At 34.9% G+C, this 144,179-nt stretch overlaps 7 protein-coding genes and 3 long non-coding RNA genes across 10 annotated transcripts; 3 read left to right on the forward strand and 7 right to left on the reverse strand.

The window, feature by feature from the left end:
- The first annotated feature begins 11,612 nt into the window (after positions 1–11,612).
- Positions 11,613–12,481, forward strand: LOC113734550 (uncharacterized). Its single transcript, XM_027261135.2, has 2 exons — positions 11,613–11,781; positions 11,984–12,481. Exons 1-2 carry the CDS (start codon positions 11,691–11,693, stop codon positions 12,271–12,273), a joined length of 381 nt encoding a protein of 126 aa, XP_027116936.1. The 5' UTR covers positions 11,613–11,690; the 3' UTR covers positions 12,274–12,481.
- Positions 12,482–54,287: 41,806 nt separating this feature from the next.
- Positions 54,288–55,106, forward strand: LOC113734551 (glycine-rich protein-like). Its single transcript, XM_027261137.2, has 2 exons — positions 54,288–54,448; positions 54,615–55,106. The coding sequence occupies exons 1-2, from the start codon at positions 54,358–54,360 to the stop codon at positions 54,905–54,907; spliced, it is 384 nt and encodes a 127-aa protein (XP_027116938.1). The 5' UTR covers positions 54,288–54,357; the 3' UTR covers positions 54,908–55,106.
- Positions 55,107–72,335: 17,229 nt separating this feature from the next.
- On the reverse strand, positions 72,336–73,708 carry LOC113734553 (uncharacterized). The gene is made up of 2 exons (XM_027261140.2): positions 73,537–73,708; positions 72,336–72,890 (listed from the first exon to the last, which is right to left on the reverse strand). The coding sequence occupies exons 1-2, from the start codon at positions 73,646–73,648 to the stop codon at positions 72,556–72,558; spliced, it is 447 nt and encodes a 148-aa protein (XP_027116941.1). The 5' UTR covers positions 73,649–73,708; the 3' UTR covers positions 72,336–72,555.
- A 924-nt stretch (positions 73,709–74,632) lies between these two features.
- LOC113734555 (uncharacterized) lies at positions 74,633–76,083 on the reverse strand. The gene is made up of 2 exons (XR_003459326.2): positions 75,687–76,083; positions 74,633–75,361 (listed from the first exon to the last, which is right to left on the reverse strand). It is a non-coding gene; the product is annotated as an uncharacterized lncRNA (long non-coding RNA).
- Positions 76,084–78,545: 2,462 nt separating this feature from the next.
- On the reverse strand, positions 78,546–79,782 carry LOC140038048 (uncharacterized). The gene is made up of 3 exons (XR_011841861.1): positions 79,435–79,782; positions 78,926–79,077; positions 78,546–78,795 (listed from the first exon to the last, which is right to left on the reverse strand). It is a non-coding gene; the product is annotated as an uncharacterized lncRNA (long non-coding RNA).
- An 87-nt stretch (positions 79,783–79,869) lies between these two features.
- Positions 79,870–80,832, reverse strand: LOC113734556 (uncharacterized). Its single transcript, XR_003459327.2, has 3 exons — positions 80,270–80,832; positions 80,089–80,181; positions 79,870–79,969 (listed from the first exon to the last, which is right to left on the reverse strand). It is a non-coding gene; the product is annotated as an uncharacterized lncRNA (long non-coding RNA).
- A 3,104-nt stretch (positions 80,833–83,936) lies between these two features.
- Positions 83,937–85,577, reverse strand: LOC113735549 (uncharacterized). Its single transcript, XM_027262547.1, has one exon. The coding sequence runs from the start codon at positions 85,575–85,577 to the stop codon at positions 83,937–83,939; it is 1,641 nt and encodes a 546-aa protein (XP_027118348.1).
- A 1,514-nt stretch (positions 85,578–87,091) lies between these two features.
- Positions 87,092–87,436, forward strand: LOC113735550 (small ribosomal subunit protein eS24z-like). Its single transcript, XM_027262548.1, has 2 exons — positions 87,092–87,293; positions 87,336–87,436. Exons 1-2 carry the CDS (start codon positions 87,092–87,094, stop codon positions 87,434–87,436), a joined length of 303 nt encoding a protein of 100 aa, XP_027118349.1.
- A 28,745-nt stretch (positions 87,437–116,181) lies between these two features.
- Positions 116,182–117,478, reverse strand: LOC113734554 (uncharacterized). The gene is made up of 2 exons (XM_027261141.2): positions 117,305–117,478; positions 116,182–116,701 (listed from the first exon to the last, which is right to left on the reverse strand). The coding sequence occupies exons 1-2, from the start codon at positions 117,414–117,416 to the stop codon at positions 116,430–116,432; spliced, it is 384 nt and encodes a 127-aa protein (XP_027116942.1). The 5' UTR covers positions 117,417–117,478; the 3' UTR covers positions 116,182–116,429.
- A 7,627-nt stretch (positions 117,479–125,105) lies between these two features.
- Positions 125,106–126,421, reverse strand: LOC140037630 (uncharacterized). The gene is made up of 2 exons (XM_072082218.1): positions 126,257–126,421; positions 125,106–125,617 (listed from the first exon to the last, which is right to left on the reverse strand). The coding sequence occupies exons 1-2, from the start codon at positions 126,345–126,347 to the stop codon at positions 125,283–125,285; spliced, it is 426 nt and encodes a 141-aa protein (XP_071938319.1). The 5' UTR covers positions 126,348–126,421; the 3' UTR covers positions 125,106–125,282.
- Between the last annotated feature and the right edge of the window lie 17,758 nt (positions 126,422–144,179).

A 144,179-nucleotide genomic window follows, 5' to 3' on the forward strand; every position in this document is an offset into this window, starting at 1 on the left:
AAGTGTCCACCAAGAGATCCCCCCTTCGTGGCGAAAAAAAAAATGGCATTGACAATAGGTGAAAATCATGAGGCATGTGAGTTACCTTAGTGTTGTGAATTCCACGAGCTATAAAGTGCCAAACACAATTGGAACGTCAACTCGCTTCAGTGGGTGTCAATACAAGCTGTAAAAAAAAAAAAAAAAACTCATAAGAAGGATGCTTTTCCAAGAAAGTCGCAATGCATGTGTTGGTGAGCACTTTATGTCAGTTATCAATTAAATTGACATGAAAAGCAAAAAGCAAAAAAAAAAAAAACTCAAAAAAAAAAAAGAAAATATTTTTTTTTCCTCTTTCCAAGGTGGAAATAAATCAAGTTTTGACAGATTACAATGAAATTTGGTGGACATCTATTACTCGACCAACATGTAGTTGTCAAAAGGCAGTAAAGATGATTACCTTCAGGGTGCACGTGTGAAACAGGTTTCTTCTTCAAATATTGTGGTAGTCTTCAATAAAGATGTTTGTCACAGTTTCAAGACAAAAACATGTCTTGTGCGGCTTTTATAAGGTGCTTGGATGAATCGTTTTAAGAAGTTTTAAATTTTGGGCAACTACTAAATTCAGTGATTACCATTTAACTTTTTGGAATCACATGAATTTGGTTCCTAAGATTAACTTCAAAAGCTGAAGGTCGGTTTAGGAAACTCTTGAAATTCGGCAGTCAGAGGTGCTTGGATGAATCATTTTAAGAAGTGTTAAACTTCGGCAACTACTAAATTCAGTGATTACCATTTAATTTTTTGGAATCACATGAATTTTGTTCCTAAAATCAATTTCCAAAAACTGGAAGTCAGTTTAGGAAGCTATCGAAATTCGAGAAATTCCATATTGTCAAGACATTGGTTTCGGCAATTACCTATTCATTGTATGGAGTAAAGCTGCAACTCCATATGGAAGAGGAAGGTACAGGTCTGTTTGCAAGGAGAGAATACTATATTAATGCCTGGTGTTCTAGAAACTTGGAGTATTTGGCTATTGCTATGATTTCTTGGTTATTACTACTTCCAAAAGTTGCTTGCATGAACTTTAGGAAGCAATGACGTTTTGGTAATTGCAAGGTCAAGGTAAATTGGTTATTTCCAAAGTTGCTTGGCTGCCATTGTTCTTGTAAGTCGCACCAATGGACCTTGAGTATATTTTGGACAATGCAATTGGTTTTGGCATTCCCAAGTTGCTGAATAATAAAAAAAAAAAAAAGAAAGAAGAAATCAAAGTTAACTTCAAGCCTCGTTTCGGCAATTGTCAAGCAATGCCACACCAAGTCTTGAAGTGGGGGCATTTGTAGACAAAGAAAATTTATTTAATTTATTTAGTCAAGATTTATTTAAATTAAATTGATCTTGATTAAATTAAATTAAATGATAAAAGTTCATTATGTTTTGAACTTGCAAATTGGGCCAGTATTATATGGGCTATTAAATCAAGTTAAAATTGTAATGCCCATTTAAGTTGAAGTGAATTAATTGATTTATTAATTCACAATGTACTATTTGGGTTGGCCCATTATTTAAGCCCAAGTTAAATGGATTTCTTGAGTTACAAATTACCCAAAATGCAGGAAGATTTCTGGAGGGTTTTCTTGAAGATTTAGCCTACATATTTTGGCTATAAATAGAGGTCTTTCCTTAAGGCAAAGACACGAAGAAAAATTCCTAACTTTCGGAGAAACTCTGTCAAATTTTCTCAAGAGCTTTCTTCCTCAAATCCAAGTCCAATTCAAATCAAACAAATCCTCTTGCTATCGGTGTTGAAGACTTGAAGTTCCAAGTGTTTGACGTCATCATCAAATCAATTGTTTTCTACGCCAAAATTGTAAGAAACACCATTTCGATTGGAGAACAAGTCTTTTCGGACCTTCAATTGAAGTTATTCGAAGAAAAGAATCAGGGGATTAATTTCTTTGATTCAAGAACTTTCAGAGATTGTAACCCGCTTATTATTTGATTTAATCAATTTGATATTTGTGCAAGTTTTCTTGTCTTTTATTTTAGGTAATAAAATTTGTGCTTACAAATTCTAAATGAGTTAATTGGTTTTGATGGGTTACCCAATAATAGTATTATTGGGTAACCCATTTATATTCATTTACAAAAATTTAAAATACCCATACCCATCTATTCATAGACGGATATGGATAAATTTAATTACGTGGATTGATTTACCACCTATAGCTCTAACCTGCCAGGGCTGTTTCCCAGACACCCAACCCAATATAGCCAGGCAGCCAACTACTTCCTCTTTAGAACCACATGACCATTTGGATTTCTCTTTGTAGAAGAATTGCTGAAGTGAATGGATCAAACCCATTTCTCACTTTCCCATCCTCATTCAAAATAGCTTTCTTTGACTCCTACTATTCTCAACTTTTTTATTGGAGAAATCACTAGTAGTTGTACACACTATGCCTACAAATGGATAAACCTGATGAAATCTTGTTCTAATTCGAACCAAGAACCCGTATACCGTATAATTCTTGAAAGGAATAGTCTGCGGGTGCTGAAAATGATAATGAAGAAGAGCCCAATATTCTACAAATGGCTTTCAATTTCACTGAAGATGAAGAAGTGAACGGATTGTTGACTTTCTTCATGATTCCCTTGATTTTATCCTTGAAATCATCCATCTTTCAAAACCCACTTCCCTAAATAGAGAAAGCTATTGACCTCAAGTCAGTGTGAGAGATGCTTGTGTTATATTGGGTAAGTATTGGATATCCTGCCTATTTTGCCTTTATTATTTCGGACACGGGATGAGCCCGTTATATTTTCAGGCAAAAAATTTGAATAGAAACGTGTTAGGGACTAAAAAAATATGTTTTTCAATTGTGAATGACTAAAATGCTTCATTTTGAATGTGAGGAACTAAACAATTACAAATGCAAAATGTGAGGGGCCATTAATGTGGTTTTTTAATTTAATATAATGGAGGGATACCATTTGTATTACAGATGCTTTGGATAATATGGACTTTAAATCTCTTTTGGAATAATGAAAGGAAAAATCACACCATCATCCCTCACATATTGATGATATTAAATTTTTGTCCCTCTAAATTAAAAGGGATAATTCCACAAACCTCCCCTGAGGTTTTTAACAATTATAGAGAGCTCCCTTAAATTTTAAAAATTACATATACCTCCTCTAATTTTACTGTTTAGTAACAATGTAGGTCCAAAAACCTAAATTTTCTCTCAAAAATCTTAAATTGCCCTTTTGTACAAAATTAAGAAAGAAAAATATAGTATATTCAATCATTTTCTTCCACACTTTGTATAAATCAACAAGCCTAATCTCTAACAATCTTCCAAACATAAGTTCTAAAACCAAATAACTGTTCAAAAAATCCCAAATTGCATATATAATATCAATGCTTGTCATAAAAAAAACATACATACACACAAACCCTATTGATAACCAATTTTATACCCCAAATTAAATATCAGTGCTCAAATATTTTTTCAATACAAGTTAATCTGAACTAAAATCACTATTACAACCCTCTTATGGTCTTAAAAATATTAATATCTTAAAAGTAGCGAATAAATTCTACCCCCATAATAAAATCATAATAAAAAATTTATAATCTAATGAAAGAAATCCTTATGTAATTATTGACATTTTATAAAAGAATTTTTTACAAAAAAAAAACAAAATATGAAAAATTTCACACCTTTAGTTTTTTTTTTCTATTTCAATCGTCAATTTCATTATTTATTTCTTTATCACTGCAAGTCTCTTCATTTGCTTTTAGTTTGACATATAATCTACTCCCTCTATTAATTTTGTAATTTGAATTTGCTAATATCCATAAAATTGAAAATAATAAAAATAAGTTATAATAATTAGAAAAGAGAGGAGCAAAAATAGACAAGAAATAGAAAAATAATTTTTTTTAGGTTTTGAAAATCTATTGCTTTCAATTTAAAATTTTTTACCAAGTGGAGGGCATTACTAGTAATTTACTATGTCAAGAAAGGTAAGTGTAATTTCTTAAATCTAAGGGGAGCCGAGTGAAATTGTTAGAAACCTCAAAGGAGGTTTCCGAAATTATCCCCAATTAAAGTGAGTGATTTTAGTATTTTACCTTCTAACAAATTAAAAAAGCCAATTTTTAGTTTTGGTCACATTTCAAACCAAATTTTGATTGGAATAAGTTAGGTATACATCACCAGATTAATAATTAAATGGCAAATCTAGAAACTGACTTAGCAAGCCACGCAGTAGGCCAAATTGCTAGCAATGGTCGATAGGGCTATTCTTTCCTTTCCCTTTCCAAGCCTCTCGAAGAACAGAAAGGTAGTCACTGTAGAATAGTAACCAAACAAGCTGCAGGCGCTGGTTGGCTCAGGAACCTTTAAATCCATCTTCTCCAATCAGGCGTGGGAGATACTTTAGTGTGTCAGGAATCAGGACCACCCGCATGTTGTAATCTTTCACGTTGATGATTTCAATGGACTTGGGAGCTATGCCAAAAAATAAGGTTCATCAGTAATGATTTCATTTCACTTGAGAGCTGCGACAAATATTATGAGCTATGCTATAAATTCCATTCTAATGTTTGCTCTCAAATGAATGAGCTTCAGGCCTTTCTTATCTCTCTTCTTCTTTTTTGTCTTGTTTACTTCTGTAGTTTATTTGGGTACGAAATGAGCCAAATAAGAGGATACACAATAGGGTCTAGTTTCCCTCTTTAAGGGCGGTGCATTAATTGGACTTGTGCTCTTTCATCAAGGTACTAGTGCACATTTTGTTGTTCAAGATGTGTATGCATACTTTTCATGTAAAAGTATTGGCGGACATAGAAATGATGGGATGAGTGGTGGCGGAAAAAGGGCGAGGAAGAAGCAGATGGTGGGGAAGGAAGGGAAGGACAGAGGGAGACGGGGAAGGGATGCCGGGGGAGAAGTGAGAGGGGTCAGCGGTGGTGGTGGTGGAAAGGGGAATGGTGGAGGAGCATGGTTGTGGAAGAGGGAACGGGGTGGTTATGTTTTTGGATTTGCAGGGTTAAGAGTTTGGGCAGAGGAGGATTGGAAAAAATGGTGGCTTCAGTGCGCAATTGGATCAATAATAGGCGAGTTTACAAATTATTTTCCCTTCAACTATTGACCACTGATATATGTGTAATATATTCCGGCTAAAATTTGGTTAGAAAGGTATCTAGAGATTAAAATTGAGTAGATATACATTGACCAGTTCTTCAACTGGTATGATGCATCAAAATTCTTTAGACAAAAACAATAAATGTTTGAAAAGGACGTCCTCTTCAACTTGCAAGAGATTAAATTGAGGGATAATTCAAAAGTCTCCCTCAACGTGTTTTGGCAATTCCAAGAAAGCTCCCTTCCAAATTTTAATATTTTACATACCTTCCTTCGATATGCAAAAGTACTGCTCTTATAACCCCATTATATTTACACGCATATTTCCCACAAAAGGAAATGAAAATCATCATCCTTACACCAAATTGTTAAATTTTTCCTCATCTCTCTTTTCCTTTTTCTTTTCTCCATCCCTTGAAATCTTGGTGTTCGTTCACTTTCACACCTACAAGTGCCCAGTGTTTGTTACCTTTCCTGCACCCTTCCCCTTTCCTTGCGGCCCTCCACCTTCTTCCTTCCCCTCCATCTTCGTAAATATACTAAGATAATTTGGTTTTCTCTTTTTCTTTTAGTGAGTTCACAGGTATGATAGAAATAAAAATAATTGTCATATCTGTATATACTTCAGTCACATAATCATGGTTGATTTGTTAATTGTTCTTTTGCGTGAAATTGGCTATATTATTTCTATTATCAAGTTGCGTTGAAGAGTCTACTGGACCAAAATCAGCTAATTACAGCAAATTTGAAGATATATAAAAATGTGACATAAGTAGCTTGCTTTTCTAAGGCTTCCTGCTTTTTTTTGGCCTTTTCCTACAAGTTAAAACCTAGGATACTTTTCAACATTCAACAGTCTTTTTCTATCCTTTCATTTTTTCCCCGGTTGTTGTCTTTACTTTGGAAAATAATTGGAGTAAGAATTTGTCTACACACTTACAAATAATAAAAAATAAAAAGAATTTGTTTACACACTTTTGAATGCCTATTCTTTGTCTATCCTATTCATTTTTCATTTGTGCATTTCAAGCATGTTAATTGTTTAATCTTCTTATGCCAACTGGTTATTAAGTTATCCTTAATGGTGTAACAATGTTTTGGGCAAATAACATGTTGGGAAAAAAAATCTAAGTCCATAATGACAACAACTACTCAAACAATTATACTTGAATTTAAGCACCCTTATCCTTCCAAATTTTTAAACCCTCTATACGAACTTTATATTAAATCACCCTTACTAAACCTAACATTTATGGAGGCAAAGGCAAAGTTCATAGTGAAAATGCTTAATATTCCTGCTCCCCTACTTTTGTCTTTTATACCAATCCTATATTTACTATCGCCATTTGAAAAAAAAAAAAACTCATGCTAAAAGCATTGGGAAAAAATAAACTATATAAGATTTGGCAATTCTAGTTATTATTAATTCCCTAAACACCCCTTTCCTCGATTTTTAGTCTTCCTATGTTAACCTCTTATTAAATTATCCTCATCATTCTAACCATTATATATGCAGAAAAAAAAAGAAGATAATAAATCTAAATCTACAAAAAAAGGTTAATCTAATAATTGTTGAATGCTAACATCTCTCTTGGCCACATTCTTAGTCTCATACGCCAATCCTTAATTAAGTTTCTTTTGTTATTCTAACAATCATGTAAGGAAAACAAAAATTGTAGATAAAGCCAAAAATAGGAAAAATTACTATTCTACCAATTATTGTTGCATTTAACACTCTCTTCCAATCTTTTTTAGTCCTCCCTTGCAAATATATGTAAGAAGGGTTTTTCTAATGAATGCCTTGAGAACACTTTTTAACACACCTAACATTCATCTAATCTACCATATATATACACATACTAAAAATCATTATCCTTTCTTGCATTTATATACTTTTGCTAATTAATCTTGTCTACCTTCTCTTGTATTTATTTATTTTTCCTAATTAATCTTATATTTCCAAAATTATGATACCCGAAATATATCTTAACGAGAGTCTTATGAGTACCCGTTAGATAGACCCATGTAAGAAATCAATGTGGTAAAAAATTCAAGATAGGACAAGGCAAAAGGGTGACGTTGGAACAAATACATCTATCTCTTTAAATGATTATTTTAAGAATATTTTATAATTTAGGGGTGAGTTTGTTACAAAATATATGGTTGTAGGGGAAGTTAGTGATATTTTTAACATTTCAAGAGTGTTAAGTGATATTAGACAAAACCTCAAGGGAGGTTTCCAAGATTATCCCTATATATGTAGCTAAAATTTGTATATCTAATGATGATGCTAATTGCCAGAATGTTTGACATAGACAATTTTTGTAGCGGTATACATTTGCCTTACCCTCAAAAGTGTTTATGGATTCTATTGACTTGTTCTTCAACTAGTATGATGCATCAAAGTTTTTAAGAAAGAAAAATTTTAAAAAAGGGTGTCGTCTTTGACTTGCAAGAGATTAAATCGAGGATAATTTCAGAAGCCTCTCTTAAAGTGTTTTGACAATTTCAAGAGTCCCCCTTATAATATTTAATATTATACATACCTACCATCAATGTGCAAAAGTACTCTTATACCCCCATTATATTTGCACACATATTTCCAACAAATGAAAATGAAAATAAAAATGAAATCATCGCCCTTACGCCACTCGTTCCTTTACTCTCACGACCAAATTCGCCCTATTTCTCTTCCCCCTTTTCTCTTCCCCATCCCTTATCCAACACCCCCTTGAAATCTTGGTGTTTACTTCTTCGCATCTACATGTAGTCAGTGTACGCTACCTTTCCTACTCCTTTCCCCTCTCCTTGTGGCCCGCCACCTTCATTCCTCCCCCACACCTTAGTTAATATACTTGGATAATTTGATTTTTTTCTTTTTCTTTTTATGAGTTGATGAGCTGATAGATTTGGATATACTTGTCTCACAATCATTGTTGCAAGATTAGTCGTTCATTTTGTTGAATTGGCTATATTATTTGTATTATCAAGTGGTGTTGAAGACTATTGACCAAAGCCTGCTAATTAATTAAGCAAATTTCTAGATATATACAAATGTGATGTAAGTAGCTTGTTTTTCTAAGCATTCCTGTGCATCTACAAGTGGCGTGCCTTGTCTGAGGTTGAGTTTAGGGACCATTTGACCATTTCAAACGGCAAACAAATGAAGTTATGAGATGATAATGCACAGACAACTAATCCATATTCGACCACATATTCTTCTTGAAGCCAAATACTATTAGGTGGCGTTTGGCACAGGGTATGGGGAATCAGGATTTGAAATCATATCCACTCTTGTTGTCTGGATAATGGATATGGGACTTGAAATTTTGTAATGATTTTCAAAAATCTGGCACCTCTCAGTTCTGAGTAATTTAAGAGGTTTTGTTAATTCCTCCATTTGATTCCAAAATAGATTTTCTTAAACATTTCTTTCATCGAATCTGCTCCCCCTTCTCTACCCATATCTCCTCCTCTTCCCCACCAATATATCACCTTCCCCATCACTATCGGCCACTTGCTGTCCAGTAGCCCACCACTCCAAATCCACTCTCTACCACTCCCGTCACCCCAATCCCACTCACCTCAGCCACCCTTATCTTTTTGCCACCCTCGACCCGTCCAACCCATCAGTCCCCAGTTTCACTGAGCCTGCCAGTCAACCCCTTTGCCCCACCTCCCCTACGGCTGATGTATCCCTTCCACCTTCCACATAGTAGAGGCAAATATCTTAATTGCCTTTGTTCTTGGGTGGTCTAGGAATTTTGGAAGTAGTGGTTGAGAACTGCCAGTCTAGAAACATGCAGACGGAATTTCCAGCGGAGATCCATTCCTCACTGTTGGTAATGGAAATTTATTGAAAAAAAATGAAATAATGTTATTTGAAATCCATTCCTCACTGTTATGCACCAAACATCGGTGATCGTAATCATCCCTCTAACCAAAACCCATGCTGATTTTTCATTTATGATTCCAAATCCAATTGCAATTCCAAAGCTTGAACCAAACACGTAGTTAAGATTAGTGTGGCCCCAAACTCAGTGGTCCTCGCTTTCATTTCAAACTTAGCATTATCCTCACTTCTCATCTTTCATTGTTTGATCTATTATTATATAGATGTCGTACTATATGATGCCCGCATTAAAGTCTTGGTACTTTCTTCAAAGTCACAAATTAAGCATAGTCACAGTATTCGGTAGTATAACAGCATCAGAAAAATTAATTTGCTAGATGTTTTGTTGATTTCTTGAAATTTCTGTTTGGCATACACAGTCACATACATGCTGCCTTATTGACTTATGAAACAAAGCTTAATAATTCCGAGTTTCCATACTTTTTTATATGGGGAAAAAAAAAGAAAACTGGTGCAAAGTCTCTGTCATAATTGGAGATAATGATGAAAAACATATGGGATGGGCTACATCTATACCCCTATAACCTAAATCCACACCTCTAATGCATTAATAACTTGTATTAAGAGCATGATAATTTGTACTAGTAGCATTAAAAGTTATATCATATTTGAATTTAGACCGCAGAGGTGAACCAACATAATAATACCCAAAAGGCCTTTGTTTGGAAAGCCATTTTCCTAGAAACTACCAAGTGTTAACCCATGCACAGCACCGGGGAGTATAGTCAGTACATTTCATTTGAGGAGAAAAAATGTAATTAGTCCAGTTGATTTGATTGGTTAATTAAGAGTGAGAAGTCCTGAGGTGATTTTTTATTTACCACAATGCATTAGTATCTTTGATTGCGTAAAAGATATCTCACTTTTATTTTAATACAGCTTTAGTGACGGTCACATTTTCTTATCTTTATGTCAGAGTGCCGAATTGGTAGTGCAAGGGAGAAACCGAATGCAATAAACTCAACATTCTTTAAAATCAGCAGAGAATTCCAATAATAACCAGCACCCCTAATTTTGAGTAATAGAGTGTGATCACAGACCCTACTTCGGGGAAGCAAAAATGTTATTAACTCTTATTAAAACTAGTAATAAAAGATCACAAATTCAAGACCAAGCAAGTTGAAAATGACTTCTTTTACACAAGCGCGTGCGGACACACACATACACACACATATATATATATGAATTTGCCACTTTTGTGCGAAATTTGAGAGCTTTTTTAAATATTCTTGATTGCATTGAGTGGTCACGCAATTTGTGTTGTACATGTATATGTAGCAAGTGCACAAATATTTTTGACGTCTATCGACATATTTCCGGGGTTTACTATAAAAGTCACAGCCAAGTTTGAAACTTCCAAGTTGTGATACTATCATTAGTTTGAAAAGTCACAGGCAAGTTTGAAACTTCCAAGTTGGATCGATAACGCCATTGGAATATCTAATATAAATCCTGGACAGGAAATCTAAGTTGTGATAAGTTGGACATCAAGGATGGAGACATGGGGCCGGGGACGCATCCCCGAACTTTTGAAAACCTATTTTTATACTTCTTTATTTATAAAATTAATAAAATTTTCCTATTTCCACCCCCTTCCTCAAATGTAATTAATAGTAATCTTTTATGTCCGGTCTTTACTTAACTTTCACATAACATACGAACCTCTAATATCCTAAAAACGGTAGTATATCAATTAAAATGCCAATCTCTAGTCTCCAAGCTAAATGATATATATTACGATATCACTTAAAATAGATATAATATATATAAAATGAAAATACAACCGAAATAAAAAAATTAAAATGTCATTGATAGTCATTGTAACAGACACAACTCGCAAAATGTCATTGTGAGAAACACAAAAAGTTAGACCATCTTGTGTTCAACTCTATCTATCAATCTCCAAATTCCAACTTTAAGTACACTAAGGCAAGTCCTATCTTTAAGGTTTTTTTCTTTAGAAATTCTTCTATTATTCTTTTCAATCGTCAGTAATTCTCTATTTAAACAATTATTCTTAGCCATATAGTATTATTCTTCCTAACAACTAACTTTAATGCAATATGGTTTAAGCGATTTTTTTTATGGTATCTTACTTTAATATCAAATCAAACTTGATACTCTTGAATTCTAAGATAATTTTTGTAAAAAGTAAATCCAATAATACGTTTCGATATAGTGAATGATAATAAAGTAATATTTTTCGTTGTATAACACTCTCATTAATAAAGAGCAGAATTGTATTGAATTTTATTATAATTATTTTGCTTCAGACTTATCCTTTCACTAAAATGCTAGTTATGCTATTTTGAATTCAGAATCACAATTTGTGATACTTTCGTTGTTACATTCTTTTGTATTTCAAGCTCTCTATTATTCACCCCCCGAAGCAAAATTTTTGGCTCCGTCTGTGTCGGATATTCTTATCACATATGGCATCATAATTATCTTCAACCGCCGACTAAATCGTGCGGTCGAAACATTTCCCTGCATAGTTTATCTCTCCATCTTCGTGAAACATGTCACGTAAATTTCCCTATAAATAGAGACGAGAATGCTCCAGCTTTCTCATCCTTCTCATTGTTCTCAACTCCAATTCTTGAGTTCATAAACCAATTTGTGTGAGGAAAACAAAAATGGGTTCCAAGGCAATTCTCCTCCTATGCCTTTTAGCAGCAGTTCTGATGATTGCCTCAGAGGTGACAGCCAGGGATTTGGCCGAAAATAGTAAGCTTTCTTTTTTTTTTTCTTAAGGTGGCCGAAAATAGTTAGTAATCCATTCAAGAACTTACTCTTTCCTTTATCAACAATTTTATACCTGCAAAACATAGACGTTTTTGCACAACATGAATTCCTCAAGACGGTTTTTTTCCTTCAAAAAAAAATGTACTAACTAAATAGCTCTGCATGATCCCGTGACTATTTGCAGCCAATGCAGCAGAGAAGAGTACTGAAGGCCTGGAAGAATCCAAGTACGGTGGTGGCGGCGGTTGTCATGGATACGGTTGTGGTGGTGGTGGCGGCGGTTGTCATGGATACGGTTGTGGTGGTGGTGGCGGCGGCCATTGTTATGGAGGCCATTGTGGTGGCGGCGGCGGCGGCGGCCATTGTTACCATGGTTGCTGTGGCCACGGCTATGGAGGCTGCAGATGCTGCACATATGCTGGTGAGCCAAAGGACGCTGGTTACACTGAGCCAGAAACCAAACCGCAAAACTAATAGCCAGGACGTATGGATCATGGCGCTTAAATGCCTTTGGTCCAAATTAAGAGGCTTAAAAGTAATAAAATTATGTATTGTGTGATAAGAATAAGAGCTTTATCAGTGGTATCGAATTCACCATCAGGTGAATCACTGCAAATGATGATGTACTTTTCTCAACTTCAATCAGGTGTAAATGAAATCTTATGCGTGTTTCAAGTTTCAACAGCCATTACTTCTGCATGGATTCACAAATATACTCACATGCTTCGTTGTCTAAATCTAAATTATACCCAAATAATTCAAGAATATTTGCTGAGAAATTTTTTAACACTTCGAGGTTTCAACAAGAGATTCCCAAAAGCTACACTATCTTAAGCCTAGACTCCTTTCAGACAGGAAAAAGAATGGCAAAAGGGGTAAAGCTCCTTTTGTGATTATTTACGAGTAGATCTAGAGACAGTTTTGTCATTTGAGCAACAAACTTCTGGCAAGGAACAAAGTCATGTTTTTTGAATTTATTTAGTGTATCGTGCTGTTAAAGCTTATGAAATTAGATAGTCAAGGTCCTGATATTGGAAAACGACATTCAGTGTACTGGACCCCTTCCTTTGAACTGATCATGCACAAGTGTTTTACGTCCTCGAGTCTCAAATTAAATTCAGGATAATTGACACTCTTGTAGCCAGCTAGTCAATTAGACTTTTAACTTTCTCGTGAAATCAAACTAGTTAAATAAACAAAATCTCTTTGAGTTTTTGACATGTTTTTTGGTCTGGTTAGATTAAATATTTGGTTTTATCATTTCTTTTCAGCTCGTACATTATACTTGACAGATAGGGGAGATAAGGGTATTTTTTTTTAATCTATTTTTAATCAAACACGTAACAAAACCGGATAGATAGTGAGTTTGTAAAATCTATTATCACAAATATTGGGATTAGATTAGTTGATTATGTATATTAAAATTGCAAAATTAAAAAATAAAAACTACTTTTAAGAGGGTTAACTGATTTATAGATGAACCAACGTACCAAATTTAGCCTTGAAATTGTTGTATATTTGAACTACTAAAATTACAAATTTTTTGGTGCAAAGCCACTAAAATGACTTCATGTAGCATGAGATTGTTTTGCCATGACACAAAAATGCTCATAAAAGAGACACATAAATTTTTTTTATAAATAAAAAGTCTTGAATATAAGATATTCTAATTATGATTCTTTTCATCTTACCGTCAAACCCAACCTTCTCCTGTCGAACTAGCAAATACATACAGTGAATATTACATCACTTCTCAAGCACTTATTTGTGTTAGTTCGGATGCTCAGCATCCTCAGGCTGACCAGGATATGGGCAGCACCTGCAACCCCTACCTTAACAGCTTCAGCTGCAACAATAAAAGCGGCAATATCCACCGTAACCACCACCAGGGTACCACCATATCCACCCCCGCCCCCAGGATATCCCCCACCCATAACCTTCTCTAGCTCTCTTGGATAGCCCCACATATCCACCACCGGGTCCTCCATAGCCACATCCAGGGTACTTGGCTTCTTCTGCGCCATTCGTCTCAAACTGTCTTGTCTACATTGAAGATAATAAAGCGTGTATTGGTGTAATCTAGGAATGATTTATACTTTCGAACTTTGGTCCAATTGGTGGTGCGTGCTTTTATTTTAACGAATACCAAAATCTATAATGTTTTTAAACTCAATCGAGGGTTTTCTTTCAAACTATGTGCCATGCAAATTCAGTATCTTTACAGATACCAATAAAACGGTTGAACACTACGAACTATTAGGTAGTTTTATCATAGCCAACCATAGATGACTGATCACTATACGCCAAGTCCCAAAGTCAGAAAGACTTCTACACTTCAATGTACAGTAGTTTTAAATTAAGGTGTGTTTAAATTGTAAAGTATTTTTTTAAAAGCATTTAAACTGCAAAGTACAAATGTTTGGGGACATTTCAAAATATAAAATATGACACTTTAAATTGGACGAATGGAGTACTAATTTCAGTTGTACATTTAAAGCACGTTTTGTTCAATTTAAAATATCATGATTTCTATTTTGGGATGTCTCCAAATGTTTGTCATCTTATCAAAATCAAAATTAATATTATCACAACCTTTATCTATGTTTCATACTAGATTCAAATTTGAATTTCAAATTTTGGATAAAAGATTGGAAACAAAACACTAATATCACAATTTAGACACTATTCTTAACAAGTTGAAATTCTGAAATGCGACAAACACTTTGGGACAAAGAGAGTACATGATTTAAAAGGTGAAATTTGTCGTCCTAAAATAAAAGGACGAAATTAGACTAGACAACAAATGTCTTGCTACTGTCAACTGAATTGGAGGACTCAGCCAATTCCCTAGCAATTAACCACTTCTGAGGTAATCATTAACGCGGTAGCTAGCCATGGAAATGCAATAGAAAAGAAATGTCTTCGAACCCATTTTAATTTGCTGAAGGAAACTGATTTTGTGAAGGATGAGAAAGCTGGAGTAGATTGATCTCTACTTATAGGTAATTCTTTGTAAAATTGCCGTCAAAGGGGTCGTGGCCTCGGCCAACGATGTAGTTGGACTTTAAAGTTTAAACAGATGATTGATTGCTGTATTTGGTACGATGTCATGTCAAGAAAATTAGTGATATACCAAATGCACTTAGTCTATTCACCCTTTCACAGCAATCATACAAGTGATTAATACATCAAAAAGAATTTACTCAGTCCATCAAATGTCTGCGAAGTCCATATTGCTAAGTTGGTTTTTCTTCCGGGACACTTCGAGTCATTAAATCCACACAGCAAGCATGCACGATTGCAGAATCAGTTGGTGCAGTAAAAGTTGAATTCGTATATGCCGACTGGTACTTGTTTTTATTACACTTTAAAGTGTCCATATAATTTTTCCGACAAATGAGAATGAATTATGTCTTTTCTTAGTCAAAGATTGGATTCATTTTATAAAGGGTAAAAAGAGTGATATGGCAATTTTAATTATTAATATTAATACGCATTTACAATTTGACACAAGAAATTTATATCTTTTTTTTTTTGTTGCTTTATGCTTCTTTTGTCACCAAACCATGCATGTTTGGCACTAGACATTAATTTTCATCAAAGAATTATTATGCTCACAACCACCAATGAAAAGAAAAAAATAAATAAAAAGGACACCATCACAGGTTTTTGGGTTAATATTGTCAGGAATATCAAATATATCATCAATGGCGTCTCCAAGTCTATTGCTTACCGATTCTTGATAGTATTTGAACTCAAGACAGCCTTTTCTCAAACCCCCTCCTATTTATGTTTAATAGGAAATCCGATTTTTCCTACAAGTTAAAACTTAGGATAAGTATCAACATTCAACCGGACTAATTTAAAATTACTTTTGAGTGCCTAGTCTTTGTCTATCCTTTACATTTTTTGCGGTTGTTGTTATTTCTTTGAAAAGTAAACGAAGAATTTGTTTGCACACTCTCAGAAAAGAAAAGAAAAAGATTTTGCTTGCACTCTTTCGAATGCCCTTTCTTTGTCTATCCTTTTCATTTTTCAATTTTACACTTAAAGCATTTTAGTTATTTAATCTTCTTATGCCAACTGGTTATTAAATTATCCTTGACAATATAAGAATCATATAACCAAAAAAATCTAAGTCTCTAATGACAACAACTAGAACATATATATTTGAATTTAAGCATCCTCATCCTTCCAAACTTCTAAGCCCCTCTATATGAAATTTATACTAAATAAGCCTTATTTAGTAGGCCAAAAAAAATGTTGGAAGTGAAAATGCTAAATATCCCGGTCCCCTAGTTTTGTCTGTCTATACCAATCGTATATTTACTCTCGCTATTAAAAAAGACTTTATGCACAAAAAAAATTGGAAAAAGATTTGGCAATTCTAATTATTATTATTTCCCTAATCACCCCTCCCTCAACTTTTAATCTTCCTATCCACCTTATATCAAATTATCCTCATTATTCCACAAGAAAAAGGAAGATAACAAATTCAAATCTATTAAAATGTATTAAAATGGCTAATCTAATAATTGTTGAATGCTATTGTCTCTCTTTGCCACATTTTAGTCTTCATATGCCAATCTATAATTAAGTTTCTTTTGTTATTCTGACAATTATGCAAGCAAAATAAAATATAGTAAAATCCAAGATTAAAAAAACTATTCTATCAATTATTATTGCACTTAACACTCTCTACCAATCTTATTCAGTCCTTCCATGCAAATAGATGTCAGAAATCAATTAAAATTCAAGATAGGAGAATAGAAAAGGATAAAGTTGGGACAAATGTACACCTCTCTTTAAATGATTATTTTAAGAATATTTTTATAATGTAAGGATGGATTTGTTACAAAAGATATGGTTTTAGTGGAGGTCAACGATATTTTTAAAATTTTAAGAAGACTAATTGATATTAGGCAAAACATCAAAAGAGGTTTTCAAAATTATTCCTATTTATGTAGCTAAAATTTGTATATCTAAAGATGTCGGCAGTGGTATAAAGTTGCCTCACCCCTAAATCTATTCATGGATTCCATTGACTTGTTCTTCAACAGGTATAATTAGCAAAATAAAAATAAAAACTAAAAAAGGATGTCTTCTTTAACTTGCAAGAGATTAAATCGAGGAATAATTTTGAAAACCTTAAATTGTTTTGACAATTTCGAGAAACTCTCTTATAATTTTTAATACGATACATACCTCCCTTTAATGTGCAAAAGTACTCCTATAGCCCCATTATATTTACACGCATATTTCTCACAAAAAGAAATGAATATTGTCAAATTTATGCTACTTTTTCCTTAAATCTCACGACCAAATTGTCAAAAATTTTCCCTATTTCTCTTTCCTCTTTTCCCTTACCCAACACCCTCCTTGAAAATATTGTCAGTATTTGCTATCTTTCCTGCTCCCTTCCCACTCCTTGTGGCCCTCCACCTTCATCCCTCCCCTCCATCTTTCTTAATATACTCAAGTAATTTGGTTTTCTTTTCCTTTGGGCTGATAGAATTGGATGCACTTGTCTTATCTGTATATACTTTAGTCGCATAATCATTGTTACTCTGTTAATCGTTCTTTCGTGTTATATAGGCTATAATTATTTTTATTATCAAGTCGTGTAGAAGCGTCTATTAGACCAAAGCCTGCTAATTATACCAAATTTCAAGATATATAAAAATGTGATATGAGTAGCTTGTTTTTTAAGGCTTTTTGCCTTAGCTGATGTTGAATTTGGGGAGCATTTGACCGTTTCAAACGGGCATAGAGATGAAATTTTAAATGATATGAACAGACAATTGATCCATGGCCGACCACATATTCTGCTTGTAGCCAAATACACTATTTGTTAAGGTCAGTGTGACTCCAAACTCAGTGGTCCTTGCCTTCATTTCCAACATGCATTATTCTCAGTTGTCATATTTCATAATTGAAAATATTATATAGATGCCGTGCTATATATGTCTCCATTAAATGCACTGAAGACCTTCTGCAAAGTCTCAACTTGAGCAATAGTACAAGGCAAATTGATTTCTTGAAATTTCTGTTTGCCAGTACACACTTGTAGCTTTATTGGCATATAAAACAAAGCTTAATAATTCTAAGTTTCCATGCAGTATCAAAGAAACAAAACACCTGTCGAGTTTTGCATCCTCTCATAAATGGAGATAACGATGACAAAACATAAAAATACCTATTTGTAAAATTCAACAGTTTCTCCAGAAACCACTAAATTATATTCAGTACACTTCCCTTGCATCCCTTGTATTCAACAGTTTCTATCCCTTGCATCCTGTCATAAATGGAGAGAAAATGTGATTAGTACAGTTGATTTGATTGATTAGTTAAGAGAGAAAAGTTTTGAGGGCAATTTTTTTTTACCACAGTGCATTAGTATCTTTGATTGGGAATATATATATATATATCCCATTTTTCTTTTAATATAGCTTTTTTTTTTTATCTTCATGGCACAATAAATTGGTAGTGCGGGCGAAAAATCCAATGCAAAGATGGCTAGTCTGAGAAAAAAGTATACTAATATGCATTTGCAATTTTAAATGTTCATTCACAGTTTACCCCCTCAAACGAGTTGGTACTCTCATTTTACCCCCGAAATATAATTGATGTTGTACTCTTTTATTTACACATTAAAAGCATGCAATTTTTTCCCTACTTTTCCAATAATAACCAGCAGCCCTTACTTCTTCCAATGATTTGCTGAAGATACCCTATGAACATGGCCTAATTTTGAGTACTAGGGTAGTTTTACCCTAATTTCTATAGATGCCTCTCCTTAATCCATCCTATTTCTTTTCTCTTTTGTTATTTCTTTGCATCTCGTAGAACCTGAGTAGTGTTTTTGGTCATGCTTAGTTATCACCGACACATTATTGTCAGTTTAGTTATCAAATCAATTCTTTTAGTGGGGTTCATAAATTAGTTAACATCCAATCTTAAAGAGGACAAGATATTGTACTTCTTTAGTTCAAGGTGGGGCAAAATGTGATCAATGACCCTACTTTAGGGTGGCAAAAATGTTATTAACCCTTATTAAAACTAGAAATAAAAGTCACAGGTTGAGACAGAGCAAGTTAAAATGTTTAAATTCTTCCATGACTTCTTTTGCACAAATAAAAAATGTGCCTACTGAAAAAAAAAAAAAAGAATATGAATTTGCCACTTTTGTGCGAAATTTGAGTAGCTTTGTATATATATTATTGATTGCACTGAGCGATCACGCAATTTGTTTTTGGTAGCTGTCTACGTATTTCTGGTGTTTACAATAAAAGTAGCAGGCAAGTTTGAAACTTCCACTTCACTGCTGACTGTCTACCAGTAGTAATGTACCAGTAGTAATGTACGGCCATTCATGAATTGTGACAGTAGAATACGTGGGCCATGGGCCATGTCCTATTCACATGGCTGACTGCCTACCCGTAGACATGTATACAAACTTCCTAGTGATCCGATTCGGATCTTATCTGAAATTGCAAATCTTCGATCCATCCAATCATACGTGGATAAAATCGCATTCAAATCAAAAGGTTATGCAGATCGGATTTGGATATCACTTTTTACGATCAAAGTAATATTTGATCTGATCTACATAGCACTTTTATATTTTTTTTTTAAAATTGTTCACACATTAAAAACCCACTAATTTATAATAGTCTTATCTCTTATTTCTTATCTTTATGTATACGTTCTCTTTCAAAATATGTTTTCTTCATATATGATGTTAAGTTTTAAATATAATGTCATATAATTTGTGGATAAAAAAAATTGTAAATGAAGTATTGAATCTTGTTGGTTTGAATTATAGTAAAATAAAAGAATGGTGAGAGTTAGTACAATTATCACTTATAATTTGGATTAAAAACTCATATGTTAATAACGCGTATCACATTTAAATTTTCATTTTATCTTTGGGATTTATATTTTCTTAAAAGAATTTTTTTTTAAAAATCAGATACCGATTAGATATTCCATCGATCCGATTCGCATAATGTGGATATCCACATTAGCAGATCTAGATACGAATTTGAAATACCAACCTCTAGTCTCATTGCTAAACTAAATTATGATATCCCTTAAATAGATGCAAAATATAAAAAAGAAAATACAATCAACATAAGAAAAATCAAAATATTATTGTAATTAATTGTACCGAACACAACTCACAAAATATCATTATGACAAATACAAAAAGTCAGAGCATCTCATTTTCAATTTTAACTATCAATCTCCAAACTCCAATTTTAATTTGTTAATTTTTTTATTCTTTAGAAATTCCTCAATTATATTTTTGATCTCTAGTAATTCTTTGTTTAAGCAATCATTCTTAACTATTGATTATTTTTCCTAACATCTAACTTTAATGCAATATGGTATGTGTGATTTTTTAATGTTATTTTACTTTAATATCCAGTCATAAGTTTCTATATACTTGTCTTGAATAGTAAAGTAAGTTTGTGGAAAAGAATTTACAAATTTGGATTCATTGTGAGGAACTACTCATGAAAGGAGAGATTTTTAGGTTGATGAGTAGGAATTTTGTCACATATTGATCAATTTGAGTGAGGAAAAAAATAATAAATATATAGATAAGAATTCAAGACCCACTTTCAGTAAATTGAGGTTTACGATAAACAAATTGAGGTTTACGATACTTTCAGTAAATTCCCAAGGTTGGCTCGTGGGGCAATCCGTTTGGACAGAATAGGGATACCTTCAATTAGAAAAATGAGGATTATGTAAGAGGAATATTTGGTTCTATTTTACATGAATAAATAAAAAGAATTTCTATAAAAAAAAAAAAAAGAATTCAAGACCCACTAGCTGGCTTAATATTTTGGGTCACAACTAAGTTTCTATCTTATATATTGATCCTCTTTAGTGAATACTCTCAGATTTTTCTCCCCAACACGTTGGTATTCTGAAGTCGTGTTAAAGAATCTAGTGGACGCAAAGCCTGCCTAATTATAGCAAATTCCAATATATACATATATATAAATATATAAATATATATATATATATATATATATCCAAGTGTGATATAAGTAGCTTGTTTCACTTAGGTTGTGTTTGGATTGCATTTTTTAGAATTTTTTATAAAAAAAAATACTGTAGCGATTTGATGTATATAAAAAAAAATAATAGAAAAATATAATCACGAAAAATGATGCAATTTTCCAGCGAAAAACGTCTGTTCAAACAAGGCCTAAGGCTTCCGGTCTTGGCAGAGGTTGAGTTTAGGGGCCATTGGAATTTGGACCCTTTCGTGGTTCCGTACAATTGTTGATTGCCAAAGTGAAATTTCTATACCAAGTTATGAGATGTAGGTCAGGCAATTGATTTTTATGGTACCACATACTAGCATTTTTCAAACTTGCCTTAGTTAAGATGAGCTAGGCATGGTAATTCTAGATACGACATGAAAATACAATTTGAACCTAATATGAATTTAGCAGGTGTAAATTTATTCTTCATGTTTGAGTTAAAATCAAGTTAGAGCCAAGTAACTTGCCAAGCAAATAGGTCCAAATCAGAGGTCAACCATAGGTGGACTCATTTGATCCATTTAATGTGTAAAATAAATAAATTGGGGGCATAAAGTAAAAAAAAAAACTAACCAAGGCTATCAATTAGTATTATGAGAATGCAATCAAGAATATTAAGTGAAAACAAAGGATTTTATTTGTGAAAGTGTCGCAATTTTATTTTTGTTCATTTTTTTTTTTACAAAAAAGGAAAACCAAAAAGTTACTACAAGCAATATATACAAAATCTAGGATTGGGTTACAATTTTGTATATTTTTATGGAAACTCCATCATACAAATGCCCACCATACTACTAACGTGAGAAGCCCACAAAAATTAAGCATGCAAGTAATTCAAATCGAGTTCGAGTAACCTGTAAAATTAACAAATTATATGTGGATCAAGGAAGTTGACCCATTTAATTTTTTGGGTCATGTTTAAGTTGACTTGTTGTTTAGGATAATTGAGTCTCAACTTGACCCGCCAACCCAAGAGTCGACCTGATTACCATCCTTATATATTTTCTACAAAAGAAAATGAAAATCATCACCCTTATGTCCCTCTTTCCTTTACCTTCACGACCAAATTATCAAATTTTCAGCATTTTTTTTTATAAATTAAAGATTTTAAATCAAAGATCTCTCATTTACAATTTTTTCAACCTTAATACTCAACCCAACCCTCCCCCGCCTATTTCTCTTTCCCCTTCTCCCCATTCTTTACCCATTCTTTACCCAACACCCTCCTCGAAGTCTTGGTGTTCACTTACCTTCGCAACTACAAACGGTTGGTGTTTGCTAACCCCGCGCCCATCCCCTCTCCTTGTGGCCCCCGCCTTCATCCCTCCTCTCCATCTTCGTTAAGTCGTGTTGAAGAGTCTATTGGACCAAAGTTTGGACGTCGGAATGACAGGCTTGAGGCAGTTGGCATGGAAAGGCTTCAAGGGTGAATGCAAAGTGAGAGAAGGTTTTGGGCCATAACACAACACAAGGGTGAATTGTGTCTTGGGCTCCAAATTTTCAATGAGGAAGCCCTGGCTCGTGGTCAAAAAAGGACAATGAGTCCACCCATTTTAGCATTTTCTTACACTTACATATTTTTGTAAATGTAGAATTATTAAAAAGTAAATAATATTAAAATTTATATTTGAGTTTTGTTGTGAAAGTTGGCATATTCATTATTTTGGTTTTGTCTTTGAGATTGTTACATCCATTAATATGTGTCAGTTTTTTTCAACTATTGCCTACAACAATTGCATGCTATCTTTATTGCGGAATATATTTAGCATTTTGGGAAAATTTTTTTCCTTTGATAAAGTGCTTTAATAACTAAAAATGTTTCGAGTATAACAAAAGATGTTTAGTATGTTGATTAGGTGTTTTAAACTTTAATAAGTGGGATAAACTAGTATTTAGTTTCAATCCTACATTGTAAAACTTTTCTTTGCCGTTTTATCTCCACACTTTTTCATACTAAATCCATAGTATTTGTTAGACATAGGTACCCTTAGCTTTTAAATATTAAATCAAAACTTTTTATAACAATTTCTTTTCTAAAGAAAAAAATTCACACCCCAATCTTTATGTAAGTTTTATCTACAAATTCCCTTTTCTTGCTTATTTTTTTAAACCTTTTTTTACCACTTACACATAATCAAAAGCTGAATATCAGTATGAAATAAATATGAATGCATATTCCACCTTGAAAAATGCTTAGATTTTGATTTTATGAAATTGAAATATGTAGATATTGCTATTAATTACATCGCTTTTAGTAATTGAAAATTCTTCAACTGCTAAATTAATTTTTAGATTATAAATAATAAATTAATATTCTTATGCAGTTGTCAAATATTTGAAGATATTATCTATCAAAAGTGCAAACATTAACCTTTTTGAATCAATATTTCCTTATATAAGAGAGAAAGCCCAAAGTTTCTGAACCTTCTGGTCATTTGGTTCTTCCTATTGCCTTTGGTCCAGTAAGCTCTCTGTTTTCCTGCTTTTTCTTATTTTGAAGCTAAAGAACTAATTGACTTAGGTTATGTTTGACGCTTTTATTTGCTTGCTCGAGGAATCAGATTTACTGGGACAATTTTTTCCTTCTTCGTTTTCTCCTTTTTTTTTTGTGAACTAGCAAAATAGTTTTCTTTTGGTACTTCCTTGTGTTTGATTTCTGCCAAATTACTCTATAAGTTGATCCTTTTATTTAAAATTTTTTTTTGAGGAAAGTGAGTTGATCGTTTTATGATTTTGAGACTACTGTGCAGGAATTGCAGCCACTGCAACCCACTTTCTTTGCCTGGTTTTTGCCATTTAAGAGCCTCTATCTCTCTGGTGAAATTTGTTCTATAATTTTTTTCGAACTGAAAATTACTTTGCCAAGATATATTTTGCACTGGGCATCACAAAATGTCTTCAATTGGTAGGTCTAGCTCTTAACTATAGCCAAATAATGAAGTGTTAGCCGCAACATTAACAGAAAAAAAAAAAGTAGTTCTAGTTAGCTTGCAATTTCTCCAACCATAATAGAAATGATTTCTTATTATGGATAGAAGATACATGTTTCTTTTTTTTAATATGTTGTGGATCTATTTGTTTGTATTTTCCTTCTAATTGCTGTAAATTTCGGCCGTGAATATGGGTGGATACCTTTTTTTTTTTCTTTGTTTTCTTTGCTCAGGTTTTTGTAAAAGTTATAATTGACGAGATTTTTTAAATTGGGTTTCTATTTCATAGCATCACTTGGTATGATTTTTTTAAATTTGATTTCTTTTTAGATAAAAATTTGCTTCTACAGGCGATTCTTTGTGGGGTGGAAAATATGTGAGCCAACCAAATGTAGTACTGCTTTTCTGAATTACATCCTTTTTTTTTTTCTTTAACATGGACGGTGAATTTTTTCACCATTTTTTCTTGGCAATATTTAGAAGAAGCACTTTACTTTATTTTCTAGGTTTCCCTTGACAACCATAACTTATTTTTGAATCTCTAACAAATATTTATTTCCAGATGTTAAATATTAAATAGTACCTATGGCTTCACTTAGTCTAGTTAGGCCCACGTTTTGATAGATTAGAATAGAAGTAGGAATGGTGTAGAAGTTGCCGATTGACAGAATAAAAGTCACTGTTTACCCCTTCGAGCTAGTTGGTAATCACATTTTAATCCCCAAAATAATGGATGATGTACTTTTTAACACTGTAAAAGAATCTAAAATTTGTTTCTTTCAATTTTTCCCTCAAAATGATTCCTGATGAACGGCAACTTCTGTAATCATTGGCAAAACCTATACAAATGGTCAAAGCAGCAAAAATCTGGAATTTTAGCTATAAACTCAACATTCTTTAACCAACATGTATAGCATAAACTACAACTTCAGAACTAAAACTCTACAGACAATTCCAATAATAACCAGCAGCCCTTACTTCTTTCATTGATTTACTAATGATCCCCTAAGAACATGGCCTAATTTTGAGTAATAGAGTGTTAGATAGAGTTTACCCTAATTTCTAGAGATGCATCTCCTTAATTGATCCTATTTATTTTTTCTTTTGTTATTCCTTTATACCTCGTAGCACCTGAGCAATGTTTTTGGCCATGCATCACTGCAACATTGGCAGTTCAGTCATTAAATCACTTTGGTTAATGGTGTTGATGATAAATTAGTTAACATCTGATCTTAAGGAGGACAAGATTGTATATATTTTTCGTTCAAGGGGACAAAGTGTGATCATACACCCTACTCAAAAGGAACACAATATTATTAACTCCTATTAAAACTAGAAATAAAAAGTCACAGGTTCCAGACTGGACAAATTGAAATATTATAAATTCTTCGGTGACTTCTTTTAGACGAATAAAAAATATGCCTACCACAGTTATGAACAAAAGGTATGAATTTGCCACTTTTGTGCGCAATATGAATAGCTTTTCAAACATATTCTTGATTACATTGAGTTGTCACGCGATTTGTTTTGTACATTTATATGTAGCAAGTGCTCAAATATTTTTGACATCTGTATGCATATTTCCGGCGTCTATTATAAAAAATCAATGGCAAGTTCGATACTTCCACTTTCCTACTCCTCCCCGATCAATCCCATACCCAATCAAGGCATGTAGTACTAGCAATATATGCCCGTATACATAAGCCATGTCTTATCCGCATCGTTGACTGTTTACCCTCCGACATGCATACAAAACGATTTGAATAATGCCACTAGAATATCTAATATAAATTCCGAAACAGGAAATCCAAGTTGTGATAAGTTCGATATTGCAGCAAGGCAGCGAAGGAAAGAAGCACTGGACACCAACAGATTGATGAAATGGTAGTTATTGCCACTAGTGCTAAACTGGAGAAAGATCGAGATATAAATCCACAACAAGCAAGTTCTCAGCTGCATTTTGTCTAGGAAAGCTCATGATGTGAGATTGGCAACTTTGGTGGAGGACATTTATCAATTAAGTTTGTTGTTTCCAATATGCTCCTTTTGTTTAGTAAGAAAGGAATATAATCATATTAGTGTTAGAATTAGCTCATATGTCATAAGCATAATCGAAGATGAGGATGTTTAGATTCCTCATTGTCAAATAACACTACTTGTATAGATCAATCGAGCGTTTGCTCGCATATGTAAAGTTTTGATAATCTATAAAATCACTTTATCGTTTCGAAAAAAAAAGAGATAAGTTCGATATTGCAATCATAATTATCTTCAACTCCCAACTCAATCATGGGGTCGACAAATTTCCATGCATACTTTATCTCTCCCTCTTCGAGAACCATGTCACGTAAATTTCCCTATAAATGGAGAAGAAGATGCTCCAGCTTCCTCACCCTTCTCATTGTTCTCAAACCAAATCTTGGGTTCATAAACCAAGTTGTGTGAGGAAAACAAAAATGGGTTCCAAGGCAATTCTCTTCCTATGCCTTCTGCCTGTAGTTCTGGTGATTGCTTCAGAGGTCACAGCGAGGGATTTGCATAGCATACAATATAGAAGTTTTTGCATAACATAATTTACTCTAGATGATTTTTTTTTCCTGCTAGAATGCAAGCACTAACTAATAATTCTGCCCGATCCCGTGACCATTTGCAGCCAATGCTGCAGAGAAGCGTATTAATGGTCTGGAAGAATCCAAGTATCCTGGTGGTGGATATGGAGGGTACCCTGGTGGTGGATATAGGGGTTACCCCGGTGGTAGTTCTGGTGGCGGCTGCGGTGGTTATGGTGGTGGTGGATACTGCCACTATAGTTGCCATGGCCGAGGTTATTATTTCTGTTTTTAAACTCGGACCGGACTAGTTGGTTCGATCGATCGAACCGAAAACCGACAAGTTGACCGATCCAAGTTAATCTTAAAAATTGAGAAATCAAAAACTCGGTCTAACCAGGTCAAAATCTGGGTTTGACCGGGTTTTGACCCGATTTGACCGGAAAACTGAACCCCATCTCCTTTTTTTTTTTAATGTCTTTCAAGGGCAGAATATTTTTAATATGATGTTTTGATCCTTAAGTTGTTAAAAATTATTAACACACCTCAAATATTTCATACTTTATAAATGTTGTCTTAAAGTTTGGTGTTATTTTTCAATTAAGTCCATAATTTTAATTCTAAACTTGTTAATGCTTATTAAATAATATAAATTGCTACTTGATTGCTCTAATTTATTTGTATTTTCTTATTAAATATATTTAAAACATCAAATATATATGAATATACCTTTATTAATATTAACATGTTATTAAGTATTTTACATATAATATTTTAATTTTTAAATAAATTTTATTTATAACATCATCCGGTTCAACCCCTATCGAATCCGGTTGAACCCATTGACCCCTGATCCCTGAGTTCGACCGAATCGATATCCGGTCCGGTTCTGAAAACATAGGTTATTATGCTGGTGAGTCTGTGGATGTTGAGCCTGAAACCGAACCACAAAACTAATAGCCAGGCCTTATGGATCATGATGCTTAAATGCCGCTGGTGCAAATTAAGAGGCTAAAAGTACTAAAATTATGTATTGTGTGATAAAAATAAGAGCTTAATCAGTGTTATTCTTTTGACCATCAGGTGAATTACTGCAGATTATGATGTACATTTTTCTACTTCCAAGATGTGAAAATGAAATCTTATTTGTCTTTCAAGTTTCAACAGCCAGCACTTCTGCTTGATTATACTGGCTTCATTGTCTATGGTATACCCAAATTGTTCAAGCGTATTTGCTGAAAAACATTTTAACACATTGAGGTTTCAACAAGAGATTCCCAAAAGCTAAATTGTCTTGAGTCTTGACTCCTTTCACACAGGAAAAAGAAATGGCAAAATAGGTAAAGCTCGGTTTATGATCATTTACGAGTAGATCTGGAAACAGTTTTGTGCAACAAAGTTCAAGCAAAGAACAAAGTTATGTCCTTTGAATTTATATACTATATTGTGGTATTAAAGTTTATGAAATTAGATAGCCATGTTAATGATATTGGAAAACGACATCTTACAATCAATTACAGAACAAGTTTTAATTGTACTGATCCAAAACATGATAAGTGAAAACCTCCCATGCACAAGTCTTACACGTCCTCGAGTCTCAAATTCAGTGTATCTTAATTTTTCTGTATAGTAGACAATAGCGCACTATTCAATCTCTCGTAGTCAATTAGTCAACTAGATTTCTGACCTTCTCGTGAAACTATTGAGCTTTGACATGATTTTTGAATGGTTAGATTAAACAGTTTTTGGTTTTATCATTTCTTTTTAGGTGGTATACCATATTTGACAGACAGGTGATCGTAAGGGCTCTTTTTCTAGTTTTAGTCAAATATGCAACATTAATAGATAGAGAGTGAGTTTGTAAAATCTATTATAACAAAAATCTGGATTAGATACCCAAAATTGTATTTTTTTTTTTAACAAAAAAAACCCCCACTTTGATGATGGTTAACTGATCAACAGATGAACCAACCGAAATTGGCCTTAAATTTGTTGTATTTTTGAACTACTGAGTTAACGCATTTTTAGTGCAAAGCCACTGAAATGACTTCACATAGCATGATATTTATTTTGCCATTAAATCAAAGGTCACATAGAAGAAATATTGAACTAGCAAATACATACAGTGCATATTACATCACTTCTTAAGCTCTTCTTTGCATTTCATCACGCTGAGCCTTTTTAAGCATTCGTTACAGTGCTCGAAACTGGCTATATTAGTTGCAAGGCTGCACTTAAAGCGACGATATCCACCATAACCGCCACCGCCACCGCCACGACCAAGAAACCCTGCATAATTACTCCAAGAATACCCCCCATAACCTCCTCCCAGATAGCCTCCGTATCCACCACCAGGGTACCCTCCATAGCTGGTACTTGGCTTCTTCTACGCCATTTGTCTCAACTGTCTTGGCTGCATTGAAAATAACAAAGCGTGCATCTTTATTAGTAGTTTAATCTTGGAATGATTGATAATTTTGAATTTTGGCCTAATTTGTGTACTTGCTTTTAGTTTAATGAATACTAAACTATGTACCATGCAAATTTAGTAACTTTACAATTACCATTAAAATGGTACACCTCCAACTAATAGGTAGTTTCATCATAGCCAACCACAATTTACTAAACACTAACCAGTGTCCCCGAGTCCCATTTGAGAAGGGCTATGCTTACAAATTAATTAAGGTGTATTTAAACTTTAAACTGAGCCTCGGCTATGCTTCAAAATACTCCAAATCTTTACATGTACAATAATTTTTTTGTCAATCGGCAACAGCTACACACGGCTGCTACTGTTACTTCTATATTAGAGGTGGGCTGAATTGGGCCATGGGGCAGCTCAATCGCTTTACTTGTACAGCTAAAATTAGTATATTTTATAAAATCTGTAATGTGAAATTTAGTGGTCCTAAAAGAAAAGGATGAAATTAGATTCGAGAACTAATTTCTCATAATTGTCAACTGAGTGAAAGTCTTAACCAATTCCCTATTGCAGCCGTTTCTGAGGTAATCATCAGACTATAGCCAAGGAAATACAAAGAAAATAAGTTTCTTGGAGCCCATTTTAATTTGCTCAAGGTATTTCAAGTATTGAAATTTGATTTTTGATTGGTAAGAAAGCTGGCGTACATTGGTCACGGTTTATAGTTAAATCTCTGCAGAATTGCCTCAAAAGGGTAGTTGCGTCAGCCAACTATGGAGTTGGGCATTAGAAAGCAGTGTTTTGAAAATTGGACCGGATCAGCCGGTTCGACCGGTTGAATCGCGAACCGGCTATGACATCGGTTCGATTTTATGTTGGTGTTGACTTTGTCAGAAAACCGGTCAAACCCAGTCAAAACCGTGAAAACCGCTGAACCGGATTGAACTAGTTTTCAAGTTTTCCTCTTCTTCTTCTTTTTTTTTGTTTTTTTTAAAGTTTTGCAAAATGCTTCTATCAAGATTTAAACTCAAGACCTTTATAATACAAGACCAATGCAGTAACCATTGCACCATCACATCTTTTTTTTTTGATAACTTTTATATATATATATATATATATATATATAACAAACATCCATATTTCTTTTTTCCATTTTTCTTACAAAATCTCATTCTTTCATGACTCTTTCTTTTTAATCTTCAACACACACACACACACTCTCTCTCTCCTCTTTTTTTTGTTACTCCCTTTTTAATCAAACCTCTTTAGTTTTAATTTATTGATGTTTTCTTCCATCCTTTTAATTTTGCTTTTGCCCATTAAATTGAAAAAAGTTAAAAAAGAATTATTTTTCTTTAAGCCAAATTATTTAATGCTACAACCACTGACTTTTATCTCATTTTTTTATTCTTATTAAGTTTGCATTTCTATTTTCGATTCTCTTGACTTCCTTCGGACTCCAAACTTTCTTTTTTAAATTGCAATCTCTAAATCCCAAAGACGTAAATTAAAATTTAAGTTCACAATGTCAAATTCTCATAAACTTGAATTTTGTATAATTTCAAAATATTGTGATATTTTTGGGTTGGATTTAAGATTATTTTGGTAGATATAATTGAAATTGAAATGAAATTTATTTGTTTTAACTAATAATTTAAAATTTTTATTTTTGAAAATCCAAGTTATTCAAAAATAGTAAACTTTTCATCATATACAGTTTTAAATTAGTCTATTGCATGTCTTATTTTATGCATATATATATTTATATAAATTATTTTTTAAAAAATTCATTGAACCGGAATTGAACCGGTCCGACCTGTTGAATCTCGATCTTTTCACTTCACTAGTTCAATTGACGGTCCGGGTTTTAAAACATTGATAGAAAGATGATTGCTGAAATTGGTACGTATTCCGTCTTATCACAAATTGCAGTTCCTTTAGGGAATGTAAAAAACACAGACATACCAAAAGAACTTAATCTTGTCACTCCTAGGGAATACACTTTGGGCTTATTATGAAGAGGATAAGGTTCATGTTCTATATTCATGAATATGTCCAAGTATAGCTGTCAATTAATCTGGACTTTAGAGGGACATTGATTGCATTCATTCCAAGTTGATTAACAAGTCAAACATCTCTGCTATAAAGACAAGTCCTAAACGAAGAACGTGCCAAACTTTGCAATGCACGAATAGGTGCCAGAAAACTCTTGCTAGGCGGTTTAGTTCTGAAGCATTTGCATTAGAAAAACAATGTTGTCGTTTGTAATATATGTTAAAGATCCGTAGTTAATATAATGGAGAGATACCATTTGTATCCCAGACGTATTGGATCATGTGGACGTTAAATCTCATTGGAAAAATGAAACTCTTTTATATATATATATTTTTTACCCTTCCCTCATCCCCTGATCCCTCCCTTCCCCCCAAACCTGGCAGCTAGGTTCGAACCAGATCTGCCAGGCAGGACAACAAGTCCCTGGCCAACAGCTCCAACAACTGTTGGAATAATGAAACTAACTGCTATGTAATGGCTTCTTGGAGGATGCTTCCCTTTAAAGAAATCGACTAAAGATCTTGTAATTGAGTGGGGAGTATATCATAAGTGCTTTCAGATTTTGGGCTCTTGATCTTGTATGTAATTGAGTTGTTTAGCATAGTGCTAGGATGGTTTCTTGAAGTATACTGGCTTTGTTCGTGTTCTTATTTAGTGTGCTATGTTATTAAAATTTATGAAACTAGATAGCTATGTAGATGTTACTGGAAAAGAATATTACACTATCGATTTAAGGACCTCTGCAATAGAAATATAATTTTGGTTCCAAAAATTCAGCTTATGTACCAAATTGGCCGGTCCCTAATATTTTAACTCAAATAAATGTAATGAATAAATCAAATTACTGATTGTTAATAACTTTAAATTTGCATTTTTGGCTGTCCGACTTTGGAATTTGAATTATTATAAGTTTAAATAGAGATAGTAAGGGTTTTAAATGAAATAGGATGTGAGCTAGACCAAAATTACATTAGAGGTGTACTAGAAATTATAATTAATAAAAATGTGAAAAAACTAATTATTCTTTTTTTTCTTTTTTCATTTCACTTATTCATGCCACTAATTTCTCCTACATTTCTTACTAAACTTCTTTTCTTTTTTCTTTTTTCATTTCACTTATTTATGCCACTAATTTCTCCTATGTTTCTTCTCTTGTGCACAATGAGAATCAATGCATTTATATGCTTATTCTTACTCTCTCAAATTTAGCATAAAATATGCTTTTAATGTTTTGCACCATAAATAACTAATCAAAATAATTTCTGTCATTTTTTCCACATATATTGTTAATTAAATACTTAAATAAGAACAACTTTAATTTATAAGTAATATATATTACATGTGAATTTCAGTGATCATCTATTTATTTTTTATTCTTTTTTGGCAATCAGTAGCTTATCAATTAATGTTTTGTATAATTATTTAGAATTATTTAAAATTATCAATGCATGGACATTAGAACAAATACATAAACCTTCATTATTAAAATGTTAGACTTTAATAGGAAGGAATAACATGGAAAAATAGTAAGTTTTCTTAAAATTACTAAACGCAATTCATATTGGCACTGAATCTCACTTGTTATTGCAATCCCTAATTATAACTATTTGAGACCTATATCTAGAAATCATGCAACAATTTCTACAATGTATGTGGAAAAAACATATATACATATTAGGATTTTCTTCTTCTACTACTAATTTTTCCCGTACCATTCAACCCATCCATCCCCTCCTACTACTAATGTTTTGGTATATTATATGTGTATCATTATTGAATTGTAGCTAATTTAAAAACCATGCGCTCTTTAAACTTGATGCTGTGCAAATATGAGGTGCTTGTAGCAATGTTTATAGGCATTTGAAACACATCATACATATTTAACTTTATTTCACATTTTGTTTAATTTTAAACCCTAAATTTAACTATTTAAAATCTAAAGGACCATATTCAACAAAATTCTAAACATTAGGAAGTAAAACTACAAAGCCGAAACTTTTAACTAACGTAAATATAATATTTATGCCCGCTATTGTGGCTATCCTAATTTACCTAAAATAAAAAAAAGTATGAGATTCATGCGTTTTAGTTGAAACATTTTTTTAGAAATTTTTAAAAATACAAAGACTAGATCCACGCTGGTTTTGGTTTGTCTCAAGCTGGATATCGGACAGTATCCTGCTCTGAGATTTCTGATTAGACGCGGTCGAAGTTGGCTTGTTGCGAATCCAGATATGAATGTTGCTAAACACTAACCATCGTCTTCCCTAGGTGATTATGTATATGTACATATTATTCTGTTTGACGTTTTTCGACCATGTAGAAATCGAACCTTTGTTTTAAACATGAATCGAACCGGAATCCATAGAATAACTGCTTCTGGTGGAATTTATATTGAACTAAACCAAGCTATAATATTTAGTTTTTCAATGCATATTAATTTTTTTTTTTTATGAATACCCAAAAGAAAAACAGAGAAGGAAATTGAATTTTCAGTGCTTATTGTTTAATGACTTGTAGCTCAATTTACCAAAAACTTTTCCCGACAAGCTAGGGGCACAGGTTTTATCAATGTGTTTAATTAGATATAAGAAGTGTAGAAAATGTCTTTTGGGTAATTAGCTCTTGTATTATCAAGTGTTAATATCTATAAAAATGTTAACGTTTGTTGGTTTAATTAGATATAAGAAGTGTAGAAAATGTAAGAAGATAAGGAATTAAACTACTTTCATGTCTTATAAATGCATACTTCAGTCACATAATGATTGTTGCTCTATTAATCACTCTTCGTATGCAATTGGTTATATCATTGTTAGGTTCATAATAGGAATTGTATCTCACATTGGATGGGACCGAAAAAAACAGACTTAATATATAGGTAAGGGGACCTATTACTTTAAATTTTTGGGTCAAAGTTAGGTTACTAATTTATATATTGGGTTTATTTAATGGGTTTTTTTCTTTTGAATTTTTCTCCCTAATAAGTGATATGAGAGTTTCTAGTTATAACAATTGGCTTCTCACTAACAACTGATTTCTTCTCGAAGTTTGACCAGTAAACTATGGACCAAAGTGTCAAATAGTTTGGTTTTTGTTAAACCAAGGTGCCCAGGGTTTAATAGGCGTCTAATTAGTGTCAGACTAAGGAACCAGCGTTGGCATGGTCCAAAATCTTGGTAAGAGTGTTCAAGAATAATAGGCTGATGAGTTAGTGAAGAGAGATGACTTTGAGGTAGTAAAGTGGGTTTGGGGAGGAGATTACCAACTATGATTCATTGTGAGCGACTACTCCTAAAAGGAGAAATTTTTAGGTTCATGGGTAGGAATTGTGTCACATATTATAGTTAATTTGAACTATAGGTTCATGGGTAGGAATTGTGTCACATATTCGAGAGAGAAAAAAGGAGTATATGATATATAGGCAAGGATTTGAGACCTAATAATTTAATATATTGAACTAAAATTGAATTCTTAACTTATATATTAGGTCGTGAGTGCTATTGGATTTTTCTCCCAGTACATTTATATTGCGAAGTTGTGTTGAAAAGTCTAGTGGACCAAAACCTACCTGATTATAGCAAATTTCATGAATATACATAGGTAATATAAGCAGGTTGCAACCATTAGGTACATTGCAACAGAGCTGCAATTCACACTGTAGTTGCGGTATTACAAAATATCCTCAAATCAAATATATTCATCTATGAACTACTGAAAAAAAAGTCATACTAAAAAGTTGCACTGCCATAACAGTTACAGATTTACTGAAATTCAGCTCAAATTGTTCTCTGTAAAAAGACTTCAAAATTCCAACAAAAGGAAGCTGTAGTCCATGCTCTAAATAAAACTAACAATTCTTCGAACTCCAATTAAAAATAATTAGTTTGGTCAGTGTTTTAAATCATGAATTGCAATTGTGATTCAATACAAAATCCATCTTCCCTGCAAAGCTTGGACACAATTACAACAGTCATCGAAGCCCTAAATTTGCACAAGTTTTAAACCTAGTTTTCATAATAGTGGAGATCAGAAATAGAGGTTTTCTCCTTCTACTGGTTTATGGAATTGGAAAAGACAAATTATGTTATTTAGATATTTCTAATAATTAGTTACATCAAAAGAACCTACAACGAAAAATATACGAAATTTACCCATTAGGTAGAGAGAAATGAACAACATGAAATCAAGGAACCAAAACATCGAAGAAGATGATGATGAGAGTCAATTTTAGAATCCTTTAATTGTGTTATCTTTTCTGATTTTTCTTGATTATATAAAGGAATACGAGTCAGAGCCGGATTGGAGTCATAGGGGAATCCAAAAATATAGAAAGATGCAAGTGACTTTAGCAATGTGGCAAATGATAGGGTGTAATTTGTAGTACATTTTGATGTATAAGTCACTAGTTAATTGTATTATTTGAGCTTTATTTTGAATGAAAATTGATTTTTTTAATTTAATTACTTTCTTTTTATTGAATCATTCCCGAAGCGATTACATCAGAAAGAACGAACTAAAAGATCTGTCTCCGAAAACTTGGAAAGCCTAACCTATCCATGCGATGTCTCCCTGCACCAGAGACGGGAGGTCTGCAAAGGAATCAAACAAGACGTCCCGACCCTAGGTCACTCCCATCTTGGCTAGCTGATCCGAAGATTATTTGCCTCGCAAAAGCAGTGTGTTATGGACTGAAACATTCCCTGAAACCGCAACAGATCCAACTCCACCTGCAAACGCCAAGGGCAAGCGAGGTCCCTTGACAGAATCCGAACCAGAACTTGAGAATCCACCTCCAAATACAACTCCTTATAGCCCCGCGCTACACACTGTTTTACCCCATAAAGCAAGGATCGAAGCTCAGCCTGCAGACTAATGGTGACACCAAAGAAGCAAGAGAACCCAAAGAGGAATCCCCCCTGGCAGTCACGCAACAACCCTCCCCCACCACTCGTCCCTGGGTTGCCAAGCGAACACCCATCAGTGTTGAGTTTGTAATCTATCGGCGGAGCCAGCCACTTTACAGGCTGAATGAGCACCCGCTTAGGCCTCACTTCCAAGGCCGCATGCAAACTCCCCCATGTGCCATAGGCCCATGTTAGTGGAGGAAATTGTAAGTGTAGCAGATCCCTGACTCTAGACAAGGTCCTAGCCGCTACCTCTCCCCCTTCTGACCTCCCACCGTTCATTAATGCCTGAGTCCTTGCCCTCCACAGTTCCCAGCAAATAAGAGAAGGCAGGATGCGGTAGACAAATGCCAAATACCGATTTGGAGCAGGGCGTATCCACCACGCGATTATCATATGTCGAACTGAGCTGATACGAGATGACATCCCATCATGAACCTCAAATGCCTTCCATACTTGACGGGCAACTTTCCCAGTGCAAAACACATGATTCAAAAGTTCCTCCTTGGGGTTGATGCAACAGCAGCATCAGGAAGGACCCTGGACTCCAAAGCGGTGTAACTGCTCAAGAAGGGGTAGTCTATCTGAGAGTAAGCGCAATATTTAAAAGGAGACCGTTATTGGCAGGAATCTGTGCCAAATACAAGTGGCAACAAGGGACCCATAAAAATGGGGCTGCAGGAGCGACAGAACTGAGGCGACCGTGAACTTCCCAGAAAGGTTCAACATCCACACCATTCTATCCTCTCCATGAAGTGATGGGGGAGGGATTGCCATCACCAGCCGGACCAACTCCGGTTGTAGCACTTGTGCAAGCAATCGAGCATTCCATTCCCCTCCACTAACAAAATCCACCACTTGCTGGTTCTGGAAGACCTCCACTCGGTGACACAAAGGGCCGGATCCTACCCAGTTATCATGCCAGAAATCCATTCTTCCTGACCGAACAATCCAGCCAATATTGTCCTCCACTAAGCCCTGGACCATACGTATCCGCCTCCAAGTGTATGAACTCCCTGCCCTTTCCTCCGCCAGGCAAGGGCGTCGACCTCTACAATATTTGGCCACCAGGAAGGAGGCCCACAGAGAGCGCCCGTGTCTAAAGTTCCACCACAGCTTCATGGAGAATGCCTGATAAATCTCCGTTAGCCGCCGGAGTCCCAACCCTCCCTCGCTATATGGCCTACACAGGTCTGCCCATTTCATCCAGTGAAACCTTGGGCCAAACTCTGACGTACCCCATAGGAATGCCGCCATAACTCTCTCCACCTCTCTTAAGACCCTCGTAGGTGGCGACGCTGCCGCCAGTAAGTGAATCGGCAGAGAGGACAGGACATGCTTGAGAAGCACCACTCGTCCTCCTGGCGATAGGATTCGCTGCTTCCGAGATAAGATTCGGTTGGCAACTGCCCTACAAATCTCCCAAAGTACTCCTTCCTTTGTCGACCAGTGAACAACGGGCATCCCAGGTATCTGATTGGAAACTCTCTCCTCTGGAAACCCGTTACCTGACTTACAATTCTGTAGCGGTGCGGGGAGAGCCGAGGGTGCACTAGAAAGCAGCTCTTTTGCTTGTTAATCTCCTGACCCAAAACTGCACAATAATCTTCCAGAACCCTCGCTAAGAGCTGCAGAGAGGACTTCAGCCCGCTGGTGAAGATGACCACGTCGTCGGAAAAAACTAAATGCGTGACCACCAGACACCCAATGGGTACCTTATATGGATGAAATTGGCGTTGCTCTACCATAGCATTCAAGGCCTTAGAGAGGGCCTCCGCACCAATGACAAATAGAACTGGAGATAATGGGTCGCCCTGTCTCAACCCATGTGTGGAACGGAAGAACCCCTGGGGACTCCCATTAATCAGTACAGAAAACCAGACGTTGGAAACTAGCCGCCAGACGGCATCAATCCATGTCTCAGAAAACCCGAACCTTCGCAACACCTGCAAAAGAAAGCAACAAGATACCCTGTCGTAGGCTTTCATCATATCCAGTTTAATCACCACATTCCCTTCACGGGGCAACTTCCCAATATCCAACACTAGTTCCTGCGCCAGCAAAAAAGTTATCAGTGATTTGTCGTCCTTTGACAAAGCCACTCTGTTGGGGGAAGATGAGCCTGGGTAGAATCTGAGACAGCCGATCCGATAGAATTCGAAAAATGACTTTATTGATAAAATTACAGAGGCTTATTGGATGGTATTGAGTGAAGTCCCAGGGGCATTGAACCTTAGGAATCAAGACAATGGTAGTGGCGGTAATGCTCCACGGTAGCTCCGCTCCACTAAAGAAGCTTAACATAACCGTAAACACGTCCTCCGCGACCACGTCTCATGCAAATTGATTAATTTTTCTTTTATATTGTTCTAATAGATCAAGAGATCAATTGGAGAAAAAATGGACCAAAATATAATGCAAAGAAATAATGGAAGAAGAAAATACGAACAAGTAAGGGGTTTGGCAGGATTGAAAAATTTCAGTATTTTGGCAATAACTTGATCTACCAAAATTGGAATGAAATGATTATTATTCATTTTTAAACTAAGAGAATGCTCAACAATTCTTATGAGATATTAAAGTATGGTTCTCACGTTTTCATAGCCAAAAGTTTAAATTACTGAAGTATAGTTTCTTGGCAAAACTCTTCTAATCAGTTCTCAGTATTTTGAGCATATTTCAGCATCCAGATCTCTAAATGACATGATTCTTGTGGCATTGGAAAGATAATTCAAAGAACTACAACTTTTATGTTTTAAGCAAGAGCTGATTCGACTTTGTTAATAGAGATTTTTTGCTTTGAATTGGATCTGCATGCGGATCCCAAGCAATCCATCCACTGATCACTTATAACTTGTGTTAGTGTTGATTTCGGTCTTCTCACCAGTATTTTTCTTGTCCTAACTCCAGCGCCAGAGTTTAGGCTGGAGTTGTGCCAGTGTTCATCGGAAAATATGTGAAAACATCATTTTCAGCTCCAATAAGCCCAATCCTATCTAGTTTCGGATACTACTTTAAAAAACTATAAATAGGGGCAATTTAGGGCACTTTTAGGGGTGGAAAACATTAGCTTAGTTTAGTTTTAACATCTTTTCATAGTTTATTTTAAAGAGATCAAGATCAAATGGTGGCAAATCAAGGAGAACGCAAGGAGAAGATTGGAGCAAGCAACTGAGAAGTTTTCTTACTCTTTTTCTTATCTTTGTAGTAATTCTTTGAATTCATGGTTTTAATTTCCTAATTATGTTGAACTAAATTGTTTATAAGGTTGGGGTTTTTATGAAGGAATTTAATTAATTTTCTAGTGTAATTTCTTGCCTTTTGCTATGATTTATCTAATAGGTTGCAATTTTGCAATTAATTTTATGATTATTCCCTTATTTTATTTTACTAAATATTGCGTTAATTGGTAGATTCTACTTATTTTTGGTAATTATCATTGGTTGTAGGGATTCGGAGCGAAAAGGGGTTAAGAATGTGGTTTTAACCATACTTTTATGCAATTCGGCGAGAGTGCGTCAAGGTCCATTTTGCATGTCCAGGAACTCGGGATTTGACAGGTGATTTTCAATCTTGAATTGGAGTTTGTTTGAAGTCATGGAAGTCAGGCTCTATACCACAAGATTAGTCTCCTATTCCTATTAGGACACTAGTATAGTTAGCTATCTTGACTTTTGAAATAATCTTTTTTATCTAGTAGGAAGTTTATTTTATTTAGGAATCTACAAAATAGGAGTGATCGGCTAGTTTCTCAAGTAATTAGTACTTCCGAAAAGGCAACACAATAGCATCGTGACTTTATATATTTGAGGCAAGAAACAAAAGTAGGGTGGTCTTTTCTCCTTGAAGGAGACAACGACCTTCTTGTTCTTTTGCTTTTGTCGTGGCCGAATGTTTTGAGAAATTGTAAAAGCTATGGTGTTGGGAATTTTCTCAACAATGAAGAACTGAATTTCCTTTTCTAGTCGAAGGTTAACTTGAAGGCGCGGTTCCAAATATCGGTGAGATCGAACTAATTTTATTTATTTTTTTATTCATTGGTATTTGAACATTTTTTGATTTAACTTCTTATGATTGTTTTGTTATTTGAATATTAAGTGTCCGATATTCGAATTAACCTAATAATCTATGCCAAATTAACCAGTTAAATATGTAATTGTTTGATTGGTTAATACCAGTGGTAACTAGTGTGATTGGTCCCATGTTTGGGAAACGTATGATCTAATTTAAACAAACCTTCATAGCGTGTTTGTTGGTTAGGGTTAGGATTTTCTAATTCTTAATGTAATCGAAGAATTAAATCCTACGATCATACCTAGGGTTATTACTTGGTTAGAAAAATAGTTAACGGTTGTACCTTGGCTATCAAAAAAGTAAGGAAAGGTTGGTTGCTTATCACGTGTATGACAACTATAACCAATCTATTAATAAGTAATTGAATTATCTTTGCATCGATGATTAGTTGAATGGACCATGTCTGAAAAGTTGCACCTTTGGCTATAGTCGTATCTATTGTTGATTCATTCATATTTATTTTCGTGCGTTGCTTTGATTTAGTTAATTATTTATTTTTATAAAATCCTCCGTACTTTGAACTCAATGAGAAATAAATTTTCTCAGTCCCTGTGAATTCGACCCTACTTACCACTATATACAAAATTAATACTTTATTTGAACAGGTATTTATTATTGCACAAATTCGGCACTTGTCATTATCTTATCTTGATTTTAATTACGTGTTTATGCCTGATCACCATAGACATGATTTTTGGATTTGTATCAAACTAAGAGGCAAGATTTTTAGTCTAATCACAAGAGTAGTTTAGGATTTTTATGATGCACTTATATCACCAAAGTTTTTAAAGGGTTTAATTGAATACTTGCGATCTCTAGAGAGGCATAGGATTTAATTAGCCACACTTTAGATGCATTGAGAGATAATCTAAAATACAATTGTGTGATACATTTATGGTTTGTTAAAAAATCAACTAGATAATTGATTCAAAATTTGAATTAAAACTTGAAATCCTAAGTTCGTGTCTATTGTTTTCTCATCACTACTTTATTTACATTGATTCTTAATTTATTGTTTAGTTAGAAAAAACAACTCCTTGAATTTAAATTTTTTTTTATTTTGTTAGAATAATTAAAGTTGAAAATTAATTCGTCCCTGTGGTTTCAACCTTGGAATACTGTAACGACCCCACCTCCCCCTAAGGCGTACCAGAGGGTTCGGCGGGCCGCCTGCCCAGCTCTCGCCGGGACTCAGTCGTTCTTTAATCAAATCCAGAACAAATCACAAGAATAAATAGGGCAGCAATCCAAACTTAAAGTGGAACTTATATACATTGCTATCTCAAAAGGAAGTACAACCATCAAATGCACAAAGGTTCTCACTTCACCATACAACTAGCCAGTGCCAAGCACTAGGGCGAGAACCATTACAAAAGAAACAAAAGACCTAGACTAGGCTAGTCTATGCTCTCATCCTGCTCGCCGTCCCCTGTTAAGGAAAACAAAACTAAAGGGGTGAGCTAAAAGCTCAGTGAGGTTCCAAACAGATAATCAAACAATCAAACAATCAATTCAATACATTAAACATGGAGTATCAATAATTCAAGAAACAATTACAATGGAAAGCAATAGTAACATTCATTAAAAGGATACGGCTCACAAGGAGCAATTCGTTCATTTGTTCATTCGTTCTCCTGACATTTCCCCTTATTCCTCCAATCATTTGAAAATGCATTTTTGGTTTATCAATAAACCCTCGTTCGTTCGTTCGTTCGTTCGTTCATTCATTCATTCATTCACCCCCGTCCTGGCCGTTGGCCAGTCTCCACCAACCTACAGGGTAATACTCGAGTATACCAAACGTTCACCCAAGTCCCTAATCGCCCGACCGAGTCCGCTTCTGGCTCGAGACGACCGGTAACAAGGGGCAATGGCCAGTTCAACCCAAAAGGCTTACATTCATGCGCAAGTAACATTTCAATCATTAAATCCTTGAAAATTGCACAATTATTTAGGTCGAGTGCGATAAAGTACACACTCGCCTAGAAAGCTCGTTTTGGAAATCATTAAAAGCAATTAACACATTAGCAAATGATAACAACAAGCCATAAAGTCAAATAAGGAACACTCACTTAGATATGCAAAATAACGTGCAAAATATCCTTCCGGATATTACCCTTAGTCACCAATGAAACCTCAAAAGCAAGGCTTGGTAGAGTGATCCTTCACCCCCTTTGATATTTCTTGGTTCTTCAAGCTTCCCAACTCACACTTAGTACTTTAATCGGTTTAGAATTGGATTTCTTACTTGGGTTGAAGCAAATCAAGAAGGAAATTTTGTTTATCTTGCTCTCCTTTTCTCTCTCCCTTAGCTCGGCACTTAGCAAGAAAAATGAGGGAAGATGGAGCTTAGTTATCTTATAGGAAGACAAGAAGATTAGAGCTAATTGTGACCACAATTGTTGACCAACACTTGGCCTAATCTTGACCACAAAATTTTTCTCTTTCTTTCCCTTGCATATGAGCCACAATTTCGGTCAAGCTTGCTGCCAAGAGAGAAGATATTTTGCTCAAGTTCAATAAATTTGTTTGGTGAGAAAAATGGTGGTCAAGTGGTGCGTTCAATTGGTAGTGCGCGGGACCCGCCGGTTCGCGCCGTTTTTCTTAAAAACTCACGTACTAGGGTTTTTACTTCCCATTCACTAACCTTATATCATTGCTACCAATCACATATTATTTCTCACTTAAAAGTCACTTTTAATCCTCAAATTTAATCCTTACTCTGTACCGAAAATTCATCCGGCGAAAAATCGCGAAAACCCTAATTTTACTCCAAACTTGAAACCGAAGCGTAAAACCCTATTTTCTAGGTTTACTTACACTTATTGTGAAATAATTGGGTAGTGGGCTTTGATAAATAATAATTTTCAAATAAAAGGGTATTTTTGAGAAAAATACAAGAAATTTGCGTGTCCTCACATTCTCTCCCCCTTAAAAAAATTTCGTCCTCGAAATTTTACCTTCAGTTGCTTCAGACAAGTTTGGAACTTGTCGGTTGTCTAAAGCATAAACCTTTGCCGGTCCGCTAGTTCGTTTCCCTCCTTCATTCACTTGTGATTTAGCTCCATCCAGTTGCAGAGTATTGCTTTCACGTGACTGTCTCCTCGGACAGTTGCTAACTTGATGATCGCCACTTCCGCAGATTAAACATTTCCGCCCCTTTCTCCAACAATCGCTTTCGACATGATTTGCCTTTCCACAGTACCCACAGACCACGTGAGAAGCCATCTTTTGGCTTTCTTGAAAACTTTTCCCAAATCTGATTTGGCTTTCTTTTGTAGATCCTTCACCTATCGCCCCTAATGTCCATGGTGGGTGGGACAAAAAGTTCACTTTTTGCACTTTGGAAGGGACTCTCGCTTCGCTTAATTCCTCCGCTACACTACTCGATGCACTCCTTTTCTGGGTCTGGGAAGCTTTTATCTGTGTCTTTGCAGTCTCGATTCTTTGAGCTTTCTCAAGGGCCTCCGTAAACGTATTCACTTGTACTGCCGCTAATGCTTCTTGGAGTTCCAAATTTAATCCCTGTATAAACCGTCTTACTCTTCGCCGCTCTGTGGCCACCAATTCAGAAGCAAACTTGGATAGTTTCGTAAATTTTGTTTCATATTCGGCCACACTTAGCGTTCCCTGGCGTAGTCCAATAAACTCTTCCTCTCTCCTCTCTTGAACTAAAGGAGGGAGGTATTTCTCGTTAAATTCCCTTATGAAATTCGTCCATGTCCATACGGTCTGTTCTCTTTCTCATTTTGCTTTAATAACGTTCCACCACGCTCGGACCGATCCTTCAAATTGGAACACCGCAAAGTTTACTTGTCTTTGCTCGGTGTAGTTCAAGACGGTGAAAATATTAATCATGGCCTCTAACCATTGTTCGGCTATATCCCGATCAGATCCTCCAAGAAATTTCGGAGGAGTAAACTTCTGAAACCTCTCAAGAGCCTTATCTTCTCCGATTTCAGGGTTCCGGGGTTGATTCACGGCCATTTGGCCTTGTTGATCCACTAGTCTTGCCAAGATATCGGTTATTTGTTGCATTACCGTTGCCATTGGGTCTTCGGCTTCAACCCTCGTTCCTTGCTCTTGTGCAGATGTTGTTTCTCTTTCCTCTCTTGGCTCTTGAGCTCGTTCATTCCCACGGCCACGTCCACGTCCACGGCTACGTCTCCCGTCCATATATATGTTTTCCCTCTCTTTTCTTTTCCCCCAAAAGGTAATTTAGTAAATAAACACGATAAGGTTACTAAAGTAACTATTGAGGGCACCAAATATTCAAATAAACATATACCCACATAACACGCCATACCAAGATGACGGATAAGCAAATACACAAATACATATCAAGTTGGACAGATAACCATGTACATACAGGTATACTAACGTCATGTAGTAACAATATACAGGTAAATCAAAAGGAAAAGGTGAAGTCGTCCCAGTATCAGCCCGTCCGGTCTCTCACGTCACTTACTATCCAAACTAGATGTCCCTGATCTCTTGTGCTCATTCTAGTCAAACAAAGCCTGTTCATGTTCCCAAAATGTAAGTCTCAAGTATTTAGCAGCACCTCAACTATAGAGTACTCAGGCACGAGAATCCGAAATAAGATAATTCACATCTCGAGCTGCAGTCCCAAGAGTAAACTATCTACAATCGGAATTCCTACCTGACATACCTATCTATGGTCCTCAGATACCATTAGAAAGATTTCAGGCCAATAACATTCGCAATTCATAGCTTCACATAGTCCCTCATACTTATTCACCACTTAGTCCAGGGTCACTCCACGTAGAAACCACGCGAAGCAACTATAAATTTTATCCCTCAATCGCTTAACTTTCAAGTCCAATCAAATCCCACAGTCCGGTATCCTAATCTTTAATCTAGGATACACTACAGAGATCTGAATCCTAAACTCTGATACCACTTGTAACGACCCCACCTCCCCCTAAGGCGTACCAGAGGGTTCGACGGGCCGCCTGCCCAGCTCTCGCCGGGACTCAGTCGTTCTTTAATCAAATCCAGAACAAATCACAAGAATAAATAGGGCAGCAATCCAAACTTAAAGTGGAACTTATATACATTGCTATCTCAAAAAGAAGTACAACCATCAAATGTACAAAGGTTCTCACTTCACCATACAACTAGCCAGTGCCAAGCACTAGGGCGAGAACCATTACAAAAGAAACAAAAGACCTAGACTAGGCTAGTCTATGCTCTCATCCTGCTCGCCGTCCCCTGTTAAGGAAAACAAAACTAAAGGGGTGAGCTAAAAGCTCAGTGAGGTTCCAAACAGATAATCAAACAATCAAACAATCAATTCAATACATTAAACATGGAGTATCAATAATTCAAGAAACAATTACAATGGAAAGCAATAGTAACATTCATTAAAAGGATACGGCTCACAAGGAGCAATTCGTTCATTTGTTCATTCGTTCTCCTGACATTTCCCCTTATTCCTCCAATCATTTGAAAATGCATTTTTGGTTTATCAATAAACCCTCGTTCGTTCGTTCGTTCGTTCGTTCGTTCGTTCGTTCATTCATTCATTCATTCACCCCCGTCCTGGCCGTTGGCCAGTCTCCACCAACCTACAGGGTAATACTCGAGTATACCAAACGTTCACCCAAGTCCCTAATCGCCCGACCGAGTCCGCTTCTGGCTCGAGACGACCGGTAACAAGGGGCAATGGCCAGTTCAACCCAAAAGGCTTACATTCATGCGCAAGTAACATTTCAATCATTAAATCCTTGAAAATTGCACAATTATTTAGGTCGAGTGCGATAAAGTACACACTCGCCTAGAAAGCTCGTTTTGGAAATCATTAAAAGCAATTAACACATTAGCAAATGATAACAACAAGCCATAAAGTCAAATAAGGAACACTCACTTAGATATGCAAAATAACGTGCAAAATATCCTTCCGGATATTACCCTTAGTCACCAATGAAACCTCAAAAGCAAGGCTTGGTAGAGTGATCCTTCACCCCCTTTGATATTTCTTGGTTCTTCAAGCTTCCCAACTCACACTTAGTACTTTAATCGGTTTAGAATTGGATTTCTTACTTGGGTTGAAGCAAATCAAGAAGGAAATTTTGTTTATCTTGCTCTCCTTTTCTCTCTCCCTTAGCTCGGCACTTAGCAAGAAAAATGAGGGAAGATGGAGCTTAGTTATCTTATAGGAAGACAAGAAGATTAGAGCTAATTGTGACCACAATTGTTGACCAACACTTGGCCTAATCTTGACCACAAAATTTTTCTCTTTCTTTCCCTTGCATATGAGCCACAATTTCGGTCAAGCTTGCTGCCAAGAGAGAAGATATTTTGCTCAAGTTCAATAAATTTGTTTGGTGAGAAAAATGGTGGTCAAGTGGTGCGTTCAATTGGTAGTGCGCGGGACCCGCCGGTTCGCGCCGTTTTTCTTAAAAACTCACGTACTAGGGTTTTTACTTCCCATTCACTAACCTTATATCATTGCTACCAATCACATATTATTTCTCACTTAAAAGTCACTTTTAATCCTCAAATTTAATCCTTACTCTGTACCGAAAATTCATCCGGCGAAAAATCGCGAAAACCCTAATTTTACTCCAAACTTGAAACCGAAGCGTAAAACCCTATTTTCTAGGTTTACTTACACTTATTGTGAAATAATTGGGTAGTGGGCTTTGATAAATAATAATTTTCAAATAAAAGGGTATTTTTGAGAAAAATACAAGAAATTTGCGAGTCCTCACAAATACTCCAGGTAATTATTACTACGATCGATCCTATACACTTGCAGGAATTCGTCGATTAGCAAACCAATAAAAAACCCTCTTTTTTTTAATCTCCAATATTTATGAAAACTAGGTTTAACTCTTGTGCAAATTTAGAGCTTGGATGATATTTGTAAATAATATATATTGTTTGCCAACATAAGTTGACTCAATTGGTAAAAATGGATAATTTCTTTACAAAAGATTATATATTTGAATTCTATTGTTGATATGCGAATTATATTAATGGGTAATTTGTAAAAATTTTTATAAATGACTCCTAATTCTACGGACATGCCTGGACTCGCGGTGGTGATCGAATCGAATTTATTTAAATTTTCTTCTTACCAATATATATGTCTCGTGTCATGTAGCAATGATGGAGGAGGAATTGGTGGTTTCAACCGTCATTGCTGGTCAAAGTTTTCATTGTCGTGCAAAGAAACGAATCAGTTGGTCAGTCGATATTTATTGTAGCGAATCAGATGGTCCATTGAGGGTTAAATTCGTATTTGCCGGCTGATACTTATTTTTACTCTTTAAAGTATCCATACAATTTTCCCGACAAATGATATTTCTACAACTCCAATTTTTGCAGTATATTTCTTTCCACATGATGGTAATTATGTCTTTTATTAGTCAAAGGGAGGATTCATTTTAAAAAGGGTAGAAAGAGTGATATGGCAGTATTACTGGCTGTTTTCCCTAATACCATATTTTTAAATATTAATATTAATACGCATTTACAATTTGACACAAGAAATTTATATCTTTTTTTGTTGCTTTATGCTTCTTTTGCTACGAAACCATGCATGTTTGGCACTAGACTCTATTCATCAAAGAATAATTACTCTCGCAACCACTAATTAAAAAAAAAAACCATCACAGGTTTTTGGGTTAATATTGTCAGGAAATCAAACGTATCATCAATGGCGTTTCCAAATCTAATACTGAGCTATTCTTGATTGGGTTTGAACTCAATACAGCATTTTCTCAAATTCCTCCTATTTATTTTTAATACTTTCTAGTTGTGATTGTGAAAATCAATTTTTTGCTTCATTTGGATTGAGAAATTTGATGAAAGATATAAAATCCATCTAAATCGCTTTAATTGTTTAGATTACTTAACAGAAATTTAGATTTATAATACACCAACTATTAAAATATATTTTAAATACTAAAATAATTAGTAATTTACAAATTCGAATATCTCCAAAATAATAAAAACATTATGAGAGATTTGAGAGAATTTCAAATCTTTTATCAAAACCTTCAATCCTAACGCAGTCTTTAAGTAGTTAGAAAATCCGATTTTTCTACAAGTTAAAACTTAGGATAAGTATCAACACTCAATAGGACTAATTTGAAATTACTTTCGAATGCCTAATCTTTGTCTACCCTTTTCATTTTTTTTCCTGTTGCTTTTATTACTTCGGAAAACAAACGAAGGAGTAAGAATTTCTTTATACACTTACCAAAAAGAAAAGAAAAGGAAAAGAGTTTGGAGGAGAGTTGTGATGAGTGGTAAGATGGGAGGGATATTATATATAAGGTACTAGATTCACAACCTTTCACACAAAAAAAAAGGAAAAATTTTTGTTTACTCTGTAATGCTCTGTATATTTATGTAGCTAAAATCTGTATATCTAACAATGACGCTAGTTGCCAGAATGTTTAATATAAACAATGTCGGTAGTGAATATAAAGTTGCCCCACCCACAAAAACTGTTTATTGATTCCATTGACTTGTTCTTCAACTGATATAATGCATCAAAATTTTTTAGAAAAATAAAATTTTCAAGGACGTCTTCTTCAACTTGCAAGAGATTAAATTGAGGAATAATTTCAGAAACCTCCTTAAAGTGTTTTAACAATTTCAAGAAACTCCCTTCTAATTTTTAATATTATACATACCTCCCTTCAGCATGCAAAAGTACTCTTATACCTCCACCCCATTTTATTTACAAAAGGATATAAAAAATAAAAATGAAAATCATGACCCTTACGTCCGTCTTTCCTTTATCCTCACGACCACATTGTCAAAAATTCTCCCAATTTCTTTCTTCCCTTTTCTCTTCCCCATGCTTTACCTGACACCCTCCTTGAAGTCATAGTGTTCGCTTACCATCGCACCTTAGAGCGGTCAGTGTTTACTACCTTTCCTCCTTCCATCCCCTCTCTTTATATGGCCCTCCACCTTCATCCCTTCCCTCCATCTTCATTAATATACTTTGGCAATTTGGTTTTTTGTTTTTGTTTTTCTTCTTTTCTTTTTGTGATTTTATGGGCGAATAGAATTTTTTTAATCCATTTTTTTGGTAAGTGAGAGGGTTTTAACCAAAAATCTCCTACTTGCAATCCCCACCCTTTTATTATCTAACCCAACCCTTCCCCAATGGGATGATAGAATTGGATATATTTGTCTCATCTGTATATACTTTAGTCACATAATCATTGTTGCTCCATTAATTTTTTTTTTGGTGTTAAATGGCTCTATTATTTGTATTATCAAGGCGTGTTCAAGAATTTATTGAACCAAAACCTGCTAATTATAGCAAGTTTCAAGATATATACAAATGTGACTTAAGTACCTTGTTTTTCTAAGGCTTCCAGCTTTGGCTGAGGTTGATTTTGGGGACCATTTGATTTTTTCATTGTTCCGTACAAGAGTTGAGCCCCAAAGGAAGACAAATTAATACATCAAGCGGGCATACAGATGAAGTTATGAGACTATACGGACAGACAGCTGATCCATATTGGACCACATATTCTCCTTGTAGCCAAATACTCACTAGTCCTTGCCTTCCATTTCAAACTTGCATTATTCTCAGTTCTCATCTGCCAAAATTTGATCTATTATATAGATGACGTACTATATGCTCATTAAACGCTCAGACCGACCGATTTTGTTACGACCTTGGTTTCGTCTTCAAGGTCTCAAATGAAGCATAATCACAATATTTGGTAGCATAAAACCACCAGGCAAATTGATTTGCTAGATGTTTCGTTGAATTCTTGAAATTTCTGTTTGGCATACACATAGTAGTTGCCTTATTGGCATATTAAGCAAAGCTCAATAATAGAGGTGGCAATTTGGATGGAGATCCATTTATTCATCCATATAATCCATAATTAAATAGATTTGGATTATCCATTTATAGTATTGATTTTAAATGGTTGACCGAAGTAAACTCATTAAATTAAATGAATTTATATGGATTATCCACATAAACCATATATATCCATTTACTTAAAATCAAATAAAAGAAATGAAAAAGAAATAATTAAAAGTGGACTTTAGACTGATTCCTTTGCCTCTTCACTCCTCGGTGGTTCTGCTATCAAGCCCGCACAGTCACACTCTCCTGAGGCCGCATTTCCATTTTCCAGTCAATTTTACCTTCCTTTTTTTTAAAATTGAAACCTAGCTCTCTTTTGTCCCCAAAAATCCCGAATATTAATTCATCAATCAAAGTTGAGACACCTACATACTTCAGACCTGATTGTAAAACAAGTGAATGGCTTCTTATTTTTATGGACAAATTCCAGACTTTTTCTATTTGTACTTGTGTATATACACGTGTCACTCTATTACGTAGTGACAAAGTTTGTAAATTTTCAAAATACTGATGTATACTTCCTTTATGGAATGAAAAATGTAATATTTGACGAGTAATAAAGAATACGTACATATATATACATATATAAGTATGCACATATATTTGATTGGTATAGAAAACTACCATTACGAGTTTGGTTTTTTTTTTTAATATAAAAATCTAAGTATTTGTCCTCTTTCTCATCCAAATACACCTAAAATTTACAAGTACATAAAAAAGTATCTTCATATTACAAGAAATGGTAAAACAAAAAAAGTAACCAAAATATTTAAATGGATTATAAATGAATAATTGGTTTTTATTTAATCCATTTAGATCCATTTATTGGATCTAAATGGATGTAAATGGATTGGATAAATTTCATCCATCATCCATTAAGTCAAAACCAATTATGAACCATTTATCCATATCGCCACCTCTACTCAATAATTCTGAGTTTCCATACCTTATTATCCAAAGAAATGAAACATGTGTAGAGTTTTGCATCCCTGTCATAATTGGAGATAATGATGACAAACCATAAAAATACCTAACATTTGGTTTGTAAAATTCAAGATTTAAAAGTTTCTCCCAAAAACTACTAAATTTTAATCCATGCACCGCACTTAGGAGTATATTCAGTACATTTCATTTGAAGAGAGCAAATGTGATCAGTAGAGTTGATTTGACTGGATAATTGAGAGAGAAATTTTTTTAGGGGAATTTTTTTTAAACCAAAGTACATTAGTATCTTTGATTGCGTAAGGATATCCCATTTTTCTTTCAGTATAGCTTTAGTGGGGGTGAAATTTTTTAACCTTTATGTCACAGTACTAAATTGTAAGTGTAAGGGAAAAATTGAATGCAAGGTGGCTAGTCTGAGAAAAGAATGTACTACTACATATTTGTAATTTTAAATGGTCAGTCAAAGTTTACCCTCTCGAACTAGGGGTATTCTCATTGACGTGCATGGGTATACATATACAATTAAGTTCATCCACAATCAAGTTTTATATTTATTAACTTCTGAATACCCCACACGCGATTTATCGCAAGTATACGAATCATAAGCGAGTATAGGGTATTAAGGGTCAATCCCATATGGAAGATTTCAATTACCGGTATTTTTCGAACTCCTTTATTATCTAGACTACCATAAATATAAAAGTAATGAAAATAACACTACAAAACTCCTAGAAGTATGGAATTCCTTACTATTCTTACAAATGAAGTTTCCGATTAAGTGAATGCTATTATCTTATCTAGTTATGGCATAATTTCCTCATTTACGTGAAACCTACTCTCCTAGTAAATCAACTTACTTATAGCTAAACCATATCTACTCTCATGGTTATGAATTAACTACAAGTTCATTTCTTCTATGAAATTACATGAAACAAGTCACTAAAGCCACAAAGTGCACCTCTACTCTTGTGAGTGAACTCCCTAGGTTTATCACTTCTTTGAACTAGTGTTAAATTTTAATTCTCATTGCAAACTTAACACCTTTAGATAATCACAATTAGTGGCCAGTTAATCATGATTAGAAAAGCAAAAGTGTTAAATAACTTGCTCAAAATAATATTATCAAATAACCAAGTAAATATCATTAACAAGATATAAAAAGTTCATCCATAACTTTAGGCATAAATTTTAGAAACACATATTGAAACACAAAGCAAAACTTGCATATTAACCATACTTAAGAATTCAATACAAAAGATAAAAAGTTGAAGAAGAGATAACCCTTGTCACATGAGTTTCAAGCCCTCTTTCTTCTTCTCCATCTTCATCCTAATCTAGCCAATATACAAGAATGGATAAAAACTATACTACTCTATACTAAACTACTAAACTAATGAACTAAGAAAAACTAGTGAAAACTATATTTTTGGTGGAGTTTCTCTAGCCTTCCAAAGTTGTGAAAATGGTCTCCAAAGGCTTCTATTTATAGAGGAATTCAAGGTCAAGAAGAGTTGTTAAAGTTGTCATTTTTTGACTCATGAACTCCTATGAGTTGTCTCTCCAACTTTCCAACCTTTTCTTGATCAGATACAATAGAAATTGATAGCTAGAATTGAGTTGGAAAAGTTGTGTGAAAGCAGAGCAAGTTGATGTGCAAATTGCAAAAAACAGAAGAGAATACGCGACTTCAACTCACGTATTGATAGTCGCATTTTCACTTTAGTACCACTTCAACTACTATGTTCGCAATGATGGAGGCCGAACTAGTTCTTGTGCAAACCATGAAAATTGTATCCTTTGAGTTAGCTTTCCAATACCTCAAGATTCATCCAATTTGAAGCTCTGTAGACTAAGATATGACCAAAATACTATCAACTGGTCAAAGCTCTGTTTCAGTTTTCGACAGCAGAGTTGCACTTTTGTATTTCGACTTTTTGACAATGAAAACGACTGAACTGAACTTCGATGTCCTCATACCAAATGTAGATTCATCTCTTAGCTTCAAAATGGTATAAGAATCACTTCAATCCAATGCTTGTAACTCAAGATATTACCAAAATACCATAAGATATCAAAGCTGTGAAGCTTCCTTTTATTCTTGATTGCATTTCCTCTCTTGTACTTCACATCTTCTTTAAACCACTTCAAATCATCCATAACCATCCAATTATCTTCTCAATTCATACCATTTGATGATTGAATTATTAAACCTACAAAAACATGAAATTTTCACCATAAAAATCCATAGAAATGCAATTTTTACCACTTAAACCATAAAATACATATTTTCACTAGAAACTTAGTTAATTAGCTATAAAAGTAAATAAAACACACCAAAACTAATTAATAAAACACACTAAAAAAGACGTAAAATATACTCTTGTCACTCATTTTACTTCCCAATATAATGGATGTTGTATTTTTTAACACTCTAAAAGAATGTAAAATTTTTTTCTTCCAATTTCCCTCAAAGTTATTATGATGAACGCCTACTTCTGAATTCTTTGGTAAAACCAATAAATGGTCAAAGTAGCAAAAATCCAGGATTTTAGCAATAAGCTCAACATTCTTTAAAACCAAAAAGTATAACATAAGGGGGAAAAGAAACAAGTATAACATAAACTGCAACCTCACAACTAAAACTCTTGAGAGAATTCCAACAATAATCAGCAGCCCTTACTTCTTTCATTGATTCACTGATGATACCCTAACAACATGGCCTAATATTGAGTAATAGAGTGTTAAATAGGTTTTATACTAATTTTTATAGATGCCTCTCCTTATTCGATCCTATTTCTTTTTTCTGTTGTTATTTCTTTGCACATTGTAGCACCTGAGTGTTTCTGGCCATGCATCACAGTAACATTGGCAGTTTAGTCATTAAATCACTTTTTTTTATTGGAGTTGATAAATTAGTTAATATCTAGTGTTGAGGAGGACAAGATTGCATAATTTTTTCATTCTAGAGGGAAAAGTACGATCACAAACTCTACTCCAAGGGAGCAAAATATTATTAATCCTTATTAAAACTAGTAATAAAAAGTCACAGCTTCGAGACTGAGCAAGTTGAAAATTTTAAATTCTTCAATGGCTTCTTTTACACAAATACATAATGTGCCTACTAAAGTTAAGAAAGAAAAAGTATGAATTTGCCACCTTTTTGCGGAATATGAGTAGCTTGACAAACATATTCTTGATTATATTGAGTAGCGACACGATTTGTGTTGAAGATTTATATGTAACAAGTGCACAAATATTTTTGACATCTATATACATGTTTCTGGTGTAGGTAATAAAAATCACAGGCAATTAATTCGATACTTTAACTTTCCAACTCTTCCCTAATCAATCCCATCCCACATCAAGGCAAGTAGTACTAGTAATATAAGTCCATTCATGAATCATGCCATTATACATGGGCCATATCTTATCACACGGTTGACTATCTACCCTCCATGGATTTGAATAATGCCACTAGAATATAAAATCCAAACAGGGAATCCAAGCTGTGATAAGTTGGATATTCCATCAGATATTGCAGTCATAATTATCTTCAACAGCCAACTAAATCATGGGGTCGACACGTTTCCATGCATATTTTTATCTCTCCCTCTTCGAGAACCATGTCACGTAGATCTCCCTATAAATAGAGTAGAGATTGCTCCAGCTTCCTCATCCTTCTCATTGCTCTTAATACCAAATCTTGAGTTCATAAACCAAGTTGTGTGAGGAAAACAAAAATGGGTTCCAAGGCAATTCTCTTCCTATGCCTTTTGGCAGTAGTTCTGATGATTGCTTCAGAGGTGACAGCCAGGGATTTGGCCGAAAATAGTAAGCTATCCACTCAAGAACTTATTCTTTCCTTTTTCAACAATTTTGTACCTACAAAATATAGACGTTTTTGCATAACATAATTTACTCTAAGACGATATTTTTTTCCTGCTAAAATGCATGCACTAACTAATAATTCTGCATACGATCTTGTGACCATTTGCAGCCAATGCTGCAGAGAAGAGTACTAATGGCCTGGAAGAATCCAAATACCCTGGTGGTGGATATGGAGGGTACCCTGGAGGCGGATATGGGGGTTACCCTGGAGGTGGATATGGGGGTTACCCAGGTGGTGGTTATGGTGGCGGCCGTGGTGGTTATGGTGGTGGCGGCCGTGGTGGCTATGGTGGTGGCAGATGCCGCTATGGTTGCTGTGGCCAAGGTTATTATGGCTGCAGGTGCTGCACATATGCTGGTGAGGCTGTGGATGCTGAGCCAGAAACTGAACCGCAAAACTAATAGCCAGGCCTTATGCATCATGATGCCTGAATGCCTTTGGAGCAAATTAAGAGGCTATAAGTACTAAAACTATGTACTGTGCTATAAAAATAAGAGCTTAATCAGTGGTATCCATTCACCATTAGATGAATTACTGAATATAATGATGTACTTTTTTCTACTTCAATAGCATGAAAGTGAAATCTTATGTGTGTTTCAATTTTGAACAGCTAGCACTTCTGCTTGGATTCACTTAAATGCTGCATTGTCTAAAGTATACCCAAAATTGTTCAAGTATATTTTTGCTTAGAAATTCTTTAACACTTTGAGGTTTCAACTAGAGATTCCGAAAACCTACATTAAGTCTTGACTCCTTTCAGACAGGAAAAAGAAACGACAAAAGAGGCAAAGGTCGGTTTATGATCATTTACGAGTACATCCAGAAACTGTTGTGTGCAACAAACTTCAGGCAATGAACAAAGTTATGTCCTCTGAATTTATTTAGTATATTGTGTTATTAAAGTTTATGAAATCAGATAGTCATGTGACTGATATTGGAAAACGACAAACTACAATCAATTAAAGGATCCCTTCATATATGCTGATCCAAAATATGGTTCTTGGAAACCTATTTTGCCCCTATTTTGCACAAGTGTTACTGTGTTACATGTCCGTGTGCCTCAAATTCTGTGTACTCTGCTACTTTTTTGTATAGTTGACATCAATATTCAATCTCGTAGTCTGCTTTTTTTTTTTTCATAGACAGAATAAATACACACACAATTAGATTAGAAACGCTCAGAAGTCAATCTCGTAGTCTGCTAGTCAAACAGTTTTTTGACATTTTCGTGAAACTAGGTAAACAAAACAACATCTACTTGAGCTTTTAGCATGAATTTTTGTATGGGGTAAATTGCACATGACTCCACCTGGGTTTTCATATTACCACGACTCTTTTAGGGCTTCAATATATTCACATAACTTTTTTATGTTTTTACGTAAAGTTAAAAATAAACAGAAAGAACAAATGATTGTGTCAATTCAATCAGACATACTCCAAAAATGCATGTAATATAATTATAGTTTCACTTAGTCTCCCATAATTTGCATAAATATCTACCTTATCTCTCATGTGATTTTTGTCTTTATCCATATAATTTCTCTTTGATCAAGCCATTGTTCGGTTTAGTGGTTAAGTAAAAGCAGTATTTCAACTGATGATGTTGCGGAGACTGCTTTTCCTTTAGTTTTTACTTTTCATGAAATCACAAGAGAGTAATATGCATATTTTTGGAAATGTCAAAAATCATGTAGCAATCTGTGAATCCACAAGGGGGTTTTATGTAATTAACCCTTCAATATTTCGTTCTATCATTTCTTTTCCGCTCGTATATTAAAATTGACTGAGAAGGCGGAGGTAGGGTAAGGGCTTTTTTTAATCTATTTTTAGTCAAACATGTAACAGAATTCGATAGAGAGAGGGTTATTACCACGAATATCTGGATTAGATTTGTTAATTGTGTATACCCAAAATAGAAAGATTTAATAAAAACACTTTGACAATGGTTAACTAATTTACAGATGAACCAACCAAAATTAGTCTTGAATTTTGCTGTATTTTGGACTACAAAAATTACACATTTTTATTGCATAGCCACTAAAATGACTTCATATGGCATGAGATTATTTTGCCATTACACCAAAAGTGCTCATAAAAGTAATCTCGTGACAGGTGCCGAACCTGTGCAATAATAAATACCTACTCGAGAAAAATACAGATTTTGTATATAGCGGTGAGTAGGGTCGAATCCACAGGGACTGGGGATAATTCGTTTCTTCTAGAGTTCAAAGTATGGGGGGTTTTGGATTAAATGCTAACTAAATAAATTAACTGCAGAAAATAATTGATTAAGAGAAGGGTCAAAAACAAAAAAGCCCCCTGTGCTAAACCTAATACACAACTAAGCCCCCTATGGTTTCAAAATATGCAACGCGACACCTCGTGCTTTGAACTAAGTTGTAACACTGACGGAAATCGGTAAAATTAACGGGAACTGATGAAAGGACCAAAATGCCCTTGTATAATACCCAAAAGGCAATTGAGCGGACTCATTTCTTCCCTTCAAACCCTACGAAGAGAGAGAGAGAGAGAGAGAGAGAGAGAGAGAGGAAGTAAATCGAAGGAGACGAAGGAGACGGAATCAAGTAAGAAAATCGAAGGAGACGAAGATTTATTCTAGAAAATCGAAGGCAAATGGGTATGTATGCTATACTTCGTTCATGTTATAATTAATTAAAATCAGTTCATGCATGTTATAATTAGTTTACAATTTAGGGTTACCCATCTCAGATTTTGAGGGCTGATGATGTTATTTACACCCGTATTTGGGTGTTTACCTTAGAAAATTCCTGATTTTGTGAGTTTTGAAACTGGTACTTTGGATTTAAAATGAAGATTTTTGCTGTTTTGGGACTACGACTTTAGTTTTGAAGCCGAGATTTTTTTAAAAAATTTTGGGTGTTGGAACTAGGAGTCATGCAAATAATTTCTGAAATGTCCATTTTTGATGGGAGATTTTTGCTGATTTGGGACTGCAAGTTTGGATTTAAAGTTGAGATTTTTGTTGATATTTGGGTGTTGACTAGGTGACGCAAATAATTTCTGAAATTTCCATTTGTGATGGGAAATTTTTGCTGATTAGGGGTGTTGAGTAGGATCTGTTTCTGTTTGTGTGTGTTTGTGTGTTTGAGTACAACTCAGTCACTTGCTATTACAACAAGATATTTAACAAAGAATTGTAAGTAAAATTTCTATAATTGTTACTATCTTCTCTGGTTTAGTGGTCCAGAATGCTATTAAAATTGGTTTTCTGTTTGTGCTTTTATGTTTATTTGGTTTTCTGTATATCAATGATGGAGACATAGTAGTTGGGAGATTAAAGCATATTTATTATATTTCTTGAAACATTCAACAGAAGAAGACAAGTCAGAGGAGACAGTAGATATACATATGTATTTTGATGGAAAATTTAGAGAATATCCTGCCCTCCACTACACAGGAACCCGTATGGCTATCTTTAAAAATAGACTTGAGGACCACATCTGCATAGTTAGCCTTTGCAGAATGTTTAAAAAAGTGGATGAGGATGCAACTAGAGTGACTTTCTGGTTTTGTGCTCCAGGAGTAGACTTAGATGGTGGTCTACATCCAATTAGGGACCATGATGATGTTAAATTAATGAATAAAGCACATTGGGGTTTGGCAACAAGGATAATATATGCCTGTAGTGGGGATGATCCTTTTGACTGTTTACTAGAACATGGTGGGGACAATGTGTTGGAGCCAAATTCGACAATGGATGCATCAACAACAATTAAAAATGCAGATGGGGTACATAACACCAAAATAGACAGCAGAGATGGTGGGGTACAAAAAAAAGATGATGGGGTTAGTAATTGCAATCCAAATAAGCCATTTAACACTGATGATGATGATGATGATGAGCCTGAATGGTTGAAGGAGGGGTTGGAAAAAAAAGATGATGAGGACATTTTCGCAAGTAAAAAAGATGTGGACAGAAGTAGTAAACCAGAAGGTGGGTCCATACTACATTCCACTCATTTTAAGCCTTATCACGTGTTCTCTTTCCCTGAGAAAGTGGCTATCAAGAGCCTTGCCAAAAGTGAAACTAGTAAGGAAAAAAAGTCTAGTAAAAATAAGAAGCAGTCTGCAGGGCCAGATAGCATTGGAGAAATTCCACCTCATATCTCATTTCAGAATTCATCTCAAGCTGCATCTGAAGCTGCTGACCAACACCCATCTCAGATTCCATCACAAGCTGAAGCAGGGAACAGTAAAAAGGCTGAGGAAAGTTCAATAGAAGAAGGAGCACCACATACACCCAAAGAGGATTGGCAAGAACCAGTAATTTCTGATGAAGAGTTGCTGGACAAGTGCGGATCTAATGATGAAGGCCATGAAGAATGTCATGACTTTAACCCTGAAGTGGAGTTTCTCAAGCCACATTTTGAGTTGAAGGTTGGGCAAAAGTTTTCCAATTTCAGAGTTTTTAGATATGTGTTGATCGAATGGTTGGTAAGAGAGGGATATGAGGTTGATTGGGTAAAAAATTACTCGAAAAAAATTATTGCGAAGTGTGCAAAGGGCTGTTCTTGGAGGATTCGTGCAACACCAGTCCAAGGTGAAACTACTTTTCAAATTAAATCATTGAAGGGGCAGCATGTTTGTGCTAGAGATTACAACAACAAGCATGCAACAGCCAAGTATTTGAGCGTGAAGTACCAAGACAAGATAAGAGGTGACCCGCAGTGTGCTGCAATAGGATTTCAGAATGATATTAGAAGAGATCTAATGATTAACGTGTCCGTTGCCAAGATACGCAGAGCAAAGAGATGTGCAAAAGATGAGATGCTTGGCACGGATATGGAGCAATATCACCACCTTTGGAGTTATGCAGCTACAATTAGAGAGACAAATCCTGGTAGCACTGTCAAGATTAAGCTTGATACAGCAGAAGAAGGTTCACAAGGGACATTTCAAAGACTGTATTACTGTCTTTATGCTTGCAAACAGGGGTTCCTCGATGGCTGTCGACCAATAATTGGTCTTGATGGGTGTTTTTTGAAATCTGCATTTGGTGGTCAGTTGTTGTCAGCAATCGGTAGAGATGGCAATGACAATATGGTTCCAATAGCTGTAGCAGTGGTAGAGGTAGAGAGGTATGACTCATGGAAGTGGTTTCTGGAACTACTAATGGCTGATCTGGGACTTGGTGTGGAAAACATACCCTGGACATTCATCTCAGATCGACAAAAAGGACTGGTCCATGCAGTGAATGAGTTATTTCCAAATTCTGAACACAGGTTTTGCTTGAGGCATATGTACCAAAATTTCAAACAGAAGTTCAAAGGAAAAGAGTTGAAGGACTTGTTCTGGGCAGCAGCAAGTGTTGGGAATGAAGTGGACTGGAAATTAGCAATGAATTCCCTTGAAAAAGCTTCAAAGGATGCAGCTGAATGGCTGCAAAAAGTGCCAAGTGTTTTATGGAGCAGGTCACATTTTAGACAAAGTAGCAAATGTGATATTCTTGTGAACAATCTTTGTGAGTCATTTAATAACTATATCTTAGAAGCTAGAGAGCTACCTGTCATAGGGATGCTTGAGTGGATTCGAAGAAGGCTCATGCAAAGGATTCAAGTGAAGAGGACTGGTATGCAGAAATTTCAAGGAAAAATATGTCCTAACATTGCAGAGAAGATTGATAGGAATCTGAAATTCAGTAGGCTGTGTATTCCCACATGGGATGGCAAGAACAAATATGAAATTGATTGTGAGCCCCGAAAATCTGTTGTGGTGGATCTGAAGGAAAATACTTGCACATGTGGCTATTTCCAGCTTACAGGTTATCCTTGTGCTCATGCATGTGCTGCAATAGGAGCACGTAGATTGCCTTTGCTTGATTATGTGCATGCCTGCTACAGTAGAGAAAATTACTTGAAAACATATGAGCACACTATCACACCTGTCCCAAGTAATAAGTACTGGGTGAGATGTGAAGAACAACCCCCAAAACCTCCTGCAGTTCGAAGAATGCCTGGCAGACCCAAAAAGATCCGGCAAAGGGCAGCCGACGAGCCTAAAAAGGGTCAAGTCTCAACCAGAAAGGGTCTTGTGGTAACTTGCAAGAGATGTTTTCAGCCAAGACACAATTCAAGGACCTGCAAGAATGCCATTCATCCCAATTCTAAATTCTACAAGGTAACACGGCTTACAGATTTCATAGGCTAAGACTAATTGCTGTCCCAAATCATTTTAATCTTCAATTAAAATGAAGTTGTTTTTTATAGGCTCCTGACACCAATGTAGCTGAATCAAGTTCAGAACTTCATTCATCAGCTCCTTCACCAATAGTACCCCCGCAACCAGTCCCAAATCAAGAACAAGCTGCACCTGTTGAAAAAAAAAATTGCAGGCCCGGGAAGCAGTATACGCAGCCAACAATTGCGAGTGTAGCAAAAAATGTGCCTGCTAGACAATCATGTTCTCAGGTTGGATTTCATGTAACGCAAAAGTGATTTAATGAAGCATTTTTCCTTCAAACATTCATATTTTCTACTTCAATTGCAGCCTGTGAGTGGAACAACTTCACTAGCAAAAGGACCCCTTCGTCCTACTGTTGCTGATGTTCTATACAACCTAAGATCCAAGAAAGCAAGAAGATGTTAAAGTTGAATTTTGAAGTGGACTAGATGTTGTTGATTGCCTTTTTGTGTAGTTTTAAGGAATTAGTGGTTGCTGTTAGAGTTGGTAGCAAACAGCTGGAATGTATGTTTCTGATGTATTTTGTCTACTCTGTTTGGAATTGTTATCAATTATTGCAAACTGGAAACTTTGATGTATTTTGATTGGATGCTGTTGGCTTCAGCAATTTGGAGGATTCTTTGCTGATGTTGGACACTTTAATGTACTTATTGACTGTTTTAATAGAGCATTATGATTATGGGCTGCAATGGTATATCTCAATTGCAGAAGAAGCTATTTCTGGGCAGTTTTTATGGGCTGGAATATTTCATGTCCTGTTTGTCTGGGCAGTTTTTGTTTGGTGGGATGTATTTTGTCTACTCTATTTGAAATTGTTATCGTTTCTGGAATGTATAGTGGGATATATTTCTGGAATGTTGGGTGGGATATATTTCTGGAATAGTTTATGGACTGAAAATTTTAATGTACTTTGGTGTACTTATTACTCAAAATTGGAATGCAGAAGACGTTATTGTGTGTGCTTATTGTTCAAAACTGTTTTTAATGCACAAATATGCTTACAAGTGTATATAATAGTTAGATGTTTGTTTCATTGTTTTAGGTAGGACATCTTTCGGAAAAACAGAAGAATAAAGTGCATATTTCCATGAACAAAACAAACTACCTGATTTTCTTCATTTCCATTCATAAGCTTCTTCATTGTCTTATTTTACAGACATTTTCATCAACAGAAGCAAAAGTGAAAAAATAGATACCATTAGACAATAGCTAACTAGTACTTTCAAGTTCTTCACTTCATCATTCAAGTTCTTCACTTCAGAATTCGAGTTCAAGCCCGACAAATGTTCTTCAACCATTGGCCTCTCAAAAAAGTTTCCTCTGCCGGTTTCATCTCTATAGATGGGATTACACCATGAGAAAAATCTGCATTCATCCCTTTCACAAACAAAGTACAGCATCCCTTTGGATGGCCTTTCGGACTCAACAATCTTCACCTTTGCCTTTCTTCGACAGTCGCACAGCTTATATTGGTACCATAGATTCCTAGCTCCACTATCCCCTCGAGAGCTTGAGGAAGACATGAGCAAATTTTTTAGCTAGTCATTTCCCTTCATCAGTAGATAAATCCCAATTTAGTTAACAACATTCTTACTTTAAACCCTAATAACAACAATTTGTTAGCCAAAACCCAAAATCAAATGCTTTTACCTTATGGGCTGCAATTTGTTAGCCAAGATTGTGTAGAAGTTCCTCGCAGGTTGACTTCGTATATAGAGGATGGCTTTACCTTTCAAACCTCCTGTGTGGTAATTTGATTTCTCCCAAAGGCTAGTTCAATTTCTCTCCATCAAGTAGAAATCGATTCTATACACAAGCATCGCTGGGAGGGAGTTTTATTGGGGGCTAAGGGGTACAATAGGAATATTTGCTAAAAATTAAGTATAAAGAATTTGTTTTTAGCTTCCAGTACATCAGTCCCGTTAATTTTACCGATTTCCGTCAGTGTTACAACTTAGTTCAAAGCACGAGGTGTCGCGTTGCATATTTTGAAACCATAGGGGGCTTAGTTGTGTATTAGGTTTAGCACAGGGGGCTTTTTTGTTTTTAACCCTTAAGAGAAATAATTAAGGGAAAACTCTAGCCAAGGGTACACTTCAGAAATGGTTCAGGCACTGATCATTGATTCACAGATAATTCCACATTTATTAATAGATTAGTTATAGTTGTCATGCACGCGATAAACAACCAATCTTTCCTTAATTTCTCGATAGTTAAGGTACGACCGTTAACTATTTCTCTAACCAAAAAACAACCCTAGGTACGACCGTAGGATTTAATTTCTAGATTGCCTTAATAATTAGAAAGGCCCAATCTTAACTAACAAACACGCTACGAGGGTTTATTTAAACTAGATCATATGCTCCCCTGACATAAATCCAATTACGTCAGTTGCTACTAAGATAGAGATAACGAACAATTACGGATTCAATTACCTCTATTTAGCAAAATAGCCTATATGAATAATTAATTATTGCGCACTAATCAATCACACACAAGAGCTATAACAGTTAAAAGCAGGAAACATATGAATACCAATAAATGGAGGAAACAATTAAAATAAATTCGATCTCACAGTAATTGTTGAACCAAGTCTTCAGTTGTCCCCTTGACTAGAATTGAGAGGTTAGTCCTCCATTAATGGAGAACAACCATGCGAAAAAGCTAAGAAAAGCAAACTAAAACTATGCTAAAAACCTAAACTAAAACTATTGATTCCCCCCAACCTCTCGTACGTTTTCCCCTTTTTAAAGCCAAAAGGAAGTCTAATGCTATCTCTAGTGGTCCCCACACCAAATTCAAAGTCTTGTACGTTTCTTTTCCTAGAGTCCAAATGACTCATGTTTCTTATCCGTGGTCCCCGCACATGTGGACAAAGCCTCCAAAGTACTTGTTGTTCCAAGTCTCTCTACGTTGCTTTCTTTGAAAAGTCCAAATGACTAAATGCCTTGCACTAGCTTGTGGTCCCCACCAATTCAAGGACCCAAAGGCTGAAACCCTTAGAAGTCTGCATTTTTCCATACAAGTCCATCCTTTTTGGTAATTTTCTGCTTCACTCCTGAAATTGATTCCAAATACCAAATATGAGTAAATATCAGCAATTAACACAATATTTGTCAGGGATAGAAGGGGAAATCAATAATAAATTTACTAACAAATTATACCCTATCAATTCCCCCCACACCTGAATCATGCTTGCCCTCAAGCATGGGGAAAGTATACAGACACCAAAATTTGATAATGATCATTGCTCTATCTACCAAATTGCCAAGATACCAAGAAAAATAATAATCAAGCATCAATGGTCAAGATTCAAGAAACATCACTCCGGTTAGCTTCTAAACCACAAACTCCTCCAATTTCAGGTTAACTAATCTAAGAAAAAGGAATGACGCATAACATTTATCAGCAAATGGTCCAACTATTAACCAAAATCTCAACATTAAATCCATAATTCGGCAAGCTGACTTTTATTACACACTAACACAACCTTCACTTTTTTTTCACATTTTTTTTTCTACTTTTCTTTTTTTTTTTTTTTTTTGAATCTTCTTTCTTCAATAGTAACAAAAGACTTAGTCGCTAGCCATTTGAGCCTTTTGACGCGAACTCCAACATTGGCCAGATGAAGGAGCCCGGTTACTCAACTTCTATCGCCACGTGACCACGTACTCATAGCAATTACTACTTTTTGACGCGAGAATCGACACTTTTAGGTGCAGATCCCCGGTTACTCAGTAGTAACTAATAGCGGAGTACAGTCAAGTTTATTTATAGTTAAAAATCACAAAAACTCAATATAACACAAGAACCAAAAAGAAAACTTGCATCAGCTAGCCTCATTTTCAAACATGGAGAACTAAAGTTAATAACCGGACCAATTCACATGAAAATGCCAATAATCATTCCCTATGCCTAGAAAAGTTAACAAAAAATTATAAGAGTAAAACAATCATCGATATTCACCAAAGAGATATTTTTGGATTCAACCACATTAACTTGATACCCTTTTATTATTAAAATTGGCAATAGTAGAAATAGAGGCAATAATCCAACATCAAACCTTGGCATGCACTTACGAGCTAATCACTAAAAAGAAGAAAAAGAAAATGAACGAAAACACCAAAAACCATAACTGCTCCCCCCACACCTAAATCCTACATTGTCCTCAATGGAGGTAATAAAGTAATGAAAGCGAAGAGAACAATGAAACTTCCCTATTGAACAGCTAAGGGATAGGAGGGAACAATGGAGGGGAGCCGAGTTCTGAGACATCCTTGCCACTTGGCGGGTGATGTTCGTCATTCGCTCTTCTACGTTGTGAACCTGTGCTTGTAAGTGGCGCCACTCACCATTGTCGCCAATTATCACCCCAAACAACAAAAGACAGGATATCGAACAAAGATAGCAACCAACAAATGCAAATCCATAGTCACTGGTGTTCCCCAACTCAATAGTCAAATGCAAAAGCAAACACGGGCACCCAAGCCCAAATATGGTCAACAAAGCAGTAGTTTCACTCCAAAACCAACAATCAGAAACTATTATCAACAACTGGAAACTAGCAAAGGCACGTCAATAAGCACAGGGACTACCCAATTCAGTCAGGCAACAAGCAAACTTGGCCATCCATAATCTCAACACATGCACTCTAAAATTGCAACAATTGCCCAATAATATGCTAAATCTAGCAATAGCAGTCTTTAAGTTTAGCAAGAGCAATGGAGCCACAAGGCATCGGCAGTTGATCGACTATCCAACCAACTAGAGTAGATAAATTCAGGGGAAAACACTTCAACTAATACCACTGGCGGAAGATAGAATGCACAACTCAATCAGCTGAAATTGTAGCAACAGCCCCAAGAAATAACAATTCAAACAATAATAGCTCATAAATCCGGCAGTAGCAAAGGGATTCCAAGTGCCCAGCCTCCAACAGTCAGCCAATAGAGTGGAATTAACCCAGTGGAGTCAAAATACCCAAACAGTGGGTGAAACAAGTTCAATGGCTAACTCACACTAATGAAAACCCCAAATAACTCAATTCAGACAACAAGTAATGTAACCACAGGAGTTTCAGTCAAAATTAGTAAGGAAACCCAGCAATTCAATTAGATGCACCCAACTGGAACAAGCAATGTAAATGGCATAGAGGCCTCCCAATGTAACAAACAAGTGCAGTAAATTAGCTCACCCAAAATCTCAACAAGTGGCTCCAGTTGGCCAGTTAGAATCCTAACTCAAAATCAGCAAATGCAATGATGACCGTTCAAAGACGTGAGAATAACAACTCAATCAACCAAAAAGCGAAATCAGATTCAGGTCCAGTCACCCCAACAGTACCACTGATGGAGCACACAGGGAAGAGATATCACAAAAGATCAACACCGCCTACTAATTAATCCGAATGACGCCTAACACTGCCCAAAGTTGGAGATCGAATGACAAATACCTCTACTGCTTCCTCGAATGAAGAAATGAGAGTGGCTGCGGCGAAGAGAGGTGGACAGGCGCTGCTGTTGACGGTGTACGAGCGAGGGCGACGGCTGAGCTGGTGAGCGACGGCGGCGCGCCTCGTGCGTTGAAGCGGCAGTGGCGGAGGTTAGCTGATGCAGTGGAGCACAGCGGAGCAGGAGGGAGGCACGGCTGCCTGGCTGTGGATCAAGGGGAGAGAGAGAGATGGCCAGAAGAGCGGCGCGCGGAATAGCTGTCGAGCGCTGAGGTGCCTGTGGTGGGCGGACTGGATGGCGAAGGAGCTACGGTTTGGGCATCAACAGGAGAAAGATGAGCTGGTGGTGGCGTTGAAGCAAGGGTCAGCGGCCGGCGAGCGTGCGGGCGAGGGAGATGGTTCCGGGCGGCGTGCGTCAGCGCTGAACTGGTGGGGGGGCAGCGAAGAGAGCTGGTAGAGCGCGAGCTCGCGCGCTGGTGGCGTGCGACCTGCGGTGGAGGCGCGCAGTAGGGGAGGAGTTGCGGTGGGCTGTAGGTGGACGGCCGTGGGCAGGGGAGCAGCGGTGGTCTTTGGAGCTGCTGAAGGTGGTCCGTGAGGTGGGGCTCGAGTGGGTAGCCGTTGGTGGATGGCGGCTAGTCAGCAGCTGCCGCGGGCTGGAAATGGCGATGGAGCTGCTGGAGTGGAGGCGAGTTGGCGGTGCGCTGGTCTCGGTCGAAGAAGAAAAGAAAAGAAGAAGAAGAAGGAAGCGGGGAAGAAGAGGAAGAAAAGGGAAAGAAAGGAAAGAAAGAAAAGAAAAAGAAAGAAAGAAAAAACAAAGAAAGAAAGAAAGAAAAAGAAAAAGAAAAGAGAAAAGGGGAATTGTTTTTTTTTTTTTGTAATAATAAAATTTTTAATTTTTTTTTCTTTTTTTTTTTTTGAGAGGGACTCCTGTCTTAGGCGTGGGCACGTCTAACTGCTATAGAGTCCGCAGATCCTGAACGAGAATTTCTTTCCCTCAGGCGTGACCACCTGGCGAGGGCACGTCTAACTGTCAGCTTCCTGCCACAAAAGCAATAAATCACTAAATGCAACTAACACTTAACAAAAATTCCAAAAAGCATAAGAAAACTAAAATAAAGAGCCTTGGGTTGCCTCCCAAGCAGCGCCTTTCTTTAATGTCTTTGGCTGGACATTGCCATATTTATTCATGGAGGATAAAATCGTGTAGCTCGTTTCAGTGCTTCATCTTCTATGTAATCCTGATAGCCCTCGTAAATAGAGTAATTCTTGAGCACACGAGCTACGGTCTTCCATGGGCTAGTAGATGGCGCCAAACAAACAAGTGATGATCTTAAATCTTCACTCACTCCTCCATCAAGAGCACTTATTGGTTCGAGATATTTTGCCATTATGACTCTTAATTTATTCCTGGCATGAAATTCAAAATCGCCTGGTATAATAAAATCAATCTCACTAACAGGAATTAAAGAATAAGAGTCAGGAAAATATTGATCAAGGAATGGAGGAGATGTCACCACATTTGGAGATTGTTCACTGGATTCATTCACTTGAACCATTTGATGTTGGGGTCTCAATTCTTGCACTTCAGCTTCCTTTTCAACTGCATCTTTAAATCCGTTTTCTTGAAATCTTGCAGTTCCATGTCATTTGGCCGGACAATTGCACTCTCATCTTCCTCAAGATTGATATTGGTTTGTGCGGGCAATTCTTCCATTTGAGGAGCCAATCGATTTATTCTGGATGTCAATAGACATAGTTGATCTGCCAGATAACTCATTGCATCCTTCATCATCTCATTCCTCATTTGTGTCTCCTGTTGGAATTGGTATGTATTAATAAATAATTCACTCAATTCCTGAAGAGACATACCTGACATGGACGATGGTTGTTGAGACTCTTGCTGTTGAAAATCCATTGGCCCGATTGCTTAATCAAAATTGAAATTATCCCACCATTCTTGATCATACCCGTTTGAATAAGGGTCATACTGCGTTTGATATTGGGGTGGAAAATTTCCAAAAGTATCAAGTGGAGAACTTAGATTATCTTGAAATACGGGGCATGTGTCAGTTGAATAACCTGAGTCAAAATAAGTTCCACAATTTGCAACAACCCATTGATCATTAGAAAAAACATGAGTCTCATAACCCCATTCAGGAACAAAGTCCAGTCTATCATCAAAATATGGAATGTTAGCAGCCATAAAAAAAAATAAATAAATAAAAAAATAAGAGAAAAATAAATTTAAAAAAAAATGAAAACAAAATAAACTCAAAAAGAAACAAATTAATCTGGCACCAATCCCCGGCAACGGCGCCAAAAATTGACAGGTGCCGAACCTGTGCAATAATAAATACCTACTCGAAAAAAATACAGATTTTGTATATAGCGGTGAGTAGGGTCGAATCCACAGGGACTGGGAATAATTCGTTTCTTCTAGAGTTCAAAGTATGGGGGGTTTTGGATTAAATGCTAACTAAATAAATTAACTGCAGAAAATAATTGATTAAGAGAAATAATTAAGGGAAAACTCTAGCCAATGGTACACTTCAGAAATGGTTCAGGCACTGATCATTGATTCACAGATAATTCCACATTTATTAATAGATTAGTTATAGTTGTCATGCACGCGATAAACAACCAACCTTTCCTTAATTTCTCGATAGTTAAGGTACGACCGTTAACTATTTCTCTAACCCAAAAACAACCCTAGGTACGACCGTAGGATTTAATTTCTAGATTGCCTTAATAATTAGAAAGGCCCAATCCTAACTAACAAACACGCTACGAGGGTTTGTTTAAACTAGATCGTATGCTCCCCTGACATAAATCCAATTACGCCAGTTGCTACTAAGATAGAGATAACGAACAATTACGGATTCAATTACCTCTATTTAGCAAAATAGCCTATATGAATAATTAATTATTGCGCACTAATCAATCACACACAAGAGCTATAACAGTTAAAAGCAGGAAACATATGAATACCAATAAATGGAGGAAACAATTAAAATAAATTCGATCTCACAGTAATTGTTGAACCAAGTCTTCAGTTGTCCCCTTGACTAGAATTGAGAGGTTAGTCCTCCATTAATGGAGAACAACCATGCGAAAAAGCTAAGAAAAGCAAACTAAAACTATGCTAAAAACCTAAACTAAAACTATTGATTCCCCCCAACCTCTCGTACGTTTCCCCCTTTTTAAAGCGAAAAGGAAGTCTAATGCTATCTCTAGTGGTCCCCACACCAAATTCAAAGTCTTGTACGTTTTTCTTTTCCTAGAGTCCAAATGACTCATGCTTCTTATCCGTGGTCCCCGCACATGTGGACAAAGCGTCCAAAGTACTTGTTGTTCCAAATCTCTCTACGTTGTTTTCTTTGAAAAGCCCAAATGACTAAATGCCTTGCACTAGCTTGTGGTCCCCACCAATTCAAGGACCCAAAGGTTGAAGCCCTTAAAAGTCTGCATTTTTCCATACAAGTCCCTCCTTTTTGGTAATTTTCTGCTTCACTCCTGAAATTGATTCCAAATACCAAATATGAGTAAATATCAGCAATTAACACAATATTTGTCAGGGATAGAAGGGAAAATCAATAATAAATTTACTAACAAATTATACCCTGTCATCTCGAACTACCGAATACATACAATCCATACTACATCCCTTATCTCTGTTAGTTCTCAGGCTCAGCAACCACAGCCTGACCTGGATAAGAACAGCACCTGCAACCCCTACCATAATAGCTTGGGCCGCAACAACGAAATCCAGCCCCAGGATATCCCGCAAAACCTCCTCCTCGGTAGACCCCATGTCCACCACCAGGTAACCTCCATAACCTCCTCCAGGATACCACCTCCGTCGCCTCCTCTGGGGTATCCTCTGTAGCCACCTCCAGGGTACTTTGCTTCTTTTAGCCATCCGCCTCAACTGTCATTGCTGCATTGAGGATAATAAATACGTTATTAGTGTAATCTAGGAATGACGTTTTCACATAAATTCATTTGGAGTCATACATTTGAAAATTTCATATTTGGACTAATTTTTATACATGATTTTAGTTTAACGAATACCAAAACAATAATTTTATACTCAATTGGAAGTTTTGTTCCTTCTAAACTACGTGCCAAGAAAATCTAATGTTGTCTTTAAAATGGTTAAATACAACCAACTAGCAGGGTAGGCTTATCGTTGCCAACCTAGATGACTAGCCACTATGCCCCGAGTCCCACGTCAGGGAAGCCTTGAACGCTTTCTTGTACACCTTAGTTGACGTCTATTATAGTTTGAAGACGTCAGATTTGTGTCGTAATAGTCCAATGCTTTACATCTATAACTGAAATAAGTACATAATTTTAAATATGATATAATTTGTGGTCCTGTAAGAAAAGCAGAAATTAGTAGAGGATAAATGTCTTGCAATTGTCAACAGACGTGGAAGTCTTGGCCAATTCCCTAGCTGCCACCTCTGAGTTAATCATTAGAACTGTAGCCATGGAAATGCAAAAGAAAAGAAGTGTCTTGGAACCGATTTTGCTCGAGGCATTTTAAGTATTTTAACTGATTTTGTGAATGATGAAAAAGCTGCAGTAGATTGATCTCTATTTTATAGAGGGTCCTGGCTAGAACTGTAAACGAATTGAACTGCTCGTGAGCGGGTCGAATCAAAACTTGAGTCGAGCATGATCAATATTGAGCTCGAGTCAAACTCGAATTTGAACTCGAATAAAAAAATATTTAACTCGTTAACTCGTAAGATGACTTGCGAGCTCGAATACACATATATATATATATATATATATATATTATTTTAATAGTAAAATAACATATACATAGCTGTAATATTTTATTATTTATTAAAAAATTATTATGTTATTTATTTTTTAAAAAACAAAATAATTACTTTTTTTTCGAACTCGACCTCGAGCTCGAGTTTTAAATTGGCAGCTTGTCGAGTTTAAGTTCGATTTCGAGCTTGATAAAACTAAGTTAAGACTCGATTTGATTAGGCCAAAACTCGACTTGTTTACAGCCCTAGTCTTGCCATTGCCCATGATATAGTTGGCTGTTGAGGAGATGATTGCTGTAATTAATACAAAGGCCTTACTATCATAAATTGCAGTCCCTTTGTAAAAATTAAAGGAATAGAGATATACCAAAAGCACTTAATCTGGTTTGTCTTGTATCTCTTTAGAGAAACAATTTGAGCATTATGGAGAGAATAATTCATGTCCTACAATCATGAATATTTCAAGCATTATTGTCGATCAACTTGGACTTTGGAGTGACTTGATTATGTTCATTCCAAGTTGCATAAGCATCTTTACACTAAAGATAGTATATAACAAATGAAGAACATGTCAAACTTTGCAATGCACGAATACTTCCCAAGAAAAAATTCTTATATAGAGTATATTAGAGATCAATACTTCATAGAATGCAGAGATACCACTTGTATTCCATGCGGACAATGTGGACTTTCAATTTTCTTTTGGGATAGTGAAACTATGCGCCAAGTTTTGGCTTCTTGCAGGATAATCCTCTAACAAAATATACTTCAGATCTTGTAGTGGAGTGGAAAGTATCTCTTAACTGTTTTGAGCTCTTGAACTTTAAGTTTTATTGATTTATACAAATTGGAGCCCTGTAGAATGGTGATTAGGATGGTTTCCCACAAGTGATGCCCCCATGTTTGTGTTTTGGGGGCACTTATGCACCAAGTTCATAACAGATATTCCCATTCCACAATAGCTCAATTTTCAATCTCTTATAGTCAACTAGTCAATTAGATGGTCGACATATTTGAGAGAGTTAGATCTTGAAACTAAGTAAACAAATTCTGTTCCATCATTAACTTTCACATCTTTCTTCCATGGCTAGATTAAATATTTGGTTTTATCATTTCTTTCAGCTTATAAACTATATCTGACAGACAGGTGCATGAGTAAGGCAAACATATAACCGAACAGGAAATTAAGAAGATTCAGTTCGTCAAATCCTTTATCGCAAACACTTGTATTAGATTGATAGATTCAGCATACCCAAAACAGCAATAAAGAGCAATTTGATAATAGGTAACTCATTTAGATAAACCAACTTCAAATGGAATACTACTATTACTCATTCTTCTACAGTTGAAAATCACAGAACCAACTTCAAATTGCATGAGAATGTATTGTCATTACATAAAAAGCGCTCACAGAGGTCACACATGATTACACATCCATATAATTTGCTATAATGAACTAGCAAAGCAAATATATTGCACACATATTACATCACTCGTCAAGCTCTTATCTACACTTCACACTAATAAGTACTGCTATATATCACCAATGAGCTTCCTTAAGCATTCATGAGTTTGCTAGAAGCTGGCTTTATTAGTTCTGAGGCTCAGCATCCACAGCCTGACCAGGATAGTAGCAGCACCTGCAACCCCCACCATAATAGTTTCGGCCGCAACAACCAAAGTGGCAATTTCCACCATAACCACCACGGCCACCCCCAGGATACCCTCCATATCTACCCCCAGGATATCCACCATACCTTCCTCCTGGATAGCCCCCATATCCACCACCTGGGTATCCCCCATAACCTCCTCCAGGATACCCTCCATACCCCCCTCCGGGATAACCACCATATCCTCCTCCGGGGTACCCACCATAACCACCTGGGTACTTGGCTTCTTTTAGGCCATTTGCTTCATCTGTCTTGGCTGCAATAAGCGTAAATAGGGCATGCGCGTTAATTAATAGTAAATTTTCGAATAGTAAATTTTCAACAGATTTGTGTGCAAGCTTTTGGTTAACGCATACCATATCAATTAAGTATCATTATCATTTGAAATTCTGTCTTCCGATGTACAGTCAAAATTAGTGTCTTTTTTTTTTCACAAATTCCCTTAACATGGTTAATCATTACAAACTGATAGAGAATTTTATCATAATGAACATAGTTCTTGTAAGTAATTTTTTATACACTATCATTATTAAAAATTTTCATACGCTTGGATTAAAGTTTTAAACTTGGCTAAAATTTACGTGTTGTATATCCATACCTATCGAAAATAAGAATTACACAACCAGTGTAACTAGAAGGAAAATTAAACGAGTTGAGAAAAAAAGAACGCATATATTAACCAGTATTACACCCCAAGTCCGCTTCAGGAAGGACTTATAGAGGGTGTGTCTAAAGGTCAGCTATGTTTCTTAGTACTCCGGCCCTTCACATGTACAACCGAAATTATATACATAAATTGAAATGTTAAATTCTGTGGTCCAAAGATGTAAATTAACATATGCTACACAAAAACCTAGACAGGTAAGACAAGTTGGAATTTGAATTGGAGAATAAATTCTTACAATTGTCAACTGAATTGGAAGTCTCGACCAATTCCCTAGCAGCCACCTGCGAGATAATCATTAGAACTAAAGCCAAGGAAATGCAAAAGAAAAGAATTTTCATGGAACTCATTTTTGCTCAAAGTATTTTATGTAATCAAAATTTATTTTAGGAGGATGAGAAAGCTTGTGTAGATAGACCTCTATTTATAGGAAATTGTTTGCCACTTGCTGTCAAATGGGTCATGGCATCGGCCCAGGAAGTGGTTGGGCGTTAAAGAGAATATTACCTTGATTAGTACAAATTCCATAATATCATAAATTGCAAACCCTTTTAAGGCAACTAAAGAAATAGACACATATGCCAAGAGCATTTACTCTATTCTCTTCTATGTCTTAAGAGATACAAATTGACCATTAGGGAGGGGATAACGTTGACGCACTACAACAAAAAAGGGATTTGGCAAGGAACAAAAGTTCTCGCCAAAAGTTTTGACTTCCTCACCAATGAATTTCAGCGAGGAAAATGCTTCCTCACCAAGTTTGTCGCTAGATGCTCGTCGCTAAAAGTTATTAGCGAGAATGCTGCTGCCTTTCTCACTAATGGAACAAATCAATAGCAAGGGCAGACCTCCTCGCTAATTGCCGGAATGCTATGGCAAGAAAAACTTTTCTCTCCACTACAATCAAAAACTCCCCACAAAAACCAATGGTTCCTTGCAAATAGTCAAGGTGTTTTGTGAGGAAAATAGTGTGTCCTCACCAATAATATAGAATTGGCAAGGAGCTTTTTGACAAATCTGCAATCCCCCATACTAGTAAAACATTTTTGGCCAGGAAAGTTTCCTCTCTAAAGCGATAGTTGATTCTTGCCTAACTATTCGGTGGGAAAATGTTCCCCTCCAATGCTATTGTGAACATTTCTTAATCCCATTTTAATATGCTAATCTTAATTCCTTGAGCCAATTATGGAGTGGTTTTGTTAGAAAATTTAGTTGCAAATAGCTTTTTTTTTTATTTAGGGGAGAAAAGCTTTTGCTTTATTTGTTGTCTCATCAAAATCTCAAACCATCAGTTTCTACCATATTGACAGAGTAATACATGGTATACTTATAAATAGAGAAACAAACATGTTGAATAAATTGATACAGAGAAACATATGCTGCAGAATGGTACAGACATAATTGACGCCCTCAAAATCATTCTAGAATACCTAAAATGCTACTGACTTTTGGGATCCAAGCCGCCTCTTTCTCAGTCGCTCAGCGATGATAAATGCAAGTTCAAGTGATAGAGAGCATTGTTTGTTGACCAATCTAAATCTATGAGGCATCAAACTGTACCATATGAAAAGTTGCACTCTGTTCTTGCTTTGCTCATCATCAGCTGTCAGAAGACTAGGAAGAAGAGGAATAAACTGCTGGACACATCGAGATGCCCTTTCAAGTGAGGATTTACAAAGATAGAGAATCATAAGCCGGAAAACAATCCTTGGACACTTCTCCCCTCTTAATAGCATCGCCTTATCAACAGTTTTATTTGGCTTCCCGCCTAATGCATTACTAATTCCCCCAGATACAACTACTGCAGCCATTTCTGCAGCAGGGATATTGGTAGCAAGCACTCATGCGATGTCCAGAACTCGGTGGTCGTCATGATTGGATGGTCAATTGTAAGTCCAGCAGCAGCCATAAATCCAAGAGCCTCGTCTACATGGTGAGCTAGTTCACGGTATCTATCACCTTGTTCGCTGTGCTCTGTGAAATCTAGGTTCCACCGAGTAATCCTCTGCATAGCAGCATATCCTCCAGTTGCAAACGCCCTCAACAGATTCAGAGTAGCTAAGCTGCACAAAAGGGAAGATTAGATTAGATGGAGAAATTTACTGATTGCATATGAAAACAGGGGCTTGAACCAACTAGGAAAAGCAGAGAAGTTAACCTCAACCAACCAGGAAACAAGATGAAAATCATAGGTTGTTAGCTTAAACCTCAACCAATCGAAAAATACAATCTTTGATGTTAAGCACAAACCCACATAATTTACCTTCACAGAGTCTAGAGAATGGTTGGAACTCAATTTTCCTAAAATTGTGAGGAAAATAATGTAATCTTAGAAATCTGACACAAATAATGGTAATAAGAATGCACAAGAAGGATATGAAGACTCACAAAATGGCACCAAAATATTGATCTAACAGTATTTGAAGCAAGTGGATGAAGCATTGAAGTTGCTCTGAGGTTTTCTTACAGCAATAAAACCTAAGCCCCTTCAAGTTTTGCAATTCTTAGGAGATAGACAGGAGGTGGGCCTTCGTTTTTTAGCAATTCCTCAGAGGTCTCCTTCACGTTTAGCAATTCCCGCATCTGTTCTTCTATTTTTGGACTAAAAACCACCAATCTTGGCCTTTGAGAGAAGAACATATGAGTGCTCGATCAATTGAGAGAGATAAGTGAGGGCCGGCCTTTCTATGTATATATATAATAGTATTATCCCTCAGCTGTAATGAGCCTTCAAATTTTGCCGGAAGGACGTTGCGGGAAAAATAAAATTCTTGGAGGGAATAAAGCGCGCGTGTCCTAAATTCTGAAACATTCATGATGTTTTAAGTTGTAGTTAAAAGTTTCTAAGAATTGGAGAATTGGAGTATATTATATAGAATGAATATTGAGTGTTAGAAGTATATAAAAATTGAAAGAGATCATGTATGAGAAAATGAAACTAATGAAAATATTCTCAATATATAGCAAATCAAATTAACTAAGTTTGATAAATTTGCATTTAATTTTCAAATAGAGGTTTGTTGTATGATATGTAATTGCCATTTCTTGAAATTATTCCTCACTCTTATATTTTTGCTAAACTTCAAAGAACTTAACTACGCATAAAATAGCATGAGAGGAATGCCTTCAAGTGTGCTAGTCAATAAATATTTATATTATATTTGTGCTAATACATGTCCATATGCATAATTCAAAAATTCTTATGTATTTCATATATGAGTATTTTTTTTCAAGTAACTGTATAAAACACTTATAAATGTTAATAATTAGATGATTTAATTTAATTGTTCTAAAGTTTTAAATACGAGGATAAAGAATAAAATTGATATGGATGTACTATAATCTATGAAATTATAGTAAATTACTTGTAATTCCAGTTCCTCAACTTTTAAATCTATTTGTATTGTGACTTTGAACTATGTGTTATTTTGCTAAACTCATATTTCTATGATGAACTCTTGATTATAATTTATAAAAAAGAATTTCGTGTAACAAGCGCTTTATGTTGCCTATCCATTTTTTTGAATTGTTATAAAAGTATGTAATTCTTTTAGTAAGAAAAAAAAGTCTTGTGTAATAGGCTTAACCTCTCCTCAATTAAAAAATTGATTGAGATAATGTACTTTAGAAGTTTCATTGAGTATTAATAATTGTAAACCACTCCATTTTTATTATTCTAATGCCAACATAACAAATGTGACTTTGAACTATATGTGTTATTTTGCTAAACTCATATTTCTATGATGAAATTTTAATTGTAGTTTATAAAAGAATTTCGTGTAACAAGTGCTTCACAATGCCTATCCATTTATTCTTGAATTGTTACAAAAGTATGTAATGCATTAATTAAGAAAAAAGTCTTGTGTAATAGGTTTAATCTCTCATCAATTACAAAATTGATCGAAATAATGTACTTTGGAAGTTTCATTGAGTATTAATAATTGTAAACCGCTTCATTTTTATTATTCTAATACAAACATAACAAATGTGACTTTAAACTATATGTGTTATTTTGCTAAACTCATATTTCTATGATGAAATTTTAATCGTAGTTTATAAAAAGAATTTCGTGTAACAAGTGCTTCACAATGCCTATCCATTTATTCTTGAATTCTTACAAAAATATGTAATTCATTTATTAAGAAAAAAGTCTAGTGTAATGGGTTTAATCTCTAGTCAAATACAAAATTGATTGAAATAATGTACTTTGGAAGTTTCATTGAGTATTAATAATTGTAAACCGCTCCATTTTTATTATTCTAATACCAACATATCAAATGTGACTTTAAATTATATGTGTTATTCTTCTAAACTCATATTTTTATGATGAAATTTTAATCATAGTTTATACAAAGAATCGTGTAACAAGCGATTCACAATGCCTATCAATTGATTATTGAATTGTTACGAAAGTATGTAATTTATTTATTAAGAAAAAAGTCTTGTGTAATAGGCTTAATCTCTCCTTAATTACAAAATTGATTGAAATAAAGTACTTTAGAAGTTTCATTGAGTATTAATCATTGTAAACAACTCCATTTTTATTGTTTTGAGACCAAAATAATAAATGTGACTTTGAACTATATTCCAATTTTGTCAAATACCAATGCATATATAGATTAATTAATTTTTCAATATTATTTGTGATATCATTTCCCCTTGTTTCCATGTTAAGTGACAAGATTCTAAAGTACTCCCTCAATCTTAATATTAGAGTCATTTTCTGGGAATCCAAATTTATATGGAGATATGATAATCATTATGTTTAGATGAGGTGGCATTGATGAATTACATATCTATCCTTTGAATTCAAAATATTGTTTTAATAGAAGTGTATCGAAATTAAAAAAAAAAAAATTTCAAATGGCAAAATTAAAAAGCATGTATTTAATTTGAAATAGCGACTCTTATTTTGGAACATCAATAAAGTAAAAATATGATAACAACTATGGACAAAGGAAGTACATAACAACCGTTTCATGAAATTTGAAGTTCTTTGACAGAGTTGTGAAAGCTAATGAGCCATGTGTAACACTTTTTCCATGCCTGCATTGTTTGGCTGGTAGATATAAAATTCAAAACCCATAAATACGCTTGATTTAAAGTATTTGGTCTATATGATTCTCCAAGTTCCAAAAGTCTTGGGCAATTGTATTACACATTGTTAGACTTTCCCACTTTCATTACACGGATTAATAAACAATAATAAAATGCAAAATTGAAACCAAAAAAGCAATAAGCATAAACTAGGATGGAAAAAGGGACGTGTGACATTTAATCATAATTCAGCACCTATGCATGACCAAAAGTTGAAGTCATTACTTCAAAAATACATGAACAGCAATTGTGCCTTTCCAAAATAACCACCGTTTAAAACAAACTTGAGCTTCCAAAAGGTCTTGTCACCTATTACATCCCAAACAAGCCACCTAAACATTTTAAACACTTTCACGGTGCCTTCCACATTGCAACCTATTTCCAAATTTGCAATGTTAACCTGCACCAGAAAAATCACATATTAACAAGCTAAATTCAAGCAAAAAATTAACTGCAGGCATTTTTAGAATTGAATTACAGGACTTTTGTCAAGAAGACAAATTGCCACATAGAGCAAGGAAAACACATACCATTACACCTTTTAAACAAAAATAAGCCTAGCTTCAAAAATATTTTATCATCTACCACATCCAAAACAAGCCAAACTACAAAAACAATTCAAGCTCAAGTGGCTCCTTCTAGATTGCACAGCCTATTTCCATCCAAAATCTCCAAAATAAACCTGCAAAACAAAAAATTTAATGTAAGAGATTTTCTAAACATAATGAAATTTTTTACTAAAACCATTGTGCCTCAACTGCATTTCTCAGCACTAAAACTTCCCATGTATTTGGCTACCCATATATTGCTTTCCAAAATCACATATAACTTGCATCACATCCATTCATCATTTTGTCATAGTGTATTACTAGAAATAACAGAGGACTGACTCTATGCATTCATATTAATTGAGATTCGTACTACCATCATCACACAGAAGCACAAATTGGTGGCATCACAAACTAAATTGTTTGAAAGAATGATGATACAACTAGATATTTTAGCTACTAACCAGGATTCAAAATTTAGAATATCTTACCTTGCTAATTTATAAAATTAGCTATTGGCATTAGCTACAGTCCTGTTTTTCACTTCTGCCATCAACCAATCTATTGACTCTTGTAGGTGCCGAAGTTGAGCTTGCTGTTCCTCAATTTTAGAATGTGCAGCCTCCAGTTGTGACTTTTGCTCAGCAACGATGCTCTCCATTTGTCTATCATTGCTGCCATTGGTTCCCCTAATATATTGCCTTCGAGATGGAGGTCTGACTCCACGAGGTTTCCCACAGATATAACCGGACTTTTTTTTGGCAAACTTGTTCAACTATCTCAACCTCAGACATTGGTGGCTCATTTTCAGAAATAGGTTGATTTTTCAAATTAATCATTTCTTGCTGCAAGATTGTACCATAGTATAAGCTCTCAACTTAAAATATTTTTTGAAGACAAATTTGCTTGATATGCATGACTTACATGCCTTTCTTCAGCAAGACGAGAGGACCATCCTTTTCTATTTCTGTATGCGATATCAAACAAATCAATAATACCGGGTTTCTCATTTGTCTCTGGATTGGTCTGACAAAATAGGCAACATATGAATGCACAAATATGTTTGAAAATTTTCATTTTGACTGGATTTAAGAACTTCTGACCCCATAGTCACAGCAAATTGGTAATATAGGATGTGAGTTTACCATTTCATGACGTTTTTGTGGAAAAGACTTAGATCCCAGCTTGTGCACATACTCCAGATTTGCACGATTAAGTGCATTAGTTCTTGAACGAGTCTAATATACAAGGTATGATCTTGTCAAGAACTTAATTCTCTATGCATGAATTATTTTAACTCAAATTAATGCATAGATATTTACTTACCTTCCAATCCTCATTGTCAAAGATATTGTCACAGATCCAAACCCAATCATCCCTTCTCTCAAGAAAGTGGACAGGAGGATTGGCCCTTCCACTTGCACCTCCCCCATACTTTTTGTAGTGTTGATGACATTTGTTCCTAAAATTTCCATACAGTCGTCCAAATTGATTCTTAACAGCATCTTGAACATGCACCTTTGTCCAGTCCAAATTAAATGTGTCCTGTAAAATTTACAAAAATAAGTTTAGAAACTTGTAAATGATACGAAATGAATTAAATATATCATACCACTGCACGTTCATAAAGATCCTCCTTGGCTGACTTGTCCATGGCTGTCCAATTCTGTACTCGTACTGGTGCATCTTGCCTAAGGATAAGACCGAGCTCTCTTGCAAAGCATGCACTCCATTCACCAACAGGTGCATTCTCATCTTCAGGTATTAATATTGGTGGTCTGTATTTTTCACCTTCTAGATCTTGCTCCCTTCTTGCCCTTACTGCTTTCTCAAGCCTAATATTTCGATTGGGTCCACGCTTTCTAGGGGCTAATAAAGCTAAGAACAAGGTGAGTATCTAGAAACTAAAATTTTGCAGCAATTTAGGATAATACTAACTACTAATATCTACAAAACTAGGACATATTTATAATATCGACAAGGTTAAAATCACCTGCATTTGTTCCTGTTGAATTGGATGCATTATGGACCTGATCTGTATCATGTTCATTATTTGTTGATTGAGTAATTTGGTTTGCCACTCGTGAAGCTGCATTGTGGTTAGCAGACTCATTTTGTGCTTCAATTTCATTAGCTGATAGCTCCTTTTGTCAAACAAACAAATGATCATGTCAGCTATGAACAGAGGTCTTTGAAAAAAAAATGTAACTTAGCCAAAATAATCATATTGACATTATGAATATAAATGCAACATTACACCAACTGGGCAATTTTGAGAGGCAAAAAGATTAGCAGATGGAGAAGATATTGTTTGGAAAGTCCTGAAGGATTGAATTGGAGGCTTGTTTGTTACTTGCTGAGATTGCAAAACTCTAGCCCCCTCCTAGGATGAGATATAATGTCATTAGCTATGATCTTCAGTAATAGAATAACAATCTTAATTGCTTAAGATATATGCGTTAAATGAAAAACTTACTATAGCAGATTCCATGTCTATGAAAAGATTCATGACTGGTTCCATGTTTGATGTTCCATGAGGGATGTGGTTAGAGTTTGTTTCTCTCGGAGCTACCTGCTTTATAGACACAAAAACAACATATTAAATTTATTACACTAATGTGAGTAAAATCTAAGCAATTGTAGGAAAGGTTTTAGTTCTCACTGTGAGAGACTTTTGCATCAGCTGATCCCCAGTGTAAACCTTTGGTGCTTTAGATGCCGGATTAGATTGTTTGCTTGCTGCAACTTTTTCAAATTGCCTTGCCCGTAACGCATTGCCTGGCATCTATATTAGACCACTATTAGTATCTCAAATAAAATTACAAGTATAAAGGATGCACCCAACATGCGAAACAAAATAACTTTTAGCTATCATGAAAGGACACAAAAAGCAACTGATAATGATTGTAATACACAAAATAGATCTTTTTCATGAAACAAGAGTGGTACAGATACACTTCATTTTTACAAAAAAAATGTCATAAGTCACTCTATGTCACTGTCAGAACTAAAGCTCAAATAAGGTTCTTCTTCACTTTCTCTTGTGCTTCCTGACTCTTCATCAATCATATCATCATTAATGAAATCATCCAACTCATTCTCAGCTTTGTCACCCGGTGCAGTATCCTCTAAATCAATGGTTTCTGGGTCAACATCAGCTCTGTCCAATGAAAATGCTTCATAGTCTTGAACTTCAAACATGATTTCTGAACACTCATTCTGTTGGTATGCTTCATGATTACCAAATGCATCTTCAGGATCATTTTCTTCAGTAGGTTGGAAAAGTGATGGATCCCATATATGTTTGTGATCTGCAACAAGAGCTACATGCCAATCTCCACCCAATTTTGTGTCCTTAACATAGAAAACTTGGGTGGCCTGAGTAGCAAGAACATAAGGTTCATTTGCATACCATTTTTTCCCAAAGTTAACACTTGTGAAATACTTATCACAGCGAGCTGTCCTAGAATCAAACCATTCACACCCAAATAAAAGAACTTGGCAATTTCCCCTATATCTTAGCTGCATGACTTATTATTGTGCTCTCCCTCAGTACGTATACCACTATTTTGCGTCTTTCGACGACTATCACGCTCCTTAGTTAGGAACTTAACTCCATTGACTATACAACCTGGATACATGGTGGTACGAATATCTGGCCCCATTGCAAGTGAATATAGATCTTTGTTCACTTGACAGTCTCCTTGATCATGCAAGTTCTTCATCTGCATAAATAGCACTTAGTGAACATCAAAATTTTACTCTTAAAGCAATCTTCTCCTTATTAATAAGAAGAGCATATCTTACTTTTTTTCTAAACCATAATGGAAATTCAACTTTCTGTCTCTCAAAGAGGTTTGACGGATTTCTTCTTTTTAGCTCTTCCTCATGCTCACTGTTCATAGTGCATAATTAGAAACTGCATTTTTCAAATTGTTCAACTAAATTATTGGTGAAAAAGATTTACTTACAGCAAAAATGGTCGCAATTCATCACAATTGTCAAGAACATACCAATGAACCAAATTATATTGATCCCTTGTCAAAGTGGCACCTAGAGGCGATCCAATTGGACGAATTTTATGGGAAAATATGGATAACCTGTCATGAGCAGGATTTTCTCCATCATAATACCTATCCGGTCGATTGAATTTTGTTTCAATCCCATCAAGATATAAGGAGCAGAAAGTTAAACTTTCATTGACAATATATGTTTCTGCAATTGAACCTTCTGGATAGGCTTTATTTTTCACGGTTCCTTTGAGACTTCCGAGGTACCTAAATGTGTAAAAAGACTGTTATAAGCATATATAGCAGTTAGTGATCTAACTTAGCTAATATATTTTTAGGAAGTGATATTAAGAAGAATCATACTTACCTTTCAAAAGGGTACATCCACCTATGTTGGACAGGCCCTCCAAGTTTGGCTTCACGGGGTAAGTGAACAGCTAAATGGATCATAATATCGAAAAAAGCTGGTGGAAAGATCATTTCCAACTTGCACAATATCATTACTATGTTCTTTTCTAATTTCTCAGTCTCTTCCAATCTAAGCTTTTTTGAACACAGATCTTGAAAGAACTTGGCTACTTCACATATTAAAGTATACACATCTGTTGACAAGAATCCGCGCAATCCGACAGGAAGCATTCGTTGCAAAAGAATGTGACAATCATGGCTCTTTAATCCTGATACCTTACCATCTTTTATGTTGACACATCTTGATATATTAGCTGCATAGCCATTGGGATACTTCACTGAACTCAAAAATTCACAAAAACCTTGTCGCTCTTTTGGTAACAGATTATAGCATGCTTGTGGCTTTTCAAGCTTGCCATTTCTTCGATGTAAGTGTAGCTCATGCCGAATGTCCATGTCCTCCAAATCCCGCCGAGCTTTATCTGTATCCTTTGACTTGTTTTCTAAGTTAAGCAAAGTTCCCATAATATTATCACACCAATTCTTAGCAGTGTGCATAACATCAATGTTGTGTTTTAGTGGAATATCTTTCCAATACGGTAATTGGTAAAATATGCTCTTCTTAGTCCAGTTTCTTTCTTCAAGACTGCGCTTCCTTTCTTAGTATTTGGATTTTTTCCAAGTGTTACACCCTCAACAACTTTTAATTGTTTAAGAATTTCTTCACCTGACAATTCCCGTGGTTTCAACCTTCTCTCTACCTTGCCATTAAATTTTTTGCCATCATTTCGCCACACATGATTATCAGGCAAAAAGCGACGGTGGCCCAAGTAACCAATCTTGTTTCTCAATGACTGATAGTCCGTTTTATCATTGCAGCAAGGGCATGCCATTTTTCCCTTGGTCACCCAACCAGATAAGTCCCCATAAGCCGGAAAGTCATTTATAGTCCACATAAGTGCAGCATGCAAAAGAAAGCATTGTTCAGCCACAGAATCATATGTCCTAACACCTTTGAACAATTCTAACAGTTCATCAATCAAAGGTTGCAAAAACACGTCAATATCCTTTCCCGGTGACCGACGACCTGGAATAAGTAGTGACAAGAAGAAATAAGGCTCCCTTTTTGATACCCAAGGTGGCATGTTATAGTTTATGAGCACCACTGGCCACATACTATAGGAGTTACACATATTATTGAAAGGGTTGAAACCATCACTTGACAATGCAAGACGCACATTTCGAGCATCTTCAGCAAACCATGGAAATTTCTTATCAAACTCTTTCCATGATTCACCATCTGCTGGATGACTTAAGACCCCTATTTCTTCAACTCGTTTTTCCTTGTGCCATCTCATATAAGATGCTATTTTTCTTGACATAAATAGTCTCTGCAGTCTTGGCTTCAAAGGAAAGTAGCGAAGAATCTTCTGAGGAACTTTTTTACCTTTGCCATCATTTATTTTCCATCTAGATTGCAAGCATTTTGGACAATGATCCAATCCTTCATATTCCTTCCGAAAGAGAATACAGTCATTCTTGCATGCATGAATCAGGTCACACCGCAACCCAATGCCCCCCAATAACTTTCTGGAATCGTAGTAAGAGGACGGAAGTAAGTTATCATCAGGGTAGGAATCCTTCAATAGTTGAAGAAGCATGGTAAAAGATTTATTACTCCATCGATTGAGTACCTTCAAGTGTAGCAATTTTACAACAAAAAGTAATATTGAATACTTTTTGCAGCCAGGATATAAGGCCCGCTTAGCATCTTTAAATAATCTATCAAATTTTTCTAACTCATCTTCTTTTCTAAAAGAAACCTCCTTATTGCTCCCACCATTTAATTCTTCTTCATTAAAGGTCCCCCAATAGATGTCTTCTAAAATTTCTTGCATTTCGTCATCATTTACTTCTGCATTGTTAGCATTAATTTCATGCTCATTATCACAACATGAATGAGCATTTGAATTTTCATTAGGCAGAGTTTCCCCATGAAATTTCCAATATGTATAAGTACTATCCATCCCCTTATATAGCAGATGACTCTTAACAACATGAACAGAGTAGTACTTCACATTTCTGCATTTTCTGCATGGACATCTAATCTTTGGTTTATCACCTTTGTGCTGTTTTGCCATTGTTAAAAATTTCTCTAGCCCATTCCTATATTCATCACACCATCTATCAGCCAGGAACATCCAACCCTTATCCATTTTTCCTCCTAGCATATATGAACTACATTCTATACCAAGGTGCAAGTTTAGATGACAAGCCTTCCCAGAGGAATTGTGTTGGAAAAATAGCACTGAAATTCAAAAAGATGATAATTATAAAGAACTAGTTAAATAAAGCATAATATGTCCATAACCCAACAAAAGCATATGCATTCACAATATCACAAGTTAGATCCAAATAATGGCAGTTTCACTTCAAATAGAAATCAAACTTGAGGACTGTAATGCACTTACCATGAAGGACCGCTCAAGAAGATTAATAAAGTGCTAGAACTTGAACTCTTTATGCTTCTTGCATCCAATGTCCCTAGTCATTGAATAAAATGTTGATTAACAATAATTGTACTAAGCCTTGAGAGCATTGGAATGGGTTCCTTTATTACCTTTTAGAAAAAAATGAAACCAGTTATATATTTGTGACGTTTTGGGAACAAAGCCAACATAAATCTCTCAAAGAAATGAAAAAAAAAATCTCAAAGAATAATCCAGACATCCCATCATAAACAAAATGAAACTACTTTCCTATTAACTGTGGAAAAACCAAATACAAACCGACACAGATGTCTTCATTTACATGCGAGATGTATGAAAAAAAGTGCATGGTACGGTGAGTTGCTAGCTATGGACCCCAGATGAGGGCAAATTATGAACGATGGAAAGTCATTATTATTGCTGAAAGATGTCATGCATGCTCATGCACTTGTCCACCTACCAAGCTGCATGCATACATGCAGGAGTATTTTTTTTTGGGAGGTGGGGGGCGAGGGGTGTTTGGATTTTGAGGCTTTGGATTGTGAGAAGAGAAACTACGTCTGCAACTAGACATGGAAATGGCCGACAGAAACACAGGCTGTACAAGCTAGAGAGTTCCAAAGAAGTTGTTGGAAACACGGCTAGAAACAGGGGAAAAACAGAGCAGTGATATAAGAAAGCAGTGCTGTTATGGCACCATACCAATTCCTCACCCAGCTCGGTGGTGAAACATCTAAAGAAATGTTCTAATTAAGTCGAGAGATAGAGAGAAAAAAGAAGTCCTGTTTTTCACACAAGGTAATGCTCATGAAAATGCCACAACTGATTCATTGAAAGGACTAGCAGCATTTGTCCATTTCTCTAACACTGAAGACGTTGAAGCTATTGGCTCAACCATTTGATCATTACACTCCCTATCTTTTAAAGAGTGAACATGCAATCATGGCCAAGAAAACTCAGCAAGATTGCTCTGCGATTAACTTGGCATCAATCTTGCTGAGATTAACTTGGCATCAAGATTGCTGAGTTTTATCTTGATGCCAAGTTGGAACGCAGCGGCATCAAGTTAACCGCCCATTCAGAGGAGAACATACAATCATGCAATCATGATTAACTTGGCATCATGGTTAACCGCCCACTCTTTAATTGCCCATTCAGCGGCATCAAGATTAACTTGCTGACCAACCGCCCATTCAGAGGAGAAAGAACGGAAGCAGCGGCGGCGCCGGCGGCAAGAAAAAATGGCGGACAAGGCAGTGACTATTCGTACTAGGAAGTTCATGACCAATCGTCTTCTTTCCAGAAAACAATTCGTCATTGATAGAACGCATCCTGGAAGTCCTAATTTTTCCAAGGCTGAGTTGAAGGAGAAATTGGCTAGGATGTATGATGTGAAGGACCCAAATGCCATCTTTGTTTTCAAGTCCAGGACGCATTGTGCAGGTGGCAAATCAACTGGGTTTGGATAGATCTATGGTTCTGTAGAGAATGCTAAGAAATATGAGCCCAAATATCGGCTTATCAGGAATGGCCTGGATACTGTACTGGACCTGCCCAACAAGGGACGGATTCAAGACAGAAATTGAGAGAAATGCAGATACAGGGGAAATGAGAAGAGAGAGCAGGGGAAGACTAAGATAGTATAGACGGGAAATGAGAATTGTTACATCCAAAAACTACATCCCTTCTCTTCCTCCTCTGCTTTATACTAGTTTCTGGTATTCTAACAATATAACTAACGCATGCAATATGAAAGGACTCACATGCTCGATCAATTAACCGACACATGCAATCTGTTATTTGGAATATCTTCTACAACTAACTTCCTAACGTCAAATAACTAGACTCCAGCTCGGTCATTACAGTTGCCCTCCCTTCAAACAATCCTAGTCTCTAGGATTGAAGGATGGAAATTGGCTTTGTATAACAGTCAAGTCCTCCCAGGTAGCATCCTCCTCATTCATGTTCTTCCAACAAATTAAGACCTGCTCCACCTGCTGACCAGCCCTGTCTATCATTCTTCTGTCTAGAACCGCAGTGGGGGCAGTAGTGTAGAGCCCTTCCTCCGATATTTGTGGCAATTCATTGCTGATAGGAGCTCCCTTAGACGTTGGTTTCAAGAGTGAAACATGGAAAACAGGGTGAATAGCAGCACCCTGTGGAAGCTTGAGCCTATAAGCAACTGACCCAATCTTCTTTTCCACCTGATATGGGCCATAATACTTGGCTGCCAGCTTCAAGTTCCTCCTTAGTGCTACCGTAGTCTGCCTATACGGCTGCAGCTTGAGATACACCCAATCACCCTCAGCAAAGGACCTATCTATTCTGTGTTTGTCTGCAAACTGCTTCATTCGGTTCTGAGCCTGCAATAAATTTTCCCTGAGCAATGTATTCCAGTTTACCCTTTCCTTTATCCAATCCTCCACAGCAGCAACTGGAGTGTCACTTGAGTGCAAACTCAATTGGGATGGTTTGTAGCCATATAAAGCTTGGAACGGAGTCATCTGCAAACTGGAGTGGAAGTTAGTGTTGTACCACCATTCAGCTGCAGGTAAACACCTTTTCCAATGGCCTGGTTGCTGCAAGCACATAGCTCTTAAGTAAGTCTCTAGACACCTATTCACCCTCTCAGTTTGTCCATCAGACTGAGGGTGATAGGAAGAAGAGAAACTAAGTTCAGTCCCTACTTGCTTAAAAAGCTCTTGCCAGAATATACTAGTGAACACTTTGTCTCTATCAGATACAATCCCATTAGGCAGCCCATGTAACCTGAATATTTGGTCGAAGAATACCTGAGCCACACTCTTAGCAGTGTAGTGAGAAGTCATGGAGGTGAAGTGAGCATATTTTGTAAATCTGTCTACCACCACAAAAATGACATTATGACCATATGATTTGGGTAGTCCTTCAATAAAATCCATAGAAATTTCCTGCCATGCTTGCTCAGGAATTGACAATGGCTGCAACAACCCTGGGTAGGAGCAATGCTCCCCTTTACTCCTCTTGCAAATGTCACAAGCCTGTACGTAAGATTCCACATCCTTTTTCATGCCCGGCCAGTAGAAATAGTTCTTCATTCTCTGGTATGTTCCTTGGTTCCCCGAGTGCCCTCCAATTGCAGAATCATGCATGCAATTGATGAGCTGAGCCCTTAATTCTGAGTTACTCCCAATATACATTCTTCCCATATACCTGATAATCCCTTGATGGTATGTGTAATCGTGCACACTAGATTTGTCTACCGCTAGTGCAGTCAGTAGTTCCTTGGCCTTCTCATCCCCATTATAACTGCTAGAGACCCTTGCTAACCATAATGGCTTTGCTGTGGTAATGGCATGGACCTGCACCTCCTCACCACCTGACCCTTCATCCCTTCCTTCCATCCTTCTAGATAGAGCATCAGCCACCAAGTTATCCTTACCCCTTTTATATTGGATCTCATAATCTAGTCCCATCAGCTTTGCTAACCATTTTTGCTGGAGAGGTGTAGTGATTTTTTGTTCCAGTAAGTATTTCAAACTTTCATGATCAGTTTTGATTATGAAGTGAGTTCCTAGCAAGTAGTGTCTCCATTTCCCTACTGCAGTAATCAATGACAATAATTCCTTTTCATATATGGACAGTGTTTGATTTTTGGGTCCAAGTGCCTGACTCATGAAAGCAATAGGCCTACCTTGCTGCATCAAAACTGCTCCAATGGTCTTTTGGCTAGCATCGGTTTCCAATACAAATGTTCCAAGGAAATCAGGAAGTGCTAGTACAGGAGCTTGAGTCATAGCATGTTTGAGTTCTTGGAAAGCTTGCTCAGCTTGTTCATCCCACCCGAAACCATCCTTCTTTAGCAGATTAGTTAAAGGTTTAGCGATCTTCCCATATCCCTTCACAAATCTCCTGTAGTATCCTGTCAGTCCCAAAAAACCCCTTAAACCTTTAACAGTGGTAGGAGATGGCCAGGACAGCATAGCTTCCACTTTTGCAGGATCAGCAGAGACTCCCTCACCAGTAACTATATGCCCCAAGTACTCTACTCTATCTTGCCCAAATGAACACTTAGACATTTTTGCATATAATGAGTGATTTCTGAGGGTGTCAAGAACAAGGGAGAGGTGTTTGAGATGGGAGTCAAAATCGGGGCTGTAAACTAGAATGTCATCAAAGAACACTAGCACAAATTTTCGAATAAAAGGTTCAAATACCGAGTTCATTAGAGCCTGGAAAGTTGCTGGTGCATTAGTGAGGCCAAATGGCATCACTAAGTATTCATAGAGGCCAGAGTGGGTTCTGAAAGCTGTTTTTTGGATATCAGATGGGTGCATTCTTATCTGATGGTACCCTGACCTCAAATCAATTTTTGAAAAAATTTTGGCACCCTGCAGTTCATCTAGGAGGTCATCAATGATTGGGATGGGAAACTTGTCTTTGATAGTGAGGCTGTTAAGTTGTCTATAGTCAATGCATAACCTCCAAGTGCCATCCTTCTTTTTAACTATTAAGGCTGGGGATGCAAAAGGACTATGGCTGGTTTGGATGATACCAGTGGCCAACATTTCCTTGACTTGCCTTTCTATTTCTGTTTTTTGCCTGTGGGGGTACCTATAGGGTCTAATCTTGAAAGGTTTAGCATCAGGTTTCAAAGGTATTTGGTGATTGAGGCTACGGTTGGGGGGTAAAGTTGTAGGTGCAGCAAATATGTCATCATATTGAGCAAGTAATTGAGTGAGTGTTTTGGGCACAGTAGTTACCTGTGAGTTTTGTACTCGTATCATGCAAGAGTGTTGCAAGGCTGTTCTGATTTTGTTTCTGCAATACTTCTGGGCTGATACTCCTTGCTTCATCAACACCTTGGCAGAGTGGGAATCCCCTTGTAGTAACACCATTTCACCCTCCTTCTCAAATGATAATGACAACTTTTGAAAGTCAAAAGTCATGGGGCTATAACACTTCATCCAGTCAACCCCCAAAATCAGGTCGTACGGTTCCAAGTCTAGTACATACACATTGTGAGTAAAATGATGGCCTTGCATCATCCACTTCATACCAGGAATCCATTGCTCACAAACTAATTCTTTCCCATCAGCAATTCTGACTTTAAAAGGTTTATGATTCTTAACAGCTTCAGGGTAGAGTTGAGCAATAGTTGGCTTTATGAAGCAGTTGGTGCTACCTCCATCCAGCAGGATTGACACCTCTTGATCACCATAATCTCCCAACATCTTAATGGTACTGGAAGACAATTGGCCAGAAACTGAGTGGAGGGATAGTGTAATATCCCTGCCATACTTGTTGCCTTGATACTCAATGACCTCATCCTCTTCATCTACTACTTCCTCTACTTGAGCCTCGCCCTCATCTGCTAGCAGCAAATGAATTCCCTTATTCCTGCAAACATGCCCAGGGGAGAACTTCTCTCCACATTTGAAACATAAACTGTGATCCTTCCTGTACTGGAACTCAGTGGGGGTAATCCTCCTAGAGCCTTGGGGAGTAGTTTTGTTGTTGCTGCTATCAAACATCTGATGTGCAGGCTTCTTCTGTATTGTCTCCGTAACCTGAGTTAGTTTTGTAGCCATCCTAGATTGCTTAGCCATAACCTGTAAGTAATGCTCCTGCCATCTCGCCTTCTCAAATGCTGATTGCAAGGTCGCAGGTTTGTGGATCTTGACCACAGACTTAATCTCCTCCTTTAGGCCACTTAGGAAACTGGAGATGTAATATGATTCAGTAAGACCAGGGACCTTGAGCATCACGGCAGCTCGCAGCTCTTCAAACCATTCTTGGTAGTGAATTACTGTGGAAGTTTGATGAAGCTTGTTAAACTCCTCTATAACGTCATCCTCCCCTAAATTCCCAAATCGACTACAAAACTCTTGGCTGAATCTATCCCATCGTAACTCCCCCTTGTCCATCTTGAAACCTTGATACCAAATACTAGCTTTCCCATCCAGATGCAATTCCACTAAATCCATATGCTGCGAATCAGGAATGCGACATAAACGGAAAAACTTCTCACATCTCCTGACCCATTCTCTGGGGTTAGAGCCATCAAATTTGGGAAATTCCACCTTAGGAGTCCCTACAGGTAGGAAATTCCTCTCTCCTTGATTGGATAGCCCCAACTCCAAGTTTCTCTGAGGCCTTTGGACAGGTTGCCTCTCCGTATTGTCTGGTGAAATTCCTAAGATCCCTCGGTCGCTTTGCAAGCTTCTCACAAGTAGGAAATTCCTCTCTCCTTGATTGGATAGCCCCAACTCCAAGTTTCTCTGAGGCCTTTGGACAGGTTGCCTCTCCGTATTGTCTGGTGAAATTCCTAAGATCCCTCGGTCGCTTTGCAAGCTTCTCACAAAAGCGGTGTATTGAGCATTCATGGAAACCATGAAATTTTTCATCTCAGCTGAGTTCGCTTCCAAGAGTGCCTTCATATCAGAGTGATTTGTTGCCAATTTCTCTTCCAGTGCTAGTCGTTCAGCTGCATTGGCTTCAAGGATGCCCTGGATCCGAGAATCCTGCTTCCTCAGTTGTTCCTCGAAGCCTTTCATTCTGGTGCCCTCCGCCATAGTCAGCTACAGATTCGGTAGCTGAGCTTGCAGATCCAAGGACCGCAAGCTCTGATACCAATTGTACTGGACCTGCCCAACAAGGGACGGATTCAAGACAGAAATTGAGAGAAATGCAGATACAGGGGAAATGAGAAGAGAGAGCAGGGGAAGACTAAGATAGTATAGACGGGAAATGAGAATTGTTACATCCAAAAACTACATCCCTTCTCTTCCTCCTCTGCTTTATACTAGTTTCTGGTATTCTAACAATATAACTAACGCATGCAATATGAAAGGACTCACATGCTCGATCAATTAACCGACACATGCAATCTGTTATTTGGAATATCTTCTACAACTAACTTCCTAACGTCAAATAACTAGACTCCAGCTCGGTCATTACAGATACTAAGGTAGAGAAGTCTAGGAAACAACTCAAGGAAAGAAAGAACAAGGCCAAGAAGATCCGTGGTGTAAAGAAGACAAAGGCTGGAGATGCTGCCGAGGCTGGAAAAAAAGAAATAATTTTCCTGACAGTTCTAGGCCTTGTCAAATTTTTATAGAGAAAAACAAAAATGTTTTTGCAGCAGAGTTATTTTCTCATTTGTTACTTTGAATTGTGTCTTTGTTCCTTTGAAACTATGAGATGAAGGTGTTTACAGTTCAAATCTTGCACTCTATGAATAGCCAGTACCCTCTGAAAAATAAAAGAGAAGACTTTTCTACTTCTAGAGTTGATCTTACAAAGGATGAAAAAGCATACCTGGTTAGAGATTGTTGCAGAGAGAATTGATAGATACTAAGAAGGAAAAAGAAGGAAATTTTGGAAGTGGAGACTTTTATCTCTCCTGCGGACAACTTTTATACTCTTGGTTTTTTAGTTTTAAATCCTAGTAAGATCTTGTTTGGTGGTAATTTGGTTTTGGCAAGAAAAACACCACATCCTCTCCGTTGCTTAAACAAGCTAGCGACCACATATCCTCCCAAAAGAGGGTAAACCAGCTGCAATCCAATCATTTCTCACCAATAACATAAACCTTTGGCCCACTACAGTTAGCATTTGGAGGGAAGCTTTCCCGCGTTGCTTTTGGCGAGGCTATTAGGCAAGAAAAGTTGTAGCCCTCGCTAGGTGTAGGCTAGCTCCAATTTTTGGTGAGGCCTGGTTCTTTTTCTTGCTATAAGCCACTTAATAGCGTCAAACCTTCTATTTCATGCTAAAACTGTTGTCGCTAGTGCCCTTTCTTGTTGTAGTGACGTCCTATATTCAAGAATATGTTGAGATATTATTGTCAATCAATTTAGACTTTGAAGTGACATTGATTACGTTTATTGCAACTAGAATGTCAAACATATTATTGAGTAAGAAAAAATTCACATAGAAGAAAAGGTCAAATTTGGTGATTCATGAATGGATCCAAGAAAAGTGGCATTTGCATCACAAAAGCAATAAGTTGAGGGAAAAGTAGGTTAGGTGGCAAAGCGTTAGGAATTGTAAATAGGAAATATTAAATTCAAAATCTTCAGCTTATTAAAAAAAAGAAACAATAAGTCCTAAAATATGTTGAAAACCTCTAGCTTTTACAATGGACAAGTACCATGTAGTATTGCAAACCATGTACTTTAAATTTCTTGTGGCATAAATTAGTAGCGCATTTATGTCTTGTCTTTTTTAACCAATAGATGGTTAAATGCTAATTCTTGGTATGTTATGCTATTTAATTCGTCCCTTGAATTTGAATTACAAGCCACAATAGCAGTTCTATGCATATTCCAATTGCCAAATCAGAGAGAAGAATCTCTTAGAAGAGAGTAAAACCTATCAATACACAACCCATGATCTTAATATAAGTAGACACAAATTTATATAATTCTGCTAGGAAACAATCAAACAAGTACATTAGAACACTAAATAAGGCAAGGTACATGTGTAGCTGGAAGAAGTAAAATCTTCCAGACTTCTAACACTCATGGTTTAGCTCGTAAATTCCCTCCAACAGCCGTCGGTAGAGATGTTAAAATGTCGACAGCATTGACCCAAGTTGCGTATGCATGAAACCCCACCATTTACATGTCTTATCCGTAGTAAGTTCGAGAGTTGACTTTCTCTAGTGATGGATAATTTTGAGCTAAAACTCATTGTACATAGCAACCAAGAGAGGCATACTAGAAGTTGCCTACCCAAAGGAAAGATACGGGCAATGTACCCTACTTCTTTTAAGTGAAAGGATCCATCCATGGAAAGAAATCAAGGATTGATCATGCCTCGTGCTTACAAATTTGCAAATAACTCTGAAAAATTTAAGCTTGTCCGCGACAGGGTCTTGACCAAGGACGGAATTAGAGGGTTTTTTGGATTCCATCCCAATCCTAAAAAGCACTTTGCATATAAGTTTTTTAAAGTTTTTATTTAATTACAATGCAACGATAATAACTAATGATATTATAATGATTTATCATCAAAGAAGCAAAAGATAAAACGAAAGGCAGCCGTGTTAGAACTTTGTTTGTACTCCGTCAATTTACGAAAATTAGGAATATGACGTCGTGCAGTGAATCTATGGAAGTCTTCTTCTACCAAAAGGATAATGAACCCATATCTATCCTGCTTTACCAATAGGATTTGGTTCTGTCAAACAATAGGAATCTATGAAATTCGCAAACAAAGTTTAAAAAAAAGGTAAGAATTGTCTAGGAATATATAACTAATTGTCAATGCTCTTTACGCTTGCTTATTGGATAACTACTAAATGACTTGAGCGGAGTCACCCTCCTTGGGATGACTGTACTAAACTAATTACTTTGTAGGGATATTATTTACTTTTATTCATCTTTATTTTACCCCAAAAAGGAAACTAAAATAACTGTCAGACTTAGGTACTATTGTGTCATTTGCAATTGAGGTCTACCCCTTATACCGTGCCTCATAGCATTTTTTCCCTTGCTCAAGCTACATGGTTCAATTCCAAGGCACACTCATCATATCCAACTGGACAAATAAGTGACAGTGTCCTCAAATACAGGAAAATTTGAAGCAATTTTTTTTAGGGAGAGGATGTAGGAATACATGAACCCTTATCTGCTCTTGCAAAGATAGTTTCTGAGTGTCACGTAAGCAGTGGACCTTGGAAATATAAGACAAGTTTATCCAATTCAGCACTTAATATAAATCCTTCACGAGTTTTTCTCGACTTTTCAATCAATGCCAAATTTGTCTATTTTGGCACTTAACATTTTGCTCGAAAACGTATGTATATTTGTTCTTTGATAACGAAAAAAGAAAAAGAAATTAATGGCCTACAATGTGCAATTTGTAAGCCAAGTTGCAATTTAGTTTGACGCGTCCAATGCGATTCGGACAAACAAATTCCATTAATAGTTCCAAGTTGCAATTCTGCTAGACCACAAACTTCCTGCTACAGCACGTAAGACACTGCATGTCTTGTTCCCATCATATTTATTATAGCGTTGACAGACTTCACGGGGTTGAATGTTGCAGGAAACAAACATTTTATTTCAAGAAACTAGAAGGAACCAGAATGTGCAAGCACAGTCTAGACCCATCTATAAAATTATGGCTTAAATTCATTACACCATAATTTGCTTTCAAATAAAAAGAAATTATAATTGTCAAAAAAATGAGCCTAAAAAAATTTATCTTTAGTAGAATGTTTCAAAAGTTTGCTCCAACTTATTGTGATGCAATAAGATATTTACTATATTATATGGACAAACAACAGCAAAGAATTCAAAAACCAATCACATGAGAAATGCAAAACCGATTCAATATTAACATAAATGATATATGCTTCATAAAACTCAAGTATCATGCTATTATAATTACAAATGCATAAAATTTCACCACTATTTCTTTTTCAAACAAAATATCATCATGTAAAAACTTCTATCCTACAAATTCATAATAGAACTTGCAAGAAAGTTGAATGGAAGGCTTTTTAACACATAAAAAGGGTACAAAAATTCAGTACCAAAGAATTAGTAAAGGAAGTGCAAGATTCAATTATGCATTAAAAGGGAACTAAAACATCATAATTGCAAAAAATAAATTTTGCATTTAGATTTAAGATAAACCGCACAAAAGGAAAATTGATTTGCAAAAACAAAATAATAGAAGGCTTAATGAATATCAAGGAGATTAAGATAAAATAAATAAATACACCAAGGTAACAGAATAAAGAGGCAAAAAAGAAAAATGATAAATGCTAAATAAAATATAGTTAATAAAAAAAGTCAAAAAGTACAGTTAATAAAAAAAAGTTAAGTCCATATTTGGCAACGTGAAACAAGGGAAGAATAGAAATAAAAGGAAAATGGAATATACCAGACAATTGGAGCAGTGGAGTTAAAAGGTTTATTATCTATGTTTATCCTAAAAAAAAGATGATCATGATTAATGAAACATAATCATGATTTTTGAACAATGGAATGAAAGAAATATCCATTCCTGTACAAGAAAAACATACATTCAATTAATTATAGAGGAAAAAGGAAAAGATGCATTAATTGAGCGGAACGAGAAAAGGTAGAGAAAAATTAGGATGAAGGAAAAAAAGAAAATAAAAAACAAAATACTGGATTAAAGAGTTAAAATTAATGGAATAGAAAGTGACAGAATAAATCAGTTGATTGTTATGACGCCTCTCCATGGTCAACAATATTCATCAAAAATAATAGTAAGAAAATAATTTTAGTATAATTAATTATAAAGAAAAAATTTGAAGGGAAAAAAAGAAAGATGAGGAAAAAAGGGAGATGAAGGTTAAAAGTAGAGGCAGAAAGAGGAAGAAAAGAAGAATTGGGAGGTGGATATTTATGACTTTTGACTAACCAAAAAAAATTGTGGAGCAAAAATTTAACTATAAATAGAAACTTACGCTTGTCAAAATAAGATACTATACACTTGGCAAAAAAAGAAGTTGCTACAATAACCTCTCTTTCTTTTTATAATTAATTATAAAGAAAAAATTTGAAGGGAAAATAGAAAAATAAAGAAAAAAGAAGGAGATGAAAGTTAAAAGTAGAGGCAGAAAGAGGAAGAAAAGAAAAATTGGGAGAAGAGATATTTATGACTTTTGACTAACCAAAAAAAATTATGGAGCAAAAATTTAACTACAAATAGAAACTATACAGTAACCTTGGCAAAAAAATTAATTCAACTATACAAAATAAGAAACTATACACTTGGCAACAAAAAAATTGCTACAGTAACCACTTTTTTTTATAATTAATTATAAAGAAAAATTTTGAAGGAAAAAAAATGAAGAAAAAAGAGGGAAATGAAGGTTAAAAATAGAGGCAGAAAGAGAAAGAAAAGAAGAATTAGAAGGAGAGATATTTATGACTTTTGACTAACCAAAAAAAAATTGTGGAGCAAAAATTCAATTACAAATAGAAACTTGTTGTAAAACTAACAAAATAAAATATTACAATAGGAATTGAAGAAGTATTAGAGAAAGGAATAGAGAAAGGGAGAATGATATCCTTATATTTCAACAAGTGAAATATTGGAGATATTAGAGAAAGAAATAGAGAAATAGAGAGTGATTATCTTATTATTCCAACTAATATAAAAGTACTCACAAAGGGTGTCAATGTACCTCTATATATAGGTACTACAAGATTAAAGGTACATCAATTCTATTAAACACCCACTACTACAAGAATATGAAAAAACTTATGAAACGGTTCCTCCACTACATGAATAGATTTATGGATTGTAACTTCTATACATAATGTAATCATAAATCATGAATTAATCCTCTTGGAAATACAAAGGGACATCCATACTTTTAATTATTTCATAACACTCCCCCTTGGATGTCCATTACATAAAGAATATGCCTCGTTAAAACCTTACTAGGGAAAAATCCAGCGGGACCAAAAACCCTAGTGAAGGAAAAAGAGTACACTATTTTTGTGTATTAATTTCTCCCCCTGATGCAAACATTATTTGAGATCTTTTAATCGTCGCATTCCAATATTCTTCGCCAATTACACTGAGATATGATACTTCAGGACCAAGTATCTCTTCATCTTCCTCTTGCGATCTAAAAGGATCCTTTTTATGATCTAATGATCTGACGACCATTGGAGTACTTAATATATGTGTCTTATCCATATAAAACCGTTTTAATACCTTCCGGGTATAAGCAGTTTGGTGGACAAAAATTCTACCTTTCAAATGCTCAATTTGTAAATCAAGGTAGAATTTTGTCTTTCCAAAATCTTTGATCTCAAATTCTTTCTCAAATATTCAACATTATTTTGAATCTCTTCAGGAGTTCCAATCAAATTTAGATCATCAACATATACAGCAATTATCACAAATTTTGATCCATTTTTCTTGATAAAAACATATGGACATATTGGATCATTGGTATAACCTTCTTTTGTCAGACATTCATTGAGGCGGTTATACCACATACGTCCAGATTGTTTGAGGCCATACAAAGACTTTTGTAATTTAATAGAATAAATATCTTTAGGATTTGATTTGCATACTTCAGGCATGCTGAATCCTTCGGGGATTCTCATATAAATATCATTTCAAAATTTTCATATAAATATGCAGTAATGACGTCCATTAGATGCATATCTAATTTTTTATGTACTGCAAAATTCACAAGATACCTAAATGTGATAGCATCCACTACAGGTGAATACGTTTCATCATAATCAAATCCAAACCTTTGTGAAAATTCTTGGGCTACAAGTCTCACAATTTCTTTTTCCTCATTTCTCTTTATCACAAATACCCATTTATATTCTACTGACTTTACACCTTCAAGTGTTTGGACTACAGGTCCAAAAACTTTTTTTTTAACCAATAAATCCAATTCATATTGGATCGTATATTTCCACTTTGAACAATCATTTCTATACCGACATTCATCAACCGACCTAGATTCATGATTCTCATCAACTTCTATAATATCAAGTGCTACATTTCATTAGGCTCCAATTAAATTTTCTATGATTTAATTCTCTTCAGGAGTTGGCTCTTCAGGAGCGACCCCTTCAAGAGGTTGAATTTTGTCATGACATTTATTTAATCTCCAGAGATATTTGAAATCAATTTATACCTTATTTAGGTATGCCGACCTTAAATTTATTTGTAGCACTTGTGCATGTCCTTCAGGGACATCAATTTTAACCAGAGTATTTCCTGCAGGAATAGTTGATTTAATGACTCTTCTGGAGTCGATAATATATCTGACAATTGGTTTGCAGTTTTCTGCAAATGAATAATTTCTTGAACTTCTAGTTCACATTATTTTGTATGAGGATCGAGGGAATTCAATTTTTCAGATGATTTCCTTTCGATTGATTTTTTTCCTCCCCCTAATGTCGGGAATCGTAGTTCATCAGAGTAATAAATCATTCAATAGATCACCTATCAATATTTTACAATATTTAATTGTAAAAGGTGATTCATATCCGACATAAATTTTAAATTTCTTTTGGAGCCATATATAATATAAAGGGGGTATGTATAAATACTTGTCGGCTCTCAAATATTCTCACTTTTGTTAAATCATATATCCATTGGGATCAATAAACTTCTGGTTTACTACAGGTGATAATTATAAATCAAATGAGAATGAAGACAACTATATCGATAACCATTTCTCTCTCGAATGGTTATTATGATATAATTAACTTTTATCTCATTTGATTTCTAAACATGATCTCTATTATTGTCTCATTTAATGTTTCAATTTGATATCCATTTCGACGGATATTCACATTTAATAAATTTTTCGAGACATCGTAAAAAGTAGTGTTTTATTTATAATAAACTTTTCTCCAACAAGGAGAAATATAATAGTGGCTCTTCTGGAGCTTTCAATCACTTAAACACTACAACTGATTGTGTTTGTCTCTTTCATTGGAATATAGTTTATATAGTAGCACTTATTAATGAGACACATATCATTATCACCATAATTCTTATGGGACAAATATCATCACCATAATCCTTTGATCCCAAATATTTAACATCCATTTCTTCTTCAGGAAGAAAGGTCAATTACTATCATAAATTAAATCAATCATCATACACCTTCAAGGTGTTTAAAGAAATTTGCTATATGAAAATGCTATTATAATTTTGATTCGTCAAATGTACTTCGGGACATTTATCTTTAGGATCTTTACTTTCTTGTCATTATCATTATTATCCCATTTCAAGTGGTAACTTTTTCTTTTGTCATGGTAAAATATATATTTACCAAAATCATAATCATGACATCAACCATAACTAGTAAATTGAAATTTAGTCACATTCACTTCTGGGAATGGACTAGAACTAGTATACAATAAGTACAGAATACTTCTCAAAATTTCTCTCAATATTGCTACTACAGGAGCATATTCGAGAAATCAATTGTAGAGAATATCATTTTCAATATATCTTATGAGTAAAATTTTTAGACACAATTTCAACTAAGAAGTAATTCTGAAAATTGCAGAATTATGTTCTTGTAGCCATAGGTAAATTTATCATACCAGGCTTTTGAAATAATGACCATCTTCTAGTGGTCAAATATTTTCGTTAAAGAACGACCATCTTCAGGTGGTCGAATCTTTTTCTTTAAATATTTCAAAGGACAAGTAGATCCTCAAATATAATTGATTTTCTATAATAGCATCTCCAAAACTCAATGCATCAGAATATAAGTATCTACAACGAATTATTCTAAATGTAAATAAGTAGAATTAAAAGAAGAAATATTACGTCAAAGGTGTCAAACAGTATATGTTTGTGTTTAGTGATTGCTCAGCAATACGACTTATATTTTTTGCGATAATTCAAATATTAGCCATAAGAAGTTGAAACAAGTTTGTGAGTTAGAAATTTACCTCAGAATTTACTTGAAGAAATGCGAGCAGAATTTCGACAAAATCTTGTGTTTCACTTTTATTCAAGGTAGAGCCTCCGTTTTCACCTTTTGCTCAAAAATAGAGACTCGTGCTGATAACGTGTTGTAAAACTAACAAAATAAAATATTACAATAGGAATTGAAGAAGTATTAGAGAAAGGAATAGAGAAAGGGAGAATGATATCCTTATATTTCAACAAGTGAAATATTGGAGATATTAGAGAAAGAAGTAGAGAAATAGAGAGTGATTATCTTATTATTCCAACTAATACAAAAGTACTCACAAAGGGTGTCAATGTACCTCTATATATAGGTACTACAAGATTAAAGGTACATCAATTCTATTAAACACCCACTACTACAAGAATATGAAGAAACTTATGAAACGGTTCCTCCACTACATGAATAGATTTATGGATTGTAACTTCTATACATAATATAATCATAAATCATGAATTAATTCTCTTGGAAATACAAAGGGACATCCATACTTTTAATTATTTCATAACACTGACACTTGTCAAAATAAGAGACTATACACTTGATAAAAAAAGAAGTTACTACAGTAACTTCTCTTTCTTTTTATATACAAGGTAGATGTAACAAAAATTATGAATGTATTATGGTTTTTTCAAAATAGAAACATTTACCGGGACCTATGCACCTTTAAATGCCCTTTAAATGTATGTATCTGCACCTTTTTTTTGAGCTTCCATAATGTGATATTGTGATAATATTATTTTTCTTCCATTTAATGCCTTCGGACACGTTAATTATGCCCAGCAGCCAAGTGGATAAATCATTAAATTCTGCATGCATGCGTGGAAAATTCAAACGAGTTATCTACTTGGATTATACATTGTCCGCCAGCCTCGTGGGGTATACCGACTAGGAAGAAAGGTTGGAGGTTTCGACCCAAATTGCAGGTCAATGCTTTCAGTACCGCCGTACAAAGAACTGAATCGGCAGGTCGACAATATTAATGGTAGAAAATGACCTTCAACAGCATATATAGTGACCCAGTCCATTAAGGTTTAATTAGCATGTGTCCAATAATGCTTATTTTTACTTTTACAGTGTCTAATCAATCTTTTCCTCGCAAATGATATATCCAGGGCATCTATTGTAGCTTTACAGCAAATGTTTTCTTTCCCTTTAAAATGACAGTTGATGTTCTTTGATTTTTGTGGCACGTGTAATGAACAATGTTAGGAAATTGGTTTAATTTCTTTTAGGTAGATTTTTTATTTTATGTGAAAGTAACTAGTTTCTGAATTGATTTTAGTTACTTGAAATAATAATCACGAAATTTCCTATTTTATTTAGAATTAGAAGTTATTTCCTATTCTGTATAAGTTTAAGAATTAGGATTGATTTCATGTTGTTATTTGGATTTTTGACGAAATAATATTCCCTATAAATAGGTAAGTTGGTATAACACACAAGAGGCGTTATATAATCTTATACATGGGGTGAGAGAGGATTCTTAGGAGATGAGAGATGGTATACAAGAGTTGGGATTGGATTCAAGTTGTATTCTTGTATAGGATTTTCCTCTCATAATAAAGAATGAATTTCTTTCCGTGGACAAAGGCTCAATAGTGGAGTCGAACCACGTTAAATATTATGTGTCATTTATCTTTCATGCTTGTGACTTGTTTATCATTAAATTGTTGTGTACTTGATATTTGAATACTTGTTTGTTCAGCGCTTGAATTCTAACAAATGGTATCAAACAATTGCACTTACTACCACTAATTGGAAAAAAAAAAAAAAAAAAAGAACCCCATCACAAATTTTGGACCAATGGTCTCGAAAAATTTCAAGCCTTAATTGTCAATGGCCAAAGAGTGTACTGCTTGCAAAGTTCAGTCCATCCATTTTGCCCATGCTTCTGCAACTTGTTTTTGTTTTTCATCGTGCAACTGATGAAAATGTTAGAAACAATGGAATAAGCTTACATGTGTGTAACAAAAATTTTACTTTAATCAGTACTGTTTCTTCATATTCGTAGAGCCATTCAGTTTAAAGTTTGAACCAGGGAAGAATTCAGAACCAAATAAAAAGATTAATTCTCCCTTTTACCCTTCAACCATACCTATAATTTTATTTTGATCCCTGAACTTCGTAATGAGATACTTTAGTTTCTATAGTATGAAATATGTCCCAAAATATGGACAAAAAAAAAAACTAATGCAGGCCAATTCTTCAATGTTTTTAAATTTAAGATAGTCTTCTCTCAAATTCCTATAATTTTCATTTTATATATAAGAGTTTCAATTGTAAACATCAATTTAAGCACTCGTGATTTCCTATAATGCTACTAGTCAAGACTAAAGAGAGTAAGTTTCGACCGGACTAACATGAAATGACTTTCTAATGCCAAGTTTTATTCTATCCTTTTCATATTTCTTTTTTTTTTCCCTATCCTCTTTGGCCTTTATACATCGGAAAAGAAAGGAAGGTGGAAGGAGTTGTTTACTCTGTAAGCTGCCAGAACGTTTGATGTACACAATGTTGGTAAACAACTTCTGCATTGAGCCAACTTACACATGGATGGATGAATGATACAGTTGATCAAGCTCTTATTCATGTTTCACTCTAGAAAAAACAACCATTACATTGAGCCAAGTTAAGTATTGATTGTAGCCTAGACTAGAGGCTTTACATCAACTGCCTGACCTCTGCCATAATAACTGCAGCCAGACAACAACCAAAGCGATAATATCCTTATAGAATATTTCTATATGATCGATTAGGTTATTAAAATATTATTATTGTGACCAAAAATTTCTATAATCGATTAGGTTATTAAAATATTATTATTGTGACCAAAAAAAAAATATTCAACGTAACCACCACGGCTACCACAGCCATGTTCTGCATAACGACCACTAGGGTACCCTCCATATCCACCTCCAGAGAATGACTTTCAACAATACAGACTAAGCCTTAGAGTTGAATTCGTGCCAATCGAATCACGCTCAATCTTTTTACTTTTGCATTCAGTCAATTTTTCCCCAACAATTGATACATCCATAGTACCTATTTTAGTTTCACAGTAAAAGAAGGCGAATTATTCATGTCTCTAATATGATATAATTTACTTCATTTTATACAGTTTAGGAATATAGAAATGCCCAATTAAGTTAAAACTCTAAATCAGGGCAGAACTAAGAACCAAATAAATTGTGTCAACTCAGATTAGGCTTCTGTACAAGTATGTACTCGATGAGCAAAACTCTCCCTGGTACCAATTGTCACGTCCCGAGCCCGCACGTGCCCGTCACATGACATCCGCCGTACTCCCAAGTCCCACTCAAGAATACAAGGCTACATTAACTAGTTTAACTTTAACAGTACTAAATAAAGTGCGGTACGAATTACATATAAAAGAAAGTCTACGAATATTCAAGACGTTCGTATATTTATTCTCTGATTGAAACAGCAGAAACAAAAGTAAATAGGACTAACAACTAGAAGTAGCTAGCCTACCAACTTCTATTCATCCAAAGCTAATAAAAGTCATCCTCAGGGTCTTCTATGTAAACCAATTCATACTCCTCAGAATCTGCAAAAATGGTAAGAAGTGGGTTGAGCGACACATCGCTCAGTAGGTAATATCTATCCCTCTGTTGGACCATGTACTCGTAACTTTATAGATACATATCAAATCCTTTGCACATAAATCACCTCTATAATTTTGAAAGTAACGACATTTATAAAACAATCAGTAGTAAAGAATGACAATCAGTAGTAAAGAATGACAAGGAATTTAAAAGCACTTTATTGACAACCATACATGAGAAATCGCAATGTCATAAATCACTTTGTAACAATTCATAAGTCTCTTAATATCCATTCATGAATCATCCCATAAAACGTCGCATATCCGTTCATAGATCATTTCAAAACAGTTCATAAATCATTTCATATCCGTTCATAAACCTTCCTTCAGTTCAGCTCATAACAAGTACATGCAATGACCGGCTACTGAATATTCAGCCTAGAGATTTTACCCCTTCTAGGTGGGCGACCAATAAGTTTCATGACTACAGATTGGTCTCATTTCATTCTTGGGTCAATTGGCTAGGTTTTATACCAGGCTACCATGACTTTATCAATTGATCAATCGACTGGGCTTTATACCAGGCTACCATGACTTTATCAATCGGTCAATCGGCTGGGCTCTATACCAGGCTACCATGACCTCACCAATTGGCTGAGTTTTATACCAGGCTACCATGGCGATTAGACAGGACTATAGCCCCTACCGTCTATGCACTTTGCATAGACCGCCGAAACAGCAATAGTCTCGCCAGACTGGAACGTGAGTCCACCATGCACAACTTGATCTTCACCCTCCTGAAAAGAGAGCCTGAGAGTCCCGCTCCATAAACACCACACCTTACCGTTTAAGAACGAGTTCCCGTGGTCTAGCTTTAGCCTTCTATGGACCTCGTCTAAATGCTTAACCTCAGACATGGGCTCCAGAAGAAAAAACCAAGGAAATCTTATGTCTCATGCAAAGTTTATGTAAATACTTAATCGAGTCAGAGCGCGAGGCGCCCCGTATATTCCAAACAATGAAATTAATTGGATTTATCATGGGAACGGAGGGGGTACTTAGCTTGAGACGGATCTGACACTTGCATGCGTTTGCCCTTAGGTCTACCCACCTTCCTCTTGATGTCCGCACCTTGGGTATCCTTCGGGTCCTGTTTGGCCTCTTCTCCAAAACTAGCAGGAAGCTCCGCTTGGGTGGCGTTCTCCTAGTTAAAAAGTTGAAGCTCCTTTAATGACACGTGTGCCTCACCTTGGGAGGACGTTGGAGATGAGGAGGCACGGACAGCCTCTAATGTCCCAGCCACCCCACAGCTTTCCCCTAACGTACTAAGGACTTCAAAACGATTGCCCAGGCCGCTCCCTTCTCCCTCCAGCTCTGTTACCAACTCCTGAATTGGCGTAGGAGCTGGGTCTGCCTGTGGGCAATGCGCAGCTCGACTTTGCTCCTCCACCTCATGAGGAGGCCCCTGCTGTCGTTCCGGGGCAGGAAGTTCAAGCGCCACAGCTTCCCTGTCTTCATGCATCACCGCATTCGCTTGGGTTCCCGTCTGCGAAATCCCTTGAGTCTGGCCCTGCCCATGGGGAATCACCGCGTCTCGTTGAGGCAAGGTGACAGGAGGCAATTGACCATTGCCATGGCGACCGTCGGTATCATTGGCCAGTTTGGGGACAAAAACTTGACGATTGGACTGGGCGACCACCGGCTGGGCTGCAGCGGATGGAGGCTTCGAGGGCCGCATGGATGGGTTTTTTATGCAGCACTCCGCCTCCTCATGGCCAAATCTGTTGCAGAAATTGCAGAAGGCCGGCCAACCCTCAAACTCCACCGGTTGCCAAAAGCCAAAATCCTCATCTCCGATCCAAATGCGCTTAGGAGGCGGCCTGGAGACGTCAAGTTCGACCAGAATCCTGGCCACGGAAGGGCGCCGTAGATCAGCCGTTGCTGCATCAATCCGCAGTAGCCTCCCCAGCGTCGATGCGAGTTTGGAGAGTTGCATCTTGTGGAAGAATGGGATGGGAAGCTCCGGGAAAGTGATCCAATATATTAGAAACTCGATATATCGGTTCCTGCCCACTATATTTGTAATTGGTGATGGAAATCTCTTATTTCCCTCAAATTTCATATCTATCTCATTTCAAATTCCAAAGAGATCCATAATACCTGAAATAGCATCACTCCTATTTTCAGATCTTATAACCTAAAAATGTCATGGGAATCTTATTTCCTTTGGTCATTTTTTTTCCCTAGCTCAATTCAATTTTCGAAAATATTAATATCTCAAATATCATTTCACAAACTTCTTGATGATACGAAAATTTAGAAAATTCTATACAAAAATTATTGTGAAATTCTCATATTTGAATATAATAACTTTATCATAACTTTGGTAAATATTTATCTATGTATAGAATTTCGAACTCATACAGGTTTAGAAACTCAAAGTGTTTGAAATACATAAGTCAATTAACTATACTTCTTACAGCATTAGAATTTAGAGTACAAAGAGAATTTATCAAGAATTATTGTTAGATTTTTCTATACGATAAGGAAAAAAATATTTTTTGTAGAATACTTTTATCTAAAGCTCTTTTGAGATTGGGTGAGTATAAAAAAAAAATATTTTGCACAAGATTGTGGGATATAATTATTCAATATAGTTATTCTTTTTTTTATATAGATATATACATAAATATTTAGAAACTATATTTACCAAGCAACTGTAAGGTAAAGGTACATATTTCAAAATTCTGATTAAAAACTATTTGTGCAAATAAAATTTTGGTTTCACCGTTTATTCATTTTTTTTAGGTAAAAAGTATGTAAAATTATATATTGTAAGAAATTTATAAAATATTTATTGCCTGATCATGATGTAATAATACCAAAACTAATAATATTAGCTTGTTTAATAAATGTCTTGAGCATTAGATCTAATTATCGTAAACCTCAGAATAAGTCAACAAAATTCCAAGATCTAACGTGTATTGCTTGCGTTCGATGACATCATATTGTTGATCATTCATACTTTCGTTGTGCACTCTAATTTCCTCAATATTTTCATTTTTCTCTATACTAGACTTCAACTAGACATAAGATTATCCATAGATCTGATATCCTAAAATGATAAACTTGAAATGTACTATAGAGATCAAAACTTACAAAAGAACACCCTAAATACCCTTTTATTATTATTATTATTTTTTGGTAAGTGTCAATCATATCTGGCAGGTGGGCTTGGTTACCTTTTCAACTTAACATATACATATGGTCACCACTTACTTACTAAAAGTAATCATTATCTCAACACCTGAGTTCATTCCAGTAAATTCGTAACCTAAAATTCTAATACCATTAACTTTTATGGAGTCACTTATTTTCTTTTAATCTCTTATCCATTTCATTCCAATTCTCAAAATTACAAATATCTTCAGTATCTTTATACCTACCTCCAGCAATCACCACTTGAGCTATAATACCACAAAATATCATAGGAATCTCTTGATCTGTTTGGCATCTCCTTTCCATTTCCAAAATCATTAATATCCAAACATCATTTCTCACACTTTCGGATTATAAAACCTAAACTCTGATACAACTAAAAAATCACAGCAATCTCTTATTTCTTTTGATCTATTTTTCCATCTCCTTTTAATTTCCAATAGACAATACTTCAAATACACATAATATTTCCTACACGTCCGACATCTTAAACGTAGAGTGTACTACCAAAATTACATCCAATAAAAGGACATCAAAACACCAATTGTACCATTTCAACTATTCACACATGCAAATTTTTAAGCCTATTTATTTAGTCACCATTAATCATTTCCTATGGTATATTTCCTCTAAAGAGTAAATCGTACCTCAAACTCTGTTATCATTAAATATTATGAACATCTCTTATTTCACAATATTCTATCCAACCTCATTCCCATTTTCCAAAATCACTAATATTACAAATATCATTCAATATACATCTAGATTGCATAACCTAAACTTTAATAACATTAAAAATCACATGAATCTATTATTTCCTTTAATCCCCTTTTTTTTCATCTCATTTCAATTCTCAAAACCCCTTATACCTCAAAAATCATTTCACATACTTCCGGACCATATAACCTAGGCTCTGATACCACTAAAAATGTCACGCCCCGAGCCTGCACGTGTCCGTCACATGACATCCACCGTACTCCCAAGTCCCACTCAAGAATACAAGGCTACATTAACTAGTTTAACTTTAACAGTACTAAATAAAGTGCGGTATGAATCACATATAAAAGAAAGTCTACGAATATTCAAGACGTTCGTACATTTATTCTCAGATTGAAACAGCGGAAACAAAAGTAAATAGAATTAACAACTAGAAGTAGCTAGCCTGCCAACTTCTATTCATCCAAAGCTAATAAAAGTCATCCTTAGGGTCTTCTATGTAAACCAATTCATACTCCTCAGAATCTCTAAAAATGGTAAGAAATGGGTTGAGCGACACATTGCTCAGTAGGTAATATCTACCCCTCTGTTGGACCCTATACTCGTAACTTTATAGATACATATCAAATCTTTTGCACATAAATCACCTCTATAATTTTGAAAGCAACGACATTTATAAAACAATCTCAGTAGTAAAGAATGACAAGGAATTTAAAAGCACTTTATTGACAACCATACATGAGAAATCGCAATGTCATAAATCACTTTGCAACAATTCATAAGTCTCTTAATATCCATTCATGAATCATCCCATAAAACGTCGCATATCCGTTCATAGATCATTTCAAAACAGTTCATAAATCATTTCATATCCGTTCATAAACCTTCCTTCAGTTCAGCTCATAACAAGTACATGCAATGACCGGCTACTGAGTACTTAGCCTAGAGATTTTACCCCTTCTAGGTGGGCGACCAATAGATTTCATGACTACCGATTGGTCTCATTTCATTCTTGGGTCAATCGGCTGGGTTTTATACCAAACTACCATGACTTTCTCAATTGGTCAATCAGCTGGGCTTTATACCAGACTACCATGACTTTATCAATCGGTCAATCGGCTGGGCTCTATACCAGGCTACCATGACCTCACCAATTGGTTGGGTTTTATACCAGACTACTATGGCGATTAGACATGACTATAGCCCCTACCGTCTATTCCATGACTGCTCTGAGTTTTACTTGTCAAAATTCATTTCATATATCGTATACATAAATCTTTGCTTTCATAAAAGATTCAGCTCATTTTGTATATAAGAAACATATCAAAACATTTCAAATAAGTCCCATGGTCTATTTTTGTGTAGCAAAATATAACTTTCATAAATGTCCAAGCAAAACATTTAATCAAACACCTTTCGAGTCAACACAACAAAATAGGATTGAAAACAAGAATTTCATTTTGCACATTTAAAATCTCAGAAGGGTAAGTACCACCTACCTTTGTTTAGCTGCTCGAGTGGAACTACCTTAGGTCATTGTACCGTACCTATCAAATGCATGAGTTTCCTAATTAGTTGTTACTTCCTATAGATGCATAAATATACAAACTCTGAGTAAATCGAGGATTCATGTCTAACCCATTATATGAACCCTAATAGCCTCTTCCTTAAATTGATGATTTCTATTTTTGGAAAGTTTCCTAATTTGGAAAGTTTCTATTTTTATGAAGTTTCTTAATCGGAACGGCTCTCCTTTTAGTAAAGTTTCCTAATTTAAAAGAGAATAATTACTCATAAGCATGTTTATTATCTTGACTACTATCTTACTATACATATTTATAATTTATAATTATTCATTATTATTATTATTATCATCCTTGTCGTCGCTACTTTATTTTATTACCACTTATATATATTTATTAATTAGTTATTATTACCTTTCACTTTATTTCTACTTTTGTGCATGTGTAGGTGCTATTTATTTATATATATGTATATATTGGTCTATTATTATAATTATTGACTTAGTTTACTCCACTTGTATTTATATTTTCATTTCATTTTCACTTTTATCTTTAATTTACTTTATCTACATCAATATTGTTATTATTATTGTGATTATTTTAAGCATTTACAAGAAATTTAAAACCTATCTTATATTGTATAACTTTATCTAATAGTGATAGATTAAAGTGTCTTAAATTTCTACTTAAATACCTTAGGCTAATTAAATAAGTCTGACCGACGAAATCTTTTAAAATATTCACTTAATTTAGGTTGGGTCTTGAAATTTAGTTCCTACGTTAGTCCAAAAAGGTGGGTTGATTATGCCTAAAATTTAATTATTGGACATTCACCAAATCCATACTATATATATATATATATTAGAATCTATCATTATTAATATAAAGTTTTTTTTTTCCTTTACTTGTTCGAAAGGTTTGGGGCAACCTTTCTAATGGAGCCTCTGTTGCCAGCACTTGCAGGCAGCATTTTTTTTTTTTTTTTTTAATCCTTCATTGGTTGGCCGAAAAGGCCAACCTTGCCTTTACCTATTGTCGCCAGCTCCCTTCCCCTTTGTTTTTTTTTTCTTTTTTTTTTTTCAATTCTCGGCCAACCTTTCCTCCGTACCAAAGTCGCCGCACTTGCGGGCGACTTTTGACTTTTTTTTTTTTTTTGCATCGCTGAAGCTTGGCTTCAGCAATGAGAGTGAATGGCCCAAAAGGTCACTAAACTATTAAAAATGGCACCTTCTGGTCACCAAACTTTTTTTGTGGCCGAAAAGGTCACTAAACTCGCAAAAACTCTCCATCAGAGTTATTTTACCGAATTTCAGCGGTTCCTCATCCGGTGGAATGGGCAATGTGGATTGGAGAAATAAAGTCAAGGGGCAAAAATGTCTGAAAGGTTATTGGAATAGGTGAAGCCATGGATTGTCTCATTCACAAACCAAGTTTGAACCCATCGATTGAAATAGTCTTCTCTGCGGTAAAAATAGTGAATTTGACCGCCTGTAAACCAAATCAAAACAGCAAATAACGAGTATTTACAGCCTAAACCCATCTCAAAAATAAGAGCAGCCGAGGAAATTGTGAAACTAGTGATTTCAATGGACTGGGTAAAGCGACGAGGGATGAGTTGGAATCTAGAAGGTACTATCCTGAGAATCTAGACGGTTTCACCTGAACTGTTAAAAGAAGATCTAAAACCAATTTGATAGCTGCCGGCCGGAATTTCATCTCCTGCGGGCGTTCAACTATTTCATTATTTGGATCTTCTTTTACCATTCCCTCTCCCAAGCAAAACAGGTCGAAATCCAACTTCAAATTCCAAAAACCCTTTCTCCAGAATCGCCAAAAGCTCGATCTTTCTAACCTTAAACCCTCGATTTCTTTTGCTGCATCTTGTTGTTTGAAACCTGTAATGTGCAAACTATGATGTCTTGCTCCAATATATCGACAACGGTCTCCTTAAAACCTTCAATTTGTGACCCCTCTTCAATTTCTTCCTCATCTCAGCTCAACCCCCATCGCATATCAAATTATCAAACAATTACAGATACAAAAAGGTTTGATGTTTATCATATTTCGAGAGTGCCCCTTTTTCAAATGGCCACTGTGAGCTCAGGGAGCGGATGGAAACAGTAAAAAACACCCAAAAAGTGACAGAAGCAATGAAGCTAGTTGCAGCTGCAAAAGTGCGGAGAGCCCAAGAAACAGTAATCAATAGCATACCATTTGCAGAGGCCATTGTTGAAGTATTTTTCAATATCAATGAGCAGCTTCAGTTGGATGATATAGATGTTCCTTTAACAAATATTAGGCCAGTCAAGAAAGTTTCGGTTTGGCTATGCAATCTTTCACTGTTGATCTCTTCTATGATTCTATCCCAAGCCTCTCAATTCCAAAACTTTTGAATTCGTTCAATGTGCTTTTTTGGGTTTTGCAATTCTCAGGATAGTACCTTTCGGCCATTTTTGCCCCTTTACTATATTCCTCCACTCCACATTGCCCATGCCACCGGATGAGGAACCGTTGAAATTCGGTAAATGACTCCGCTGGAGAGTTTTTGCGAGTTTAGTGACCTTTTCGGCCACAAAAAAAGTTTGGTGACCAGAAGGTGCCATTTTTAATAGTTTAGTGACCTTTTGGGCCATTCACTCCAGCAATGACGAGTTCTTTTCTTCTTCTTTTTTTTTCTCTTAATAACTTTCCAATCGATTTGGGTAAACCCTATTCATTTCATAATAAAATTTAATGCCTCAATCCTACTAATCTATATACGAATCCTCCTAAACCTCATATACAATCATATATCTCTATATATATCACATAATACACATCCGTAAAATCTTTAGAATAATTAATTCGATTACTAGAACTTAAAAGAGAAGTTTCACATGAATTTAGGACTTACGAGTTTAGGGGCCTAGTCGTCTGATTGATTGATGGCGACGTCTGTTTCTCCTTCTCTACTCTCTGACGACTCTTGCTCTAAGGGGAGGCAGACAATGAAAGGTAGGGAATGATATTGTTATTATTATTTTTTTATATAAGTATACTAAACCCTAATAACTACCCACTAGTAGATAGGTTAGATAAGAGTTTTAACTGTTATGAATTTTTACCCTATCTTATCTCATTTCTATCCCTCAATAATCCTTTAACCTATCCTACAATTAATTTTTTTTTACTTTTACTCATAATAAATTACCATTTAATTAAATTGGGCAAGATAAAATGACCCCAAAAATCGTGGGTTTTACACCAATAGTGTCAAAGCGCACTGTTGTGCCCCTTTTCTAACGCTAAAAAAATAACAAAGTATAGTTTCTAGAATGAATAAAAATAAAAGAAAGGCTTTGGAAATGGTTTTGGTTTGAAAAACATAAGGCCGAATACGGGGCTCTAAAAATGCAGTGATTTGGAGAGACAAAAAAATAGTCTAGAAGAAAGAGTTATTAGTAAAAGTTACGAGTTGCCACTCGGTACTGTGTTATATGGTTCATCAAGTTACAAAAAAAAAAATTGCAAAATAATTTTTTATTTGAAAAACAATAAAAAAAAGAAACATTTTCTAAATTTTTTTTTTTTTGATACGATAAACCTACACTATTCTATACAAGGGGAAGGAGGGACCTGAAGAAATTCAAGGGTAATTTGAAGGGGACTGACCACCAAATCAGACGGATGTACAATGCACCCGTATGAATTTTTTAAGCAGACCCATATATTATGACAATTAGTGGGAGGCTTGGTTTGAAGAAACATTTTCTAAATGATTTCAAATTTTTTAGAAAACCAAGAGACATAGGCTCGGCAAGTCTAGTTGTGAGGAAGGAAGGTCCAGATATTAGGCCCAAGTACCAACCTATCCAAAAATCGGGTTGCAAGTTTTAGTGCAAGCTTGCTTGCAACAACCCGTAGCGTATCCCATTTTTGGGATGACGCCTTGGACTAAAATGGAAGCCATCAAGTATTGAACTTTTGGTCAGTTAAGTCAAGGTTATACTGTTTTATTTGTCAAAGACTTGTGCAGTCGATTCTTATCCCAGATCTAAAGTATATTATCTCCTGGACACCATCCACTATTACTTTGATTTCCTTGAAAACTTTATACTCAAGAGGACTCGCCGGCATCCGCAATTTTTAGTGATAGTAACCACTGTGCAATGGATGGAGTAACACATAAAAAATCACTTCCAAAGGATGAGATTAGGATCATTCTTGGATTTGGCTAGAACTTCCAAGCTATGTTTTGAAACTCAGAACAAAAAGCGACTCGATTGAAATCGGGGGTTAGGATCAATAGATTCAATAGTTTAATTCAAGAGTCAAATCAGATGATATTATAAATACGTCATGAATATATATTAATGATATATAATTCAAATAATATATAAAAGTTTCCTTTAAATTAGTGGTTTACAAATTTACATAGTTATTTGATGAGTTTAGATTTAGTTCAAAAGGATTCTGGTTAAATAATTTTGAAAGCTATAAGCAGAAATGTAATTTGGAAAATGTGATGAGTTAGTTTTACACTTTGCTAAAACTATAAGGGTCAAAACACAACTATAAAAAGTTTTAGGGTATCCACAGAAAATGAATGTCAAACCTAACTCCTACTTGCTGTTTTCTTTGCTGCGGGCGTCACTTACTGTAGTACAATTTATACATCAATTTCTTGTTCTCTGAACAAAGCCTTTTGGTTTTTATTAGGAATTTTGATTCATGGCTTTTGATAAAGAAACCACGACGAGAAAGAGCCGAGGAATAAGGAGGAGGAGGATCCAGATGGTGCTGTGAAGAATGGTAGAGAAGGGATAAAAGCAAGCAACGGGTGAAGAGAAGTTGCTGGAGAAAGAGGCCATCACTTGCTTTGCTTTTTTTTTTTTGTCTTTTTTTTTTCTTCTTCTTTCTCTAGATTACACCTTAGCTCTCTCTTTTCTTTCATCACACAATAAACTCGCATGAAAGCTCTCTTTTCTCTTCCCTTTTTTGCTCCTTTTCTTCCCTTCTTTCTCTAATTTGATTGCAAATTTTCAAGAAATTAATTGCATGAGAAATGGGTTTAAAGAATTTAGCTAATGGAATTTTCTTGCAATCTGGGTTTTTAATTTGATTTTAGATTAGTTCTTTGCTGCTAGCCAAATATCAAAGGAAGATAAGGGGGAAAAAAGTCATCACAATATGAGAATGGAAAAAATCTGGTTTTGTCCGTTTTCACCTGTTTCCGCTCAAACCCGATTTTGATAGGATTTGACCGAGTTTTTGAGATGCAATTTTTTGTGATCGAATGTCTATTTAAAAACATCACTTCCAAGACCATAGTAAGAAGATTTTCTCAAATTTTGGTCATACAATTGTTAAACAAAAACAATCCCACATCAATTAGCCAAAAAATCTTTGTACTAATCAATAAAGAGTAAAGAATTTGGGCCCCTCTAGTCACTACCAATTGGACTAGAGATGACCCTGGTCATGAAACTAAGTAAACAAAATCTCTTGCATACTATTCACATCATTTTCTGTATAGGTTTGGATAGAAGATTGAATTCGTCATATGTGTTACTGAAAATTTGTTGTATTAGATTGGTTAATCAAGTAAACCCCCAAAAAAGTATCAATCTAATGTTTAATTGATGTACAAATGATCCAACAAAAAGTATCCATGACTTCGTTGTTAGTTTGAAATACTTGCTAATTTGGATAGCCTTTTTTTGGAAAAAAAAATTCTTTTTAGTGAAACATAAGTAAACCTGTTTTCAATTATTTACTTTTCTAATGATTTGTTATCAGCTTATTCAATGTAAATTACATTACAAAACGTGGTACAGTATCATTCTAAAAAGGTTTTCAAAATAATCTCATAAGTAAACATAACTCAACTTTTTAGTGAAACATAAGTAAACCTGCTTCATAATGCATGGGAATATTTTGCCATCACATCAGAAGTGGTCATACAAGACACACACAGTTACACACACACATACTCGAAATATTGAACTAGCTTGCAAATACATAGAGTGCATATTACATGATCACTCGTCAAGCTGTTATTTCTATTTGACACTACAAACTACTAAGCCTGTTTAAGCATTGATGAGTAATCACGACCTAGCTAGATGCTGGCTTTATTAGTTCTCAGTCTCTGCATCAACAGCCTCATCAGGATGTCCACCATAGCCGCCGCCACCACGTCCTCCATAGCCACCACCAGGATACCCTCCATATCCACCCCCGTGATATCCTCCATAACCACCACGGCCGCCACCGCCACGTCTGCCATAGCCACCACCCGGGTACCCTCCATATCCACCCCCATGATATCCTCCATAACCTCCTCCTGGATGGCCCCCATATCCTCCTCCACGGTACCCTCCGTAGCCATCAGTCTCAACTGCATTAGCTGCAAAGAAGATAAATACCGCGTAGGCGTTAGTTACCGTAATCGCAATTCTGAAATGTAAGGTTTGGACCGAATTGTCCACACGCTTTTAGGTAGCATATCAAGAAACATCGTAATCATTTGAACATTTATCTGTGTCAAGTTAGTATCGTACAGATATCCTTAAAATGGATTATTACTACTAACTAATGGCTAGTTTTACCATAGTGAATCATAGTTTCTAACAATTAATCTTTATTTTGTTATGAGTATAAAGATTATTTAACGCTATATTCAAAATGAGAATCTTAAAATTTCAATAAGAAGTATGTTTTATGCATAGAGAAGTACTAGTGTAAAATTTATTTTGACACAACAAGTACAGGAAAATGATCCAAAACTTTTATGTTTTATGCACTATACTCCAAGTCCCACGTTGGGAAAGGCTTAACAATTGTATGTACACCATGCCAAGGTGTATGTACACCTCAGCTATGTTTCTTTTCTACTCCGACGCTTCACATGCACGACCAAAATCTAACTGAAATGTTAAACTGTGTAGTCCAAAATTTTAAGATCCATATAAATTTGGAAAGAGAAAAATGCTAGAGAATAAATTCTTACAATTGTCAACAGACGTGGAAGTCTCAGCCAATTCCCTAGCAGCAACCTCTGAGGTAATCATTAAGGCTATAGCCAAGGAAATGAAAAGGAAAAGAAGTGTCTTTGAACCCATTTTTTGCTCAGGGAAAACTTATGTATTGAAAAACTGGTTTTTGGAAGGATGGGAAAGCTGGTATAGATTGGTCTCTATTTATAGGAAAATCTTTGCCACACTTCTGTCAAAAGGGTCGGGGAGTCGGCCCACCAGGTCGTTGGGCGATGAAGAGATGATTGTTTGCACTTGGTAGAAAGTCCATATGATCATAAATTACAGTCCCTTTAGTGAAAGTTATGAAATAGAAAGATGTACTTAAAAGCGTTTATTCTAATTTCTACATGTTTTAAAGACACAGACTTCGAGAACTATGGAGAGGATAATGTTCATGTCCAATATTCAACAATATGTCCAAGTATTATTGACAATTTGGACTCTGCTTATTACTTCGATGGATTATGATTATTACAAATTGATTAAATTGTCAAACATTTTTTTTTTTTGAAGAAGAAGAAGAAGAAAAGAAACAAGGAAGAACATGCCAAACTATGCAATAGTTCCAACAGAGGTATGATTGGAAGGCTATTTAATTATGTAACGTTTTGCATTACAAAAACATGTTTTGTTATGTTTGCTAAACGCCTATAAGGTATAGAATGGACGAATACCATTTTGTATCTCAAATGTAAGATTGATAACGAGGACTTAAATTTTCTTTTGTCATAATTAATTTAGTGCTGCCTTTTATTGGTTTTCCTTTTGCTTCTAGTTAAGTCGTGGTCTTGATCTAATTCTATTCACCGAAATTGAAGTATAATCCCTAAAATTAATTACTTGTATGCATATTTCCAAAGCTAATTCGCAAGGAAGAATCTTTTGAAAAAGAAGACACAAAGATTAGCACTATTCAGCCTCCCAAAAATAGTAAAAACCATTAGAATTCTAAGCAGGACATGATCATATCTATGTAACTAAAAGAAGTAAAATCTTCTAAACCTATAAAGCACTTTTAAAAATAGGGCCCAACTTGCGCTCTGATCTTGAATTGCCTTCAAAAGCATATATTACAGGTCCATAACTGTTGATAAACATTGATCAAATGTGTAAAAACCGTACCATCTAATCTTTAACTTAAATACCAAGCAAAAAACTTTAGTGATATGCTGTGCCCTAATTTTAATTGCAACAGTCCATTCATTCAAATGTAATCAAGATTGTATGGAAGTTTTCTACTACCAAAAGGATTTGGTTCTGTACACAATAGGAACCTATAAAATTTCATAAACCAAGTTAAAATTAATATTTTTTATAAGAATATAACTAATTGTGTATTCTTTTTGTTCTTTAAGTTTTGCCCCTACATTAAATACTTCTAAATAGGGGGAGATTTTAGAATTCCTTTTAGATTTCATACTGACCCCAAGTTAAATATATCGTTGGATAATGAAATAAGTAATTTTGACATTTAGATTGCAACAATTTAAATAATTCAAAATATAGCTAATTTTCATTCTTGAGATATTCAAATTGAAGGAATGATTCCCCTAAAGAAATCATAGAATTTTCCCTAAATATGAGTTCCGAGTTTGGTTCTATTGCATCATTTGCAGTCTAAGTTCTTTCCAATGTTTTAAAACTCGGAATGTTAATTGAACCGACCAGGTGTTCGGATCAAAGTTCAACCGATTAGACCGGTTCAATCCTGAAAAAATAATTTATATAAATATATATGTACAAAATAAGACATGCAATGGACCAATTTAAAACTTTATATGAAGAAAAGTTTAATATTTTCAAAGAATTTGGATTTTGACAAATAAAAATTTTAAATTATAAGTTGCAACAAATAAATTTTATCTCAATCTAAATTGTATCTACCAAAAAATAATCTTAAATCCAACCCAAAAATACCACAATATTATAAAATTATACAAAATTCACGCCCATGAGAATTAGACATTATGAGTTTAAATTTTTAATTTACGTTTTTAAAGAAGTTTGGAATTTGGAGGAAGTCGGGAAAATAGAAAACAGTGATGCAAACTTGATAAAAGGCAAAAAATGAGAAGAAAGTGAGTGGATGTGGTGTTTAATAATTAGTCTTTAAGGTTAAGAAAAACCTATTCTTTTATATATATATATATATATATATATTTTTTTTTTTTAATTTGATAGACAAAAACAAAAAAATCGCTGGTTCAACAGTTCAATCCGGTTCAAACGGTTCTTATTGGTTTTTAACTCCAGTCAACCCAAGGTATGAATCAGACTGGAGCTATGGCCGATTCACGGTCCAATCAATCGAACCCGCTGGTCCGGTCCGGTTTTCAAAATAATGGTTCTTTCCCTTTTCTCGCATTAACACTTTTTCCTAGTTCAACATATATGGTTCAATTGCAAGGCAAACTGGTCATACGCAACCGTCAAATACGGTGTACTCAAATATGGGGTAAAATGAAGCAATATTTTTCAGGAAGAAGGTGTAGGAACTCAAGTCATTATTCGGTGTCAAAATTATCAAATTTGGCATTTGGGATAAACTAGTTATATGCAGTGCCACGTAACCAGTGCGCATCAGAAACATATATGTGCGTGTGTGTGAAAGTTACACATCCAACACTTGATAGATAGGTGTCGAGCTGTATAATAATAAATACTTATTCGAGAAAAATACAATTTTTATATATAGCGATGAGCAGGGTCGAATTCATAGGGATTGGAGATAATTTGCTTCTTCTAGAATTTAGAATATAGGGGAATATGAATAATTAAACAAATCAAATAAAAATACGCAACTAACAATTTACTAAAAATTAAACAATAATAAATAAACTCTATCCAAGAAATAACTTCGGAAATGGTTCACTCAATTGATCATGGATGCAATAATAATTTCATTCACTCATTGATAAATACGTTATAATTGCCAAACAAGCGATGACAATCAATTTCTCCTTACTGTATCGGTGATCAAGGTACAACCATTAATCACTTCGCTAATCAAGAAATAACCTTAGGTACGACCGTAGAGTTCAATTTTTCAATTACCTTAAGAATTAGAGAAGTCCTGTTCTAACCAAATAATACGCTATGAGGGTTATTTTAAGTTAGCCATGCGTTCCCCTGACACAAGCCCAATTATGTCAGTCACCACTAATTACGGATTTAACTGCCCTATTACGGACGCCCTTGATATTTAAATAAAATAATAACCATAAGAAATTAAATCAGAGAAAACACGAAAACCAGTAAATAAAAGAAATAAAAATAATCAATTTGATCTCATAATTTTAGATGAACCATATCCTCCGTTATTCCTTGACTAGAATGACAAGCTTAGTTCATCGTCAAGGGAAAAAAAGAGCACCTTCTTTTAATTGTCTATCACGGCCAAAAGAGAGAATATGACCACCAGTCTGCCGCCCAAAACCAAAGATGATAAAAACCTATCCTAAATTGACTTGTCTCTTTTTTCGGCTGACCAAGAGTCCTCGGCCAAAAAGAAAGGAAACTACCTAATGGACTAGTTTCCTATTCTTATTAAACTACTATTACTAATTCAAATCAATTTAGAAAGTCTATAACAATCATTTGATAGAACATCCGTGACCCCATTTCGGGACTTCAAAGCACAGCCGGATAATACGCGTCCACTCCCGAGCCTCCTTAGGACATGTAGAGTTTAAATTTTGATGTGCTCATGTTTATTAGCATAAAAATTCAATAAAAATCACGCTTTTAATTTTTTTTTGCTCCAAATTCTTACAATCAATGCCAATTACCAAATATAAATAGAATCCATCAATTAATACAATATTTGATAAAATAAAAGAAAAAAATAATCATAAAATTAATGACAAAAATGCAACCTATCAAAAAATACTCCTCAAGTTCTTTTGGTAATTGTTGAATTTGACAGAGCTTTTGCCGGGAAACATATGTACATTCTACTTCATTGAATTTTTTTTTGTTGATAAAATAAAATAAAAAAAAGAAATATAAAATTGAAAACTTACAATGTGAACATCCTATGCCAATTTTCTTGACAAACAGCATATGAAGCCTTTTGTTGTCTCAAATGCGATTGCGACCTATCTTGGCATTGCAAGAAGTCAAAACTTACTGGTTCATGGCGTAAACCGCTGCTTGTCTTATTAGCCATCATCCATTAATGCATTCACAAAGACTTCACCGCGATGAAAGCTCTGACGAACAAACATCCATTTGTCGAGAAGGTCATGGTCCATTAACTAAGATTGAGAATTTAAAAATTCAATATCTTGAGTTTTTCTTTTTGTTTCTTAAATTTTAGAAATAGCTTAATAAAAAAAAAGAAAAAAAAAGGATAAGCGTCAGGCTGTAATGATTTACCACATTCTCAATCCATTTTGCATTTTTTGTTTTGTGTAATATCCCAGTGTCTAGTAATCGCATTGGATCCCGACTAATCTGAAGTTAAACATTGTCAGATCCCTTTTGAAAGTGACTCTTGTAACGTTATTTTCTCCATTCATAAAAGTTGAATCGAGACCTTACTTAGGGCTTATTCTCGATTGATTATTTCAATCAATTATAGATTCTGATGTTGGATAATTAGTTTTTGTGATATTTTTAGTTGCTCTCATATTTTGATTTTGGATTTGGTAGCTAAAATCTATAATATCCAAACATAGTTTTTGCTGATTCTTATTATTCTTTATAATCAATTTCTACAATTAAATTTTGTAAAATCTAAAGCAATCAAAAAACAAGACCTTAATAGGTATCAAGTTCATTGTCACTTGGCTCAACGACGAGTAAACCACCACGTTTATGTCAAAATAGAGACGTTTGCCAGAAAATGAGCATCTCTTGAAGCATGTATTTGTACTTTTCATGCACAGCCATAACGCTAAGATGGGCTTTCCGCCATACGATACCTCAGGACGCGATTGAGTCATTTTACCCACACAGCTAGCATGCCAGAAGTACTTAATTATAGACCTGCTTGGCCTACTCGGAACTACTTTGTAGTCTTCGTCGCTCGTGTCGGCATAAACTTGCAAATCAGTGGTCAAAGTTGTCAGTGTTGCTGGGAAGGAGTTTGCGGCTTCAAGTAGGACTGCAAACGAGTCGAGTCGAGTCGAGTCTCGATTAAATTTTATCAAGCTCGAGCTCGACGAGCCGGCAATTTTCAAGCTCGAGCTCGACTCGAATCAAGTCGAGTCGAGTTCGAGCTCGAACTCGAAAAAAATAAAAATATAATTATTTTATTTTTTAAAAAAATAAGTAAAATAATATTTTGTTCTTAATAAATAATAAAATATTAAGGATATATACGTAATTTTACTATGAAAATAAAAAATAAATATATAATATAAGTAATTTTATTATTAAATAAAAGTAAAAATAAAAAATATATATATATATATATATACACTCAAGTTCGCGAGCCGACTTGCGAGTTAACGAGTTTAATATTCTGAGTTTGAGTTCGAGCTCGAGTTTGACTCGAACCGGCTCGAGCTCGACTCGAGCTTGACTCGAGCGGCTCGCGAGCGGCTTGATTCGTTTGCGGCCCTAGTTTCGAGCCTAGCTGCCAATCAAAGCTTTCGGTGTCAAACGATTCACATAAATTGGAGAAAATGACTCTCAACTGCATAGTGACTTTAGCCCATTGAGGGTTTAATTCGTATTTGTCGAATACTGCTAACTCGTTTATCAATCAAACTAGCGGTGAAAAATAATTCCAAGTCTCAATAGGATATCTAAGCCCAAAGGAAATTTGGGAGGATCGGAATGGATTTAAAAATTAGGGGATTTAAGCTCAATGATGCCCAGTTAAATATGAGAATGATTAGGTATTGATTGGGAATCCTAGGACCCAATTTATTTGCTCTCTACACTTTTTTTGATCGTTTATTTAGCTCTCTCTATCTTTTTCCTTTTTTTTTCATTTCTTAGAAAACCATTAACAGAATATGTTGAAGTTTCTTACTAAGTGCAAGTTGTGAATATAAGAAAAATCAAAGAAGGATTTGAAAATCAAACGTTCAATAACCTAAAAAAATGAAAAGTTTCAGTTTTAAGTCTAAACAAGAAACAATAATAGCCATAAGTTCAATCAAAGTGCTATATATGAATAACCCAATGATGTTTCTATCCATCTTGGAGTTATCTCGTTTCGATATCATATCGGAGAATTCCGTACCGATTATGAGCAATGCACTCGTCTCGCCCACAGAGTGTCCTCCTAGCACAAACATTCTAATGATTAGGTATTTAATGATTGACTAAGTCGACAAACCAAAAGCAACGGTATTATCCTTCCTATAAATTATGCAAACTAAAAGAAATGAAAATTTTCTCTTTAAAAAATATAACAAACCTAATATTGCCTTATAGTAATAGAATTTTGCTAACTTTAATATATTGTTATTATTATTATTCAGCCTGAAGTCGTAACTGAAAGTGATATATACAAAGACAAAGATCAATTCAACATGAATAATAAAAGATTTTAAGGAAAATAAGAAAAGGGAGTTTATTCACTTTCAACACAATATTTTTGGGTAGTCAATACTTCGGAGAATATGACAAATATTTACATTAAAAGGATGCCAAAATAATAAAATAAACAATTACCCCTACATTTTTTTACTTTTATTTCTTTGTTTGCTTTTTTTAGGTTAAAAAATACAGGAATTACTATTTACTTTTATCTTTTTGTCTTCTTTATAAGGTCAAAATTATCATATACTCTACAATATTAACTATACAAAGAAAATTAAATTGATAAAAGGAAAAGAACTCTCTTGTTTATTTTCTTAACATCTCTTCTTATTTTTGTTGGGTTAATGTTTAATGTCATGCATATTTGAGTTTATTAGAATTTAAATCAGATGATGATGATGCTAACGATAATAATAATGATAAATAAAGTTAGCAAATTCTAAAAATAAGGCAGCACTTTGCTTGTTACTTGGTAAGAGCAAGTCCTTTTTTCAGGTTTATGTAAACCATCAGACGGATAAAATTTTCCTTTTTTACAGACTAATATGTCTCATATTTACACTTAGAGGAAGAAAACAAATATTGCATCAAACCTCAAGGGTTAACATACTTAATTTTGGCTTGGAGGGACTAGTTAGAAACAAATTTCTAGAACCAAAATTTCAAATTAAGGGGCCTAATACGCAGTTCTAAATGTTAAAGATCAAAATAGGATCACTGATTAAAGTTGAAGTACTATTGGAGTCATTTACCCGAACCATTATTTTGCCCTCTAAAATCGTAATGGACAAGTGTTAATCCGAGGCTGAAATGCATTGTAATCTACCTTTCTTTTATACTTGAGAATAGCACAATGTTCAATCTGTCACACTCATTGTCAACTAGTCAATTAGATTTCAGGCATTTGTGCTATGGTTTGAGAGAGAGAGGTGGTGAAACAAAGTAAACAAGATCTTCTGTATGCTTTTGCATCACTTTATGTATGGCTAGACTAAATATTGGACAGACAGATACCTAAGTGAGGATCTTTTTGAAAATATATGCATTGGTTAGTTTTTAAGTATATCCAAAAGAAAAGAAAGAAAGAAAAAAGGAGCAATTTGATAATAATTTACTGATTTACAGATAAAATCAACCAAAAACTAGGATTGACTTTGTTGTCAATTTGAAATACTAAAATTACTCATTTTTTAGTGAAAATTTGCAAAATTTACTTCGTATTGCATGAAAAAATTTTGCCATCACCTCAAAAGTGCTAAAAAAAGAGAGACAAAATCACAAACTCATATACTTAATTATATTGAACTAGATAGCCAGCAAATACATGGAGTGCATATTACATGATCACTGATCCAGCACTTATTTGAATTTCACATTACAAAGTACATACTATTATAGCAAGCCTGCTTAAGCATTCATGATTAATCATGACCTAGCTAGAAGCTGGCTTTATTAGTTCAGAGGCTTAGCATCTGCAGCCTCACCAGGATGTCCACCATGGCCGCCACCACCATGTCCGCCGTGTCCATAACCACCATGGCCGCCACCGCCATGTCCATAACCACCATGGCCGCCACCCCCGTACCCTCCATGTCCATCCCCATTACCTTCTCCTGGATGGCCCCCGTATCCACCGCCATGGTGCCCTCCATGACCTCCTCCATGACCTCCTCCGTAGCCTCCTCCGTGGCCTCCGTGGCCTCCTCCGTAGCCACCTCCATGGCCTCCTCCGTGGCCACCTCCATGGTACTTGGCTTCTCCTTCCTCATTTGTCTCAACTGTCTTGGCTGCAATAAAGATAAATAGGGTATGGGCGTTAGTTACTGTAATCGCAATTTTGAAAATGTAAGTTTGGACCAAATTGTGTACATGCTTTTAGGTTACAGAGTATTTTAGCGAAACACATCGTAATTCTTTTGAAATTTTGCCTTTTAACGTATGTGTCAAATTATTATTTTACAGATATCATTAAAATGACTAATTACTACCAACTAATAGCTATTTTATCATAGCGAATTATAGTTTCTGAAAGTTAATAAATACAATGATTTATTAACAGTATGTTTAAAATGAGAATCTCAAATCCATATGTTTACAAAATATAGTTTTACTCAAAAAATACAGGAAAGGCAATCCAGTCACAAACGACTATACTCCAACTCCCACGTTTAGAAAGGCTTGACACTTAGAATCCAGTTACTGAAAGTAGAGGTGTATCAATCTTTTTAACCACAGCTCAGCTATGCTTCTTAGTACTCCGACACTTCACATGTACAAGAAAAATCTATTTTTTTATTTTTGAAAAACAACAAAAATCTATTTGAAACGTTAAACGCTGTGGTCCTAAATGCTGAATTAAAACATGGTGCATATAAATTAGAAAGAGAAAAAATGATGAAATGTTAATTGAAGAATAAATGTCTTACAATTGTCAACTGACTTGGCAGCCACCTCTGAGGTAATCATTAGAACTACAGCCATGGAAATGAAAAAGAAAAGAAGTGTCTTGGAACCCATTTTTGCTGAAGGGAAATTTATGTATTGAAGACTGATTTTGAGAAGGATGAGGAAGGTGGTGCAGATTGATCTCTATTTATAGGAAAACCTATGCCACATTCCCATCGAAAGGGTCCCGGAGTCGGCCCACCAATGTTGAAGAGGCAGTTGTCGTGCTAGGTCGAAAGTCTACATAAGCGTAAACAAATAGAAAGATGTACGGAGAAGCATTTGTTCTAATTTCTACAAAGGTCTTTGAGGCATATAGATTTCGAGCACCATGGAGAAGATAAGGTTCATGTCTCCCATATTCAACAGTATGTCCCAGCATTGTTGATAATTTGGACTCTGCACCGACTTCGATGGATTATATGCTTTCCAATTTGATTGACGTGTCAAATATTTTATAAGAAGAAAAGAAACAAACACGTCAAACTTTGCAATAGTTCCAAGAAAAGCATGATTAGAATTATGTAACTTTTTATTTACATCACAAGATACAATAATATCTTTTATTATGTATGTTAAAAACCTATAAGTTGTAAATATAAGATAGGGTCTTGTTATGCCCTTAAATCTAATTCTATTGACTGAATTTGAAGCATAAACGAAAGTTACTTGTATGCATACATCTAAAGCCGATTTGCGAAGAAGAATCTTTTGAAGAAGAGCAGAAGTAGTTTTTATGAACGTATATATATGCCTATGTTTTCCAAATAAGGAGACACAACATTAGTAAAATTCTGCCTCCAAATAAATGAAGGATAATATAAACACACTAAAAGTGGAATCTCAACCTCGCCTCATAAGGATGGTTATGATTACTGCTTTGGAACCTCTAGTTTTGGTTCAATTTTAGTTTCGATTCTTTTCTAGATATGGTTCTAGTTTCTTGTAGTTATCATTCCGGATCTTCTAATTGCACTTATATACTTATTGTTTCACCATTGAATTTGAGAAAATATAGCAATGAATCTGGAAGAAAAATAAGACTTTTAGTATATTATTAGCTGAAAAAATATATATGCTTTGGGTGGTGACACCATATAGGTCCTCAATTGGTATAAGAATTTTAGTTAAAGGACTTAATTCATGTGATAAAACGTTAAGGGACCAAATCGGCTTTAGTGAAATAGTTTGAGGACTAAATTGGCGATTTTCCCTATATTTAAATTGTAAAGTATTTTTTTAAAAGCATTTAAACTGCAAAGTACAAATGTTAAGGGACATTTCAAAATATAAAATATGACACTTTAAATTGGACGAATGAAGTACTAATTTCAGTTGTACATTTAAACCATTAGTTATGTTCAATTTAAAATATTTGATGTCTCCAAATGTTTGTCATCTTATCAAAATCAAAATTAATATCATCCCAACCTTTACCTACGCTTCATCCTAGATTCACATTTGAATTTCACAATTTAGACACTATTATTAACAAGTTGAAATCCTGAAATGCAACAAACACTTTGGGACAAAGAGAGTACATGATTTGAAAGGTGAAATTTGTGGTCCTAAAATAAAAGGACGAAATTAGACTAGACAAAAAATGTCTTGCTACTGTCAACCGACATGGAGGACTCAGCCAATTCCCTAGCAATTAACCCACCTCTGAGGCAATCATTAACACGGTAGCTAGCCATGGAAATGCAATAGAAAAGAAGTGTCTTCGAACCCATTTTAATTTGCTCAAGGAAACGATTTTGTGAAGGATGAGAAAGATGGAGTAGATATTGATGTCTACTTATAGGTAATTCTTTGTAAAATTGCCGTCAAAGGGGTCGTGGCCTCGGCCAACGATGTAGTTGGACTTTAAAGTTTAAACAGATGATTGATTGCTGTATTTGTTACGATGTCAATGTCAAGAAAATTAGTGATGTACCAAATGCACTTAGTCTATTCACCCTTTCACAGCAATCATTCAAGTGATTAATACATCAAAAAGAATTTACTCAGTCCATCAAATGTCTGCGAAGTCCATATTGCTAAGTTGGTTTTTCTTCCGGGACACGTCGAGTCATTAAATCCACACAGCAAGCATGCACAGTGGCAGAATCAGTTGGTGCAGTAAAAAGTTGAATTCGCATACGCCGACCGGTACTTGTTTTTACTCTTTAAAGTGTCCATATAATTTTGCCGACAAATGAGAATGAATTATGTCTTTTCTTAGTCAAAGATTGGATTCATTTTAAAAGGGTAAAAAGAGTGATATGGCAATTTTAAATATTAATATTAATACGCATTTACAATTTGACACAAGAAATTTATATCTTTTTTTTTTTTTTGTTGCTTTATGCTTCTTTTGTCACCAAACCATGCATGTTTGGCACTAGACATTAATTTTCATCAAAGAATTATTATGCTCACAACCACCAATGAAAAGAAAAAAATAAATAAAATTGTCAGGAATATCTAATATATCATCAATGGAGTCTCCAAGTCTATTGCTAACCGATTCTTGATTGTATTTGAACTCAAGACAGCCTTTTCTCAAACCCCTCCTATTTATGTTTAATAGGAAATCCGAATTTTCCTATTAAGTATCATTGAGAAAAAATAAAATAAAACTCAGGATAAGTATCAACATTCAACCGGACTAATTTGAAATTACTTTTGAGTGCCTAGTCTTTGTCTATCCTTTACATTTTTTCCGGTTGTTGTTATTTCTTTGAAAAGTAAATGAAGAATTTGTTTGCACACTTACAGAAAAGAAAAGAAAAAGATTTTGCTTACAAACTTTCGAATGCCCTTTCTTTGTTTATCCTTTTCATTTTTCAATATTACACTTAAAGCATATTAGTTATTTAATCTTCTTATACCAACTGGTTATTAAATTATCCTTTACAGTATAATAATCATTTAGGCAAATAATATATATAACCAAAAAAATCTAAGTCTATAATGACAACAACTTGAAAATATATATTTGAATTTAAGCACCCTTATCCTTCCAAACTTCTAAGCCCCTCTATATGAAATTTATACTAGATAAGCCTTACTAGAGCTAACATTTATGTAGGCCCAAAAAAAAAAAAAGATGTTGGAAGTGAAAATGCTAAATATCTTCGGTCCCCTAGTTTTTTCTTTCTATACCAATCCTATATTTACTTTCGCTATTAAAAAAGGCTTTATGCACAAAAAAAAATTGGAAAAAGAAAGAAAATTCTATAAGATTTGGCAATTCTAATTATTATTGTCTCCCTATTCACCCCCTCCCTCAACTTTTAATCTTCCTATCCACCTTATAGCAAATTATCCTCATTATTCCACAAAAAAAGGAAGATAATAAATTCAAAACTATTAAAAGGTATTAAAATGGCTAATCTAATAATTGTTGAATGCTATTTTCTCTCTTTGCCACATTTTTAGTCTTCATATGCCAATCTATAATTAAGTTTCTTTTGTTATTCTAACAATTATGCAAGCAAAATAAAATATAGTAAAAGCCAAGATTAAAAAAATTATTCTATCAATTATTATTGCACTTAACACTCTCTACCAATCTTTTTCAGTGCTTCCATGCAAATAGATGTTAGAAATCAATTAAAATTCAAGATAGGACAATAGAAAAGGATAAAGTTGGGACAAATGTACACCTCTCTCTTTAAATGATTATTTTAAGAATATTTTTATGATGTAAGGATGGATTTGTTACAAAAAGATATGATTTTAGTGGAAGTCAATGATATTTATAAAATTTTAAGAAGACTAATTGATATTACGCAAAACATCAAGAGAGGTTTTCAAAATTATTCCTATTTATGTAGCTAAAATTTGTATATCTAACGATGTCGGCAGTGGTATAAAGTTGCCCCACCCCTAAAACTATTTATGGATTCCATTGACTTGTTCTTCAACAGGTATAATTAGCAAAATAAAAATAAAAAATAAAAAAGGATGTCTTCTTTAACTTGCAAGAGATTAAATCGAGGAATAATTTCGAAAACCTTAAATTGTTTTGACAATTTCGAGAAACTCTCTTCTAATTTTTAATACGATTCATACCTCCCTTTAATGTGCAAAAGTACTCCTATAGCCCCATTATATTTACACACATATTTCCCACAAAAGGAATTGAGTATTGTCAATTTTATGCGACTTTTTCCTTAAATCTCACGACCAAATTGTCAAAAAATTTCCCTATTTCTCTTTCCTCTTTTCCCTTACCCAACACCCTCCTTGAAAATATTGTCAGTATTTGCTATCTTTCCTGCTCCCTTCCCACTCCTTGTGGCCCTCCACCTCCATCCCTTCCCTCCATCTTCCTTCCTTAATATACTCAAATAATTTGATGCACTTGTCTTATCTGTATATACTCAAATGGTTTGTTTGGATTGCTGTTTATTTGCCAAAATATATTTGCTTATATCATCATTATAATTTCCAACACACCTTTTTATCTTTTCAATTACCTTTTTATCTCACATACATCACATCACAAAAAGTGCTACAGTAAAAATATTTCTAATAATTCACAATCCAAACAAACATTTACTCTGTTAATCGTTCTTTCGTGTTATATAGGCTATAATTATTTTTATTATCAAGTCGTGTAGAAGCGTCTATTAGACCAAAGCCTGCTAATTATACCAGATATATAAAAATGTGATATGAGTAGCTTGTTTTTTAAGGCTTCTTGCCTTAGCTGATGTTGAATTTGGGGACCATTTGACCGTTTCAAACAGGCATAGAGATGAAATTTTAAATGATATGAACAGACAATTGATCCATGGCGGACCACATATTCTGCTTGTAGCCAAATACACTATTTGTTAAGGTCAGTGTGACTCAAAACTCAGTGGTCCTTGCCTTCGATCATTTCCAACTTGCATTATTCTCAGTTGTCATCTTTCATAATTGAAAATATTATATAGACGTCGTGCTGTATATGTCTCCATTAAATGCACTGAAGACCTTCTTCAAAGTCTCAACTTGAGCATAGTCACAATAATGTTTGGTAGTTTAACAGTAATGTTTGGCAAATTGATTTCTTGAAATTTCTGTTTGCCAGTACACACTTGTAGCTTTATTGGCATATAAAACAAAGCTTAATAATTCTAAGTTTCCATGCAGTATTAAAGAAACAAAACACCATTCGAGTTTTGCATCCCTGTCATAAATGGAGATAACGATGACAAGACATAAAAATACCGATCGGTAAAATTCAAGATTCAACGGTTTCTACAGAAACCACTAAATTATATTCAGTACATTTCCCTTGCATCCCTTGTATTCAACAGTTTCTATCCCTTTCATCCTGTCATAAATGGAGAGAAAATGTGATTAGTACAGTTGATTTGATTGATTAGTTAAGAGAGAAAAGTTTTGAGGGCAATTTTTTTTTACCACAGCGCATTAGTATCTTTGATTGGGAATATATATATATATATATATATATATATATATATATATATATATATATATATATATATATATATTCTTTTAGTGGGGTTCATAAATTAGTTAACATCCAATCTTAAAGAAGACAATATATTATACTTTTTTAGTTCAAGGGGGCAAAATGTGATCACTGACCCTACTTTAGGGTAGCAAAAATATTATTTACCCTTATTAAAACTAGTAATAAAAGTCACAGGTTGAGACAGAGCAAGTTAAAATGTTTAAATTCTTCTATGACTTCTTTTACACAAATAAAAAATGTGCCTACTAAAAAAAAAGAATATGAATTTGCCACTTTTGTGCGAAATTTGAGTAACTTTGTAAATATATTATTGATTGCACTGAGTGGTCACGCAATTTGTGCTGTACACATATATATATATATATATATATATAGCAAGTGCACAATTATTTTTGATACCTGTCTACGTATTTCTGGTGTTTACAATAAGTTTGAAACTTCCACTTCACTGCTGCTCCCAATCAATCCCAATCCCATACTAAAACATGGGACATTCATGAATTATGACCGTAGTATACATGGGCCATAGGCCATGTCCAATCCACATGGCTGACTGGCTACCCGTATACAAAATCAATTTTAATAAATGCCACTAAAATTATGGGTGTACATCTTGATTCGATAATTCATAAAGTCTAGTGATCCGATTCGGATCTTATCTGAATTTTTAAATCTTCGATCCATCCAATCATACGTGGATAAAATCGCATTCAAATCAAAACGTTATGCAGATCGGATTTGGATATCACTTTTTACGATCAAAGTAATATTTGATCTGATCTACACATTAAAAACCCATTAATTTATAATAGTCTTATCTCTTATTTCTTATCTTTATGTATATGTTCTCTTTCAAAATATGTTTTCTTCATATATGATGTTAAGTTTAAATATAATGTCATATAATTTGTGGATAAAAAAAAATTGTAAATGAAGTATTGAATCTTGTAGGTTTGAATTATAGTAAAAGAAAAGAATGGTGAGAGTTAGTACAAGTATCACTTATAATTTGGATTAAAAACTCATATGTTAATAAAGCATATCACATTTAAATTTTCATTTTATCTTTGGGATTTTATATTTTCTTAAAAGAAATTTTTTTTTAAAAATCAGATACGGATTAGATATTCCATCGATCCGATTCGCATAATGTGGATATCCACATTAGCAGATCTAGATACGAATTACAAATGGTTGATATTATTTTTGTGGAGCGGATTAGCCTTTTGAGTCACAGATCGGATGTATGACCCGTGAACACCCCTGACTAGAATATATCTCTACTTTACATAAAGCATGGAAGGGCGATGAACAGTGCATCCCAATTGATTGTGTCGGTTATATTGTGATTTCATTGCTCATTTTGTGGAGCTGCCGAGTTGCATGAGGACAATTCTTCCGCTGTTCATTTTCATTTGCTAACTTTCTTTTGGACTATCTTGTCCTTTTGTCTTGGTTATCTTGTTATTTGCGGTTCATTTTTGGACATGTTCGTCTTTTTATCGCTTTGAAAGTCATAAGATCCCATGTTTGTCTCATCATTTTGCTCCCCACAATTTTGTCGGTGGCCTTAAACCAAGTGTTTTTTTTTTGTTCTGATCATTTTGGTTCCCGCAATTCTGCCGGTGGCTTTAAACCCAGTGTCTTCTTTGCGCTTATTTACCTGCCGTCGATTTTACTCCAATTTTTAACCATCTCCGCATTTGTTCATGTGGGTGTTTCACTGTTTCTTTTAGCAACTAAGCGGCTTTTTATATTATAGTGGTTGACGGGATACAAAGCATGCATGGCGCGTCTGTTTTGCATGCACGTCCACCCGTCTTGAGCTCTTTGTTTAGCTAATACTGCAATTGGGATTTCAGCTATGTCATGTGCATTAAATGTTCGTGTGAAGTCTGCTCATCATCTATCTTGTTGGCCATTGATCATTTTTAATGTATTGGTTGAGTTTTTCTATCGTTTCGATTTGTATATCTGACGAGGTTTCCATCCTATTGTCTTCGTGATGCTAACTAGCGGTGTTCTGTGATCTTTCTTCTATTCTTTGCTTCATCTTCCTCCTGTGAAAACCATAAATTTCGTGTTCTTTTGTGGGCATTGTACTTTCAAACATTTAATTTATGATAAATACATTAATATTTGTAAGTAAAAGTTAAAAAGTGTTACTGTAATATTCTTGCAAAAAGTAACTGGTAGGTTATCTATTTAATATAAATTAAATATTTTTTAAAAAAGAAATGGTCCATAAAGTATTAACTCTTTATGACTTTCTTCCATTACATGAACAAAGTATTGGCTCTTTTAGGGTATTTTACTGTGAATCATTTAATTTTTGTTAAATATATAAATGTTTGTAACTAAAATTGAAAAAATGTTACACTAATATTTTTACGAAAAAGAAACTGATAGATTTTGTATTTAACATAAATTAAATATGTGAAAGTAAATAAATATATTGCCCATAACATACTAGCTCTTTATGGATTTTTTGCATTCCATGAACAAAATACTAGCTATTTATGAGTATTTTACTCTGAATCATTTAATTTATGTAAAATACATAAATGTTTGTAACTAAAATTGAAAAAGTGTTACACTAATATTTTTACGAAAGGAAAACTGGTAGATTTTGTATTTAACATAAATTAAATATGTGAAAGTAAAACAAAGAAATTGCCGATAGCATACCGGCTCTTTATCGGTTTCCTCCATTACATAAACAAAGTACTAGCTATTTATGGGCATTTTACTTTGAATCGTTTAATTTATATTAAATACATAATTATTTGTAAGTAAAATTCAAGAAATGTTACACTAATATTTTTACAAAAGAGAAACTGGTAGATTTTGTATTTAACATAAATTAAATATGAAGCAACACTTACAGGTGGTTTAATTATGGGCTACATTTACTGACAAACATTTTCTAGGAGAAGGAAACTAAATATTATTTACACTTCTAGACGACAATAGCTGCTATATACAAATCTTTACTCCCAATCTCATTGAAGAATTTAGAACTTGCTCATGAAAAACCTGTTCATATACTTAGATCACATTATGTTAATTGTAAATCACAAATTTCAATAATCTTATTATCTTCATAATATAGTATATATCAATCACAAAAGCCATTAAATATATAATACAAACATTCAATAAAATGTACAAACAAAACCATTAAAATTACAAATCAAAACCAAAACAAACAAGAAACCAATAATTCCATTGATCAATCATTTGATACTGCAACTTCGGATACCTACCACACAAACTTAGAGCTCAAAAACAAACACCACCAAGTCCATCCAAAAAACAAACAACGACATTGTTTATCATAAGATAAATAGTAACATTTTCGAAGCAACCAAAAACCTATTTACATATAACCAAGACAAAAAAAATATTATATACATTACAATTACCACTACATTTAACAAAAAAAAAATAACAAAATATTTTACAAACTTCACGCTGAATACACAATACAAAAAAAATTAATTTCCAACAAATATACACTACTTAATTAAATGCACACCAAACCAACAAACCCAACCATAAAATAACCACCCAAACTAATAAAAATTCAGCAGAAAATAACGCAAAAACCAACACTGCTTCTATTAAATTATATAAAATTTATAATGAACGACCACAATAAACAAAAATAATTCATAGACATATACAAAAAAAAAATACAACCAATAACCCCTAATAGGGGCACCCCGCGTCAAACGCGGGGTCTCACCACCTAGTCTAATATAAATCCCCAAACAGCAAATCCAAGTTGTGATAAGTTGGATGTCAAGGACGGTGACAACTTTTGAAAATCAATTTTTATGCATGGTTACTTATAATAAGTTAATAAAATCTCCCAATTGTGCTACCCTAATATAATTAATAGTATTCTTTTATGCTCCTTCCTTATTGAACTTTTACATAGCGTACTAATTTCTAATATCCTAAATAAGGTAATATATCAATTGAAATACCAACCTCTAGTCTCATTGCTAAACTAAATTATGATATCCCTTAAATAGATGCAAAATATAAAAAAGAAAATACAATCAACATAAGAAAAATCAAAATATTATTGTAATTAATTGTAACGAACACCAACTCACAAAATATGATTATGACAAATACAAAAAGTCAGAGCATCTCATTTTCAATTTTAACTATCAATCTCCAAACTCCAATTTTAATTTGTTAATTTTTCTATTCTTTAGAAACTCCTCAATTATATTTTTGATCTCTAGTAATTCTTTGTTTAAGCAATCATTCTTAACTATTGATTATTTTTCCTAACATCTAACTTTAATGCAATATGGTATATGTGATTTTTTGATGTTATTTTACTTTAATATCTAGTCATAAGTTTCTATATACTTGTCTTGAATAGTAAAGTAAGTGTGTGGAAAAGAATTTACAAATTTGGATTCATTGTGAGGAACTACTCATGAAAGGAGAGATTTTTAGATTGATGAGTGGGAATTTTGTCACATATTGATCAATTTGAGTGAGGAAAAAAATAATAAATATATAGATAAGAATTCAAGACCTACTAGCTGGCTTAATATTTTGGGTCACAACTAAGTTTCTATATTGATCCTCTTTAGTGAATACTCTCAGATTTTTCTCCCCAACACGTTGGTATTCTGAAGTCGTGTTAAAGAATCTAGTGGACGCAAGCCTGCCTAATTATAGCAAATTCCAATATATACATATATATAAATATATAAATATATATATATATATATATATATCCAAGTGTGAAGTAAGTAGCTTGTTTCACTAAGGTTGTGTTTGGATGGCATTTTTTAGGATTTTTTATAGAAAAATTACTATAACGATTTGATGTATGTGAGAAAAAAGATAATAGAAAAATATGATCATGAAAAATGATGCAATTTTCCGATGAAAAATGGCTGTTCAAACAAAGCCTAAGGCTTCCGGTCTTGGCATAGGTTGAGTTTAAGGGCCATTGGAATTTGGACCCTTTCGTGGGTCCGTACAATTGTTGATTGCCAAAGTGAAATTTCTATACCAAGTTATGAGATGTAGGTCAGGCAATTGATTTTTATGGTACCACATACTAGCATTTTTCTAACTTGCCTTAGTTTTTTTTTTTTTTTTTTTTTTGATAAGGGAAATCCCATTCATAGCAAATCAGCAAGAGCAGCATCAGTAGCTGGCTTGGGAAAGTCTACAAACCAGACTCTACTTCCCTCAAAGGATAACGATAACTTAGACATAATGTAGGCTGGGACATTATTGGTCCTCCTCACATGACTAACCTTAACAAAGTCAAAAGAATACAGCATGGACCTGATGCCATGAATTAAGTTGCCTATCAAAGACAAGTCGGGTTCCTTGCTATTAATCCTTTGAACAATATTTAATGCATCCCCTTCGAGCAAGAAGTGCGAAATACCAAAGTCTCTTGTGAACTCCAAAATCTTGCCTTAGTTAAGATGAGCTTGACTCCAAACTAGGCATGGTAATTCTAGATACGACATGAAAATACAATTTGAACCTAATATGAATTTAGCATGTGTAAATTTATTCTTCATGTTTGAGTTAAAATCAAATTAGAGCCAAGTAACTTGCCAAGCAAATAGGTCCAAATCAGAGGTCAACCATAGGTGGACTCATTTGATCCATTTAATGTGTAAAATAAATAAATTGGGGGCATAAAGTAAAAAAAAAAACTAACCAAGGCTATCAATTAGTATTATGAGAATGCAATCAAGAATATTAAGTGAAAACAAAGGATTTTATTTGTGAAAGTGTTGCAATTTTATTTTTGTTCATTTTTTTTTTACAAAAAAGGAAAACCAAAAAGTTACTACAAGCAATATATACAAAATCTAGGATTGGGTTACAATTTTGTATATTTTTATGGAAACTCCATCATACAAATGCCCACCATACTACTAACGTGAGAAGCCCACAAAAATTAAGTATGCAAGTAATTCAAATCGAGTTCGAGTAACCTATAAAATTAACAAATTATATGGGGATCAAGGAAGTTGACTCATTTAATTTTTTGGGTCATGTTTGAGTTGACTTGTTGTTTAGGATAATTGAGTCTCAACTTGACCTGCCAACCCATGAGTCAACCTGATTATCATCCTTATATATTTTCTACAAAAGGAAATGAAAATCATCACCCTTATGTCCCTCTTTCCTTTACCTTCACGACCAAATTATCAAATTTTCTGTTTTTTTTTTATAAATTAAAGGTTTTAAATCCAAGATCTCTTATTTACAATTTTTTCAACCTTAACACTCAATCCAACCCTCCCCCGCCTATTTCTCTTTCCCCTTCTCCCCATTCTTTACCCAACACCCTCCTCGAAGTCTTGGTGTTCACTTACCTTCGCAACTACAAACGGTTGGTGTTTGCTAACCCCGCTCCATCCCCTCTCCTTGTGGCCCTCCGCCTTCATCCCTCCTCTCCATCTTCGTTAATATACTTGGGTAATTTGCTTCTTTTGCTCCCCTTTTTTTTCTTTTAGTGATTTTATGGGCTGATAAAATTGGATATACTTGTGTTATCTGTATTGTTGCTCTGTTAATCGTTTTTTCCCAGTTAAATTGGCAATATTATTTGCAGCATCAAGTCGTGTTGAAGAGTCTATTGGACCAAAGTTTGGACGTCGGAATGAGAGGGTTGAGGCAGTTGGCATGGAAAGGCTTCAAGGGTGAATGTAAAGTGAGAGAAGGTTTTGGGCCATAACACAACACAAGGGTGAATTGTGTCTTGGGCTCCAAATTTTCAATGAGGAAGCCTTGGCTCGTGGTCAAAAAAGGACAATGAGTCCACCCATTTTAGCATTTTCTTACACTTACATATTTTTGTAAATGTAGAATTATTAAAAAGTAAATAATATTGAAATTTATATTTGAGTTTTGTTGTGAAAGTTGGCATATTCATTATTTTGGTTTTGTCTTTGAGATTGTTACATCCATTAATATGTGTCAATTTTTTTCAACTATTGCCTACAACAATTGCATGCTATCTTTATTGCGGAATATATTTAGCATTTTGGGAAAAAAATTTTCCTTTGATAAAGTGCTTTAATAACTAAAAATGTTTCGAGTATAACAAAAGATGTTTAGTATGTTGATTAGGTGTTTTAAACTTTAATAAGTGTGATAAGCTAGTATTTAGTTTCAATCCTACATTGTAAAACTTTTCTTTGCCGTTTTATCTCCACACTTTTTCATACTAAATCCATAGTATTTGTTAGACATAGGTACCCTTAGCTTTTAAATATTAAATCAAAACTTTTTATAACAATTTCTTTTCTAAAGAAAAAAATTCACACCCCAATCTTTATGTAAGTTTTATCTACAAATTCCCTTTTCTTGCTTATTTTTTTAAACCTTTTTTTACCACTTACACATAATCAAAAGCTGAATATCAGTATGAAATAAATATGAATGCATATTCCACCTTGAAAAATGCTTAGATTTTGATTTTATGAAATTGAAATATGTAGATATTGCTATTAATTACATCGCTTTTAGTAATTGAAAATTCTTCAACTGCTAAATTAATTTTTAGATTATAAATAATAAATTAATATTCTTATGCAGTTGTCAAATATTTGAAGATATTATCTATCAAAAGTGCAAACATTAACCTTTTTGAATCAATATTTCCTTATATAAGAGAGAAAGCCCAAAGTTTCTGAACCTTCTGGTCATTTGGTTCTTCCTATTGCCTTTGGTCCAGTAAGCTCTCTGTTTTCCTGCTTTTTCTTATTTTGAAGCTAAAGAACTAATTGATTTAGGTTATGTTTGACGCTTTTATTTGCGTGCTCGAGGAATCAGATTTACTGGGACAATTTTTTCCTTCTTCGTTTTCTCCTTTTTTTTTTTTTTTTGTGAACTAGCACAATAGTTTTCTTTTGGTACCTCCTCGTGCTTGATTTCTGCCAAATTACTCTATAAGTTGATCCTTTTATTAAAATTTTTTTTTTGAGGAAAGTGAGTTGATCGTTTTATGATTTTGAGACTACTGTGCAGGAATTGCAGCCACTGCAACCCACTTTCTTTGCCTGGTTTTTGCCATTTAAGAGCCTCTATCTCTCTGGTGAAATTTTTTCTATAATTTTTTTCGAACTGAAAATTACTTTGCCAAGATATATTTTGCACTGGGCATCACAAAATGTCTTCAATTGGTAGGTCTAGCTCTTAACTATAGCCAAATAATGAAGTGTTAGCCGCAACATTAACAGAAAAAAAAAAAGTAGTTCTAGTTAGCTTGCAATTTCTTCAACCATAATAGAAATTATTTCTTATTATGGATAGAAGATACATGTTTCTTTTTTTTAATATGTTGTGGATCTATTTGTTTGTATTTTCCTTCTAATTGCTGTAAATTTCGGCCGTGAATATGGGTGGATACCTTTGCTCAGGTTTTTGTAAAAGTTATAATTGACGAGATTTTTTTAATTGGGTTTCTATTTCATAGCATCACGAATAACATTCAACTTGGTATGATTTTTTTAAATTTGATTTCTTTTTAGATAAAAAATTTGCTTCTACAGGCGATTCTTTGTGGGGTGGAAAATATGTGAGCCAACCAAATGTAGTACTACTTTTCTGAATTACATCCTTTTTTTCCTTTAACCTGGACGGTGACTTTTTTCACCATTTTTTCTTGGCAATATTTAGAAGAAGCACTTTACTTTATTTTCTAGGTTTCCCTTGACAACCATAACTTATTTTTGAATCTCTAACGAATATTTATTTCCAGATGTTAAATATTAAATAGTACCTATGGCTTCACTTAGTCTAGTTAAGCCACCTTTTGATAGATTAGAATAGAAGTAGGAATGATGTAGAAGTTGCCGATTGACAGAATAAAAGTCACTGTTTACCCCTTCGAGCTAGTTGGTAATCAGATTTTAATCCCCAAAATAATGGATGATGTACTTTTTAACACTGTAAAAGAATCTAAAATTTGTTTCTTTCAATTTTTCCCTCAAAATGATTCCTGATGAACGGCAACTTCTGTAATCATTGGCAAAACCTATACAAATGGTCAAAGCAGCAAAAATCTGGAATTTTAGCTATAAACTCAACATTCTTTAACCAACATGTATAGCATAAACTACAACTTCAGAACTAAAACTCTACAGACAATTCCAATAATAACCAGCAGCCCTTACTTCTTTCATTGATTTACTAATGATCCCCTAAGAACATGGCCTAATTTTGAGTAATAGAGTGTTAGATAGAGTTTACCCTAATTTCTAGAGATGCATCTCCTTAATTGATCCTATTTATTTTTTCTTTTGTTATTCCTTTATACCTCGTAGCACCTGAGCAATGTTTTTGGCCATGCATCACTGCAACATTGGCAGTTCAGTCATTAAATCACTTTGGTTAATGGTGTTGATGATAAATTAGTTAACATCTGATCTTAAGGAGGACAAGATTGTATATATTTTTCGTTCAAGGGGACAAAGTGTGATCATACACCCTACTCAAAAGGAACACAATATTATTAACTCCTATTAAAACTAGAAATAAAAAGTCACAGGTTCCAGACTGGACAAATTGAAATATTATAAATTCTTCGGTGACTTCTTTTAGACGAATAAAAAATATGCCTACCACAGTTATGAACAAAAGGTATGAATTTGCCACTTTTGTGCGCAATATGAATAGCTTTTCAAACATATTCTTGATTACATTGAGTTGTCACGCGATTTGTTTTGTACATTTATATGTAGCAAGTGCTCAAATATTTTTGACATCTGTATGCATATTTCCGGCGTCTATTATAAAAAATCAATGGCAAGTTCGATACTTCCACTTTCCTACTCCTCCCCGATCAATCCCATACCCAATCAAGGCATGTAGTACTAGCAATATATGCCCGTATACATAAGCCATGTCTTATCCGCATCGTTGACTGTTTACCCTCCGACATGCATACAAAACGATTTGAATAATGCCACTAGAATATCTAATATAAATTCCGAAACAGGAAATCCAAGTTGTGATAAGTTCGATATTGCAGCAAGGCAGCGAAGGAAAGAAGCACTGGACACCAACAGATTGATGAAATGGTAGTTATTGCCACTAGTGCTAAACTGGAGAAAGATCGAGATATAAATCCACAACAAGCAAGTTCTCAGCTGCATTTTGTCTAGGAAAGCTCATGATGTGAGATTGGCAACTTTGGTGGAGGACATTTATCAATTAAGTTTGTTGTTTCCAATATGCTCCTTTTGTTTAGTAAGAAAGGAATATAATCATATTAGTGTTAGAATTAGCTCATATGTCATAAGCATAATCGAAGATGAGGATGTTTAGATTCCTCATTGTCAAATAACACTACTTGTATAGATCAATCGAGCGTTTGCTCGCATATGTAAAGTTTTGATAATCTATAAAATCACTTTATCGTTTCGAAAAAAAAAGAGATAAGTTCGATATTGCAATCATAATTATCTTCAACTCCCAACTCAATCATGGGGTCGACAAATTTCCATGCATACTTTATCTCTCCCTCTTCGAGAACCATGTCACGTAAATTTCCCTATAAATGGAGAAGAGGATTGCTCTAATTTATTTGTATTTTCTTATTAAATATATTTGAAATATCAAATATATATGAATATACCTTTATTAATATTAACATGTTATTAAGTATTTTACATATAATATGTTAATTTTTAAATAAATTTTATTTATGACGTCATCCGGTTCAACCCCTATCGAACTCGGTTGAACCCATTGACCCCTAATCCCTGAACTCGACCGAATCGATATCCGGTCCGGTTCTGAAAACATAGGTTATTATGCTGGTGAGTCTGTGGATGCTGAGCCTGAAACCGAACCACAAAACTAATAGCCAGGCCTTATGGATCATGATGCTTAAATGCCGCTGGTGCAAATTAAGAGGCTAAAAGTACTAAAATTATGTATTATGTGATAAAAATAAGAGCTTAATCAGTGGTATTCTTTTGACCATCAGGTGAATTACTGCAGATTATGATGTACATTTTTCTACTTCCAAGATGTGAAAATGAAATCTTATTTGTCTTTCAAGTTTCAACAGCCAGCACTTCTGCTTGATTATACTGGCTTCATTGTCTATGGTATACCCAAATTGTTCAAGCGTATTTGCTGAAAAAAATTTTAACACATTGAGATTTCAACAAGAGATTCCCAAAAGCTAAATTGTCTTGAGTCTTGACTCCTTTCACACAGGAAAAAGAAATGGCAAAATAGGTAAAGCTCGGTTTATGATCATTTACGAGTAGATCTGGAAACAGTTTTGTGCAACAAAGTTCAAGCAAAGAACAAAGTTATGTCCTTTGAATTTATATACTATATTGTGGTATTAAAGTTTATGAAATTAGATAGCCATGTTAATGATATTGGAAAACGACATCTTACAATCAATTACAGAACAAGTTTTAATTGTACTGATCCAAAACATGATAAGTGAAAACCTCCCATGCACAAGTCTTACACGTCCTCGAGTCTCAAATTCAGTGTATCTTAATTTTTCTGTATAGTAGACAATAGCGCACTATTCAATCTCTCGTAGTCAATTAGTCAACTAGATTTCTGACCTTCTCGTGAAACTATTGAGCTTTGACATGATTTTTGAATGGTTAGATTAAACAGTTTTTGGTTTTATCATTTCTTTTTAGGTGGTATACCATATTTGACAGACAGGTGATCGTAAGGGCTCTTTTTCTAGTTTTAGTCAAATATGCAACATTAATAGATAGAGAGTGAGTTTGTAAAATCTATTATAACAAAAATCTGGATTAGATACCCAAAATTGTATTTTTTTTTTTAACAAAAAAAACCCCCACTTTGATGATGGTTAACTGATCAACAGATGAACCAACCGAAATTGGCCTTAAATTTGTTGTATTTTTGAACTACTGAGTTAACGCATTTTTAGTGCAAAGCCACTGAAATGACTTCACATAGCATGATATTTATTTTGCCATTAAATCAAAGGTCACATAGAAGAAATATTGAACTAGCAAATACATACAGTGCATATTACATCACTTCTTAAGCTCTTCTTTGCATTTCATCACGCTGAGCCTTTTTAAGCATTCGTTACAGTGCTCGAAACTGGCTATATTAGTTGTAAGGCTGCACTTAAAGCGACGATATCCACCATAACCGCCACCGCCACGACCAAGAAACCCTACATAATTACTCCAAGAATACCCCCCGTAACCTTCTCCCAGATAGCCTCCGTATCCACCACCAGGGTACCCTCCATAGCTGGTACTTGGCTTCTTCTACGCCATTTGTCTCAACTGTCTTGGCTGCATTGAAAATAACAAAGCGTGCATCTTTATTAGTAGTTTAATCTTGGAATGATTGATAATTTTGAATTTTGGCCTAATTTGTGTACATGCTTTTAGTTT

Source organism: Coffea arabica, chromosome 3c, assembly GCF_036785885.1.
Source record: "Coffea arabica cultivar ET-39 chromosome 3c, Coffea Arabica ET-39 HiFi, whole genome shotgun sequence".
NCBI lineage: Eukaryota > Viridiplantae > Streptophyta > Magnoliopsida > Gentianales > Rubiaceae > Coffea > Coffea arabica.

What these genes read in the sequence shown, in the direction of transcription:
- LOC113734553 (XM_027261140.2), bottom strand. Translation starts at nt 73,648, where the DNA reads ATGAGTTCCATGAAAATTCTTTTCTTTTGCATTTCCTTGGCTTTAGTT. An exon ending in TTCCAATTCAGTTGACAATT is followed by an intron (nt 72,891 to 73,536) that starts GTAAGAATTTAT and finishes CGCTTATTGCAG; the next exon opens with CCAAGACAGATGAAGCAAAT.
- LOC113735550 (XM_027262548.1), top strand. Translation starts at nt 87,092, where the DNA reads ATGGCGGACAAGGCAGTGACTATTCGTACTAGGAAGTTCATGACCAAT. An exon ending in GTCCAGGACGCATTGTGCAG is followed by an intron (nt 87,294 to 87,335) that starts GTGGCAAATCAA and finishes ATGGTTCTGTAG; the next exon opens with AGAATGCTAAGAAATATGAG.
- LOC140037630 (XM_072082218.1), bottom strand. Translation starts at nt 126,347, where the DNA reads ATGGGTTCCAAGACACTTCTTTTCTTTTTCATTTCCATGGCTGTAGTT. An exon ending in TGCCAAGTCAGTTGACAATT is followed by an intron (nt 125,618 to 126,256) that starts GTAAGACATTTA and finishes TCTTTATTGCAG; the next exon opens with CCAAGACAGTTGAGACAAAT.
- LOC113734550 (XM_027261135.2), top strand. Translation starts at nt 11,691, where the DNA reads ATGGGTTCCAAGGCAATTCTCCTCCTATGCCTTTTAGCAGCAGTTCTG. An exon ending in CAGGGATTTGGCCGAAAATA is followed by an intron (nt 11,782 to 11,983) that starts GTAAGCTTTCTT and finishes GACTATTTGCAG; the next exon opens with CCAATGCAGCAGAGAAGAGT.
- LOC113734551 (XM_027261137.2), top strand. Translation starts at nt 54,358, where the DNA reads ATGGGTTCCAAGGCAATTCTCTTCCTATGCCTTTTGGCAGTAGTTCTG. An exon ending in CAGGGATTTGGCCGAAAATA is followed by an intron (nt 54,449 to 54,614) that starts GTAAGCTATCCA and finishes GACCATTTGCAG; the next exon opens with CCAATGCTGCAGAGAAGAGT.
- LOC113734554 (XM_027261141.2), bottom strand. Translation starts at nt 117,416, where the DNA reads ATGGGTTCAAAGACACTTCTTTTCCTTTTCATTTCCTTGGCTATAGCC. An exon ending in TTCCACGTCTGTTGACAATT is followed by an intron (nt 116,702 to 117,304) that starts GTAAGAATTTAT and finishes TCTTCTTTGCAG; the next exon opens with CTAATGCAGTTGAGACTGAT.
- LOC113735549 (XM_027262547.1), bottom strand. Translation starts at nt 85,577, where the DNA reads ATGGATAAGGGTTGGATGTTCCTGGCTGATAGATGGTGTGATGAATAT.